Source organism: Bufo bufo, chromosome 5, assembly GCF_905171765.1.
Source record: "Bufo bufo chromosome 5, aBufBuf1.1, whole genome shotgun sequence".
NCBI lineage: Eukaryota > Metazoa > Chordata > Amphibia > Anura > Bufonidae > Bufo > Bufo bufo.
Genome location: NC_053393.1, coordinates 216,775,697 through 216,919,875, shown reverse-complemented (window position 1 = coordinate 216,919,875; position 144,179 = coordinate 216,775,697). Strand labels below are relative to the sequence as shown.

The window sequence follows — 144,179 nt, the reverse complement described above, 5'->3', positions numbered from 1 at the left end:
GTTTCCGCCAGCACCTACGTTAGTGGCCCTAAAACCCACTTCTCCTCCTCCGCCTCCTCCTCCACTTCCACTTCCGAATTATCCGTGTGCAGCACCAGTCAGTCATCAGTCGGTAGCTGGAAGCAGTGTAGCACTGCAGTGGGGTAGCGGCAACAGGCCGTGCTGAAGCTGATATGCTTAGGGGACAAACTGCACACCGCCACAGAGCTGTGGCAGGAGATAAGAGACTAGACTGAGCTGTGGTTCTCACCACTCAACCTACAACCAGGCATGGTTGTGTGTGATAATGGCTGTAACTTGGAGGCGGCTTTGGAGCTCGGCAAGCTCAGACACATCCCATGCCTAGCCCACGTGTTCAAACTTGTGGCTCAACGGTTTCTCAAAACCTACCCCAATTTGCCTGAGCTACTGGTGAAGGTGTGCTGCGTGTGTGCACATTTCCAGTCATCATCCTGTCAACGCTGCAGCAGCGCTTGAAATTACCAGCTCACTGGCTGTTGTGCGACGTGAGCACGCGCAGGAACTTCACGTTACACATGTTGCCCAAGCTTTGTGAGCAGCAGAGGGCAGTAGTGGACTAATTGCATGTGGAAGAGGGGGAAATGGGGGAAGACATTACACAGGGTGATAGCCAGACCACCCTCAGTTCGTCTTCTCAGCGCGAATTGAACGATGAAGAGGAGGAGGAGGAGCAGGAGACAGTTGCCTCCGATACAGAGGGTAGTACCCATGGAAGTTTAATTCCATCTGTTCTGCGTGGGTGGGCAGAAGAGGAGGAAGAGGATGAGGAGATTCAGAGTCATCCTCCTGATGACGACAGCAAAGTCTTGCCTTTTAGTGCTCTGGCACACATGGCTGAATTCATCATAGGTTGCCTTTCCCACGAACCGCGCGTTATACGCATTTTAGACAACATCAAATTACTGGTTGTTCACCCTTCTTGACCCCCGCTACAAAGGGAACTTTTCATCTCTCATTTCTCTGGTGGAGAGGACGAGCAAAACGGTGCAATACCAGAAAATCCTTGTTAAAAAATTGCTCCAAAAAATTTTCATCTGACAAAGCTGGCAGCAGAGTCTGTAGTTCCTTGGCCAACTGATGAAGGGATAAAAGGGGAACACAAAACAGTTCCAACAGAGGCAGGGCAACACTTTCCAAAGCCTGGGACAGTTTCATGACACCCCGCCAGCACCCTCACCCTGATGCGTGGCCTAGTGTCACAAGGAGGGAAACATTTTGGAAGATGGTGTCAGCACCCTCAATAATCCCTCAGTGCCTTTAAAAACACTGGGTGTCCAAGCTAGACACGTGGCACAACAAACTGGTGCTCTACGCCTTGGAGGTGTGGCCTGCCCTGCCGCCAGCGTTTTGTCTCAGCAGGTATTTAGTGCTGCTGGTGGCATTATAACAGATAAGCGTATCCACCTGTCAACTGAAAATGCTGACAGGTTGACTCTTATAAAAATGAACAAGGCCTGGATTGACCATGACTTCTCAACTCCACCAGAGGAAAGCTGATAAACATAAAGGCACTTTAAATGTGTTGTTCATAATGTACTGAGTACACTGTATTCCCATGCACCCCTTCCACCATAATGAAGGGTATATGGTTGAATCTTCCTTTTCTCATCCTCCTTCTCCTCTTCCATCATATCAACACATGCTTATTCGTCACATATAATGCCCTCGCATATATGCCCTTAGCATATAATGTTTTACAGGGTCATCTCAGCTGCAGGCCCTCGCATATCATTTTTTAAAGGGTGAGATCACCAGCAGGCCCTCGCATATCATTTTTTAGAGGGTCAGCTCACCAGCAAGCCCTCGCATATAATGTTTTACAGGGTCAGCTCACCAGCAGGCCTTCACCTACAATCTTTTACAGGGTCAGCTCACCTGCAGGCCCGCACCTAAAATCTTTTACAGGGTCAGCTCACCTGCAGGCCCTCACCTAATTATACCTAATAGGTAATTTGCGCGCATGCTGCCTTGCTTAGATCGCAGTAGCTGTTTTTCAGGCTCCCTCTCCGGAATCGAACCATGATTTCCCAGTTACCCATAGTCTACATGTTTGGGATTAAAATAACATCGAAACTTGATAGGGCAGACATCCGAATAGATCGTCGCCGTCACAGGGACGTGCGATCGGCCCCAGGTTATCTAGAGTCATCAAAGCGGCAGCAGGCTCTCGCCCATAATGCTTTAGATGGTCAGATTAGCAGTCTGTGGCAGGTGCAGCACTATGAAGTGACTTTTGTGCTGTGGCATTAGAAGAATTTTGATATCTCCTGACTTTTTAGTCTAAATAGACTGTCTATTACTCTGTAATTCCTCTAGCGCCGTTCTATTGAAGCAGTAGGTTTAAAGAGCACGCCAAATGTGTGAAATAACTTCTCTATTAACTTCAACTTTTCTTCATATATAACACTGCCGCCTCCGCAACAGATAGTCCATGTACAAAACACGTGTTGAATAAAGTATCATAAAATGGCGGTATGCATAAGATGGTGGTTCAACTGTTCAATCTTGTCATTCAACATAACATGGTGGATATATTTCTCTCTTGAGTATCTGTACTCTCATTTAAAGTTATTTAAGTGATGGGTCGGTTGAACCCTCCCCTAGATGATGCTATAAGTCAGCGCACACACGATTCTCAGCATGGATTAAACAGCCGGAAGAAGCGGTATATACCGCGAAACGGCCGTCGCTGTATATCGATTCTCCATGTGAGTCTGCCCCCTGTATGTACTCTGCAATAAAGATATGAAGACGGACGGTGAGTGCGGCTGATCTTTTTACCTTGCATCCTGTGACTGAACTGTTTAAGCCCTGCACCCCGCTGTCCTGGACAGTCGGAGGAGGCCAGGTTTTGGTTCTGTGTCAATACAGGTGGGAAGACGGTGCCCTCAGCATTTCTTGTTGTATTTAAATGGTAAGTGCTGGCAAAAAATAAATAAAACAGTTATGCAATATCATCTATCTTTTTACGCAGGCAGAGAACCCATGGCTTTCCCCGACCGGACGGCCCCAAGCGGTGTGCTGACCAGGTGAGCAGAGTGCACTGTGCACAGCATCGACATAACCAACTACCCTTTTTTTTTATCCTTAGCTGTCTTTGAATCTCTTGTTCCATCTCCCTTTCTCTTTGTTTGTGCCGTATTTTATAGGTGGAAGGCCTGTGTGGAGGAGTACTGCTCTGTAGCCGTGCCGTGTGAATACTTGAGGTCACTTATCGGTAGGTGCATGAGAGTTTAAAATGTTTAGGAGGGAAAGTGCTTCAATGTATCTTTCCACAGGCACTTTCTAGCTCTCTGTTTTGTTACTAACATCTACCTTTTTAAGCAGGCGGAGAACGTGGAAACCCTGTGGCTTGCCTCGACCGGACAGATCCCTGCAATGCGTAGACCAGGTGCGCACAGCACACCGCGCACAGCGCCAGCTTTAACAAATCCATTTTTATTATCCTTTGATGCCTTATCCCTTTGTAATTTTCTTTCTAATTCGACAGTTGGGATGCAACTGTGTTGGAGAAGTTTGTGTTTTAATAATTTTTTTCCCACAAGTGACTGGAGGAAACTGTCCATATGTTTAATAAAAATATTTTTATTCCAAGTAATGTATGATAGTATGATCTCTCTCTATCTCTATATATATATATATATATATATATATATATATATATAAAATCAATTTTTAGTTTTGGGCATCCATGAAATTTATTTTCGAAAAAAAAAAAAAATGGATTTGAAAACTGTCCGAGGAATTACAGCTAAAAGGAGACTTGGGAGGGTGGGGCAGAAACGAGCCGCTGGTAAGGAGGAGGCTGCGGCTTATAAGCAGTATAGCCCCGCCTCCCCTCACACAAATACGGCAAATAGCCATTTGCCTATAACTTGTATTCAGGTCGGCTCAAGATGAGTACGCCTACCTACCTACTATGCTAAGCAGTAGGGGTATGCCGAGACTGCTATATGGAGGGTAGGCTAAAGGGGCCAAAAATAACAAACATAGCTCAGGGCAATAGTGGTATTAACAAAATTACAATACCAGGTTCCTGAAAGCATTAAACATTTCACATTGCGGATAACTTCTTAATAACATGCACTAAGACGTTGTGCTTGGAGGCGGCGAAGCCGCACCAGTGCGAAAGGAATGCCCTGTGATGGAACTGGGACTGACCCCAACATACCTTAATAATATTCGGATGAATTTGAGAAAGTTCTGACAACTCAAAGGCGCAGAACCCAGCCTTAGCAGAAGAGCATCCCTGGGGTTGCTTCGGTAAAGTGTGTCCAATCCTGCACTGCCATAACTGGGCACCACTTATTACCAGCGGGGAAGTATCAAACCTCTGTGAGCTGACCCGCTCGGGCCGTTTTTGTGGACGTTAAAGTAAGAACTTAGCATGACCTATCCCATGACAGCTGATCCTTCCTCAGATAGCTCTTGCATGTTGTGGCGCAGGTGAACTCGGCTGGTCTGAGGAAGCCGTAGAAGGCTAGGTACATGGTTGTCTTGATCAATAAACTAGTGTGCTTACTGAAGGGGCTTTGCATAGTTTAGCTGAAAGCAATCTGAACATTGACCCTGTAAATGGCTGTCGTGTAGGGCGGGCCACAGCGGACCCCTTCTGGATACCCTTCAGTAGCATTCTAATTGGATGGGCTGAAAACAAGGGGGGTTGATTAGGATGCCGTAGATACAAATGATGTTGAATCCCAGCTGGGTATAACTTAATAGTGCTAAATAACAGCTTGTGGTGAGAGTGGCAAAAAATTTGGCAAAGGCCAGTAGGTAAGAGATGTTTTCCACTCCTGCTGAAGAATGGGTTCTCTTAAAATTACAGAACGAAGTCCATGCCTTCTTATATATCCTCAGGGTGTTACAGGACAGGGCTTTAGTCATAAGGGACCTGGCGGTGGCGAGATGAACCGTTAGTCCATCACTAGCTGGTCACTGGTGATGGTACGCGGTCTGCTCGTGGAGAGACCTGCAAAAAGAGAAGAGCCAATAGCCCTGTATGGAAACCTGCGGAAAGACCATTGATAACATACTGTACCCAGTCTGCATGTGGATGGGACCCTAACAGGATAAGACAACATCCCTGTACAGACTAAAGGCTAAGACAAACTCTGGTATGCTGAGTTTCTATTCAACCTCACGTCTTTAGATTTGAGGACCACCGAGACCTCCCCACAGACTATGGTCTTGTTGTCTGGCGCCTCATGAGCTGTTATGAGTAAGGACGCTAAGTTCACGTCCTTGCCATCAATTATTTCCTGTCGAATGTTGGCTGGAACGAGGTGGAACGGTGTGATAGGGGGTACAGAACCTGACCCACCAGCAACACTAGCCTGGAGACTAGAAGAACCTGCCGGACTTTGGCACACCAAACGGGCAGCTGTATCGCCTGCCTCGACCGACTCTGGCCTGGCCTGAAAGTTCAACATTGATGACGCTATGGAGTTGATGGCCGCATGCAGTTGCGTAAGCGAGGTCTGAATAGTGTCCATGAACACCACCTGCGGATTTTGGACCTCCGGAACTGAAGACAGAAGACGGATCAGTTCCGCCTTCCTTGCAGAAGCTGGAAATGGAATGCCTCTTTTGGATAACTCTGCCGTCAACTTGGGCACCGTCCATGATCTAATGGTGGTGTGGAGTCTCTTGCGGAATGTGACACCACGCTCCCACGGGATGATGATGTATCACCCATCAATGATTCTTGAGACATCCTACTAAAACACAACATGATTAATGCAGAAGATGAATACCCAACACCAGTTTGTGCCATTCACCAGTATCACGGACCACCGATGTGCCAAGAACCGCCGTACCAGCACACGAGATGCCGTCCAGCATGCGGAGCACCCTTTCACCGAAGTGACTGAATATGGGAAGATGTGTACATAGCAGAATGTGATCTAAGTAGCCTTGTAAGCCCCGAACGAGTGTAGACTGAGACATGGTGGTGACAGGACTTAACGTGACTGTAGACGTGACAGACGTATCAAATTGATGCCTGTAGTCATGACAGGACTTAAACATGTCTGTAGACGTGACAGACGTAACAAATTGATGCCTGTAGTCGTGACAGGACTTAAACGTAAACGTGTCTGTAGACGTGACAGACGTATCGAATTCATGCCTGTAAACGTGACAGGACTTAAGTTTTTTTGGACTTAAGTTTTTTTTTTTATTTAACTGCTACCTTGCTGATGAAATGACTGAACGTAGCTGAACATGTTAAAAACGGAGTATTAGCAACTGTACCAACCCCCTAGTCTTAAATCTACTCCCGTGATGCACAATAGCTTACTTTGACCCTGATGCTAAATGTGTCTACTAAGAATAGCTGCGTCTGCTGGTACGAAGCCGTGCATCGGGTGGATAGAAGGAGCCACGAACGTATGGATGCATATATGAAAGAAAAACCTGTAGACAATTGACCCAATAATTGATAAGTAACGCACTGCTTGAGATGACCCCACTAAAGAAGATGATGGGTAATCAACTTGCGACACACGCTGCAGAACCTTAACCCCTTAAGGACATAGGACGTACCGGTACGCCCTATTTCCCGAGTCCTTAAGGACCAAGGACGTACCGGTACGTCCTAACTTTAAATAGGCATTCCGGCGCCCCAGGGGTTAATCTGAACAGGATGCCGGCTGAAATCATTCAGCCGGCATCCTGTTACAACGCCAGGGGGGGTCCTGTGACCCCCCCGTGTCGGCGATCGCAGCAAACCGCAGGTCAATTCAGACCTGCGGTTTGCTGCGCTTTTTGCAGTTTCTGATCCCCGCGGTCCCTGACCGCGGGGATCAGAAACTTTACAGTGCCTAAAATCAATATTTTTCACCCCCCCCTGCACCCCTGCACGATTTGATGCCGGCGGGTGGTGCAGGGGGGGGGGGGTGTCGCATGCGGTGGGGGCGTTGCGGGAGGCGGGCGGTGCGGCAGGCGGGATCGCGATCCCCCGCCCGCATCCCCATGAACGATCGTTGGCTTCTAGTGGTTATACCAGGGTGCCAGCACATTGCTGGCACCCTGGTATAAACGGCTGACATCTGTGCAGATGTCAGCCGTTTAACCCTTTCCATACCGCGGTCCGTACGGACCGCTGTATGGAAAAAGTTAACTGTCATCGGTCAGGGAGCTCCCTCCCTCTCCATCGGAGGGCTGCTGTGCCTTTGAAGCCCCCCGATGGAGAGGGAGAGAGCCCCCCGACAGCCCCCCTCAGCCCTGTGCTTACCCTTCCCCGTCTGCGAAGTTGTGGCAGACGGGGAAGGTTCCCATGGCAACATGACACCTGCTCAGGCGTCCTGCTGTCCATGGTGCTGAACAGATCTGTGCTAAAAGCATAGATCTGTTCAGTGTAAGTAAAATACAGTACAGAACAATATATATTGTACTGTACTGTATTATACAGACATCAGACCCACTGGATCTTCAAGAACCAAGTGGGTCTGGGTCAAAAAAATGTAAAAAAAAGTGAAAAAAGTTAAGATAAAAAAAAAACATTTATCACTGAATAAAAATTAAAAAAATTAAATAAACTACACATATTAGGTATCGCCGCGTTCGTAACGACCTGATCTATAAAACGGTCATGTTACTTTCCCCGCACGGTGAACGCCATAAAAATAAAAAAATAAAAACTATAAGAAAATTGAAATTTTGCCCATCTTACTTCCCAAAAAAGGTAATAAAAGTGATCAAAAAAGTCGCATGTACGCCAAAATAGTACCAATCAAACCGTCATCTCATCCCGCAAAAAATGAGACCCTCCTCAAGATAATCGCCCAAAAACTGAAAAAACTATGGCTCTTAGACTATGGAAACACTAAAACATGATTTTTTTTTGTTTCAAAAATGAAATCATTGTGTAAAACTTACATAAATAAAAATAAAGTATACATATTAGGTATCGCCGGCTCTATAAAAATATCACATGACCTAACCCCTCAGGTGACCACCGTAAAAAAAAAAAAAATTTTTTTGCCATCTTACGTCACAAAAAGTGTAATAGCAAGCGATCAAAAAGTCATATGCACCCCAAAATAGTGCCAATCAAACCGTCATCTCATCCCGCAAAAAATGAGACCCTACTCAAGATAATCGCCCAAAAACTGAAAAAACTATGGCTCTTAGACTATGGAGACACTAAAACATTTTTTTGGTTTTAAAAATGAAGTTATTGTATAAAACTTACATAAATAAAAAAAATTGTATACATATTAGGTATCGCCGCGTCCGTGACAACCTGCTCTATAAAATTACCACATGATCTAACCTGTCAGATGAAAGTTGTAAATAACAAAAAAAAAAGTGCCAAAAAAGCTATTTCTTGTTACCTTGCCGCACAAAAAGTGTAATGAAGATCAACCAAAAATCATATGTACCCTAAACTAGTACCAACAAAACTGCCACCCTATCCTGCCGTTTCTAAAATGGGGTCACTTTTTGGGAGTTTATACTCTAGGGGTGCATCGGGGGGGCTTCAAATGGGACATGGTGTAAAAAAAAACAGTCCAGCAAAACCTGCCTTCCAAAAACCGTATGGCGTTCCTTTCCTTCTGCGCCCTGCCGTGTGCCCGTACAGCAGTTTACGACCACATATGGGGTGTTTCTGTAAACTACAGAATCAGGGCCATAAGTAATGAGTTTTGTTCGGCTGTTAACCCTTGCTTTGTAACTGGAAAAAAAATATTAAAATGGAAAATCTGCCAAAAATGTGAAATTTTGAAATTGTGTCTCTATTTTCCATTAAATCTTGTGCAACACCTAAAGGGTTAACAAAGTTTTTAAAATCAGTTTTGAAAACCTTGAGGGGTGTAGTTTCTTAGATGGGGTCACTTTTATGGAGTTTCTACTCCAGGGGTGCATCAGGGGGGCTTCAAATGGGACATGGTGTCAAAAAAACAGTCCAGCAAAATTAGCCCTCCAAAAACCAAACGGCGCACCTTTCACTCTACGCCCCGCTATGTGGCCATACAGTAGTTTACGGCCACATATGGGGTGTTTCTGTGAACAGCAGATCCAGGGCAATAAAAATACAGTTTTGTTTGGCTGTTAACCCTTGCTTTGTTAGTGGAAAAAATGGGTTAAAATTGAAAATTAGGCAAAAAAATTAAATTCTCAAATTTCATCTCCATTTGCCAATAACTCTTGTGCAACACCTAAAGGGTTAACGACGTATGTAAAATCAGTTTTGAATACATTGAGGGGTGTAGTTTCTTAGATGGGGTCACTTTTAGGGAGTTTCTCCTCTAGGGGTGCATCAGGGGGCTTCAAATGGGACATGGTGTAAATAAACCAGTCCATAAAAATCAGCCTTCCAAAAACCATACGGCGCACCTTTCACTCTACGCCCCCGTGTGTGGCCGTACAGTAGTTTACGGCCACATATTGGGTGTTTCTGTAAACGGCAGAGTCAGGGAAATAAAGATACAGTCTTGTTTGGCTGTTAACCCTTGCTTTGTTAGTGGAAAAAATTGGTTAAAATGAAAAAGTAGACAAAAAAATGAAATTCTCAAATTTCCTCCCCATTTGCCAATAACTCTTGTGCAACACCTAAAGGGTTAACAATGTATTCAAAATCAGTTTTGAATACCTTGAGGGGTGTAGTTTCTTAGATGGGGTAATTTTTGGGTGGTTTCTATTATGTAAGCCTCGCAAAGTGACTTCAAACCTGAACTGGTCCCTAAAAATCGAGTTTTTGTAAATTTCGGAAAAATTTCAAGATTTGCTTCTAAACTTCTAAGCCTTATAACATCCCCAAAAAATAAAATATCATTCCCAAACAATTCAAGCATAAAGTAGACATATGGGGAATGTAAAGTCATCACAATTTTTTTGGGTATTACTATGTATTACAGAAGTAGAGAAACTGAAACTTTGAAATTTGCAAATTTTTCCAAATTTTTGGTAAATTAGGTATTTTTTTGTGCAAAAAAAAAATTTTTTTTGACTTCATTTTACCAGTGTCATGAAGTACAATATGTGACGAAAAAAAAATCTCAGAACGGCCTGGATAAGTCAAAGCGTTTTAAAGTTATTAGCACTTAAAGTGACACTGGTCAGATTTCCAAAAAATGGCCTGGTCTTTAAGGGGTTAAAGAGTCCCCTTGTATTTTAATTTTTTTTTTCCCTCTTCAAACAGCCCCTTTTTTTCTTATTTATTTTTTTAACATTATTTTTTTTTTAAATTTTTTTTTTTTCAACCCAAACTCCCACTTTTTTTTTCAACCCAAACTGCCACTTTTTTTTTATTTTTTTTTAACCACTATCATCTGCTGCCTGGAGGCTGCAGCAGACCAGATGATTCAAGAGCCTACCAGAAGCAAAACAGCCTTGCATGCACCCCTGCCTCACTACGAGCACGGCAGCCCGTGCTATACATTACAATGTGTTGAGAGCGGAGTCGCGCTGACTCCTGCAACCTGAGAGACTGCCGCGTGGGGAACTGATGCTGCCAGGCAGAAACGTTCTGGTACGGTGGTGCTCCCTTACCTAAATGAGCCGACATACCACCGGCCAGACTGAGAGGACGAAAGACCGCAGTAAGTCACTTACATTCATGAATCAGGAAAAGCAATGCAACCAAGGTCCCTGTGCAGCCAGACATAAGCCTGATGGGACTGAATATAGCCTATGTACTGCCCCGTCCTATGATGTAACAATACCGGATATATACGTATAAAACACTCCTCATCATTTTTAACCCCTTTAATTTATTATTATTTTCTTTTTTCCTGTAACACACCTTTTTCCCCCTTTTTTTTTTATCACTGTAATACTACACAACCATAACCAGAATGTATCAAGACATGACGGGCAAATGTAAGCTGTAATAACACCGCCGACCAGCAGATGGCATGCTGGGACAACCTAAGGCAGAAGAGCGCGGCTCTGAACACATGGAAGCCGGCTCTGCCGCCCGCCGAGACGTGCAGGTAACAACGTGCGGCGTGTCGGTGCCGATTCCTCCCACCCTGCCCAGGAAAGAAGCCGCAAGGCCCCGATCTTACCGCTGGAAGACGTGAACGCTGGGATGTAGACGTCAATGCCGATGAGAGGCAGAGACCGTATACTCACGTGCGTACAGGCGCCCGGAAGTGATGCAGAAACGAGCCGCCGGTAAGGTGAGGAGGAGGCTGCGGCTTATAAGCAGTATAGCCCCACCTCCCCTCACACAAATGCGGCAAATAGCCATTTGCCTATAACATAATGTGGAGTTTTCTCTGAGAGTTTGTAAATCCATAATCTGACATTTTCTGAAATATATTAATGGATGTCCAAAATCATCATGTGAGGATTGGTTAAGGCTATGAGGGGATATGGAGGAGGCCTTTAAATAAATATATATATACACTGCTCAAAAAAATAAAGGGAACACTTAAACAACACAATGTAACTCCAAGTCAATCACACTTCTGTGAAATCAAACTGTCCACTTAGGAAGCAACACTGAGGGACAATCAATTTCACATGCTGTTGTGCAAATGGGATAGACAACAGGTGGAAATTATAGGCAATTAGCAAGACACCCCCAATAAAGGAGTGGTTCTGCAGGTGGTGACAACAGACCACTTCTCAGTTCCTATGCTTCCTGGCTGATGTTTTGGTCACTTTTGAATGCTGGCGGTGCTTTCACTCAAGTGGTAGCATGAGACAGAGTCTACAACCCACACAAGTGGCTCAGGTAGTGAAGCTTGTCCAGGATGGCACATCAATGCGAGCTGTGGCAAGAAGGTTTGCTGTGTCTGTCAGCGTAGTGTCCAGAGCATGGAGGCGCTACCAGGAGACAGGCCAGTACATCAGGAGACGTGGAGGAGGCCGTAGGAGGGCAACAACCCAGCAGCAGGACCGCTACCTCCGCCTTTGTGCAAGGAGGAACAGGAGGAGCACTGCCAGAGCCCTGCAAAATGACCTCCAGCAGGCCACAAATGTGCATGTGTCTGCTCAAATGGTCAGAAAAAGACTCCATGAGGGTGATATGAGGACCAGACGTCCACAGGTGGGGGTTGTGCTTACAGCCCAACACCGTGCCGGACGTTTGGCATTTGCCAGAGAACACCAAGATTGGCAAATTTGCCACTGGCGCCCTGTGCTCTTCACAGATGAAAGCAGGTTCACAGTGAGCACATGTGACAGACATGACAGAGTCTTAAGACGCCGTGGAGAATGTTCTGCTGCCTGCAACATCCTCCAGCATGACCGGTTTGGCATTGGGTCAGTAATGGTGTGGGGTGGCATTTCTTTGGAGGGCCGCACAGCCCTCCATGTGCTCGCCAGAGGTAGCCTGACTGCCATTAGATACCGAGATGATATCCTCAGACCCCTTGTGAGACCATATGCTGGTGCTGTTGGCCCTGGGTTCCTCCTAATGCAAGACAATGCTAGACCTCATGTGGCTGGAGTGTGTCAGCAGTTCCTGCAAGATGAAGGCATTGATGCTATGGACTGGCCCGCCCGTTCCCCAGACCTGAATCCAATTGAGCACATCTGGGATATCATGTCTCGCTCTATCCACCAACGTCACGTTGCACCACAGACTGTCCAGGAGTTGTCAGATGCTTTAGTCCAGGTCTGGGAGGAGATCCCTGCCTGGCTGGGGGGATGGGCAGGTGGAGAAAGGCCCACCGCGGACCTCACCGCCGGCAACTGGCTCCTTGGGGAGCTTTGGCTGTGCTCCCCCTCGCCTTGAAGAAAGTCGCCTTCCACCTCCTCTCGGCCCCCCATCTGGACTGCGTCCTCCCCGCCACCATTCATAGCATTGGCCATCTCCTTGGCTTTGCTCCTTGTGATACTGGCCGTCATTGCAATTGATGATCACTGACACAGACTGCAACCTGATGCACACACACACCTTATGTATTTGCACTCAGACTGTCTAGTGTTGAGCTGATCTTAAGACTCTAGCGGCAAAAGCTACTGCTGGTAGTCTTTAGTGTCTGGGAGTATGGGTCCCACACTCACACACACTAGTATCTTGATCCCACTTTGCTGCCACTATAATAACCCCCATCATGCTTGTTGTCTGAGGGGGTTGTGGTGCAAACTATAACCCCCATCATGCTCATTGTCTGAGGCGGTTGTGGTGCATGGTATAATCACCCCCATCATGCTCGTTGTCTGAGGGGGTTGTGGTCCAAACTATAATAACCCCCATCATGCTTGTTGTCTGAGCGGTTGTGGTGCATGTATAATCACCCCCATCACGCTCATTGTGGTGCAAACTACACTGCTCAAAAAAATAAAGAGAACACAAAAATAACACATCCTAGATCTGAGTTAATTAAATATTCTTCTGAAATACTTTGTTCTTTACATAGTTGAATGTGCTGACAACAAAATCACACAAAAATAAAAAAATGGAAATCAAATTTTTCAACCCATGGAGGTCTGGATTTGGAGTCACCCTCAAAATTAAAGTGGAAAAACACACTACAGGCTGATCCAACTTTGATGTAATGTCCTAAAAAAAAATAATGAAGCTCAGTAGTGTGTGTGGCCTCCACGTGCCTGTATGACCTCCCTACAACGCCTGTGCATGCTCCTGATGAGGTGGCGAACGGTCTCCTGAGGGATCTCTTCCCAGACCTGGACTATAGCATCTGCCAACTCCTGGACAGTCTGTGGTGCAACGTGACGTTGGTGGATAGAGCAAGACATGATGTCCCAGATGTGCTCAATTGGATTCCGGTCTGGGGAACGGGCGGGCCAGTCCATAGCATCAATGCCTTCGTCTTGCAGGAACTGCTGACACACTCCAGCCACATGAGGTCTAGCATTGTCTTGCATTAGGAGGAACCCAGGGCCAACCGCACCAGCATATGGTCTCACAAGGGGTCTGAAGATCTCATCTCGGTACCTAATGGCAGTCAGGCTACCTCTTGCGAGCACATGGAGGGCTGTGCGGCCCTCCAAAGAAATGCCACCCCACACCATTACTGACCCAATGCCAAACCGGTCATGCTGGAGGATGTTGCAGGCAGCAGAACGTTCTCCACGGCGTCTCAAGACTCTGTCACGTCTGTCACATGTGCTCAGTGTGAACCTGTTTTCATCTGTGAAGAGCACAGGGCGCCAGTGGCGAATTTGCCAATATTGGTGTTCTCTGGAAAATGCCAAACGTCCTGCACGCTGTTGGGCTGTAAGCACAACCCCCACCTGTGGACGTCGGGCCCTCATATCACCCTCATGGAGTCTTTTTCTGACCGTTTGAGCAGACACATGCACATTTGTGGCCTGCTGGAGGTCATTTTGCAGGGCTCTGACAGTGCTCCTCCTGTTCCTCCTTGCACAAAGGCGGAGGTAGCAGTCCTGCTGCTGGGTTGTTGCCCTCCTACGGCCTCCTCTACGTCTCCTGATGTACTGGCCTGTCTCCTGGTAGCGCCTCCATGCTCTGGACACTACGCTGACAGACACAGCAAACCTTCTTGCCACAGCTCGCATTGATGTGCCATCCTGTATAAGCTGCACTACCTGAGCCACTTGTGTGGGTTGTAGACTCCGTCTCATGCTACCACTAGAGTGAAAGCACCGCCAGCATTCAAAAGTGACCAAAACATCAGCCAGGAAGCATAGGAACTGAGAAGTGATCTGTGGTCACCACCTGCAGAACCACTCCTTTATTGGGGGTGTCTTGCTAATTGCCTATAATTTCCACCTGTTGTCTATCCCATTTGCACAACAGCATGTGAAATTGATTGTCACTCAGTGTTGCTTCCTAAGTGGACAGTTTGATTTCACAGAAGTGTGATTGACTTGGAGTTACATTGTGTTGTTTAAGTGTTCCCTTTATTTTTTTGAGCAGTGTATATATATATATATATATATATATATACAGTGGGGGAAATAATTATTTGACCCCTCACTGATTTTGTAAGTTTGTCCAATGACAAAGAAATGAAAAGTCTCAGAACAGTATCATTTCAATGGTAGGTTTATTGTAACAGTGGCAGATAGCACATCAAAAGGAAAATCGAAAAAATAACTTTAAATAAAAGATAGCAACTGATTTGCATTTCATTGAGTGAAATAAGTATTTGAACCCTCTAACAAAAAAAGACTTAATACTTGGTGGAAAAACCCTTGTTTGCAAGCACAGAGGTCAAACGTTTCTTGTAATTGATGACCAAGTTTGCGCACATTTTAGGAGGAATGTTGGTCCACTCCTCTTTGCAGATCATCTCTAAATCCCTAAGGTTTCGAGGCTGTCTCTGTGCAACTCTGAGCTTGAGCTCCCTCCATAGGTTTTCGATTGGATTAAGGTCCGGAGACTGACTAGGCCACTCCATGACCTTAATGTGCTTCTTCTTGAGCCACTCCTTTGTTGCCTTTGCTGTATGTTTTGGGTCATTGTCGTGCTGGAACACCCATCCACGACCCATTTTCAGTTTCCTGGCAGAGGGAAGGAGGTTGTCGCTCAGGATTTCACGATACATGGCTCCGTCCATTTTCCCGTTTATGCGAATAAGTTGTCCTGTGCCCTTAGCAGAAAAACACCCCCAAAGCAAAATGTTTCCACCCCCATGCTTGACGGTGGGGACGGTGTTTTGGGGGTCATAGGCAGCATTTTTCTTCCTCCAAACACAGCGAGTTGAGTTAATGCCAAAGAGCTCTATTTTGGTCTCATCAGACCACAGCACCTTCTCCCAGTCACTCTCTGAATCATTCAGGTGTTCATTGGCAAACTTCAGACGGGCCTGCACATGTGCCTTCCTGAGCAGGGGGACCTTGCGAGCCCTGCAGGATTTTAATCCATTGCGGTGTAATGTGTTTCCAATGGTTTTCTTGGTGACTGTGGTCCCTGCTAATTTGAGGTCATTAACTAACTCCTCCCGTGTAGTTCTAGGATGCTTTTTCACCTTTCTCAGAACCATTGACACCCCACGAGGTGAGATCTTGCGTGGAGCCCCAGAGCGAGGTCGATTGATGGTCATTTTGTGCTCCTTCCATTTTCGAACAATCGCACCAACAGTTGTCACCTTCTCTCCCAGCTTCTTGCTAATGGTTTTGTAGCCCATTCCAGCCTTGTGCAGGTCTACAATTTTGTCTCTGACATCCTTGGACAGCTCTTTGGTCTTTCCCATGTTGGAGAGTTTGGAGTCTGCTTGATTGATTGATTCTGTGGACAGGTGTCTTTTATACAGGTGACTAGTTAAGACAGGTGTCCTTAATGAGGGTGACTAATTGAGTAGAAGTGTCTAACCACTCTGTGGGAGCCAGAACTCTTAATGGTTGGTAGGGGTTCAAATACTTATTTCACTCAATGAAATGCAAATCAGTTGCTATCTTTTATTTAAAGTTATTTTTTCGATTTTCCTTTTGATGTGCTATCTGCCACTGTTACAATAAACCTACCATTGAAATGATACTGTTCTGAGACTTTTCATTTCTTTGTCATTGGACAAACTTACAAAATCAGTGAGGGGTCAAATAATTATTTCCCCCACTGTATATACACACACTTTTTTGTTTTTAATATCTGTGTATATTTTTGTGGTATTTATTATTGAATAAAAATATATTCAATTTATATTGTAATCTACGATTTTGTATTCCTTCATTGTGCACTATGGTTACATAAGTGGTTTGCAGTTACTACATTGTTAGTGACAAATCCTCTGCATGGGTCATCAGAATATGATTGTTGGTAGTCTGACCCAAGTCAATCTGCAGATTGAAAAGGCATCAACACTTCGTTGTAAGACCAGTGCCTTGTGAGTTTTTCAAAGGGCGGTGACCACAAGTTCATCTCACACATGGCCTAGATGTCGCTTGTACCACATTGAAGGAAATGAGGCCCAGTGAGAAACAAAGCGCAGCTGCCATACAACGTATGCTTGCTGAGCTGAGGGACGGATGCATCGCAACAGCTACAGAAGACCTGAACCGAGGATAGGTTATCTGTAGTGCAATATTGGCAAAGCCAATAAATAGTCCTTTCTCTAAAGCACACATGTTGTAGGTCTCAAGGAATGTAACCTCTAACTATAATTTTTTTTTTTCGGTCAGGAACAATTTACTATAATGGGTACTTGATCGCCAATAAATAGTACAAGATAGTCAAATTCCTATTTTAGAATTAGTGGACGTTCGATATGGGAGCACACATATCACTGTCGTAGGGCTTTCATCTCTATTACTCTGCAGTGCAAAAGATCAAATGTGTCTAATCTTTTGCCGTATCTTGACAACTAAGTACTTATTATTCAATCTTTACACAGAGCATTACATGTTTCACTTGACCGTTACACCTTGTTCTGCATAACACTATTTGCTTGCGCCAACATGGTTGTATTAGAAAGTGCCATTCTGAAATCTTATGTAAGAATAACAAATTTTGGTTGAATTGTTTAAAAAATGTTATACAATCATGGCTGAATCATTTAGCAGGTCAGTTCTACCTGTGCATACTAGTCCTATCTACTATGTGCCAATACCACAACTATGTGGACTTTGGTTGGATGCAATGCAACACAACACAACACAACAAAAGGGCTAATTTGATAAATAAATAAGCGTAAAAAATGTGATGTATCCCACACAAGTGACATTTTGTAGAACATTTTTCCTAGATTCTTTTTATAATAAAAATTTGAAAATATGTTTTTCAAATGTTTGAGATTTATTTGGCCAACAAGAACAACAAAAATGTATAATATAGAAATAAAAATTTTGCAACTGTACACTGCATATTAACAAGATTACCGTACTCCATGGCCAGATACTCTGCTGGCTCTTCTCTGTACATTAGAAAACCACAGTAATCTTGGTCCGGGTCAGGAAAAACTTTTCTTATTACGGAGACAGCACAAGAAGGAATTGGTCTTCTCTTTCCAACGCCAAGATAGCCGTGTATCCAGGCTGTGAATCCACGATATGCAGTTTTTCTAAGTAGCCTGTAACATATATTAAAAATATGAATATTTTCAGTTATGAACAATAAAATAATACATATTTTCATAAATTTGACAAGCATTACTGTATCAAAACCCAAACTGCCTGTACCATGGTTTTGCATCAATACGATAATATAGTGAACCGTACGTAACACAAATTTGCAAACCTGTTCAAGTCTTTATCCGGGGGAGGATGCATGACTTGACCAATTGCCCGCATTGAGACCTCCACCCTTCCTCGATCTTGACAAAATTTATGAAAGTAATCATGTTCAATTATACATCCTATGTCTTCTAAATATGGATCAATATTTGCCACTTCTTTGCAACAGATTGATTCCACTTCAGTCGGCATCGGTTCACAATTTGCACAATTACACCATACGTTATTGCCAATTCTGTTGCCTGACTCTTCGGTCCCAATGTTATCTTCATTGTTTGGTGATCGAGTGGGATTTTCTGGAAAACATGGTTCGGAATCAACAGGGCTTCCATATTTTCTTTGCAGTCGCATCTTCAGCCATTGCAACTATTTAGATAGTGAAGACAAATATGAATTGTTAATAATGGATTAACCTGAAAATGTATTAAATAAAAAAATTGTGAATGGATCAATCATTATATTCCATGTATGGCTAGCACTAGTGCCATAAAAGAAATATTATTTCTAAGGTGCAAGAAATTCTGTGCAAAGTAAATCAATAAATTAGTCAGTAAAAATATGAAACTTCCATAAAAAAAAAATACCAAAAAAAAATATCCGCAATGATATCTGCAGCATAAGTGTATACATATATGAAAAATTAAAACAGCTGGCTTTTGTTTTATCTTTTAATTTTTTTTTATTGGTTTTTAATAATTACTTTTTCTGATCGTGATCCGGTAGCACTAGGTGGTAGCTGTTCTGAGGCTCCATCCATCTTTAAACCTGAATTATTTTTTTTAAAATATTACAAACTATGCCACAGGGAGCTTGCGGGCATGGGTGTGGCAGGTGGTATGGCTAAAAGCAGTAGAATCCTAGGTGGATAGGAGAAATAGTATCAGCCCAGTCAGTTGTTTGCAAAGGGGTGTTAGGACAAGTATTATTAGAGACTAAACGAACAGGAAGGTTGAACCAATCCTCCCTAAAAAATGGACAACCTGTCTCGTGCAAGGGTTTTATTATTGTAATGTACATGTTGATATCTGTGTATTTTCCCACATAACTTGTAGTGTAGCACAACAAATTCTCAAAGAAATGAAAGAGTTGCGTGGGGTGGATTAAACACATTTGTAAGAAAGGGCTGTTGTAGTGGAGCGTTGATTTGAATAAAGTTTTTTTTTTCCCAAAATGGTTTTTGTGTTTGGTACAATTTCTTACAGTAGTAGTAATGGAGACATTTAGATCTAACAGACGCTACCATGACTAATACTTGGTATAATTGTCAGCCGGCGGTGTTGATCCACCCAAAAGCCAAAATAAACCCTACCTCCATTACCCCAGTGCCCAAACCATCCGGGTTTGCAGGGAAAAAGCTGGGTTTGCATCAGTTGGATAATCAATGGCTGGTTATGATAAAAAGTCCTTCATTTCCACCAAAATTTGAAAAACAAAATGACGTGGGGCCCTTTTTTCATAACTAGCCAAGGTTTAACCAACAGCTGTGGGCTGTCATTATCATGGTGAGAAGGTCCACGGTTTTTGGCCCCTTCTCAGCCTAGTAATAACAGCCTGCAGCCACCCGAAGAGCAGAACCATCATATAAAATAGTTTTACCCTTGACGGCAACCCAGATCTTCCAGGCACCCCTTGGGCTTTGGGTACCGGGGTAATTGAGGGGGGTTTACTGTCAGCACTGGAGTGCAAAAAAACGCTGGCTGACAATAAGACCCAGACATAGTTATTGGAGCGTCTGTAAAGATCCACCCATTACTACCACTGCAAGAAATGAAGCGCACAAAATAAATGCCATGTTAGAAATACCTTTATTGAAATAAATACTCCCCAACTACTGCCTTTGTTAACCATTTTAATCAATAAATTCCACGACTCTTTTATGCTCTTCAGCGATTCTGATGTAGTCCAAGATACGACCTAAGAAAATATAAACAGATAACAATGAAAATTCTATATATTCCATTACTATAAAAAGACAGTAAGACAGCTTCTTTGGCGGACATTGACCAAATTTTTTACCCCAGACTAATATGAAGTCCCCCATAGTGGCAATGGCAACAGTAATATTGCCCACAGTGGCCCATGATGTCTCCTATTGTGGACTGGGTTGGCGGGTGTAGTACTAACCTATAACCTATCATGCTCGTTGTCTGAGGGGGTTATTGTGCATGGTATACTAACCCCACCATGCTCATTGTGTGAGGGGGTTGTGGTGCATGGTATACTAACCCCCAGGGGCGTCGTTAGGTCAAAACACCTGTCTCCTGGCCTCCATCTGACTCGGCAGCCACTTGGTCGGAAGGGGGAAAGTCATCAGACCCCTAAAGGGCCCCAGAACTGCCACTGCGCGTGACAGCAGCTATGGCCACCGCTGGTAGTGCCTGCTTCCCCTCGGCTTCTGACCAAGTCGCCAGTCCAGACGGACTAACCTGGCCCTCGGATATCCCAGTTGTGGAGGAATCCTGCACTGAGGCTTTACCTGGGAGCCCTACTTCTCCTGGGACAGCCCTGACCTCATTTGCATCCTCCTCCGCAGCAGCTGTCTACCCCCTGCTTGTCCCCTCAGTAGCCACACCTGAGGACAACAGGTTCTAGCATGCTTGCTGGCCACACCCTGGGGCCTCAGCACAGATGGCGTGAATGACCCCCTCCCCCCTGAGGGGAAAGGCACACATTACATCCCCCACCCCCACCCCCACATCCCCTTCAACAGGCATTTTATGAACAATAACAGTACCAACAGGGGTGGACATGACATCACATTCTGGGGGATCGGACTTCAGGGTGTCGGCGGCCACGTACTTAGACACAAGCCGCCCCCGGTCCGTCCCAAGCAAAACACTGGCAGGGATATTTGAGAATACCCCCACCTCCTTTACTCCTCGACCGGCGCCCCAGTCCAAATAGACCTTAGCGACGGTCAGCGCCAGTTCTACTCCTCCACTCCCGGAAACAGTAAGGGATCTCCCGGGCAATAAATCATGGGGTGCCACCAGTTCAGGCCTACCAGAGTCATCTCAGCGCCGGTGTCTCTAAGTCCCATTGCCACGGCCTGGCCCACGGTGACTGGTTGAAAATTGTCAAGGGACCTCCCACCACCCCCACACAACACAGTGGATGTTTTCCAGGTTGATGACTGGGACGGGTCCCTCGGGCGCTGGGGACACATGGCTTTGAAGTGTCCTGGCTGCTTACACAGGTGGCAAAGTCGGGGTTCCCCCACAGATGGGCTGGTGCCCACTTGGGCCTAGGGGCAGGGGTAGCAGGTGCAGCGTGTGTCTTATCCCCTCTCCAGTCGACAGGTTTCCGGGCCTCGGAAATCCTGTTGTTGGTGTATTCATCGGCCAGGGCTGCTGTTGCGGAGGCCCCCTTTGGCTTCCGGTCGCGGAGGTATTGCTGTAGGTCCTCCGGGGAATTCCACAAGAACTGCTCTGTGGCGATGAGCTCCTTCAGCTGCTAGACGGTGGTGAGCTCCAATCCTGTGGTCCATTGATCAATCGCTCTCAACAAGGCCCGCATGTGATTGGCCCAGCTCTGGGTAGAACCCCGCTGCAAACTCCTCTCGGCCCCCCATCTGGACTGCGTCCTCCCCGCCACCATTCATAGCATTGGCCATCTCCTTGGCTTTGCTCCTTGTGATACTGGCCGTCATTGCAATTGATGATCACTGACACAGACTGCAACCTGATGCACACACACACCTTATGTATTTGCACTCAGACTGTCTAGTGTTGAGCTGATCTTAAGACTCTAGCGGCAAAAGCTACTGCTGGTAGTCTTTAGTGTCTGGGAGTATGGGTCCCACACTCACACACACTAGTATCTCGATCCCACTTTGCTGCCACTATAATAAGCCCCATCATGCTTGTTGTCTGAGGGGGTTGTGGTGCAAACTATAACCCCCATCATGCTCATTGTCTGAGGCGGTTGTGGTGCATGGTATAATCACCCCCATCATGCTCGTTGTCTGAGGGGGTTGTGGTCCAAACTATAATAACCCCCATCATGCTTGTTGTCTGAGCGGTTGTGGTGCATGTATAATCACCCCCATCACGCTCATTGTGGTGCAAACTACACTGCTCAAAAAAATAAAGGGAACACAAAAATAACACATCCTAGATCTGGGTTAATTAAATATTCTTCTGAAATACTTTGTTCTTACATAGTTGAATGTGCTGACAACAAAATCACACAAAAATAAAGAAATGGAAATCAAATTTTTCAACCCATGGAGGTCTGGATTTGGAGAAACACTCAAAATTAAAGTGGAAAAACACACTACAGGCTGATCCAACTTTGATGTAATGTCCTTAAAACAAGTCAAAATGAGGCTCAGTAGTGTGTGTGGCCTCCACGTGCCTGTATGACCTCCCTACAACGCCTGTGCATGCTCCTGATGAGGTGGCGGACGGTCTCCTGAGGGATCTCCTTCCAGACCTGGACTAAAGCATCTGCCAACTCCTGGACAGTCTGTGGTGCAACGTGACGTTGGTGGATAGAGTGAGACATGATGTCCCAGATGTGCTCAATTGGATTCAGGTCTGGGGAACGAGCGGGCCAGTCCATAGCATCAATGCCTTCGTCTTGCAGGAACTGCTGACACACTCCAGCCACATGAGGTCTAGCATTGTCTTGCATTAGGAGGAACCCAGGGCCAACCGTACCAGCATATGGTCTCACAAGGGGTCTGAGGATCTCATCTCGGTACCTAATGGCAGTCCGGCTACCTCTGGCGAGCACATGGAGGGCTGTGCGGCCCTCCAAAGAAATGCCACCCCACACCATTACTGACCCAATGCCAAACCGGTCATGCTGGAGGATGTTGCAGGCAGCAAAACGTTCTCCACGGCGTCTCCCGACTCTGTCACGTCTGTCACATGTGCTCAGTGTGAACCTGCTTTCATCTGTGAAGAGCACAGGGCGCCAGTGGCGAATTTGCCAATCTTGGTGTTCTCTGGCAAATGCCAAACGTCCTGCACGGTGTTGGGCTATAAGCACAACCCCCACCTGTGGACGTCGGGCCCTCATATCACCCTCATGGAGTCTGTTTCTGACCGTTTGAGCAGACACATGCACATTTGTGGCCTGCTGGAGGTCATTTTGCAGAGCTCTGGCAGTGCTCCTCTTGTTCCTCCTTGCACAAAGGCGGAGGTAGCGGTCCTGCTCCTGGGTTGTTGCCCTCCTACGGCCTCCTCCACGTCTCCTGATGTACTGGCCTGTCTCCTGGTAGCGCCTCCATGCTCTGGACACTACGCTGAAAGACACAGCAAAGCTTCTTGCCACAGCTCGCATTGATGTGCCATCCTGGATAAGCTGCACTATCTGAGCTACTTGTGTGGGTTGTAGACTCCGTCTCATGCTACCACTAGAGTGAAAGCACCGCCAGCATTCAAAAGTGACCAAAACATCAGCCAGGAAGCATAGGAACTGAGAAGTGATCTGTGGTCACCACCTGCAGAACCACTCCTTTATTGGGGGTGTCTTGCTAATTGCCTATAATTTCCACCTGTTGTCTATCCCATTTGCACAACAGCATGTGAAATTGATTGTCACTCAGTGTTGCTTCCTAAGTGAACAGTTTGATTTCACAGAAGTGTGATTGACTTGGAGTTACATTGTGTTGTTTAAGTGTTCCCTTTATTTTTTTGAGCAGTGTATAATAACCCCCATCATGCTCGTTGTCTGAGGGGGTTGTGGTACATGGTATTATAACCCCCATCATGCTCGTTGTCTGAGGGGGTTGTGGTACATGGTATTATAACCCCCATCATGCTCATTGTCTGAGGGGGTTGTGGTCCAAACTACACTGCTCAAAAAAATAAAGGGAACACAAAAATAACACATCCTAGATCTGAATTAATTATTCTTCTGAAATACTTTGTTCTTACATAGTTAAATGTGCTGACAACAAAATCACACACACAAAAAAATGGAAATCTAATTTTTTAACCCATGGAGGTCTGGATTTGGAGTCACACTCAAAAATAAAGTGGAAAAACACACTACAGGCTGATCCAACTTTGATGTAATGTCCTTAAAACAAGTCAAAATGAGGCTCAGTAGTGTGTGTGGCCTCCACGTGCCTGTATGACCTCCCTACAATGCCTGTGCATGCTCCTGATGATGTGGCGGACGGTCTCCTGAGGGATCTCCTCCCAGACCTGGACTAAAGCATCTGCCAACTCCTGGACAGTCTGTGGTGCAACGTGACGTTGGTGGATAGAGCGAGACATGATGTTCCAGATGTGCTCAATTGGATTCATGTCTGGGGAATGGGCGGGCCAGTCCATAGCATCAATGCCTTCGTCTTGCAGGAACTGCTGACACACTCCAGCCACATGAGGTCTAGCATTGTCTTGCATTAGGAGGAACCCAGGGCCAACCACACCAGCATATGGTCTCACAAGGGGTCTGAGGATCTCATCTCGGTACCTAATGGCAGTCCGGCTACCTCTGGCGAGCACATGGAGGGCTGTGCGGCCCTCCAAAGAAATGCCACCCCACACCATTACTGACCCAATGCCAAACCGGTCATGCTGGAGGATGTTGCAGGCAGCAGAACGTTCTCCACGGCGTCTCCAGACTCTGTCACATGTGCTCAGTGTGAACCTGCTTTCATCTGTGAAGAGCACAGGGCGCCAGTGGCGAATTTGCCAATCTTGGTGTTCTCTGGCAAATGCCAAACGTCCTGCACGGTGTTGGGCTGTAAGCACAACCCCCACCTGTGGACGTCGGGCCCTCATATCACCCTCATGGAGTCTGTTTCTGACCGTTTGAGCAGACACGTGAACATTTGTGGCCTGCTGGAGGTCATTTTGCAGGGCTCTGGCAGTGCTCCTCCTGTTCCTCCTTGCACAAAGGCGGAGGTAGCGGTCCTGCTGCTGGGTTGTTGCCCTCCTACGGCTTCCTCCACGTCTCCTGATGTACTGGCCTGTCTCCTGGTAGCGCCTCCATGCTCTGGACACTACGCTGACAGACACAGCAAACCTTCTTGCCACAGCTCGCATTGATGTGCCATCCTGGATAAGCTGCACTACCTGAGCCACTTGTGTGGGTTGTAGACTCCGTCTCATGCTACCACTAGAGTGAAAGCACCGCCAGCATTCAAAAGTGACCAAAACATCAGCCAGGAAGCATAGGAACTGAGAAGTGGTCTGTGGTTACCACCTGCAGAACCACTCCTTTATTGGGGGTGTCTTGCTAATTGCCTATAATTTCCACCTGTTGTCTATTCCATTTGCACAACAGCATGTGAAATTGATTGTCACTCAGTGTTGCTTCCTAAGTGGACAGTTTGATTTCACAGAAGTGTGATTGACTTGGAGTTACATTGTGTTGTTTAAGTGTTCCCTTTATTTTTTTGAGCAGTGTATAATAACCCCCATCATGCTCATTGTCTGAGGGGTTGTGGTGCATGTATAATCACCTCCATCATGCTCGTTGTGGTGTAAACTATAATAACCCCCAGTATGCTCGTTGTGTGAGGGGGTTGTGGTGCAAACTATCATAACCCCCAGCATGCTCGTTATCTAGGGGGAGTATTCCTGCAGATTGCCCAACTTGCTAGTTTTCTAGGGATGATATTATATTTGTAGAACAAAGGGTTAAGGACGGCTCACCTCCGATTTAAGATGGCCAGGTGCACCAAACAGGTGTTGTACCCAATCACCAAAGAACAATAGTAATAAAAATAGAATGGGCACTCATATATCCAGTTCACAAGATAGGCAAAGCGACTCAAACAATATATTAATAATATGTCAATTTATTAGTTTATTTAGGACAGTATAAAAGCGGATGGGTAGCGATAATATTATAACCATACGCAATGGGTAGTGAAACCTAAACCAAAGCTGTGTCCCCAATACAGAATATTTAAAACTCACATAAAATATATATTAAAAAGGCAATTTATCCACTGTTATAGCTAATAGAAACTGGAAAACCGGTCCGGCATATATGAAAGAACTAATATAATTCTGTTATCTAGAACAGTGGTGCAGCAGATATATCTCCAGAATATATAATTGAATAAATAAATGAACAATAAAAAGTGTGAATATCAAAATTAGTAGTGATAGTGCATGGTATAAAACATTAACATATAGTGCATATAGTAAAATACCTGTAGGATAAATATATTAAATAAATATATAAGTGTACAATTAATTAGTGAATATATATAATAAATCTCTGGAGAATAAACATTAATAGATAACTTGTTGCATCCCACTGATGGTTTTATTCCTAGAAAACAGTCTTTTACTGTTGGAGCATATAGCCTGGAAATCGGCTTGGTCCGCGCAATTTCCCAGGAGTATAATAGATTTCAACAAAGTCAGCCACAACAAATGTGGCAAGATAATTTGAGCAGTAATATAAATGTATCCACAGTAATGTGCCGATGATTGTGCAACAGCACCAGATTACTCACGTACAGTCCTGCTCTCACCGTGGCGTCCCACGTGGTAGAGATCCGGGGTGAACTTGTCTTTCAGTAGTGCAATCAAAATCTGCTAGATTTGTCTACTAGCAGTGGTATGTCCACCCGACTGTGGACGGAGGTGCTTCGTTGTAACACACTGCAGAGCTGCGTCAGGTTTCTCTGATTAGAATGGGTGTTCCACCTGTCTGGGTCAGTACTGGTGGTGAGGATCTCACCCGTCAATCACTATAGTGTGTCCAGAAAAACCCGCAGTTCAGTTGCTCCTGGAAACCGCAATAGAGTTGTCCTTTAGAAAGCGCTTTCTCAGTCCAATATATAATAGGAATTAAAGCTGGTATTTCATCAGGTCCAATTGCTCCTCACCAGACGCGTTTCAAAGCCTAGCTGCCTTCTTCCTCAGTGGCTAAAGTTCCACCAGTACTGACCCAGACAGGTGGAACACCCATTCTAATCAGAGAAACCTGACGCAGCTCTGCAGTGTGTTACAACGAAGCACCTCCGTCCACAGTCGGGTGGACATACCACTGCTAGTAGACAAATCTAGCAGATTTTGATTGCGCTACTGAAAGACAAGTTCACCCCGGATCTCTACCACGTGGGACGCCACGGTGAGAGCAGGACTGTACGTGAGTAATCTGGTGCTGTTGCACAATCATCGGCACATTACTGTGGATACATTTATATTACTGCTCAAATTATCTTGCCACATTTGTTGCGGCTGACTTTGTTGAAATCTACTATACTCCTGGGAAATTGCGCGGACCAAGCCGATTTCCAGGCTATATGCTCCAACAGTAAAAGACTGTTTTCTAGGAATAAAACCATCAGTGGGATGCAACAAGTTATCTATTAATGTTGATTCTCCAGAGATTTATTATATATATATTCACTAATTAATTGTACACTTATATATTTATTTAATATATTTATCCTACAGGTATTTCACTATATGCACTATATGTTAATGTTTTATACCATGCACTATCACTACTAATTTTGATATTCACACTTTTTATTGTTCATTTATTTATTCAATTATATATTCTGGAGATATATCTGCTGCACCACTGTTCTAGATAACAGAATTATATTAGTTCTTTCATATATGCCGGACCGGTTTTCCAGTTTCTATTAGCTATAACAGTGGATAAATTGCCTTTTTAATATATATTTTATGTGAGTTTTAAATATTCTGTATTGGGGACACAGCTTTGGTTTAGGTTTCACTACCCATTGCGTATGGTTATAATATTATCGCTACCCATCCGCTTTTATACTGTCCTAAATAAACTAATAAATTGACATATTATTAATATATTGTTTGAGTCGCTTTGCCTATCTTGTGAACTGGATATATGAGTGCCCATTCTATTTTTATGATATTATATTTACCTACACGCTGACGCTGATCCTGCCTCTTCCGACATACCTGCAGCTCTGGCTGGGCTTCCAAGATGGCGCCCGCTCCCGAAGTACTAGATCAGGCATGGCCTGCGGCTCTCCAGCTGTTGTAAAACTACAACTCCCAACTTTGCAACAGCTGGAGAGCCTCAGGTTGGCCATGCCTGTACTAGATGCTCAAGTTCTCGCGAATCTCCCTTATACCTTATATCCGTGGAGGCTCCAATCCTTGTTTTGGATTGAAAAAAATAAAAAGCGATTGCATCAGTGGGGACCGCCCTATCAGGTAAAAACCTAATTTGACATTTACAAAAGTGATGAAAGGTCCTCTTTAACAAAAAAACTAACTTCCATTACTACAGATTGTCATGACCGGTTCTTGGAGATTTGGACTCCTTGGTCAGACTATTCTCTCATGGATCGTTCTCACAGACCCCTTCTTTCTATTTAAGATCCTGTCCCTTGGGGTTCATGTAACTTCCAGTCTGGGCTTTTCTGCTCGCTTTTCTCTGCATTAACCCCTTAAGGACCGGGCTCATTTTCACCTTAAGGACCAGGCCATTTTTTGGAAATCTGACCAGTGTCACTTTAAGTGCTAATAACTTTAAAACGCTTTGACTTATCCAGGCCATTCTGAGATTGTTTTTTCGTCACATATTGTACTTCATGACACTGGTAAAATGAAGTAAAAAAAAAATTTTTTTTTGCACAAAAAAATACCTAATTTACCAAAAATTTGGAAAAATTTGCAAATTTCAAAGTTTCAGTTTCTCTACTTCTGTAATACATAGTAATACCCCAAAAAATTGTGATGACTTTACATTCCCCATATGTCTACTTCATGTTTGAATTGTTTTGGGAATGATATTTTATTTTTTGGGGAAGTTATAAGGCTTAGAAGTTTAGAAGCAAATCTTGAAATTTTTCAGAAATTTACAAAAACTCAATTTTTAGGGACCAGTTCAGGTCTGAAGTCACTTTGCGAGGCTTACATAATAGAAACCACCCAAAAATGACCCCATCTAAGAAACTACACCCCTCAAGGTATTCAAAACTGATTTTGCATACATTGTTAACCCTTTAGGTGTTGCACAAGAGTTATTGGCAAATGGGGCGGAAATTTGAGAATTTCATTTTTTTGTCTAATTTTTCATTTTAACCCATTTTTTCCACTAACAAAGCAAGGGTTAACAGCCAAACAAGACTGTATCTTTATTGCCCTGACTCTGCCGTTTACAGAAACACCCAATATGTGGCCGTAAACTACTGTACGGCCACACAGCGGGGCGTAGAGTGAAAGGTGCGCCGTTTGGTTTTTGGAAGGCAGGTTTTGCTGGACTGTTTTTTTGACACCATGTCCCATTTGAAGCCCCCCTGATGCACCCCTAGAGTAGAAACTCCATAAAAGTGACCCCATCTAAGAAACTACACCCCTCAAGGTATTCAAAACTGATTTTACAAACTTTGTTAACCCTTTAGGTGTTGCACAAGATTTAATGGAAAATAGAGACACAATTTCAAAATTTCACATTTTTGGCAGATTTTCCATTTTAATATTTTTTTTCCAGTTACAAAGCAAGGGTTAACAGCCAAACAAACCTCAATATTTATGGCCCTGATTCTGTAGTTCACAGAAACACCCCATATGTGGTCGTAAACAGCTGTACGGGCACACGGCAGGGCGCAGAAGGAAAGGAATGCCATACGGTTTTTGGAAGGCAGGTTTTGCTGGACTGTTTTTTTTTACACCATGTCCCATTTGAAGCCCCCCTGATGCTCCCCCAGAGTAGAAACTCCTAAACAGTGACCCCATTTTAGAAACTAAGGGATAGGGTGGCAGTTTTGTTGGTACTAGTTTAGGGTACATATGATTTTTGGTTGCTCTATATTACACTTTTTGTGCGGCAAGGTAACAAGAAATAGCTTTTTTGGCACTTTTTTTGTTTGTTATTTACAACATTCATCTGACAGGTTAAATCATGTGGTAATTTTATAGAGCAGGTTGTCACGGACGCGGCGATACCTAATATGTATACAATTTTTTTTATTTATGTAAGTTTTATACAATAACTTCATTTTTAAAACCAAAAAAATGTTTTAGTGTCTCCATAGTCTAAGAGCCATAGTTTTTTCAGTTTTTGGGCGATTATCTTGAGTAGGGTCTCATTTTTTGCGGGATGAGATGACGGTTTGATTGGCACTATTTTGGGGTGCATATGACTTTTTTATCGCTTGCTATTACACTTTTTGTGACGTAAGATGGCAAAAAATAGCTTTTTTTTTTTACACCTTTTTTTACGGTGGTCATCTGAGGGGTTAGGTCATGTGATATTTTTATAGAGCCGGTCGATACGGACGCGGCGATACCTAATATGTATTACTTTATTTTTATTTATGTAAGTTTTACACAATGATTTCATTTTTGAAACAAAAAAAATCATGTTTTAGTGTTTCCATAGTCTAAGAGCCATAGTTTTTTCAGTTTTTGGGCGATTATCTTGAGTAGGGTCTCATTTTTTGCGGGATGAGATGACGGTTTGATTAGTACTATTTTGGCGTACATGCGACTTTTTTGATCACTTTTATTACCTTTTTTGGGAAGTAAGGTGGGCAAAATTTCAATTTTCTCATAGTTTTTATTTTTTATTTTTATGGCGTTCACCATGCGGGGAAAGTAACATGACCGTTTTATAGATCAGGTCGTTACGGACGCGACGATACCTAATATGTGTACTTTATTTTTTTTAATTTTTTTTATTCAGTGATTTTTTTTTTTTTAATACAGTACAGAACCATATATAGGGCTCTGCACTGTATTTTACTTACACTTTGTCTGAACAGATCTCTGCTTTTAGCACAGATCTGTTCAGCACCATGGACAGCAGGACGCCTGAGCAGGCGTCCTGTTGCCATGGGAACCTTCCCCGTCTGCCACAACTTCGCAGATGGGGAAGGGTAAGCACAGGGCTGAGGGGGGCTGTCGGGGGGCTCTCTCCCTCTCCATCGGGGGGCTGCAAAGGCACAGCAGCCCCCGAGAGGGAGGGAGCTCCCTGACCGATGACAGTTAACTTTTTCCATACAGCGGTCCGTACAGACCGCGGTATGGAAAGGGTTAAACGGCTGACATCTGCACAGATGTCAGCTGTTTATACCCGGGTGCCAGCAATGTGCTGGCACCCTGGTATAACCACTAGAAGCCAACGATCGTTCATGGGGAGGCGGGCGGGGGTTCGCGATCCCGCCTGCCACACCATCCGCCTGCCGCAACGCCCCCACCGCCTGCGACACCCCCCCCCGCACCACCCGCCGGCATCAAATCGTGCAGGGGTGCAGGGGGGGGGGTGAAAAATATTGATTTTATGCACTCTCAAGTTTCTGATCCCCGCGGCCAGGGCCGCAGGTCTGAATTGACCTGCGGTTTGCTGCGATCGCCGATACGGGGGGGTCAAATGACCCCCCCCTGCATTGTTACGGGATGCCGGCTGAATGATTTCAGCCGGCATCCCGTTCCGATTAACCCCCGCGGCGCCGGAATTCCGATTTTAAGTCAGGACGTACCGGTACGTCCTGTGTCCTTAAGGACTCGGGAAATAGGGCGTACCGGTACGTCCTATGTCCTTAAGGGGTTAAGCCTCATTTACATGTCAGTGTTTTCCATCAGTGATTGTGAGCCAAAACCAGGATTGAAGCCTCCACAGACATGAGGTATAAAGGAAAGATCTGCACCTGTTCTGTGTTTAGAGCCTCATCTGGTTTTGGCTCGCAATCACTGATTGAAATCACTGACCGAACACTGTGTGAATAACCAAATAAGAGTGTGGTTTTATTAAAGGGATTAAAATATGCGCCCACTAAACAGATTAATAAGTTTGAAACATTTTTAGGCATCCATAATTTTATTTAAAAATTGAATATCGCCAAGTATAGGATTTCGAACCCAAAACCAAATCGCAACAGAAGGTGAAAAATGTGACATTATTCATACCAGTTTACAAGAAAAAAGGAGATTTTTGTGAAACTCACCTGTAAAATCTTTTTCTCGTAATTTCCATTGGGGGACACAGACCATGGGTATAGCTTAGAGATATTACTAGGAGGGACACTATGCAAAAAAAGAAGCTCCTCCTCCTCGGGCTATACCCCCAGGCACCTCCAGGAGAACTTCAGTCGTTGCAAAAGCAGTAGGAGAAGGAGAACGGAAACAAAACACTATGGAAACCATCACACAGCACACCATAAGGCGTAAACCAAAAAAGGGGCGGGAGCTGTGTCCCCCAATGGAAATTACGAGAAAAAGATTTTACAGGCGAGTTTCACAAAAATCTCCTTTTCTCGTTCATTCCATTGGGGGACACAGACCATGGGACGTCCCAAAGCAGTCCATGGGGTGGGAAAAAAGAACAAATCCAACACCGCCAGGAATAAACGTCCAGTAGTCAAACCGGAACCACAGCCTGCAATACCCTGCGCCCAAGAGCAGCATCAGCCGAGGCCAGAGAGTGTAACTGATAAAACTTTGTGAAAGTATGTAAGGACGACCAAGTGGCCGCCTTACACAACTGGGAAACGGATGCGCGATTGCGTCTAGCCCAGGAAGCTCCCACTGCCCTTGTGGAGTGAGCGGTAATCCGCAACGGCGGAACATGGCCACGAGCGCGATATGCCGCAGCAATAGCGGAACGGATCCACCGCGCCACGTTGACCTTGGAAGCCGCCAGGCCCTTACGGGACCCTTCAGGAATCACAAAGAGAGGGTCTGAACGCCGGAAGGAAGCGGTAGCCCCCAGGTACACCTTCAGGGCCCTGACGACGTCCAGGGAGTGGAGAGCGCATTCCTTGGGGTTCGCCGGAGAAGGACAAAAAGAGGGCAGGACAACATCCTCGTTAAGGTGGAAGGGAGAAACCACCTTGGGCAAAAAAGAAGGCACCGGTCTGAGCACCACCTTATCCTGGTGAAAGACCAGAAAAGGTTCCCGGCAGGAAAGTGCGGCCAGCTCCGAAACTCGCCTGATGGAGGTAATGGCCACCAGAAAAACTACCTTCCAGGTGAGTAAAACCAGAGAGACCTCCCTCAGAGGTTCAAAAGGCGCCGCCTGAAGGGCGCGCAGAACCAAGTTGAGATCCCAGGGGGGCAAGGGAGGCACATACGGGGGAACAGAATGCGCCACCCCCTACAGTAAGGTTTTCACAGGTCCCATAAAGGCGATGGACCTCTGAAAGATAGCCAAAAGCAGAAACCTGACCCTTCAAAGAACTGAGCGACAGACCCATGTCGAGGCCGGACTGGAGAAAAGACAGCACCACTGGAACAGAGAAACGTAGGGGCGGGTAGCCCGATTTCTCACAAAAAACCAGGAAGGTGCGATAATAGATCCGTGAAGAAGCCGGCTTCCGAGCCCTGATCATGGTTCTTACCACCGCATCAGAGAAGCCTCTCTTCCTCAGGATGGCGGTCTCAACAGCCACGCCGTTAAACGCAGCTGCCGTGAATTCTGGTGGAAGAGCGGCCCCTGAGACAAGAGATCCTCTCTGTCGGGCAGAGGCCACGGAACGTCCGCCAACATACGAGCGACGCTGGAGAACCAGGCGCGGCGAGGCCAATCCGGAGCGACGAGAATGGTTGGTATCCCCTCCGCCTCGATCTTGCGCAGCACCTTCGGCAACAGAGGAATCGGAGGGAAGACGTAAAGGAGGCTGAACCGCTGCCATGGAAATACCAGCGCGTCCACCCCGCCAGCGGGTCTCGAGCGCAGGCTAGATATACCAGCACCTTGTGGTTGAGCCGGGAAGCCATCAAATCTACGTCCGGACGGCCCCATCGGTGGCAGATGTCCTCGAACACCTCCGGATGGAGAGACCACTCTCCCGGATCCACCTTGGTGCGACTCAGAAAATCCGCCGTCCAATTGTCGACTCCCGGGATGTACACTGCCGACAATACTGGAACATGAGACTCCGCCCATAAGAGGATCCTCGCTACTTCCCGCATTACTGCCCGACTACGAGTCCCGCCCTGATGGTTGACATAAGCCACAGCCGTGGCATTGTCCGACTGAACCCGCACCGGGCGAGTCGCAAGGAGAGGAGTCCAATGGGAGAGGGAGTGGAAAATCGCCCTTAATTCCAAAGCGTTTAATCGGGAGACGGGATTCCTCCGTCGACCAGAGACCTTGAACTGTGAAGTTCCGGAGAACACCTCCCCAACCGATGAGGCTGGCATCGGTGGTGACTATCGTCCAGGAGAACGGAAGGAAGGACTTTCCGGACGATAGGTTCAGGGAAGACTGCCACCAAGGGAGAGACGCTCGAACTTGCCGGGACAGACGAACAGGAGTGTCTAGACCCCGAGGGTTCTTGTTCCAGAGGGCAAGGATCATCTGTTGTAGCGGACGAGTGTGAAATTGGGGGTACGGAATCGCCTCGAAAGAGGAGACCATAAGGCCCAGCACCCGCATGCACTCCCGAATGGTGGGACGTGGAGAGCGTAGAAGGAGCACCACTGCCAGACGAATCTGGGAAGCCTTGGAATCTGGAAGAAACACCCGAGAAATCGAGGTGTCCAAGATCATCCCCAGGAACGAGAGTCTCTGGGAGGGGTGCAGAGAGGACTTGGGGAGATTGATCAGCCATCCGAACCGTTCCAGGGATTGAACCGTGATTCGGACGCTGTCCTCGGCCTGTGGAAGAGACTGAGTTTTTATCAAGATGTCGTCTAGGTATGGTAACAAAGAGATGCCCCTGGTGCGAAGAAGCGCCATGAGAGGCGCCATAATCTTCGTAAAAACTCGAGGGGCGGTCGCCAACCCAAAAGGTAGGGCGACGAACTGGTAATGACGCCCCCCTATGGCAAAGCGCAGAAAGCGATGGTGGGACTCTGCAATAGGGACGTGCAAGTAGGCGTCTTGAATGTCCACAGACGCAAGAAATTCTCCTGGAAGCAGAGAAGCAATAACGGAGCGAAGGGACTCCATGCGAAACTTTCGCACCCGTAGAAACTTGTTGAGAAGTTTTAGATCCAAGATTGGACGCACTGACCCCTCTTTCTTTGGAACAACGAACAGGTTTGAGTAAAAACCTGTCCCTTGCTATTCTGGGGGAAATGACACCACGGTCCAGAAGAGAGACGACCGCAAAAAAGAGGTCCGAGGCCCTGGCTGGATCCCCCGGAACGAGAGAAGGGAAAAAACGTTCCGGCGGGCTGGACGCGAACTCCAACTTGTAGCCGGACGTCACCACTTCCAGAGCCCAGGCGTCCTGAACGTGAGCCCTCCAGACCTGTTGAAAGGAGAGCAGACGGCCCCCCACCACGAGGGATGGGGGCACCCCTTCATGCGGAGGGTTGCTTGGGAGCAGGAGGACGGACTGACTGCGCCCGAGGCCGCCAAGAGGGCTGGGGCTTGAAGAAAGGCTTCTTGCGGGAGTCCTGGGATCCCCCTGCTGATGAGGACGACGGCGTCCTGGTAGTGGAGAAGCGACGAAAGGACTGGCCCCGGAAACCTGAAGGCCGAGACCGAAAGGGACGCTTGGTCCTGGGCTGGGGTAGATGAGTGCTCTTGCCCCCCGTTGCGGCAGAAATGAATTCATCTAGTTGCGCCCCAAAGAGCCTGGACCCTTCAAAGGGAAGGTTAGCGAGGGAACGCTTGGATGAGGCATCAGCATCCCACACCGTCAGCCAGACCTCCCTGCGCTGAATGACAGAGAGGGCCGAAATACGGGCAAAGAGGGAGCCGATGTCCATTGAAGCCTCACAGAGATATTTAGAAGCTTGAGACATCTGGATGATAAAATCCAGAGTATCTGCAGAGGCGTCCTGCTCTGACAGATCCTGGTGGTGGCACTGCAACCACGTTGTAAGGGCTCTGGCGACCCAAGCCGACGCAAAGGCCGGTCGCAGGGAAGCGCCCGCCAGTGAGAAGATGGACTTGGAAAGTGAATCCAAACGTCTGTCCACCGCATCCTGCAGAGAGGAACCGTCTAGGACGGGAAGGGCCGTGTTCTTGGCTAACCTGGCCACCGGAGGATCTACCTTAGGGGAAGAAGTCCACTTTTCCACTGTGTCAGCTGGAAAAGGATAAAGTGTATCCATACGCTTGGTGGCCGAAAATTTTTGATTAGGTCGATCCCAAGCTTTTGATAGGACCGCAGTGAATTCCTCATGAATAGGGAACACGGCGGACTCCTGTTTCTTGGGTGGAAAAAGGGAGAACTCCCGACTAGTGGAGGGAGGAGAATCCCCTTGTATATTAAAAGTGTCACGGACAGCTGCCACCAACTCGGTTACCATGGTGGAAAGCTTAGGCAGGGGTTCCCGCTCCGTGACTTCGTCCGATCCGGACAATTCCCCATCGGATTTGCGCTCCCTGCGAGGGGGAGAGTCAACCGGGCATGCCTCAAGGCGAGGGGGAGAAGCGGAGTCATCCGAGGAGGAATGCTGCCGCTCACGCTGCCTTTTAGAAGTCAGAAGCAGGCAATACTTATCTGCACAGCATGCTCCCTCGATGTCCGGACCAGCAGGGATTCACCTCTTCAGACGTCTGACTCCAATCAAGGAGAGCAGTGCTCTGGTGGAGTGTAGGCAGCAGGTGTCCCAGCAGCTGGTGGGATGCCAGAGCTAACATGTCGAGCCTGGATCCACTTTTCTTCTGTGGGGGAATGGGAGGTAGCCAGGAACCTTCAGAAGACCGTGGCAGACCCTCCACAGGGGCCAGGAAAGCGCAATGCTGACTTGCGTCCCCATCTGAAACCAGAAAAAAATAACAAACAGGAGAAGAATAAATGTCAACCTCCTTGAACGGACACTAAGCAAAGACTGAAGTTTTCCTGGAGGTGCCTGGGGGTATAGCCCGAGGAGGAGGAGCTTTTTTTTTTGCATAGTGTCCCTCCTAGTAATATCTCTAAGCTATACCCATGGTCTGTGTCCCCCAATGGAATGAACGAGAAATAAGGTTGTGGACTCCTTGCCAAAGCATCTTCACTTTGGGACAATCCCACCAGATGTGTAATAGATGACCTATGGTGACCCGTCTTCTAGTCACACAGATAAACCTGTGCAAACAAGTCATCTGTGTTATTCATATTATCATAGCTCCACCTTTGTGAACCAGAAAGCCTATTTGGAGAGAGTAAACCATACATCTTAGAAGGCATCTGCCATTCCTCCCAAAGGCAGAATGTTCATGTTTTCTCACTGGGGGACATAGTCGCTGACACTAGGCTTTTTTTCAGAGGGAACGAAAGATTGGGCATATTAAAAAACAATGTCTGATCCTTCCTTCCGTCTGACATTTCCTGTAGTGGAATAGAAAGGATATCTCCCACACATCAACTGGCTGACTTTTATCTAGGGCACTTTTAGAAATAACACTAAAATGCAGCATTCCAAAAAATGTTTGGTCAGGGTCACATTTTTTATCCTGGATGTCAAAGTCATGAAGTGGTTGTCAATACATTTATTGATGGGGTTATCCCAAGAATAATGTAAAAATTAAAATCCTATATAATCTAGTACATGATAACCTTGCTTTACCACAGCTACAACCAGTCCTGTACCTCACAGGGATCTGGAGATCTCCCCATTCATTGCTCCAATTGTTCTGGTAGATTGATTTCAAACGGTCAGCTCAGGGGTGTGTCCTTTCAGCTGCAGGCAGTGGCAGTTGAAGGATGGAACAGAGCATGTGCTTCCATCTCAGTGAGCAGGACAGAGAAATTAGAAAATAAAGTAAACAGCAGGCGGCGCTATACAGAAATTTTTCATTGAATAACTTACGGTAAATTTTTTATTACAGGCAATTACAAAAGTTTTCAGATCCAAATGCTGGTGGTTTGAAAACTGTCGAATATTTTTCGTAGGACAACCCCCTTTAATTTTTTATTTAAAAAAAGGAAAGAACACTCACAGGTTTTGTGTATTTTATCTGTTTTATTCATACACACATAAAAAAAATTAAACACACTATACAAATGGTATTTCATAGCAGATTACATTAGGTCCATTCATACTCATTGTGCTGCCAATATAACTAGGGACTAGCTCCATTGACACCTGTTGCCCGTACAGCCAAAATGTACTGATTTAAAAGGAAAGAGGTGGTAGCATGCAAACATCTGTTCTGTTTGGGTACAGGCTACCCTCAGTTCTTAAATTAAAGCGCACTGGTGTCCATATATTCATATTTACATGCTTGAAACTGTGGCAGTCCCGAAGCTGGCATTTGGGCATCCATTTTCTTTTCCTGTGTGATTAAAAAGTGTTGGACCAGGTGGCAGCATAGCAGCTCCTCTGAAGTTCCTGTGTCGCCATTCTTTCCATCACACAACTATCTGCAGTGTCACACAATGACATTTAACCAATCAGGCAATTTCTAAATATACGTATAAAATTTTCTTTTCATTCAAGCCAGATAACTGTATGTGTCCTTTTCGCCATCCACGCGCTCTAGATACTCTTTTTCTATTAGGATATCAATACATTTCTAGAGAGAATATAAAGAAAAAAAAATGTAAGAAGCTAAAAATAACTGATGAAAAATACATTGTCCTGTAGATTCCTCTGAACATTTAACTCCTTCAGGACCCTGCTATTTTTCACCTTAAGGACCAGGCAATTTTTTGCAAATCTGACGTGTCACTTTATGTGGTGATAACTTTAAAATGCTTGGACTTATCCAAGCCATTCTGAGATTGTTTTCTTGTCACATATTGTATTTCATGACACTGGTAAAATGGAGTCAAAATATTTCATTTTTATTTATAAAAAAATACATTTGGAAAAATTCTCAAAATTTCAATTTCTCTGCTTTTAAAACAGATACTGATTCCTCCTAAAATAATTACTTTACAGTTCCCATATGTCTACTTCATGTTTGGATCATTTTGTAAATTACATTTTTTTGGGGAGGGGGACGGGGACGGACGCTAGAAGGCTTATAATTTTAAAAGCAAATCTTTAAATTTTTCAGAAAGTTTTTAAGTCACTTTGTGAGGCTTACATAATAGAAACTACACCCCTCAAGGTATTCAAAACCGATTTTACAAACTTTGTTAACCCTTTAGGTGTTCCACAAGAATTAAAAGAAAATGTAGATGAAATTTCACTTTTTTGGCAGATTTTCCATTTTAATCCATTTTTTCCAGTAACAAAGCAAGGGTTAACAGCCAAACAAAACTCAATATTTATTACCCTGATTCTGTAGTTTACAGAAACACCCCATATGTGGTCATAAACTGCTGTATGAGTACATGGCAGGGCGCAGAAGGAAAGAAACGCCATATAGTTTTTGGAAGGCAGATTTCACTGGGATAATTTTAAGTTGCCATGTCACATTTGAAGACTCCCTGATGAACGCCTAGAGTAGAAACTCCAAAAAAATTACCCCATTTTGGAAACTACGGGATAAGGTGGCAGTTTTGTTGGTACTATTTTAGGGTAGATATGATTTTTGGTTGCTCTATATTACACTTTTTGTGAGGCAAGGTAACAAAAAATAGCTGTTTTGGCACAGTTTTTGTTATTTACAATGTTCAACTGACAGGTTAGATCATGTGGTATATTTATAGAGCAGGTTGTTACGGACGCGTCAATACCAAATATGACCAAATTGTTGTTTCAGTTTTGCATAATAAAGCATTTTTGAAACAAATGATTTTTTAGTGTCTCCATATTTTGAAAGCCATATTTTTTTTTATTTTTTGGGACGACTGTTATGTAGGGGCTAATTTTTTCAGTAGGAGATGACGGTTTGATTGGTACTATTTTAGGGTGCATATGACTGATCGCTTGGCATCGCACTTTTTGTGATGTAAGGTGCCCAAAAAAATGGCTTGACAGTTTTTAGGTCATGTGATATTTTTATACAGCAGGTTCTTACGAACACGGTGATACCTAATATGTCTATTTTATTTTTTTACAATGAACACAATAAAAGCATTTTTGAAACAAAAAAAAGAAATGTTTTATAGTGTCTCCATAGTCTGAGAGACAGTTTATTTTTATTTTTTGGGAGATTGTCTTAGGTAGGTGCTCATTTTTTGCGGGATGAGGTGACAGTTAGATTGGTACTAATTTGGGGGGCCTACGCCTTGTTGATCGCTTGGTGTATTTTTTTGGGCGGTGTGCACCTAAGGGGTTAGGTCTTGTGATATTTTTATAGAGCCGATCTATACAGACGCGGCAATACCCAATGTGTCTACTTTTCTTCCCCCATTTTTAATTATTTTTTTTACTTTATTTTGGGGAAAGGACCATTTTTCTTTACTTGAAACTTTTTTTTTTTTTTGTAAAACTATTTTTTTTACTTCTTTTTTCACTTTATTTTGTGTCCTACTCTGGGACTTTAACTTTTGGGGTTCTGATCCCCTTTACAATGCATTACAATACTTCTGAATTGCGATGCATTGTCTAAGTGTATTAGGCTGCGTCAGGCTGCCTTCCCTGTCACAGCAGCACGGGGACCAGATGGCCACCCCACACCAGTCAGGATCCCGCACGTGCCGCGGTCAGCGCTGACCGCGGCAGTGCAAGGGTTAATGCACCGGCATCAGTGAAAGCACTGATGCCGGCGCATACAGTAGGGCTCCGGCTATCAGTGACTGCTGGACCCCTGCAGCTGATCGGGCAGGCATAGCTCCTGCACCAACCTGATCAGCATGACCTACCTGTATGTCACTGGTCCTTAAGTCACGGCCAGATATGACGTACATGTACGTCATAGGTCCTTATGGGGTTAAACAGGTGACAAGTACTAGATAATAAATGGGAACATGGAGATAATAAACGGGGAACTTCCAAGAACCACAGGTTGGTATTAACCACAGAACTGTCACAGGTCAAATTTTACTATTAATCAGCCTGAAATTACTTTCATTTCCCCTAAACTAGAATTCTAGATCATCTCTTCTGAGAATCCTGCAGCCTGCCGTTTGACTCGTAGACATTTAATAATAAATTCACAACTGGGTGTTACCATTCTTCCTTATCAAAGGGGTAGGTCCCTACACACTGACACTATAAGCACTGTCTGGACAGTGTCGGAGTGTGCAGGGACAGACGCCCAACCGGTAACACCCAACTAGAGGAATAACAGAGGAACAACTATATTATAAGTATAGATGCTTCAGAATTCTTATTTCATGGAGAATATTGACTAAAACAAGCATGCCAGAAGGTAACCGGTCCTCTTTAACAACCACGGATCTGGGCTATAAATACACTGCTCAAAAAAAATAAAGGGAACACAAAAATAACACATCCTAGATCTGAGTTAATTAAATATTCTTCTGAAATTCTTCTTTGTTCTTTACATAGTTGAATGTGCTGACAACAAAATCACAAAAAATAAAATAAAAATGGAAATAAAATTTTTCAACCCATGGAGGTCTGGATTTGGAGTCACACTCAAAATTAAAGTGGAAAAGCACACTACAGGCTGATCCAACTTTGATGTAATGTCCTTAAAACAAGTCAAAATGAGGCTCAGTAGTGTGTGTGGCCTCCACGTGCCTGTATGACCTCCCTACAACGCCTGTGCATGCTCCAGATGAGGTGGCGGACGGTCTCCTGAGGGATCTCCCCCCCAGACCTGGACTAAAGCATCTGCCAACTCCTGGAAAGTCTGTGGTGCAACGTGACGTTGGTGGATAGAGCGAGACATGATGTCCCAGATGTGCTCAATTGGATTCAGGTCTGGGGAACGGGCGGGCCAGTCCATAGCATCAATGCCTTCGTCTTGCAGGAACTGCTGACACACTCCAGCCACATGAGGTCTAGCATTGTCTTGCATTAGGAGGAACCTAGGGCCAACCGCACCAGCATATGGTCTCACAAGACGTCTGAGGATCTCATCTCGGTACCTAATGGCAGTCAGGCTACCTCTGGCGAGCACATGGAGGGCTGTGCGGCCCTCCAAAGAAATGCCACCCCACACCATTACTGACCCAATGCCAAACCGGTCATGCTGGAGGATGTTGCAGGCAGCAAAACGTTCTCCACGGGGGTCTCCAGACTCTGTCACGTCTGTCACATGTGCTCAGTGTGAACCTGCTTTCATCTGTGAAGAGCACAGGGCGCCAGTGGCGAATTTGCCAATCTTGGTGTTCTCTGGCAAATGCCAAACATCTTGCACAGTGTTGGGCTGTAAGCACAACCCCCACCTGTGGACATCGGGCCCTCATATCACCCTCATGGAGTCTGTTTCTGACCGTTTGAGCAGACACATGCAGATTTGTAGCCTGCTGGAGGTCATTTTGCAGGGCTCTGGCAGTGCTCCTCTTGTTCCTCCTCGCACAAAGGCGGAGGTAGCGGTCCTGCTGCTGGGTTGTTGCCCTCCTACGGCCTCCTCCACGTCTCCTGATGTACTGGCCTGTGTCCTGGTAGCGCCTCCATGCTCTGGACACTACGCTGACAGACACAGCAAACCTTCTTGCCACAGCTCGCATTGATGTGCCATCCTGGATAAGCTGCACTATCTGAGCCACTTGTGTGGGTTGCAGACTCCGTCTCATGCTACCACTAGAGTGAAAGCACCGCCAGCATTCAAAAGTGACCAAAACATCAGCCAGGAAGCATAGGAACTGAGAAGTGGTCTGTGGTGACCACCTGCAGAACCACTCCTTTATTGGGGGTGTCTTGCTAATTGCCTATAATTTCCACCTGTTGTCTATCCCATTTGCACAACAGCATTTGAAATTGATTGTCACTCAGTGTTGCTTCCTAAGTGGACAGTTTGATTTCACAGAAGTGTGATTGACTTGGAGTTACATTGTGTTGTTTAAGTGTTCCCTTTATTTTTTTGAGCAGTGTACTTTTGAACTAAGCAAGTAGGAATTGCTATGTCATGAACCCCCACCAATTCAATGTATACACTCAGTGTGACTGGCTGAGCAGTCATTTCCTGTGTGTTGAGAGGTGAACTGAAAGCAGAGACCGCCAGGGAACCGCAAAACTGGAGCGGTGAGGTATGTATAACATGAATAATAATTTTCTTTAAAAAAAAACGCACACAAAACAAAAACGGCCAGAGAATCCCTTTTTACCACACATTTTGACTATAGCTATTTGTTATATGCCACTTAAACGGCTATATTTTTAAAATCGGGAAGATTTTTAGCTTTTTCTTTTTTAAATAAAAGGTATTTTTAGCCACAAAGGGATATTCCAGTTATGGGACTAGGATAGGGGATTACTATTTGATCAGTGTGGGCATTTTTTTTCTTTTTTGGGGAGGGGTACCATCATTTGCATTCCTTTCTTAACAGGGACCACATACACTGTAGAGCCCTTGAAATGATCGCAGTGGCCGGTCAGGGATGTGTGCAGCAGCTCCATTCTTTTCTAGAGGACTTCTGGAGATAACCAAGCGCTGCACTTTGCTACCTCTGGAACTTCCTCAGAAATGGATCAGCTACGCCTATGCCGGACAGACCGCTCCATTCGTTTTGGGGGTGCTCCCCGTTCTCATAATTGGTGGGAGCCCCAGTGGTAGGACCCCCACTAATTTAAGTTATTCCCTATCCTGTAGATATGGGATAACTTCACAACCATAAGTGGGCTTACGATGTGTTATTCTAGAGCATTTTAACAGTTATAAAAATAAAAGCAGAGTGGCTGGTTGTTTAGGAGTTACCCGGCACACGGATCTATATAATGGAGGCTTCTTCACACATGCACAGACTGCAATAATAATACAGCACCAGGAACTTCTGAAACCTGTTCTGCCAGATGCCTGAAGAATGCTGACTGTGACTTGGACAGGGTGACAGATCACATAATTATGATTTTTGCTTCCTCAAAATCATACCCACAGTCCCCTGGTACGTCATCAAACCTTTTCCTAGCTGAATAAGATGTTCATTGAACCATACTCACTTTGATAACTGGAACACGTGGTTTGAATCTTGAAGACAGCTGGGTCAAAACTTCTCCAAGAAGCTGCTGGTGTTTTAGGACCTTCCTCATCTTCATGATTCTTACAATGGCAGCCTATAGACAGGGCAGATTGAAAATTGTGTAACTTTCTAAATAAATATAGGCTTTACTACTATTTATGGTTGCTGTCATAGGCTGAGTCTCTGTCACAACCCATATGTTGATGGCACGTTACAGTGTATTCAGCTGGATACTCTGCATCATACAATACCTAACACTGGACAACCTCTGCAAAGTACATCTCTGGCTTTTTGTCAATTAGCAGACCTCCCTTCACTCAGATTTACCACTTTACATTTCTATTTTATTTTAGTCGCACTTGCACTCATTGCCGATAGTGAAGGGGTTTAAGAGTATCTTCCTCTTACAGCAAATAAGACATACAGAACAATGTTGGACTAGATGTACAGGCACGTAATAAAATCCTGAAAGACACCCACCCCTAAGACATGGAACTTTATGTAGTTGGTTGATAAATATATATCTATCTTTACAAAGACCAATACAAATTGAATGTAGATGTTAAATGCAATAAAATAAAAAATCTTCCCTGCCCTGTTTGTCTGTTCTAGATCTCCTATAGAGAAACCAGATAAATACCCAGGCTGGACTTTACCAGACTCTGGAGAGAAAAGGACATGTACCTGAATAAGAAGTTTGCGATCTTCCTCAATGTTTTTGTGCGTTGTTTCCTGCTCCTGCTTCTGCTCAGTCTTCATGGGGACATTAATGTTCACTCTAAGCTTTTTACTGCAGAAACACAGAAAAGAAACAAATCATTAACTCTAAAAAGAAATGCAAATTCCAGAATCGTGATGGTAGTAGTACGGCAGCAATATTCTACTCTACAGAGGAAATGCAGAAGAGACCTAGACAACATGATCCCGATTTTCTAAAAAGTGTGATAATAATGCAGCAGAACAGCAATACGTGACCTCATCTTTAAAGGGCTTGTTCATCCCTGGGGGGCCTCTCAGAAGACGATTTCTCTTACTCACCTGATCCCTGATGCTGCAGTCCAGCTCCTTTGCTCCCCCTCGGTTGCCGCAGCTCTCTAATCCGGTTAGCCTCAACCTGGATGTTGACATTGGGAAGACCCGCGAGTTGCAGCAGTCAGGGAGGAGTGAAGGAGCCGGACTCCAGCAGCGGGGATCAAGTAAGTGTGATTGTCTCCACAGGTCTGACCACGATGGAGGGGGAAGGGCCAGAGGGTTAACAACCCATTTAACTAAAACAATACGGTAAATACAAAGTGATACATCATCTACACCTATTAAAAATTCAGGAACCTGCCAAAATGTGTAATAGTTGTAAGTTATATGAACATACTTCTTATAGCCCAGGTACAGCTTTATTAATATGTCTGGCCTCAGTTCCATTTCGTCTACATTTGCGTTCTCGTCTTCTAACACCTGCAGTTTAATAGAAAAAAAACAACACATCTTCAAAGTACAAATGTACCCTGCATATACTGAGCTGTATGCACAATACACATGCTGTCACTATATAAAGTACACGCAAGCCTGAAAGGGGGCAGATTCAAACATGGCACAAAGACGGAAACACTGCCGATATAGGTGGAAATGTAAAGTCTAGTCTTCATTAACCTGTTCCCTATTTTCCCATGTATTTTATTTTTTTAAATCAATAGTTTTTATTGTTTTTTTATTTGATATATTCTAAGGTTATATTCCATATGTTTGTATAACATTTGATAATAAACCATGTATTCCCATGTTTTTTAATCTGTGTAGTGCAGAAAATGTCTACCCCTTCTTATGCTACATGGAAACTATTCTAAATGTCCTTGACTGGGCAGAGAGGACCATCTGGTTTTGGCTTATATCCCAAGTGATGTTCCAAGGCCGGATATTGATGTAAGTGGTAGCCATTTAATAGATGGCACTAAGAGAGCTTGTTTGCCGCCCTCGAGATTTATACGCCTTTTACAGGGAGAATTGGCTGGCCTATAAGACTCCATACGCCAACCTGGTCGTCTCCATAAGGACTACTATCTTCAGTAAGTGAAAAGCAGGATTAATCATCTTGAGGTCAGATGACAGTCAGCCATTTAATACTCCAGTTGAGTGCTGTTGGTGTAGATTTTGGTCATTCTCCATTTGTAGTAGAGAGCTTTGCAGCATCTGAGTGAATCGGAGCAGCATGTATAGCTCTATGATCTTCAGGATTTATCCTGCTACTTCTATCTGGAGTCACATCATCGATAAACACCAATGGCCCAGGTCCATTGGCAGCCATGTATGTATTTCTTAACTCTACAATACCGTGATTTTTCTCCACTGACATTTTCACAGAACCCTGTTAAAACAATATTTCATACTATATAATGTGAACACAAACTCAATGACTCACCAGTAACTTGGATTTTAATAATATCTGCAGAACCTGCACCAAGATGTCCTGAAAAAGTGATATTCATTAAGTGCTTTATATACATGAAATCATTAATCAATGTGTCAATCAAACTGAACAAACAGAAAACTGTCACTGGTATTACTCTGGGTGTCAAAGAGCCGTTTTATGGTCTTCAGATAGGCTGTCTACCAACAGCTTAAAGGGGTTGTCCAGGAAAGAGAATATTCTTTTATTTCTTAAGATAGGAAATAGTTAAAAATAAATACATGCTTTCATCGTCACTTGCCTGTTTAATCCTTCGCTACTTCAGCGGTTCCTGCCAGTCTGGGTATACTTCCTAGATTACCATGCAGTCTATGCACATGACGGCTGCAGCCAATCATTGGCCTAAGTGGACTTGCCTGCATTTAGGGTGCAAGGTCGCTGAAGCTTGGGATCTGCTGCAGCTGTCAAGTAGGTAGACGGCACATGACCAGCTACACAGGAGTATGCAGAGACTCATGGGGACTATTGAGTTGCGGGACGATTTTTTTTATATTTTAAAGCACTTCCTATCTTGGGAGGGGACGGGGGAACGACACATTCTGGACAAGCCTGGGAAATGTTCTGATTAAGCTAACCGAAGTGACACTGTACCACATAAAAGGTTAGTATATAAAATGAGAATGCTCGGACTAGGAGAAAACGTCTGTAAGTGGGTAAGTAACTGGCTCAATGATAGAAAACAGAGGGTGGTTATTAACGGTACACACTCAGATTGAGTCACTGTCACTAGTGGGGTACCTCAGGGGTCAGTATTGGGCCCTATTCTCTTCAATATATTTATTAATGATCTTGTAGAAGGCTTGCACAGTAAAATATCAATTTTCGCAGATGACACTAAACTGTGTAAAGTAATTAACACTGAAGAGGACAGTATACGACTACAGAGCGATCTGGATAGATTGGAGGCTTGGGCAGATAAGTGGCAGATGAGGTTTAACACTGACAAATGTAAAGTTATGCACATGGGAAGGAATAATGCAAGTCACCCGTACATACTAAATGGTAAAACACTCGGTAACACTGACATGGAAAAGGATCTAGGAATTTTAATAAACAGCTAACTAAGCTGCAAAAAACAGTGTCAGGCAGCTGCTGCCAAGGACAATAAGATAATGGGTTGCATCAGAAGGGGCATAGATGCCCGTGATAAGAACATAGTCCTACCACTTTACAAATCGCTAGTCAGACCACACATGGAGTACTGTGTACAGTTCTGGTCTCCTGTGAACAAGGCAGACATAGCAGAGCTGGAGAGGGTCCAGAGGAGGGCAACTAAAGTAATAACTGGAATGGGGCAACTACAGTACCCTGAAAGATTATCAAAATTAGGGTTATTCACGTTAGAAAAAAAGACGACTGAGGGGAGATCTAATTACTATGTATAAATATATCAGGGGTCAGTACAGAGATCTATCCCATCATCTATTTATCCCCAGGACTGTGACGAGGGGACATCCTCTGCGTCTGGAGGAAAGAAGGTTTGTACACAAACATAGAAAAGGATTCTTTACGGTAAGAGCAGTGAGACTATGGAACTCTCTGCCTGAGGAGGTGGTGATGGTGAGTACAATAAAGGAATTCAAGAGGGGCCTGGATGTATTTCTGGAGGGTAATAATATTACAGGCTATAGCTACTAGAGAGGGGTCGTTGATCCAGGGAGTTATTCTGATTGGAGTCGGGAAGGAATTTTTTATTCCCCTAAAGTGAGGAAAATTGGCTTCTACCTCACAGGTTTTTTTTTGCCTTCCTCTGGATCAACTTGCAGGATAACAGGCCGAACTGGATGGACAAATGTCTTTTTTTCAGCCTTATAAACTATGTTACTATGAGAGAAGCCCCCAAATATTCCATAAGACACGCAGGTTACAGTGACAGTTATCTTTGTGGTTTACTTGTTCAGCAGATTGTCTAATATGACATGTAAGTACAGCAGAACTTCTGACGGTAGGATAGGGAGTGATCTGATATATTCTGTACGAAGCACCACATATCTATATAAATGGTAGCAAATAAACGTGCATTCCCATTTAAGGAAGGCTGCACACACCCTGGGGCTGTACTATACGGGTTCGCCATAGAACAGAGGAGTTTACATGGACCTTCTAACAAATATAAAGGGAATAAAAGTCAATTCTACCATTTTTATCTGCGTGCTGTCTGTCAGCTGCTGTACTGTGTAGGCATCTTCTGTATTATACTGAAGGAGGATCGCCATCTGGAACGTGGAGGCCTAAAATCCAAATAGAGGCAATGTCAAAGTGCCACAACATGAGCAGACGTGGTCATGATGTGTATACCCACCTGTAAGGTATATCTATTCTTAAAACAGTTGGTAACCAACTCTCCTTTAGACAACTGATATAACCAAGTCAGTTTTCTCCCACTATGCCGACTGGCATAAAAAGCTGTAAACCGCTGATAACTTCTTTCCAACTGTAAGGGGGGAAAAAAAGCATTACTTAAGTAAAATAAAAAAAACACATATGCAACATAGAAATCTGGCAGCTGAACACAACAGCTTATGTCCGGCTGAATCCGAGGACTGGCCAGTTCCCATTATAGTCCTGAGGACCCTGGCACGCTGTTCCGGGAAAGGATAACTCTGCCGCATGTATGAAACTTAGCCTTACACTTCAGATGGAACAGTTTAGACTACATAGGCCAGTATGGACAACCACCACAAGGAGGGAGCCCATGCATTACCATGGATAGCGTGAAAACCTTCATTCCCAAAACTACAGATATTAAAGGTAAGGGAAATCTTCCCATTGAATGTAGATTCAAAATGGGAATAGAGGTTAAACAGTTTTACAGGGCTGACAAAATGTCATAAAATATTCAGTGCGGCTTTTAGCTTACACTGAGGCACAGCACCTTGTAAATTATGCAGCGTTATGGATATTTTGTGCCACATTTTGTCCTGAAATGACTGCATATTACTACAACCACATGTTCATAGATTCCTTCCTGTTAAAATAATGATCATAACCTGAACAACCCAGGTAGAAATCATAATACCAGTCACGTCACACCGTAACCTACCTCAGAAGGTAAAGCAAATGTGCAGAATTGCTGAAAAGGCCACGATCCAGAGCTGAGAACCTGTATGCTGAAATCCACTGTGAAGGAAGAGAAATCAACACGTCTTACAATATGCTTACAAGTCATATGCTGGATGGCAAATTATACAGGAGTACACGGGCATAGGCAGATTACTAAATGAGCGAAACATCTAGTTCTCAAAAGCCCCTTCTACTATAAAGGCATGTATGTCGGAAAGTGCACAGTGGTGGTGGGCTCAGCCGCATCTCACAGAACTTCCAGGAGCCTGGGAAAGCTAAACGGAATAGGCACTTCAGCCAACTGGATGGAGGTGCTTGTCCTAACCTGCAATGGCAGCCCTACATGGTAAAGTCCCACTGGAGTCTGAGAAAAAGCAGAGTCCAAAGACATGCATGGAGATCCATGTACCCCTTAGTTAATGGGCACTTTCCAGACAGTTCTGTACGATGCTTTGTGGCAGTTTCTTCCCCCAATACTTAGACATAAAAAGGGAGATCAATTAAGCCGCCATACATATAAGATAAAGGATTGCAGAATTCACAAAGGTTGGTGGAACCAGCTGACCATCTAATGTGTGTGGGAGCAGGTGTCGAGGGACATAAGGATCAGGCAACTGGATTTTTAACATGCCTGAACCTTGTTTTCTCAGGGACATAAACCACTGTTTGACAGCAGCCTTCTCCCCATGCTGGACACAAGAGAATAAAAGGTTTATGATTGAATGCCCCCAATCCTTCTTTCTCCTGACATCTGTTGAGGGACAGTCTGGAGCTCCTCATACTCCTTAAGATTCTCAGCTGACACAGCCCAACCACAACAGTGGTTTTGGCAGACATGTGTAGTGTGATGTATGTGAGGTGTCTTACAAGCAGCAGTGGGGCAAGTTTCTAGTGATCGCATTTGCCAAAAGCTGGTAAATTAAAGAGGACCTTTCACAAGTCCGGACATTATCAAATAACTAGCGGGTTGTGTAGGTTAGGCTTTTTTCTTCTCCCTGGCTGTGATTGGATCGTTAACAGCCAGGCAGAAGGAGACGCCCATTGAGAAACAGGGCCGTCTCCTCCTCTCTGTACCGATGGTATGAATTTATATACCAGGTGGGAAACCAGTACAGGGGGCACAGCGGGCAAACAGAACATAGAGAAACTAGTAAGCGCTGTAACATCACTTCACGATGCCCTACACAACCCGCTAGTTATTTGACAATGTTCGGACCCGTGAAAGGTCCTCTTTAAAGAGCTGCTAGAAACAATTATATACAATGAGGTTATAAGTCAGACACAGCCGGCATGTAACTGGGGTGGGGGGGGGGGGGGGAATAGCGACCTCCAGTACTTGTAACTGAATACATGGTGGGTGCACTTACAGTCGAGCGGCTCTGAATTCGTCAGGTGCTTTTTAAACTGCTCATTTAGGTCTTTGCTGACGCCGATGTCTTGAAACATTCTCTGCAGCTTCGAGGTATATTCAAAACCACACGCTTGCTGTAGAAAAAGAACATAAAGGGACGTGAACACAAAGCTACAAGATCGATAGTGAAACTGAATAGAAACCATAAAAGATTCATTTGGCAAGTCAGCTCCTACAGGCAAATGAGAGAAAGGTCTAAGTGGTATCTCTCAGAAATACAAACATTGGAGAGCTTTACTAAGCAAACTGCACCAGAATTAGTTTAGAAATTGTCCCCCCAAAAAATCCAATGTGTCTGACTGCGACATGCACGTTTTTGCAGCTACCTCGACAGTTTTGAAAAAGGCGCAACTTGGGGTAGTTGAGAGATGCACCAGGTGCCACCTTTTGGCATGAATGTACTGCCATACTTAAGGCAGCCATGAGCTGCTAATATGTCCAACTCCTAGCTTTGGCCAAAAAAGCATCAAAAACTGTACCTTACGATGATGCTCAGTTTCCATGAGATCTAATGTATGCCATTGAAAACTCTGTCTATGCTCTTCACTATATCCTGGCATCAGGCTGAAGTCACTGCGTCAGCATGCAGTGTAATGTACCCATGTTACCGAAGGGTAAATAGCAATATGGAATTCATTACTATGGGTCTACTAAGTAGACACCAAGTGGTGGCTTGTGATCATGTGACTGCTATAGTAAGCCTATTAGATACTATGTCAGGGGTCAGCAACCGTCAACACTCCCGCTGTTCTCAAACTACAAACCCCGGAATCTTCCATTCATTTTTATGGCAGTTCTGAGAACAGTCCAAGTTTGCATGCTGGGAAATGTAGTTTCAGAAGAGATGGGGCGCCAGAGGTAGTTCATCCCATAAAGGGAGAAAAGCATGGGGCTGTATTAAAAAAACAAAAAACAAAACAAAACTGATGTGTGCCAAAACTTTAGGTCCACTATGACAAGTACCATGAATAATGTACCCCTGGATGTTACGCTTTCCATTTCAGCGTAATGATTTACAGGTCAACGCAATTTCTTCCACAACCTCACCATGAAGCCACCACTCAGCCTTCAGCTCAACTTCTCTGCTTACCTTAAGTTTGGATATCATGCTCGCTTCTGCATCGTCGCTCGCACTGTTCTGATGGACAAGTCGTTTTGCAAGCATCTTTGCATAGAATTTCTGGAACACGTCTTTATCTTCAATGTATTTAAAGACGACCATCTGTAAAAATGAAGAGCTTTCTGTTTACATGCAACTCCAAAAAAAATTACATAGTTCTGAAGAAAGAAGACAAGAGTCTGCCGGGCCAAAGAACACTGCATTCTCCAAAGAGGACCAGTTCATGTGCGTCCTCACATCTCCCACTACTCAGACCTTTATCGAGTTGAAATGCAACAGACTTAGGGCTCTTTCACACTTGCGTTCTTTTCTTCCGGCATAGAGTTCCGTCGACGGGGCTCTATGCCGGAAGAATCCTGATCAGTTTTATCCTAATGCATTCTGAATGGAGAGAAATCCGTTCAGGATGCATCAGGATGTCTTCAGTTCCGGACCGGAATGTTTTTTGGCCGGAGAAAATACCGCAGCATGCTGCGCTTTTTGCTCCGGCCAAAAATCCTGAACACTTGCCGCAAGGCCGGATCCGGAATTAATGCCCATTGAAAGGCATTGATCCGGATCCGGCCTTAAGCTAAACGTCGTTTCGGCGCATTGCCGGATCCGACGTTTAGCTTTTTCTGAATGGTTACCATGGCTGCCGGGACGCTAAAGTCCTGGCAGCCATGGTAAGTGTAGTGGGGAGCGGGGGAGCGGTATACTTACCGTCCGTGCGGCTCCCCGGGCGCTCCAGAGTGACGTCAGGGCGCCCCACGCTCATGGATGACGTGATCGCATGGACACGTCATCCATGCGCATGGGGCGCTCAGACGTCATTCTGGAGCCGCACAGACTGTAAGTATACTGCTCCCCCACTCCCCACTACTACTATGGCAACCAGGACTTTAATAGCGTCCTGGGTGCCATAGTAACACTGAACGCATTTTGAAGACGTATCCGTCTTCAAATGCTTTCAGTTCACTTGCGTTTTTCCGGATCCGGCGTGTAATTCCGGCAAATGGAGTACACGCCGGATTCGGACAACGCAAGTGTGAAAGAGCCCTAAGGGCCCTTTTACATGGGTCAATGACCAGGAAATGAAAAGGGGAGGAGCGACCACTAACGCCACTGCTCGCCCTCACACAGAATCATTATTTGCCAGCAGCACAGTGCCGTTTAGATGGCACAATCTGCTGCTGGCAATCAATGTTTTAGGCGACTGCATGAACGATACCATTACCAGATGAGAGAGCGCTTCGCTCAACGGCTAATTGGCGGCAGATCACTAATGAGCGTTCTTACGATGATCTGCCCGATGTTTGGGCAGTGTAAAGGGGCCTTAACATATATATCTAAGATATGTAACTGCAGTGTAGAGATGAATTAGAGACACTTACAACTTGATTGAGTGTGTCTTCCAATTCTGCCTCTTCTGGGTTCTTAGAACTAGGGTAGATGGAAGGAATATTGTATGAATACACCGGGAAGAGAACACGGATATCAGCACATGACATTACAGCATATACACTCACCTCTTCTTCAGTAGTGAATCACAATAACGGGCGAGCAGCTCTGGAGATTTGCTGGAAGATTGGGCCATTTTTGTCACTGCATTGTTATTTATAAATCGGCCACAAGCCTGCCATGAAATATTAAGAAAACGGACATGAGAAGAAATCCAAACGCCATGCCACCATATCTGTCCAGATTTATCTGGTGCAGTTACACTCACCTTATCTAGTGCCGCCACAAATCCAGCATCATTGTTAAAAGCAGACATAACTAGTGCATTATATTTCTTATGGACATCCAAAACAGTCTGTACATACATTTTGGGATCCTGAATAAAAAGGAAAAAATAAAACCCATGTAACACAAATAGTATAAACCAGTGGTACACACGTGATGCTGCCGTGTGCGTCCCCCAATCACCAGTTCTATGTTAAGCAACTTAATGGGGTTATGCCATAATTGATGTAAAATGAAAATCAGACATAATATAGTACATAACAATCTCTAACAAATAACCAGCCCTGTACCTCACATGGAACCAGAGATCATTGCTCTAATTGTTCTGCTACATTTATTTTAGGCTGGCAGCTCAGAGGGCGTGTCCTTTCTGCTGTAGCTCTCTCCCTGTAACTAGAGATAGAAGAGAAGACCAGGACTGTACGTGGCGCTGCAGAGAAGGCGAGACTCTGGGAGAGTTAAGTTTGAAAACTTTATTGGCACTAGAAGACAACACGTTTTGGGATTGAACGGATCCCTTCATCAGGCAATTGTGGTGTAGTCTGCTGGATGAAGGGATCTGTTCGATGCCAAAATGCGCTGCCTTCTAGCACCAATAAAGTTTTCCCAGAGTCGTGCCTGCTCTGCAGCGCCGCATACTGTCCCAGCCTTCTTCTCTTTCACTTACAGTTCAGCTTCCGGATTGGACACCGGAAGGACCGCGTACAAGCGCGAAAGGCTGTTGTGCTCTCTACACAAATGAGTGGTTCTGAACCTGCGGACGTTCTGCACTTTCGCCCATTTTGTTTATAGATGCCACTTCTCTTTCCCTGTAACTGCCACAACTTCTAACAGAAGATACCACTGGTGGCAGTTGAAGATTTAAACTGAGCGCGTGCAACCAACCGTACTCTGGACAGGAGAATAAGGAGACAAAGAAACAGCAGGTGGCGCTATACAGGTACATTTTATTGAATAGTTCAGTGACTACACTAAATTTTTAATTACACGCAATTACAAAAGTATTCAGATCCAGGTGTTGGGTTGAAAAATAAAGAATATTTTTCGTGGCACAACCCCTTTAAAAGGAGCAATACAGGAAAAACTGATACCGTGTTATGCATAGTGAAGGCCTTATGGGGCAGCACTGTATACTCTCTTTGGAGTCCTTTGAATCTCTGGGTTGTATACAACCCCTTTAAGTCCTGCACTAGGCTTAACACAGCGTATTAGTGTTACCCAAAGAGATATTTTCAAGAGGTGTCCGTATCTAAAACATTTATGGTACTCCAAGAAGGAAGATACGAGACGGCCATGCATGCCTGCTGCTCTCCATTGTAGTTTATCCGTGACCTTGTTCTCCTGCTAGTAGGGAATCTCAAAAGTGGAACTACAACCTGTTACACATTTATGTGGGAGATACCGCTACATTTTATTACGGTGTAGCTAAATGTTGTGCACCTCTGGCATAAATGACAGGAATAATGATAGTGACATTATTGTAATGGACTACTAGTACAGTAAACCTGCAGAACCATGTGTTGCTCGGGTAGTAAGAATAAACGCGGGCTCTTCTTTAGAGTATTGTCAATGTACTATATATACACATTAAACGCAATAAAGGTGATCAACTCTGCTTCATCCTATTTCCTGTGGAAACTTGACCCCCACTGGGAGTAGATGTCTATACAGTCATCCCTCAGGATACAATATTTTCAACAGTTAGGTCCGTATATATTTGGACTGACAACATTTTTCTAAAGTTCGTTCTGTACATTACCACAATGGATTTTGAACAAAACAATTCAGATGCAGTTGAAGTTCAGACTTTTAGCTTTAATTCAGTGGGTTAAACAAAATGATTGCATAAAAATGTGAGGAACTAAAGCATTTTTTTAAACTCAATCCCTTCATTTCAGGGGCTCAAAAGTAATTGGACAAATTTAATAATTGTAAATAAAATGTAATTTCTAATACTTGGTGGAAAACCCTTTGTTGGCAATGACCGCCTGAAGTCCTGAACTCATGGACATCACCAGACGCTGTGTTTCCTCCTTTTTAATGCTCTGCCAGGCCTTTACTGCAGCGGTTTTCAGTTGCTGTTTGTTTGTGGGCCTTTCTGTCTGAAGTTTAGTCTTTAACAAGTGAAATGCTCTATTGGGTTCAGATCCGGTGACTGACTTGGCCATTCAAGAACATTCCACTTCTTTAATAAACTCCTGGGTTGCTTTGACTTTATGTTTTGGGCCATTTTCCATCTGTATTATGAAACCCCGACCAATCAGTTTGGCTGGATTTGAGCACACAGTATGTCTCCGAAAACCCCAGAATTCATCCGGCTGCTTCTGACCTGTGTCACATCATCAATAATCACTAGGGACCCAGTGCCACTGGCAGCCATGTATGCCCAAGCCATCACACTGCCTCCGCCGTCTTTTACAGATGATTTGGTATGCTTTGGATCATGAGCTGTACCATGCAGTCATCATACTTTTTTCTATCCATCATTCTGGTGGAGGTTGATCTTGGTTTCATTTGTCCAAAGAATGTTCTTCCAGAAGTGTGCTGGTTTTTTTAAGATTTTTTTGTTCTTGTTTTGTTTTTTAGCAAAGTCCAATCTAGCCTTCTTATTCTTGAGGCTTATGAGTGGCTTGCACCGTGCAGTGAACTCTCTGTATTTACTTTCATGAAGTCTTCTCTTTATGGTAGATTTGGTTATTGATACGCCTAGATCCTGGACAGTGTTGTTCACTTGGTTGGCTGTTGTGTAGAGATTTCTCTTCACCATGGTAATTATTCTGCGATCATCCACCACTGTTGCGGTCACCAGTGCTTGCTTTCTTTCTCAAAATATATCAAACTGTAGATTTTGCCACTCCTAATAGTGTAGCAATTTCTCGGATGGGTTTTTTCTGTTTTCGCAGATGGATGGCTTGTTTCACCTGCATGGAGAGCTACTTTGACCGCATGTTTACTTCTCAGCAAAATCTTCAAAATGCAAGCACCACACCTTGAATCAACTTCAGGCCTTTTATATGCTTAATTTTAAATAAAATAATGAAGGAATTGCCCACACCTGCCCATGAAACAGCCTTTGAGTCAATTGTCCAATTACTTTTGGTCCCTTTAACCACTTCAGCTCCCCTAGCTTAAACCCCCTTAATGACCAGACCACTTTTTACAATTCTGCACTACACTACTTTCACGGTTTATTGCTTGGTCATACAACTTACCACCCAAATGAATTTTACCTCCTTTTCTTCTCACTAATAGAGCTTTCATTTGGTGGTATTTCATTGCTGCTGACATTTTTACTTTTTTTTGTTATTAATCAAAATTTAACGAAATTTTTGCAAAAAAATGACATTTTTCACTTTCAGTTGTAAATAAAAAAAAAATACATTTCTATATAAATTTTTCTCTAAATTTATTGTGCTACATGTCTTTGATAAAAAAAAAAATGTTTGGGTAAAAAAAATAAAAAATGGTTTGGGTAAAAGTTATAGCGTTTACAAACTATGGTACAAAAATGTGAATTTCCGCATTTTGAAGCAGCTCTGACTTTCTGAGCACCTGTCATGTTTCCTGAGGTTCTACAATGCCCAGATAGTAGAAAAACCCCACAAATGACCCCATTTCGGAAAGTAGACACCCTAAGGTATTCAATGATGGGCATAGTTCGTTCATAGAACTTTTTTTTTTTTGGCACAAGTTAGCGGAAATAGATTTTTATTTTTCTCACAAAGTCTCCCTTTCCGCTAACTTGTGACAAAAAAAACGAGATTTTTGTATAACTTACCAGTAAAATCTCTTTCTCGCTCTTTCCTTGGGGGACACAGAAGACCTTGGGTATAGCTCATCTCCCTAGGAGGCGTGACACTAAGTGAAAACTGTTAAGCCCCTCCTCCACAGCTATACCCTCAGCCTGGAGAGAGAGACTGCCAGTTGCGTGTCCAAGTAGTGAGAAAAGGCAAAGTCCAACAAGGAACCAACAAGCCAACTACCCAACGGGTAACACAAACTCTGAAACCGTGTAGAGAAAAACAATGAATGGGTGGGTGCTGTGTCCCCCAAGGAAAGAGCGAGAAAGAGATTTTACTGGCAAGTTATACAAAAATCTTGTTGTTTTCTCGCCCATTTTCCTTAGGGGACACAGAAGACCTTGGGACGTTCAAAAGCAGTCCAAAAGGGGAGGGACCACAGCACCAAGGCGAAGCACCCGAAGGCATCAAGGAACCGCCGCCTGCAGACCCAGGCGGGCCAAGGCAGCATCCGCCGAAGCCAGAGTATGCACCCTGTAGAACTCGGTAAGGCGTGCAAGGAAGACCAGTGGCCGCCTTGCCCAAATGCATGGCCGAAGCCCAATGCCTCCTGCCCAGGAGGCACCGACCGCTCTGGTGAAATGAACGGTGACACCAAAGGCAGAATCCTGCCCTTGGTGCGGTAACCTCAGCAATAGCCAATCTGATAAAGCAGAGGAAAACCACCCTGGAGTCCGTCAACCCTATGCGCGGACCTCCTGGAAACCCAAGAGACCGAACGTCGACAAGAGTCGGAGATCTCCAAGTAAAAACGGCAAGGCCCAAACAACGTCCAAATCGGTGAAGTGTTGAAGCGAAAGGCAAACACCACCTTCAGAAGGAAGGAAGAGACGGGATGTAGACCAGCCCTGTCCTGGGGAAAGACAGAAGGCTCGGAACAAGAAGGGCCACCATTCAGGCACGACTGCCACGGAAACACAACCATACAGGACAGAAGGGGTAGAGAGAACTTCTGTAATGGCTCCAAGGAAAAGATTGGAGCGCCGAGAGCTCAGCATGTAGTTCCCAGGGCGGTACCGGAGGACAGTACAGAGGAACCAAAGAGCCACTCCGAGGAAGAAGGTCTTGACAGGCCCAGAGGGCCGGGGAACGCTGGAAGAGGAAGGACAGAGCCGACACTTGACACTTCAAGTAAAAGAGTCCCAGTCCCAGGTCCAGGCTGGACTGGAGAAAGACAGAACCATGGGGAGAGAAAGGCAGAGTGGGGAATGCCCAGCTTCCCACAGAACCCCAGACAAAAAAACCTTAAGTCCTACGACAGATCCTGGACGAAACACAGCCAGGAGCGAACATTCGCGAGCCCGCTGGAGTCGCCTGGCAAGCAGGCGAAAACCCAATGTGATCAGGCGCAGACCAGTAACACGGGCAGAAGGGTCGGCAAAACTGGTCCCGTTGGCCCCCGAGCAACGTTGTCCCGTATCCACCCGGAGTGGGGGAGCAGAAGGACAGACGGAAAGGAACCAAAGGGTCCGCCCAGCATCCGCCAGATGCCAGGACAAGACAGGCTAAAGTCCATGCTGATGTAGCCACGTTCTACAGTCCCGGTGTGGGAGATCAAAGGACAATCTGGACCGAAAGGTAGTCCCCCCAAGTTACCGATAAAGGTAAGTCTACAGCAGGACCATTGTCTAGAATGGAAAACGCAATCTGCACCCAGCGGGAGGACAGAACGCGGTAGACTCGGTAAATAGGCACACAGCTAATACAGCCAGTGTGAACAAGGGAGACCGTACGAGGCCAAAAGGAACACCGGAACCATCCACATGAACAACCATGCTCTCCCCAGAGGGGAGGACAGTGAAGGAACAGCCTCTGAAGCCTGGCGGGGCAGAAGCCACATCGGAGTGATCTGTACTGAGCGGGAGCCAAACAGAGCCGGCGAGATAAGGTAGTCGAGACAGAGGCCGGCATAACACCCTCCAACCGAAAGGAGGAGTAACAGGGAAGCCATAGGACAGCCCAAAAGCAGAACCCCACTACACTGTGAGACGCCTGGTTCACCGCCTCGCAGAAGGCGAATACCCTGAAGAACCCAAGGTGGAGGTCCTCCAGACCTGGGTAATCGAGCACCCAAGAGAAGTTGGGTGACCTTCCCGAGAAGAGCGGCCCGAACCTGGTAGCAGATCAGACTGAAGCGTAGAGGCGCCAAGAGGAAGGACTCATACCACACTGCATCCGAAGAGGAGGAAATTGCAGTAGGCAAGGGAACCGCAGTCCCGCCAGAGACAAAAAAGAATTCGAGGGGCGCTGCAGACAACAGCACTCTCGACCATGTGACCACTAGCGCAGGGAAGCAATGCCACGGAAGGACGAATGGGCACGCATCTAGGAACCACGAACACTCCCCGGGATGAAGGGCCAATGAAATGAATGAGTACCACCCAGCTCGGTGCAGTAGAGAGCAAGTAGAGCCCGTCCGGGTCAGGTGGACAGAATGAACTCCCTAGAGACGAGTGCAAGGCTTGCGGCAAGCATCGTATCCCAAGAAAACAAAAGTATGTCGCAGGAAGGAGGGGAGGCATACGTACGAGCAGCCCCGTAAGCAGTGAGAAGGCCAACCCACCTACAGGAGGAGAAGGCCCAAACAACGCACAAGAACGTCCGCTCACTGCAAAAAAGTCACTCAGCGAAAAGGGTCAGCCACAGAGTGCCACAGCATCTACGGAATTGCAAAGTGCAACCTGAAAGGGAGTTATGCACAAGCCTAGTATGGCATGCGATGGAACGCAAGCAGTCTGCCCCAAAAAGGGGGGAAATGTACCTGGCAAACTGCAGTCGGCAAGAGTGCAAAGGCCCGCCCCAAAAGGGGGTGATGCCTAAGGCCGTACCTACTTCAGAGAAGCAGGACATACCATATAATCCAGCAGGAACGCAGGAGGTCCACCTAGTGAAAGGGGGGCATGCACAGGGTTATCCTAGCATTGAGTGTGCAATAATACACCCAACACCGAACTTTGCGAGAGTGCAACTACTCCGCCAATGAAGGGGGACATGTACAAGTCCAGCACCGCACATACAAGGACAGCCGTGAATCTCATGAGCGTATCCAATGGGAGTGCAAGCGTTCCACCCATGTTAGAGGGCCATGCTCATGGCCAGCAACGTACCTGCGAGAGAACAACCACAGACAGAGGGAATGTATGTATGCCGCCTGAGGGAAGGAGGCATACCCAAGGCCGGCAGCGAATCCAATGAGAGTGCAGCATACCGCCTATGGAAGGGGGTCATGCCTATGGCCGGCAGCGAAACCAGTGAGAGTGCAGCGTTCCGCCTATGGAAGGGGGTCGTGCACATGGCCAGCACCGTATCCGGTGAGAGTGCAGTATTCCGCCTAAGAAAGGGGGTCATGCACATGATCGGCAACAAATCCAGTGAGAGTGTAGCGTTCCGCCTAGAGAAGGGGGTCACGCACATGGCCGACAGCGAATCCAGTGAGAGTGCTGCGTTCCGCCCATGGAAGGGGGTCACGCACATGGCCGGCAGCGAATCCAGTGAGAGTGCAGCGTTCCGCCTATGGAAGGCGGTTGTGCACATGGCCAGCACCGTAACCGGTGAAGGTGCAGTATTCCGCCTAAGAAGGGGGTCATGCACAAGGCCAGCCGGCAGCCAGGGAGAGTGCAGTATCCCGCCTAGGAGGGGGGGTCATGCACATGGCAGGCACTATAACTGGAGAGGGTGATGAATGCTGCCTACGGAAGGGCCGCATGCACTTGGCCAGCGCCGTATCCTGGAAGAGGGCAAGAAACCGCCTAAAATGGGAAATGCATCTAGCAGCGACGCAGGTTGGGAGCGCAACACCATGCCGCCTATGGAAGGAGGGCATGCAGACAGGCAGCACTACTGAGATGAGGCTGCAGTGTCCTGCGCAGCCCACAAGAAATCGGTTATCTATTTATTCATTTATTTATTATTATTATTTTTTTTTTAACACGGCCTCTCTGAGGCTAAAGGGGAGCCACCATATAGGGGCACAGATTCTCTGAGGGGCAGGAAAAAAAAGGGGGGCTAACCATACAGGCCCATTGGGAGCCGGCCTGTACCCAAAGGGTTAACAGGGATCCGGCCTGGGGGGCGGAGGAACCCCCAGGCGGGAAGAATTCGCGCCTGGAGAAGTTCCCGCCACCTCCAACAGAGGCCAGAATTTTGCGGCCTAGTAGGCCGTGAAGCCGGGGTCTAAATTTTTGCGGCGCCCGGCCCGCACAGTATTATGTACCGCCAGGACCTGAGGCGGAGTGGCGCATCAAACCGGCCGCGGGTGCCCACCCTGCAGGCCGGTCAGAATTGCGGCCCAGCAGGCCGCGAAGCCTGGGCTGGGGCCTGTTGGAGCATAGTGGTCAAGCCCAATGCCGGCCGCTGGAGCCCACCCCGCCTGCCAGAAGAGTCAGGGGCCCGGAATGGCGGCATAGCAGGCCGCAAAGCCTGGGCCAAAATTTTTGCGCGCCCGGCCGCACCGGAATGTCAATGCCGGCCAGAGGCGAGGCCTTACGCCACTGCCGTCAGGAGCGGGCCCCAGGCCCTGAGCAACACTCCGATAAGGAGATGAGGGGACCCTGAGATCGGGTGCCCGTGCGGATAGAGGAGGAACCGGCAGGAGAAGGCAGGCAACGCGGCAGAAACTATGTCGCAGCATTCTGCAGCTAGCGGTGGGGAGACAGCCACTAGCTGCATGTCCTATGGGGGCCAGGAAGGGGGGGGGGGGGGGGAGCAGGGAGCAGATTGCCTCTCTGCGGCACCCCAGGGGCCAGCCTAGATCCAGCAGGGGAAGGGTCCAGAGGCACAGTATGGGGGTCAGGCACGCAGGAGACAGGGGGATGGGGGGGGACGGACATAGGTCTGGAGAAGCCACTCTCTCACCATAGCCGTCTTCATCCTCGGTCCGTTCCAGCAGGGTCGCCCCTTCAGCTACTGGCACCGTAGTGGCAGGACGCTGGAAGAGGGACTTGGCGTGCGGGCGACCCTTGCGCTGGCGGGATGCAGGGGAGCTGGGCTGCCCTGGTCCACCTTGCCTTCTGTGGGGGAGGCAGCAGTGCGGGTGACCGGCACTGGCGCAGCTCAACCCCGGGAGAAGCAGAGAGGTCTAGTGCGTCTCTGTTGTCCCTGATGGTCTGGAACAAAAAGAAAAGAAAAAAGTAAAAATCTAAATTTAAACAAGGAGAAAACAGCCCTGCAGAGCAGGGAGTGTCTTGCCTCCTTGGACACTAAGCAAAAAACTGGCAGTCTCTCTCTCCAGGCTGAGGGTATAGCTGTGGAGGAGGGGCTTAACAGTTTTCACTTAGTGTCACGCCTCCTAGGGAGATGAGCTATACCCAAGGTCTTCTGTGTCCCCCAAGGAAAATGGGCGAGAAATAAAATTTTACATGAACTCGCCATGCCCCTCACAAAATACCTTGCGGTGTCTTCTTTCCAAAATGGGGTCACATGTAGGGTATTTATACTGCCCTGGCATTTTAGGGGCCCTAAAGCGTGAGAAGAAGTCTGGAATATAAATATCTAAAAAAATTTAAGCATTTGGATTCCGTGAAGGGTATGGTGAGTTCATGTGAGATTTTATTTTTTGTCACAAGTTAGTGAAATAGGAGACTTTGTAAGAAAAAACAAAAAAATAAATAAAAAAATAAAAAACTATTTCCGCTAGCTTGTGCCCAAAAAAATGTCTGAATGGAGCCTTACAGGGGGGTGATCAATGACAGGGTGGTGATCAGGGAGTCTATATGGGGTGATCACCACCCTGTCATTGATCACCCCCCTGTAAGGCTCCATTCAGAGGTCCGTACGTGTTTTGCGGATCCACGGATCGGATCCGCTAAACACATACGAACGTCTGAATGGAGCCTTACAGGGGGGGGGGTGATCAATGACAGGGGGGTGATCATGGAGTCTATATGGGGTGATCACCCCCCTGTAAGGCTCCATTCAGACGTCCGTATGTGTTTTGAGGATCCGATCCATGGATCCGCAAAACACATATGGACCTCTGAATGGAGCCAGCCTTACAAGGGGGTGATCAATGACAGGGGGTGATCAGGGAGTCTATATGGGGTGATCACCCCCCTGTAAGGCTCCATTCAGACGTCCGTATGTGTTTTGCGGATCCAATCCACGGATCGGATCCGCAAAACACATACGGACGTCTGAATGGAGCCTTACAGGGGGGTGATCAATGACAGGGGGGTGATCAGGGAGTCTATATGGGCTATATGTCATTGATCACCCCCCCTGTAAGGCTCCATTCAGATGTCCGTATGTGTTTTGCGGATCTGCAGATCCATGGATCGGATCCGCAAAACACATACGGACGTCTGAATGGAGCCTTACAGGGGGGTGATCAATGACAGGGGGGTGATCAGGAAGTCTAATATGGGGTGATTAGGGGTTAATAAGTGATGGGGGGACGGGGGACGGTGTAGTGTAGTGGTGTTTGGTGCTACTTACAGAGCTGCCTGTGTCCTCTGGTGGTAGATCCAAGCAAAAGAGACCACCAAAGGACCAGGTAGCAGGTATATTAGATGCTGTTATCAAAACAGCGTCTAATATACCTTTTAGGGGTTAAAAAAAAAAGAAATCGCATCTACAGCCTGCCAGCGAAGGATCGCCGCTGGCAGGCTGTAGATCAGATAGTTTACCTCCGGTTCCTGTGAACGCGCGCGCCTGTGTGTGCGCGTTCACAGGAAATCTTGCGTCTCGTGAGAGGATGCGCCGGCGTGTCCACCCAGAATAACAGGGCCGCCGCAAAGACGCAATCCTGCGTACGGCGGTCCTGTAGTGGTTAAAAACAGGGTGCCACATGCAAAGGAGCTGAAACTCCTAAACCCTTCATCCAATTTTAATGTGGATACCCTCAAATGAAAGCTAAAAGTCTGGACTTTGTCCTTGTCCGATATATAACTATAACTTAAATGTTTTAGCAAACAAGCAAAAAAACTAAAATAAATAAATAAATTTGTCAGTGTCTGAATATATATGGACCTAACTGTACAATGCCCTTTTCTGACCCATCGTTACTTGAAACTCAGACTCAGATCCAACCAATCAAGGCCACGTCTCTGGTAAAATAGATGTATTAGTTGCTAGAAATTAGCTATTCCTGTTTTATCTGTCTTATTTATCTGCATATTTTTTCTTAAATCTTCATTTTCTCTTATCTTGGATGACATTTTGGGGCTTTGGAACAGATTACTCAAGTTACAATGGTTTCAACATACAATGGTCGACCTGGAACCAATTAATACTGAGGGACCACTGTACACACAAGACGCCCATCTTGCACTGTGGATATCCAGACTTGTATTCAGTTGCCCCATACATCAGGCCCTAATATGGGTCACCGGCCTCCCCAGGCATTTCAATTTGCCCCCCACTGCAAACATGGGCAACGAGACCCATTTGACTAGAAGGCACTTTAAATACAATAGGAGTAACTGTTGGCCCCATAGCACGATTTTATTGACAGAAGAATACTTGCATTTTGTGCTGCTTCACCACATTTCTCTATGGCAGCAAGTCCCTGATTGTGGATATGCGTTTCTAAAAGCTTTTTCAGTTCTCCCAGGCCGTCCTGAATTCTTGATACAAGATTGTACATTCTCCCCAAATCTGAAATAGAAAGGCGTCATAAGCAATACTTCCCAGAAACAGAACAGGGTGTAAGTCTGTATTAGGGGAGGGGATTTAGATGTGACAAATGAGGACATATTGGGAATCCAGTAAAAAGGTGGCTAAAGGTAGTCTGTCACCTAATCTGAGCCTTTTAGACCGCTCAGATCAGGTTATAGACTCCTTATGCTAATGAGGTTTGGCAAGTGCCCAGGGGCGGCGTTAGTGCAGCAAGTGCCCAGGCCCCTCAGCGATGTGGCCAGAAAACCACACCTTTCACCCCTCTGGCCCGCCCTTCTTTCCTATTATAGGGGCCTGGGCACATTGCAGAGGGGCCTGGGCACATCGCAGAGGGGCCTGGGCACATCGCTGCACCAACGCCGCCTCTGGGCACTTGCTCATTAGCATAAGTTTAAAAAGTCTTTTTTTGAAGATCTCGGCGAGGGACAGAATAAATGAAGGTACCATTGTAATGAGCGCACAGGAGACTATAACCTGATCCGAGCGGTCTAAAAGGCTCAGATTAGGTGACAGACTACCTTTAACAGTGAGCTGTGAATGAAAATCTACATGTGAAATCAGTCATTACCCGTCTGTTCTGTAGAACATTTACAGTAAGAAGATTTCAATGCTGAGTCCAGCAATGTTTCAGCGTTTCCTGATATAAATTATTCAGAAAAGATTACTCTTCAGAAGTTAATAGTCTACAATCCAGGTTCTCAATTTGTGGTAAGTGTACCTGAAGGGGGGGGTCAATGGCATGTTTTAGTGGGCTACTTGCTACGTGCTCATTAACAGGCAGCACATTCCATGCCCATAGCCTCAGGCTAAATGCACACGATCAGGATTGAGCGCGGAAAATCCGCACTGTAGGTCATGTACATTGTAGTCTATGAGAATTTGAAATTCTCAGTGCACACTATGCAGATTTTTTTCCGCGCGGATTTTGACCTGCGGTGCGGATTTTAAAATCTGCAGCATGTCAATTTATTTTATTTTTCCTGATCGGATTTTCTTCATTCACTTAGTAAAATCCGCACTGAAACCGCACGCAAATCTGCACCAATTGATGCGGATTGACCGCACAGATTTGCCTGCGAACACCTGCGGATTTCAGTGCAGGGTTCTATTACACCGGCAGATAATATTCATACAGACTATGGAGTTGATTGGCACTCGTTAAGCTTTTGCACTGGGCAGCTGTTGGGAGTGAATAGTCACATCAACGACTGTTCCTAAAGTACAACTGTTCGGTTCCATTGTTGGCGGCAGCGACCCCTTCGTTAACCAGGGAAAATGCTGTGAAAATTTTTTTTTTTTTACTGGCGCATAAATGATGTGATCAGCGGATCCCAAGATCTTTTACACAAGGCAATGATAGAGAAACTTTCCTACGAACGTTTGCTCAGTTAATAATCGGCTGATGTCAAAGGCTATTAAAAGGGTTTCCTGATAGGTCATCAATATCTGATCATGGGAGGTCCAACTTCTGACACCCCCGCTGATCAGCTGTTTGACGAGGCCACGGCACTGCGGCGAGCACTTAACCTCTTCCTAGTTCAATGATGTCACGTTTATTGGTCACATGGCCAAGTGCAGCACAGTCTAATTCATGTGAATGGGTGTGGGCAGAAGTACCAAGCATAGCAGCTGTAAAATGTACAGTGCTGTGCCTGGTATGCTATGGGGACACAGCGCCGCAGTCTTTTCAATCAGCTGATCGGTGCTGGGTGTTGTTCCCCCACCGATCAGATACTGAGGAGAAGCCATAACTATTCCACTCCTGGAAAACCGACTTATTGGGTGGCTTACTTTGTGACAACAATTTAAGTACATGCTTGACAAACCTTAAATTGTGGCTGTCGTTTCGGTTTATTTTTTTTTTAAATCAGATATTTCTTTATTAACATTTTCCAGTCTTATTTTATCACATTAACATGATATTTTGTAGACCACAGATGTATACATTATCTGTCATATATAGTATATAATATATACATTCTATTACACATATCTACATAGGACATGGCATAAATCCACATATAGCCTCTGGTATCAAAAGTATCTTCAATGTGAGTACAATTATCCATCCTAAACAAATAAACCCATACCTCCCCCCCCCCCCCCTCCCTAATCCCTTTAAGGCAGGACACACTCCTAAAACATCTTCCTTAGTCATCACTCTCGGGGTGTCGGCACCACATTACTCTTAATTAAGCCATCTACCATCATCTAATTCCAATCAGCGATGTTCCATATAACATCCTAGTCCATCGTTTCGGTTTATTTTTAATATAATATAGTGCACGGCTCAGCAAAAAAATTAAACGTCCTATACTGGTCAGTGAAAATCAGGACATGGCCCTATTGAAGTCTATGGATCAGCAAAAAAACAGAATGCAATCTTTTTTTGCGGACATGCTGAACTGTTTGCAAAAAAACTGATCCGCATTTTTGCGGACAGCATACAGACGTCTGAATGAGCCCTAAAGGTAATTGTTTCAGGCTGCACATGCAAAGAATAACCTCATTATCCATTAAGAAGCAAAATTACCTTCATTTTTATCTGCATCTAGCAAATTCTGGAACTCCGTGTGAAAGATCTCCAGGTGTTTTTCAATCAGAACCTGTTCACATTTCCGTGCTAGCTCATCCTGTGTGCTCTCGTGTAGGTAAACCTGTACACGTCGCTGCTCCTCTAGAAGCCGGGCTTCTGCCTAGGGGTCAGTGAAAAAGTAGAGATTTAGGCTACATATGCACATTAACGTTGTTTGTTTCAGTGTCCATTCAGTTTTCTTTTGCGGATGGGATGCGGACCAATTCATTTCAATGGGGAACCTGCACTTTCTGAATTACATGATAGCCGTCATGGCACATAACAGGAAAAATTTAGTGTTAGGAACCCGTCTAACTAGAGATCGCCTTGACGTGCGGCAGATGGGCTCAAATAATTTGGTACAAAACGATTTGCCAAGTATCTCTAACTTATTAGTTCAGCATTTGCAATTATGATGCAATTTTGTACTTTATTTGGTTTGCAGTGGGCTGTTGCATTGCATGTTCTGTTTAACAGTCTTGTTCTCAGCCATAGCAACGTGCCCCTGCGCTTTGGGATGTGCTGACTGACTCCCTTTTTCTTTGCAGCTTGTGCTGGAGGTGTGGCTGCCTCCTTAGTCGTGCACTCCTGACCAGCTCGTCTGCCCCATTGGCTGATTTTAATTAGTGTTAGTATATAGCTTGGCCTGCTCCCCCTCACTCACTGAAGCCATCTGGCACCAGGAGAGAGATAGTGTGTGGACTCTCATTGCAGTCTTTGGTGACCTTTTGGCGCCAGGGGTGGTGTGGAGTGGGCCCGGCATGCATGCTGGTAACTGCTTTCCGTGGATATAATGGAGGCCATTTTGGCACCAAAAATGACAGAAATTCAGGCGGATCCAGCATATAAGTGGAACCTGCACTTTCTGAATTACATGATAGCCGTCAAGGCACATAACGGGTAAAATTTAGTGTTAGGAACCAGTCTAACTAGAGATTGCCTTGACGTGCGGCAGACGGGCTCAAATAATTTTGTACAAAACGATTTGCCAAGCATCTCTAACTCATTAGTATAGCATTTGCAATGATGATGCAATTTTGTACTTTATTTGGTTTGCAGTGAGCTGTTGCATTGCATGTTTAGGCTTGAACACCACTGAAAGTCAATGGAGGACAAAATCAGTTTTCTATTGTCCCAGATTGTGTCCGTGAAAACTGATCCGTCCCCATTGACTTGCATTGTGTGCCAGGACGGATCCGTTTGACTCAGTTTCATCAGACGGACACCAAAACGCACAGCGGCGCCCAGGAATAATAGTAAGTGCAGCGAGATCCCTGGGCGCCGCGCTACATATCCTGATAGTTTACAATGTTTGGACCCAGGAAAGGTCCTCTACTATGTTTGGTGGCGTAGTGCGCCCGCAAGTCCTCCTTCAGTCTCTCCTCATTGGCAGCACAGGTGGAGGGAGAAAGTGACTCCTTCTCCCCTGTGCTGTTGAGGGAACATGAGCGCGCTGACAGCAGCGCGCTCATGTTCCGTGATGCTAGGCTGCGCAGTAGGGCAGCCTAGTATCGATAAATGTCAAATCCCGGGACAAAAAGTATCGATTGGGTATCGACATTCGCAACAACCCTAATTTTGAGCGGATCCTTTACCATTCAGAATGCATTAGGGCAAAACTGATCCGTTTTGGACCGCTTGTGAGAGCCCTGAATGGATCTCACAAATGGAAAGCCAAAACGCGAGTGTGAAAGTAGCCTAACCCATCTGCCTGACATATTCAGCTTATTTAATTTTGTTGACAGGTTGATAAGAAGCCAAAATGACACCAATAAGTACAGGTAAATCCTTGAGTACTTGACAAGACAAGTCAAATCCAATCAATTTTACATTTAGATGCAAATGAGATGTTACGTGAAAGGCGTTCTCCGGGCTACAGATATTGATGACCTATTCTTTAGGACGGGTTATCAATATCAGATCAGTTGGGGGTCCAACATCTAGCACCCCATCCAATCAGTTGTTTTGGGCTGCCGTAGCATTGGAGTCTAACAGCAGACAAAGGGGAAGCAGAAGACTCCATACACTGTGTTTCTGGCACTGAAAGGGGTTTTCCAGGATATTTTAACTGATGACCTATCCTGGATAGGTCATCAGTATATGATCTGGGGGTCTGTCATCCACGAGCCCCGCCGATCAGCTGTTCGCTAAGGCACCGGCGCTCGCAGTAGTACCACGGCCTTCTCTCAGTTCAACAAGCACAGTGCCATCCATTGTATAGTGGCTGTGTTTGGTATTGCAGCTCAGCCCCAATCATGCGACCGATGAACGTGACGTCACATGGCCTAGGCAAAACTGTGAGAAGGAGAGTGCCGATGCCTTCTCAAACAGCTGATCGGTGGGGGTCCCAGGTGTCAGACCCCCACTGATGAGATACTAATCACCTATCCAGAGGCTAGATCATCAATAAAAAAATAAAAAAAAACTCTTGGAAAACCGATTTAAACTCAGATCCTATTCAATTGAATGGAAGCTGGGCTGTAGTACCACTACACAGTGACTAGAGCCGTCTGTATAGTTTCCAGCTATGCAGCAGTCCGAAACAGCTGATTAGTGTCAGAACTATTCAGAGGATGTCACCAATATATGTAAGCTGTTAAAGAGGACCTGTCACATCTCCTGACAAGACCATTTCAGTAAATACCTGCATTCACCATGATATAACAATCCTGAAGAATCTTTTCTTAGACCTCTGCATTGTGAAGCCCCTCAGTTATTCCTCCGATGTAAAGTGTCCCTACGCACTGATACTGTCAGCTCTGACTGGTCAGTGACAGACACCACAGGGACACCCACCCAACTGGAAACACCAAATTGTCAATGTAGTCAATACATTTCTAGTAGAAACAGAGGGACAGCACAATACAGAGTAATAAAAAAGGTATTCCAGAGTTATTTGAAAATCAGGAGAGTCAACATATCCTCGTTAAAGCATTTTTTGGGAGCTTAGCCATACTTAAATGGGGTTGTCTCATTATAGACAATGGGGGCATATCGCTAGTATATGCCCCCATTGTCTTATAGGTGGGGGTCCCACCGCTGGAACACACACCTATATAGAGAACGGAGCCCCGCAAGGTGGTGGCTGGAGGACTCCGGTCCGGACACCACCAAGCCGGCTGCCCATAGAAGTGAATGGGAGCGTACTGCGCATGTCCGGCCCCCGCTCCCAATTATTTCTATGGGGCCGACGGAAATAGCCGAGTGCTCGGCTATTTTCGCCGGCCTCATAGAAAGTGAATGGAGGGCGGCTGCGCATGCACCCTCCTTCACTTGCGGGGATCCGTTCTCGATATAGGTGGGGGTCCCTATAAGGCAATGGGGGCATATCCTAGCGATATGCCCCCATTGTCCATGAAGAGACAACCCCTTTAACCCCTTAAGGACTTGGCCATTTTTTGCAAATCTGACCAGTGTCACTTTAAGTGTTGATAACTTTAAAACGCTTTGACTTATCCAGGCCATTCTAAAATTGTTTTATCGTCACATATTGTACTTCATGACAATACCAAATTTACCAAATACCAAATTTACCAAAAATTTGTAAAAAAATTGCAAATCTCCAAGTTTCAATTTCTCTACTTCTATAATACATAGTAATACCTCCAAAAATAGTTATTACTTTACATTCCCCATATGTCTACTTCATGTTTGGATCATTTTGGGAATGCTATTTCATTTTTTGGGTATGTTACAAGGCTTAGAAGTTTAGAAGCAAATCTTGAAATTTTTCAGAAACCCAATTTTTAGGGACCAGTTCAGCTCTGAAGTCACTTTGCAAGGCTTACATAATATAAACCACCCAAAAACTACCCCATTCTAGAAACTTCACCCTTCAAGGTATTCAAAACTGATTTTACAAAACGTCGTTAACCCTTTAGGTGTTCCACAAGAATTAATGGAAAATAGATGCAATTTCAAAATTTCACTTTTTTGGCAGATTTTCCATTTTAACCATTTTTTTTCCAGTTACAAAGCAAGGGTTAACAGCCAAACCAAACAATATCTTTGGCCCTGATTCTGTAGTTTACAGAAACACCCCATATGTGGTCGTAAACCGCTGTACGGGCACACGGCAGGGAGCAGAAGGAAAGGAATGCCATACGGTTTTTAGAAGGCAGGTTTTGCTGGACAGTTTTTTTTTTTACACAATGTCCCATTTGAAGCCCCCCTGATGCACCCCTAGAGTAGAAACTCCATAAAAGTGACCCCATTTTAGAACTACGGGATAGGGTGGCAGTTTTGTTGGTACTAGTTTAGGGTACATATGATTTTTATTTGCTCTATATAACACTTTTTGTGAGGCAAGGTAACAAGAAATAGCTGTTTTGGCACCGTTTTTATTTTTTGTTATTTACAACATTCATCTGACAGGTTAGATAATGTGGTATTTTTATAGACCAGGTTGTCACAGATGCAGCGATACCTAATATGTATACTTTTTTATTTATGTAAGTTTTAGGCCTCATGCACACGACCTTTTTTTTTTAAGGTCCGCCAAAACGGGGTCTGTAGGTCCGTGACCGTTTTTTCGTCCGTGGGTATTCCTTGATTTTTGGAGGATCCACGGACATCAAAAAAAAGTCGTTTTGGTGTCCGCCTGGCTGTGCGGAGCCAAACGGATCCGTCCTGAATTACAATGCAAGTCAATGGGGACGGATCCGTTTGACGTTGACACAATATGGTGCAATTGCAAACGGATCCGTCCGCCATTGACTTTCAATGTAAAGTCAGGAGTCCCTTTTATACCATCGGATCGGAGTTTTCTCCAATCCGATGGTATGTTTTAACTTGAAGCGTCCCCATCACCATGGGAACGCCTCTATGTTAGAATATACCATCGGATTTGAGTTAGATCGTGAAACTCAGATCCGACAGTATATTCTAACACAGAGGTGTTCCCATAGTGATGGGGACGCTTCAAGTTAGAATATCCTTCGAACTGTGTACATGACTGCCCCCGCACAATTAACCCCTCAGGTGCCGCACCTGAGGGGTTAATTGTGTGTATCATAGCCCCCTGTAAGAGATCAGGTGCTGCCAGGGAGGAGGGGGCAGACCCCCCTCCCTCCCCTGTATTACATTCATTGGTGGCCAGTGCAGCCTCCCCTCTCCCCCCCCCCCCTAATTAAAATCACGTTCCGAATCCCCCATCATTGGTGGCCAGTGCGGCCTCACCTCTCCCCCCCAGTTAAAATCACGTTCCCAATCCCCCATCATTGGTGGCCAGTGCGGCCTCACCTCTCCCTACCCCCCCCCCCCCCCCCCCCAAGTTAAAATCACAATCCGAATCCCCCATCATTGGTGGCCAGTGCGGCCTCACATCTCCCCTCCCCCCCCCCCACCCTAGTTAAAATCACGTTCCCCCCATCATTGGTGGCAGTGGAGAGTTCCGATCGGAGTCCCAGTTTAATCGCTGGGGCTCCGATCGGTAACCATGGCAACCAGGACGCTACTGCAGTCCTGGTTGCCATGGTTACTTAGCAATTTTTAGAAGCATTATACTTACCTGCGATGTCTGTGACCGGCCGGGCGCTCCTCCTACTGGTAAGTGAAAGGTCTGTGCGGCGCATTGCTTATAGCACAGACCTATGGTCTTACAGGGGGCTATGATATGCACAATTAACCCTTTAGGTGCGGCACCTGAGGGGCTAATTGTGCGGATCACAGCCCCCTGTAAGAGATCGGGTGCTGCCAGGCAGCAGGGGGCAGTCATGTACACAGTTCTCAGTATATTCTAACTTGAAGCGTCCCCATCACTATGGGAACGCCTCTGTGTTAGAATATACTGTCGGATATGAGTTTTCACGAAGTGAAAACTCATATCTGAAAAAGCTTTTATGCAGATGGATCTGCGATCCGTCTGTGTGAAAGTTACCAACGGCCACAGACGCGGATGCCAATCTTGTGTGCATCCGTGTTTTTTCACGGACACATTTACTTGAATGGGTCCGTGAACCGTTGTCCGTCAAAAAAATAGGACAGGTCTTATTTTTTTTGACGGACAGGAAACACGGATCACGGCCGCGGATGAACAACGGTGCATTTTCAGAGTTTTCAACGGACCCATTGAAAGTCAACGGGTCCGCAGAAAATCACGGAAAACGGAACAACGGCCACGGATGCAGACGACGGTCGTGTGCATGAGGCCTTACACAATGATTTCTTTTTTTAAACAAAAAAATCATGTTTGTGTTTCCATAGTCTGAGAGCCATAATTTTTTCAGTTTTTGGGCGATTACCTTGGGTGGGGTATGATTTTTGCGGGATGAGAAGACGGTTTTATAGGCACTATTTTGGCGGTGCGTGTGACTTTTTGATCGCTTGCTATTACACTTTTTGTGATGTAAGGTGACAAAAAATGGCTTTTTTTACACAGTTTTTTTTTTGTTTTTTTTACGGTATTCACCTGAAGGGTTAGGTCATGTGATATTTTTATAGAGCAAGTTATTACGGACGCTGCGATACCTAATATGTATACTTTTTTTTAATTATTTATGTAAGTTTTACACAATGATTTCTTTTTTTGAAACAAAAAAAAAAATTATGTTTTAGTGTCTCCATATTCTGAGCCATAGTTTTTTTTGGGCGATTGTCTCAGGTAGGGGCTCATTTTTTGCGGGATGAGGTGACGGTTAGATTGGTACTATTTTGGTGGGCAAACGCCTTTTTGATTGCTTGCTGTTGTACTTTTTGTGATGTAAGGTGACAAAAAAATGGTTTATTTAGCACAGTTTTTATTTTTTACGGTGTTCATCTGAGGGGTTAGGTCATGTGATATGTTTATAGAGCCGGTCGATACGGACGCGGCGATACCTAATATGTATACTTCCCCCCCCCTATTTTTTTTTTTACTTTATTTGGGGAAAATTACGTTTGTTTATTTTCACTTGAAACTTAATTTTTGAAGGGGAAAACTTTATTTTTTCTACTTTTTTTTACTTTATCTTTTGTCCCACTTTGGGACTTCAACTTTTGGGGGTCTAATCCCTTTTACAATGCATTCCAATACTTCTGTATTGGAATGCATTGGCTGTATGAGTAATACTGTGTGTATTACTCATACAGCTTCCGGCCATTGAGATCCAGGGGGCTGGATCTCACAGGCTCGTCACCGGAAGGCAGCGCGATGCCTTCCTTAGACATTGCGCTGCCTTCCATGCCATCGGGTCCCCCCTCCAGCCGCATGGGGACCCGATGGCACCGCCGCCCGCCGGATAAGGTAAAAGCCGCAAACCGCAGGTCTGAATTGACTTGCGGTTTGCGGCGATCGCCAACACGGGGGGCGTTGTAACAGGATGCCTGCTGAATGATTTCAGCAGACATCCTGTTGCGATTAACCCCCGCCGCAATCGCGATTTAAAGTTAGTTAGGACGTACCGGTATGCTCTGAGTCCTTAAGGACTCGGGAAACAGGGCGTACCGGTACGCCCTAAGTCCTTAAGGGGTTGTCCGGTTTTTACTATTGATGAACTATCGTCAGGATAAGTCATCAATATCAGAACGGCGTGGGGTCAGACTCCTGCCGATCAGCTGTTTGAAGAGAACACAGTGCTCATATAAGCACTGCATTCTCTGCTCTGTTTACTTGCTGGCCGCAACAATTGCAGTGGTGAGCAGGTGTAATTACAAGTATGCACTTGAACATACAGAGCCGTCCCATAGAAGTGAATGGGGACGCCATACTTGTAATAACACCTGCACCTGAGGATAGGTCATCAATACTAAAAAGAGGACAACTTTAATTAGGGCCAGTAATTACAATAGGTTACAATTTCTGAGGAGGGATGTGGATATCTACATACATTAATGAGGGTTCATTTTCAGGAGCACTTCTATCAAAAAAGAAGAAAGGGTAAAGTGGGCAATATCACTGACAAATTCTGAGGTCTTCAAAGGATGCAAAACGCAAGTGGTCTACTTGAGTGCTCTACACTGAACAGATGAGCAAGGCAGCCATCCAAACCCTGCCAGCCCTGAACTTACCTTCTTCATGTATTCTGTCACTGGGTTCTGCTGTAAAAATTCTGTGCTCTCTCTTGTGTAGAACCTCTCTGTGTCGGCCAAAAACTGAGACTCAAAAGACTCTTTGTACACAGTCAACGTTGGGCCTTTGGCAAAAGCATCATCTTCATTCAAGCCCAGCTCAACTGCAGATACAAAAGGACAGTGTCAGTCCATGGTTCTGAGGGAGCATCCGCCACAATGTCCGCATTCAGCCAGCACTTCTAAGCTGGGATAAGCTTTCTACCTACAGAAATCAACCTGTTATGTGCACATATCACTTTCAGATTTGGAAGTCCAACGAGCACCAGTGTTCATTACGACTAAATTTTAATGGTTTTCAACCAAAATATTTCTTCATGACTATTAAAAAAAAATGGATATTTCTAGACTATTACTTAAAGAAATATTTCCACCAGAAAGTTATCTTTTAAACTTAATATTTAAAGGGCTTCTGTCACTCCACAAAACTCATTATTTGTTTTAAATCTTGTGATGGTCTTCAGTTGGCGCAGGCGCACTGAGTGTCGGCCGCTCCATCCTCAGTGCGCCTGCGCCGGGTGTACATGTGACATCATCGGCGCAGGCGCACTGAAGATGGAGCGGCTGAGCGAGCGTCCTCCCCTCAGCGCGCCTGCGCCAACTCAAGACAGGTACGGCGCCGGCGCCAGATTTTGAATGCAGACAGGGCCAGTCAGAGAACGAGCGCGTCCGCTGGCCCTGTCAATCAACATGTGGAGGGGGAGTCATTATGAATGGAGGATGCGGCTGCTAGCAGCAAGTAGCCGCCCTACCTGCTGCTAGAGAGGTAATTTGCATATTATAAAAGTCAGTTTTTTTATATAACTACTGAACCAAACAGAGTAATAGCCCTATATATTGAGAAATCGCAGCATAAGGATTTTGAGACAAAAAAAAAATAATGAGTTTAGTGGAGTGACAGAAGCCCTTTAAAGAGAACACTTTTTCTAGAAATTTGGCCGTTTCATTTCAGCAGTACTATACCACTGAAACTTACTAAATGTTGCCCTTTGCTAGCAGTCAACATATATAATAAAACCTCCTATATTGATAAGTGATCCAATGTCCGTTTACTGCTGCTGTGAGGGGAAGGTGCTATCTGCAAAGTAATCCTCATTGTAATGGTAGGTGTAGAATTGGGATGACAGATCTCTTAAAAAGGTCTAGATAAAGATGCTGAGAAAAAAAAGCATTACATTGATAAGTGTAATGTGTGTTGCTCTAATTCTGTCACTACAGGGGGGCTCTGGTCGCACCCATGGTCCGACAAACTTGAGACAGATTGATTGAGCACTTAGTACAGCAAAGAAAAATTTTACAAACAGGACAGGAAATCGAATACATTGAGTTTCTTAAAAAAAAAAAAAAAATGTTATCCAGAAAATCATTTTTATAAGAAATATTTACATAAAATATATACACATATAGGTTGGTAATTAGAGATAATACATTTTTGATGCAAGTGACCCTTTAAAAAAGTATTGACAGGATTGGTGACCAATGTGTTGGAGCCCTCATGAACACAAGTGGGATCCAGAAGTATGACTGGGGCGGTGGTCCAGCGTGTGCCCTACTGCTCCAATCACCGTCTATAGAGAGACAGCCAACTAGTGTTTGGCTCACGCTGATTAGTTAATATGGTTTTGATAAGGAAAATCCAAGCATTTCACAAACTAGTGCTATTAAAAACTGTCACGTATTGTCCCCAATCAGACACATCTATCCTTCAGGAGGCTAAAACGTCCCTAGTAGTCTTGGAGTGGGAGAGTTAAAAGGTCATGGGGGCATTAAAGGGATTGTGTCACAAAACATTCTCCATTTATCAAACCAGCACCTGGATCTGACTACTTTTGTAATTGCATGTAATTATAAATTTAAAGGGGTTCTGCACTTTGTTTTAACTGATGATCTATCCTCTGGATAGATAATCAGCAACTGATCGTCGGGGATCAGACACTCGGGACCCCCGCTGGAACAGCTGTTTGAGAAGGCAGCGGTGCTATAGCCTTATCAAACAGCTGATCGGCAGGGGTCCCAGGTGTCAGACCCCTGCAGATCATCAGTTTAAACAAAGTGCAGAACCCCTTTAATATAACCAGTGAGTTAATTGTATAGCGGCAAGTGTGGTTTGCTCTTCTAATTTTTTGTCCGTCTGTGCTGGTTGCACATGCTCAGGTTTAAATCTTTAAATGCCACCAGTCATATTTTGTGTTAGAAGCTATGGCAGTTAGGCTGAGTCCACATCACCGCTTATGTTCTTCTCATGGTCCATTCATACGTCCGCAAAATGGGTGCGCATCCGTTCCGCAATTTTGCGGAACAGGTGTGGACCCATTCATTTTCAATTGGGCCGAAATGTGCTGTCGGCATTCGCGGATACGCACTTCCGTTCCGCAAAAAAAATAGAACATGTCCTATTCTTGTCCGCAAAATGGGGAACGCACATTGCTGGTCTCCGTGTTTTGGGGATCCGCAAAACACATACAGATGTGTGAATGGACCCTTATCCATCAGAAGAAAAGGAAAATACACAGAAAAAGCATCAGTCATGTTCAGTTAGCATCAGTTTGCACTTAGAGGGGTTGTCCTCAGGATAGGTCATCAATATCAGATCAGTGGAGGCCGACACCCAGCCGATCAACTGTTTGAAGAGAAAGCAGTAGTCGAACAAGCTCTACATTCTTTTCACCCTTTACCTGCTCGCCGTCACAACCGCAGCAGTGAGCAGGTGTAATTACAACTAAGCCATCCCATTCACTTGAATGGGACTTCTCCCTCCTGTTCAAGTAAATACTAGAGTCGTCCCATAGAATTGAATGGGTCAGCTTAGTTGTATATAAGGCTACTTTCACACTCGCGTTTTGGCTTTCCGTTTGTGAGATCAGTCATGGGCTCTCACAAGTGGTCTAAAACGGATCAGTTTTGCACTAATGCATTCTGAACGGAAAAGGATCCGCTCAGAATGCATCAGTTTGCTTCCGATCAGTCTCCATTCCGCTCTGGAGGCGGACACCAAAACAAAACTGAGCCAAACGGATCCGTCCTGACACACAATGTAAGTCAATGGGGAAGGATCAGTTTTCTCTGACACAATAGAAAACGAATCCGTCTCCCATTGACTTTCAATGGAGTTCATGACAGATCCATCTTGGCTATGTTACAGATAATACAAACGGATCCGTTCATGACGGATGCATGCGGTTCTATTATTGTAACGGATCGGTTTTTGCAGATCCATGACGGATCCGCCCAAAACTCGAGTGTAAAACTAGCTTTACACTGCTCGCCGCTACGGTTGTGATGAGGATAGGTCATCAATACAAACAAAACAATCTGCACAATCTCTAACTTTATGATTCAAATTTCTCTTTTTCCCCCATCCGTTCCGGTTTTTCAAGATGCAGTGGAACTGCAATGTACAGAAGAACATGTGAAATAAGGCTGGATTCATACGGCGCAGATTTGCCCCAGTAGACTGAATAGGGCTTGCAGAAATCCAGGTGTGCCGCCAAAGCAGAACGGAGTTTCTGCGACAAATCTGCTGCAAGTGAATGTCCTCCAACAGCGCAGACGTGCTTACCGTAAGATTGTACAACTCCGCTGATGAGCCTGGTGTTGATCGTTTCTCCATTCCGCTCCTTTTCAATTAGTTTCAGCACTGCGTTTGTCACCTAAGTAGTCAGACAACATAATTTCATCATCAAGATACCGATCCGACCGTTCATTAGAATAAGAAGGCAAAAAAAATTAAATAAAGCAGATCTGTCTATTGACTAGACACTGAAATGAAGACTCTTCACTTACAGTGAGGACCAGAAGTATTTGAACACCCTGCGATTTTGCAAGTTCTCCCACTTAGAAATCATGGAGGGGTCTGAAATTCCCATTGTAGGTGCATTCCCACTCAGACAGAATAAAAAAAAAATTCAAAAGAATTCAGGAAATCATAATGTATGATTTTTAAAGAATGTATTTGTCTTGCACTGCAGAACATAAGTATTTGAACACCTGAGAAAATCAGTGTTAATATTTGGCACAGAAGCCTTTGTTGGCAATTACAGAGGTCAAACGTTTCCTGTAGTTCTTGACCAGGTTTGCACACACTGCGACAGGGATTTTGGCCCACTGCTCCACACAGATCTCCTCTAGATCTGTCAGGTTTCAGGGCTGTCGCTGAGCAACACTGAGTTTCAGCTCCTCCAAAGATGTTTCTATTGGATTTAGGTCTGGAGACTGGCTAGGCCACTCCAGAACCTTGATATGCTTCTTACGGAGCCACTCCTTGGTTATCCTGGCTGTGTGCTTCGGGTCGTTGTCATGTTGGAAAACCCAGCCATAACCCATCTTCAATGCTCTGACTGAGGGAAGGAGGTTGTTGCTCAAAATCTCACAATAAATGGCCCCATACATCCTCTCCTTAATACAGTGCAGTCGTCCTGTCCCCTTCGCAGAAAAGCACCCCCAAAGCATGATGTTACCACCACCATGCTTCACAGTAGGGATGGTGTTTTGGGATGCAACTCATCCTTCCTTTTCCTCCAAACACAACGAGAGACGTTTAGACCAAAAAGTTATACTTTGGTCTCATCTGACCACATGACTTTCTCCAATGCCTCCTCTGGATCATCCAGATGGTCATTGGCAAACTTCAGATGGGCCTGGACATGTGATGACTTGAGCAGGGGAACCTTCCGTGCAATGCATAATTTGAAACCATGATGGCGTAGTGTTCTACCGACAGTGACCTTTGAAACTGTGGTCCCAGGACTTCATGTCATTGACCAGTTTCTCCCTTGTAGTTCTGGTCTGATTCCTCACCTTTCTTCTCATCAGTGATACCCCACGAGGCGACATCTTGCATGGAGCCCCAGTCTGAGGGAGACTGACAGTAGTCTTTAGCCTCTTCCATTTTCTAACAATTACACGCACTTCATACGTTTCAAAGGCTTTTATCGACAATTACATGACATTTATGCAAAGAGTCAGTATTTGCAGTGTTGACCCTTCTTTTTCAGGACCTCTGCAATTCGACTGGGCATGCTCTCAATCAACTTCCGGGCCAATTCCTGACTGATAGCAACCCATTCTTTCATAATCACTTCTTGGAGTTTGTCAGAATTAGTGGGTTTTTGTTTGTCCACCCGCCTCTTGAGGATTGACCACAAGTTCTCAATGGGATTAAGATCTGGGGAGTTTCCAGCAGGCCATGGACCCAAAATGTCAAAGTTTTGGTCCCGGAGCCACTTAGTTATGACTTTTGCCTTATGGCACGGTGCTCCATCGTGCTGGAAAATGCATTGTTCTTCACCAAACTGTTGTTGGATTGTTGGAAGAAGTTGCTGTTGGAGGGTGTTTTGGTACCACTCTTTATTCATGGCTGTGTTTTTGGGCAAAATTGTGAGTGAGCCCACTCCCTTGGATGAGAAGCAACCCCACACATGAATGGTCTCAGGATGCTTTACTGTTGGCATGACATAGGACTGTTGGTAGCGCTCACCTTTTCTTCTCCGGACAAGCCTTTTTCCAGATGCCCCAAACAATCGGAAAGAGGCTTCATCGGAGAATATGACTTTGCCCTAGTCCTCAGCAGTCCATTCACCATACTTTCTGCAGAAGATCAATCTGTCCCTGATGGTTTTTTTTTGGAGAGAAGTGGCTTCTTTGCTGCCCTTCTTGACACCAGGCCATCTTCCAAAAGTCTTCGCCTCACTGTGCGTGCAGATGCGCTCACACCTGCCTGTTGCCATTCCTGAGCAAGCTCTGCACTGGTGGCACTCCGATCCCGCAGCTGAATCCTCTTTAGGAGACAATCCTGGCGCTTGCTGGACTTTCTTGGACGCCCTGAAGCCTTCTTAACAAGAATTGAACCTCTTTCCTTGAAGTTCTTGATGATCCTATAAATTGTTGATTGAGGTGCAATCTTAGTAGCCACAATATCCTTGCCTGTGAAGCCATTTTTATGCAACGCAATGATGGCTGCACACGTTTCTTTGCAGGCCACTATGGTTAACAATGGAAGAACAATGATTTCAAGCATCACCCTCCTTTTAACATGTCGAGTCTGCCATTTTAACCCAATCAGCCTGACATAATGATCTCCAGCCTTGTGCTCGTCAACATTCTCACCTGAGTTAACAAGACGATTACTGAAATGATCTCAGCAGGTCCTTTAATGACAGCAATGAAATGCAGTGGAAAGGTTTTTTTGGGATTAAGTTAATTTTCATGGCAAAGAAGGACTATGCAATTCATCTGATCACTCTTCATAACATTCTGGAGTATATGCAAATTGCCATTATAAAAACTTAAGCAGCAACTTTTCCAATTTCCAATATTTATCTAATTCTCAAAACTTTTGGCCACGACTGTACAATGTGAATTTCAGACCCCTCAATGATTTCTAATTTGGGGGAACTTGCAAAATCGCAGGGTGTTCAAATACTTCTGTTCCTCACTGTATGAGCAGATTCCCCACCGTGATTCATGTATTGGTATCCTGGTTACACACTAAAGGGAACGGACCAATGTGATTACCTAATTGGTAAGTAGTTGAATCACGCAAGACAGCAATACATAATTACCATGTCCATGTTTCACTCCCCCCCCCCCACCAATTATTGCGGGCACAGAGGAAACTCAAGATTTGAAAATAGCCCTGATAAATTTCATCAAATCTACTAAATTTCATCAGTGCACATACCATGCCCTATGTGTCTAACCCTTGAAACTAGCCCTCAAAATCAACTTCCTAAACAACTAATAGAAAAAAAAAAAGAAATTGTAAAAAAGGAGACTTTTGTATTACTTACCAGTAAAGTCTCTTTCTCGCTCTTCCTTGGGGGACACAGGAAACCATGGGTATAGCTCTGCTCCCTAGGAGGCGTGACACTAAGTGAAAGCTGTAAGCCCCTCCTCCATCAGCTATACCCTTCAGCCTGGAGAAGAGACTGCCAGTTGCGTGTCCAAGTAGTGAAAGATAACCACCAACCGGAAAAAAGAACCGTCAAGCCCCAACGGGGGCAACCAAGCCGGAACCACAACTGTAAACCCAAATGAAGGGCGGGTGCTGTGTCCCCCAAGGAAGAGCGAGAAAGAGACTTTACTGGTAAGTAATACAAAAGTCTCCTTTTCTCGCCCATATTCCTTGGGGGACACAGGAAACCATGGGACGTTCCAGAGCAGTCCCAGAAGGGAGGGACCAGAACAAACTAGACCAACACCGGAGGCATCAATCAACTGCCGCCTGCAACACCAGACGGCCTAAAGCAGCGTCAGCCGACGCATGAGTATGCACCCTGTAGAACTTGGTGAAGGTGTGCAAGGAGGACCAAGTGGCCGCCTTGCAAATCTGCTCCGTAGAAGCCCGATTTCTCTGAGCCCAGGAAGCCCCGACCGCTCTAGTGGAATGAGCGGTAACACCGAGGGGCGGAACCTTGCCCTTGGCGAGAAAAACCTCAGTAACAGCCATCTTGACAAAACGGGCGATAGCAACTTTGGATGCCGCCAACCCTCTGCGCGACCCCTCCGGAACCACAAAGAGCGAGTCAGTACGCCTGAAAGAGCTGGTTACCTCCAGGTAAACCTTGAGCGCCCTGACAATGTCCAGGCGATGAAGCTCCCTCTCCCTAGGGTGGGAAGGGGAAGGACACAAAGAGGGGAGAACGATGTCCTCGTTCAGATGAAAGGCGGAGACCACCTTAGGAAGGAAGGAAGGGACCGGACGAAGAACTACCTTGTCCTGGTGGAACACTAGGAAAGGTTCCAGACAGGAGAGTGCAGCCAATTCGGACACCCTCCGAAGAGAGGTGACGGCTACAAGGAAAATAACCTTGCAGGACAGAAGTCGCAAGGAAACCGTCCGCAGAGGCTCGAAAGGAGAAGCCTGGAGCGCTGAGAGAACCAGGTTCAGGTCCCAGGGCGGTACCGGAGGCCGGTACGGGGGAACCGCGTGAGCCACGCCCTGAAGGAAGGTCTTGACAGGACCAAGGGGGGCCAGTGGGCGCTGAAACAAAATGGACAGCGCAGACACCTGACCCTTCAAAGAACTAAGACCCAGACCTTGGGCAAGTCCGCTCTGCAGGAAGGACAAAACGGTGGGGAGAGAAAAGCGGAGCGGAGGAATCCCCAGATCGGCACAGAACCCCAAATAGGTCCTCCAGGTCCTATAATAGATCCTAGAAGAGGACGGCTTACGGGCGCGGATCATGGTGCGGACGACGTCCGCAGAAAAACCCCTACGTGTCAGGACGGTGGTCTCAACAACCACGCCGTCAAACGTAGGGACCTTAAACGCGGGTGGAAGATCGGTCCCTGAGAGAGAAGATCTTCCCTGGCGGGCAGCGGCCAGGGCGCGTCTGCCAGGAGCAGCATGAGGTCGGCATACCAAGACCGGCGGGGCCAGTCCGGAGCGACCAGAATCACCGAGACGCCTTCCGCCGCGATCTTCCGAAGGACCTTGGGCAGGAGTGGGATGGGAGGGAATATGTATGGACACGCGAAGCCTCGCTAAGGAAGAACGAGGGCGTCGGCTCCGCAAGCTCCCGGATCCCTGGCCCTGGACAGATAGGCGGGGACCTTGTGATTGAACTTGGAGGCCATGAGGTCCACGTCCGGCATGCCCCAACGAAGGCAAATGGCCTCGAATACCTCCGGGTGAAGAGACCACTCGCCGGGGTCGACAGTGGTGCGACTGAGGAAGTCCGCCGCCCAATTGTCCACCCCTGGAATAAAAATTGCCGATAGGGCCGGGACGTGGGCTTCCGCCCAACGAAGAATGCTGGAGACCTCCCTCATTGCAGCAGCGCTGCGAGTGCCCCCCTGGTGGTTTATGTACGCCACAGCCGTGGCGTTGTCCGATTGTACACGAACTGGATGACCCTTCAACAGATGAGTCCAGTGTCGTAGAGACAAAAGGGCCGCTCTCAGCTCCAGGACATTGATCGAGAGTTTGGACTCCAATGGAGACCAAATGCCCTGGACGGATCGGGGAGGAAACACGCCTCCCCAGCCCAAGAGACTGGCATCGGTTGTAACCACCAACCAGTTGAGTGGCAGAAAAGACCTGCCCAGAAGAGGGGACTGTAACCACCAGCGGAGAGATGACCTCACCGGAGGCGATAGATGGAAGGGATGATCCAGAGACTGCGGCGATTTGTCCCAGGAGGAGAGGATCGCCCGTTGGAGAGGGCGGGAGTGAAACTGCGCAAACGGGATCGCCTCGAAGCAGGCAACCATCTGCCCCAAGACCCGCATGCAGAAGCGGAAGGACGGTCGACGGTGGAGAAGGAGACCCCGAACCGCCCCACGGAGGATCAGACGTTTTTCCGAGGGAAGACGTACTTCCGCCGCTCCCGTGTCTAAAAGCATTCCCAGGAAGACCAGTTGTCTGGAGGGGGGAAGGGAGGACTTGGGGAAGTTGATGACCCAACCGAACCTCGTCAGAGTCTCTAGAGTGAGATCCACGCTGGCAACCGCTTGAGAAAGGGACGGAGCCTTGATGAGGATATCGTCCAAGTACGGTAGCAGAAAAAACACCCCTGGAACGGAGTAAGGCCAAAACCGGGGCCAGGACCTTGGTGAACACCCGGGGGGCTGTTGCCAGCCCAAAGGGAAGGGCGACAAACTGGAAGTGGAGGTCCCCCACGGCGAATCGGAGGAAGCGATGGTGACACCGGGCTACCGGAACATGGAGGTAGGCATCCTGTATATCGATGGAAGACATGAAATCTCCCTGCTCCAGGGAAGCCACCGCGGAACCGAGGGACTCCATCCGAAACCGTCGAAGGAGGAGAAAACGGTTGAGCTTTTTGAGGTCCAAAATGGGCCGCACGGAACCTCCCTTCTTGGGAACTACAAAGAGGTTCGAGTAGAACCCTTGGAACCTTTCCTCTAGAGGAACGGGGGTAATCACCCCCCTGTCCAGTAAGGCTTGAACGGCCGCGGAGAACGCAACCGCGCGTTTCGGGTCCCGTGGCGGGCGGGAGCGAAAGAACCGATCTGGAGGGAAGGATGCAAATTCGATTTTGTATCCGGAGCACACAATTTCGAGGGCCCAGGCGTCGGAGACGTGAGCCAACCAGACGTCCCTGAAAAGGAGGAGCCGGCCCCCCACCCGGGTGGGTGGGGGCGCGCCTTCAGGCAGAGGATTGCTTTGCTGCGGGTGTGCGGGCAGCCTGCGGCTTGCGCCAGGAGGGCTGCGCCCGAAAAAAACGGCTTCCTATGCTTGTCCTGGGGAGGAGCCGAAGCGGCAGCTGTGGTGGGAGCCCCAGAGGCCCTGCGGGAGGACCGAAAACGAGACGCACCAGGGCGTCCGCGGGGGGCGCCCCTGGCTTGGGGTTGAGGAAGATGGGTGCTTTTACCACCCGTGGCCTCCGAAATAAGTTCGTCTAGGCGGACCCCGAAAAGGCGGGAACCCGCAAACGGTAGCCCCGCCAAGGAACGTTTGGAGGCAGCGTCCGCTTTCCAAACCTTCAGCCAGAGCTCCCTCCTGACGGAAACTGCCAGGGCGGAGGAGCGTGCAATAAGGGCTCCCGCATCAAGGGAGGCCTCACAAACAAAATTCCCGGCCCGAACAATAAGCTGGGCCAAGGAACGCAGGTCCTGGATGGGGACGTCCGAGTCCAACTCCTGTTCCAGCTGCGCACCCCAAGCAGAGATTGCTTTCCCTGCCCAAGCAGAGGCAAAAAACCGGTCTGAGAGCAGAACCGGAGGCAGCAAAAATGCCCTTAGAAAGGGTCTCCATGCGACGGTCCTCCGCTGACTGAAGAGAGGACCCGTCGGGAACAGGGATGGCCGTGTTCTTTGACAGCCGGGCCACAGGGGGGTCCACCTTGGGTGGGGAAGACCATGTGGCCACGACATCGGCTGGAAAAGGATAGCAAATGTCCAGCTTCTTGGGGTTGACAAAACGGGCGTCCGGGCGAGCCCAAGCCTTAGACACCACAGAGGAGAAATCAGAGTGGATTGGAAAGACTTTTGAGACCTGCCTGGGTCTGATAAATGAGACGCTAGCTGCGTCCGAGCTAGGGGGATCATCCTGCACCTTAAAGGTGTCACGAATATCAGAGATGAGTTGACCCATCGCTGAGGCTAGCTTGGACGGCAGGGCCGAGTCCATTTCCAAATCTGAAACCGCCAATTCACCTTCAGAGAGCGAATCCTTTGGAGAGGAGAGGCTCGTCTGGGTGCGCACGCGTGGCGGGGAGAGGGAGGCATCCGAGGAGGAGGCTCGCTCTACTCTAATACGCTTCTGAGAGTGCCTAGCTCGGGAGGGGTCACTAAAAGAGAGTGAACCCGCTGCAGCGGCAGAAGCAGTGGACCCGGAGGGCGCGACAATCAGAGAGGCGTCCTGCGGGGTAGGTGGCCTGTCTATTAGGCGGCCCACGACATGAGTGAGGCTTTCCATGGCCTGGGACAGGGATCTAGCCCAGTCAGGCGGGTCAGAGGCAGCAGGGAGCGACACAGCGGGCGACTGAGGCTGCGGTGGAGCTCGGCATGCAGGACAGTGCGGATCAGACTGCCCCCGGGGAAAAGGTTCCCTACAAGCAGTACAGGCATGGTACCAAGGCTTGGCGGCTGCAGAAGGGTCTGACATGGTGGAACAAAGATGTTGCACTTAAAGTGGGAGACCCCAAGGAAAGGAATGGGGATAACACCCAAGCGACAGTACTGTGGCACGGAGGGGGTTAAAAGTCCTACCAGACCCGGATGATGCAAGCGGCAGCGGTAGGGGGAACAGACTGAGGAGGCTGTGGAGGAGAGGCAGCAGCACCGGCTTCGGATCGCACTGCAGAGAGGATTCCACGCAGCACTGTGCGATGAACCCGGAAGTAGCGGAGCGCATGTAGGAAGCTCCGCCCCCTCTCTGCCGCTCTGAAGCAGAGCCGCGCGCGCGGCAAAATGATTTTAACCCCCAAGGATGATGAAGTGCCGGCCTGAAATGGCGCCGTTCACGCCAAGAAAGCGGCCCCCTCCGCGCCTGGATGTGGCAGACGGCTTGCTTTTTTCCTGCAGCCGTCCCCTGAAGGCAGCGTCCCTGCCAAGGACTTGCCCAGATAAACTCCCCTGCCCGGTAACGGTCCCGATATATGCCCGGGGGGGGGGGGGGGGGGGGGGGGGGGGTGGGCGCACGATGTAGCAGTGGCCATGTAGTAACAGTGGCCATGGGAGCCCAGGAGGCCTGTAGCAGCGGTGGGAGGGAGGAAGGGGAGGCTGGAGCAGCCTGTCTCACCATACGCTGTCTTCGCCCTCAATCCATCCAGCGGGGTCGCCCCTTCAGCTCCTGGCACCGCAGTGGCAGGAAGCCGGGGGAGGGACTTGGCGTGCGGGCGACCCTGAGCTGGCGGGACGCAGGGGAGCGAGGCTGCCCTGGTCCACCTTGTCTTCTGTGGGGGAGGCGGCAGTGCGGAATTACCGTCACTGGCGCAACTCAACCCCGGGAGAAACAGAGGGGTCTAATGCGCCTCTGTTGTCCCTGTAGGTAGAAAAAAAACGAATTAAAAACAACAAATAACGCAAAAATAAAAAATCATAGGAAAACAACCCTGCATAAGCAGGGGGTGTCTTGCCTCCTTGGACACTAAGCAAAAACTGGCAGTCTCTTCTCCAGGCTGAAGGGTATAGCTGATGGAGGAGGGGCTTACAGCTTTCACTTAGTGTCACGCCTCCTAGGGAGCAGAGCTATACCCATGGTTTCCTGTGTCCCCCAAGGAATATGGGCGAGAAATATTTTTTTTAAAGTCTATGAAGATGTGCGAGGGCTCATTTTTATTGATTCTATTCTGCAGTGTGTATGACTTTTTGATCACTTTTTATTCATTTTTTGGGGAAGTGTAATTAGAAATATATATAAAAATACATTTTTTATGAAGGGATTCATTATATTGTGAATAAAAAAAAAAAATTATGCCCTGTGATAAGACACCATGTCCATCGTCGTCAATGGTTACCTTGAGTTAAAAAAATTGTGCAATCTTCATTCCCGTATTTAAATTTACAGACGTCGTGATATCCAGTTTAAAACCTGGTCCTACTTGCGTCGATGTGTCCATCCTAACAACACATGCCGGATCTATCCAGGATGCTACTGCCTGCAAACTGCATGTGTGTGAGTTCCACTATCTATAGCCCATGTGAGATGCCCCCTTTATTCCTTCCATCCTCTCCACTCACATCTACAGCGTACAACCTCCTGCTGAAGTGAATGTGAACAAGTCTTCTGTAACCAGCCACTCCCCAGTGTACAGAGCTGGGTAGTTTCAGTTCCGCAGTTAGTGAAAAGAGCAGGTTGTCGGTGGTTCCGTGAATCAGACCCTCATCAATCTAATAGGAATGACCTATCAGAGAAGGAAGAGGGGGCGCACAAAGAGCAGACAGAAACAGGAGCAGTGCTCTGACAGATTTAGGTCAAATCCTGAAACACCAGCAGCTAGGTGAAGGACTTACACAATCTGCAGAAGCAAACTTTAAAAAAAAAATTTTTTTATGAATACGATTTTGAATGTTGATTAATTTTGTATTTATGAGTCAAATACTTTACTTGGTGCAAAAGGCGTCTATAGCCTTTTGGTAAAAAAAAAAACACAACAATAATAATGTTTCTTAATGGTGCATTAGGCTAGGGCTGCACGGTGACGTGTTGTGTGACTTTTTGTCTCTGAATAGTCACATCTTTTCTGTAATGATAGTCAATGGTGTTGCAATCCGACATGCTGTGACGTGACAGTCGCAAAAATCCATCCAAGTTGGACTTTTGAGCAACTGTCGCAGTTGCAGCACGTCACACTGCAACACCATTGCCCATCATGACAAAGACATTATGCGACTTTTCAGCGATATGCCGTTGTGTAGCCGTACTATTTTTGTTGCACAACTCATGTCGCCATGTAGCCTTAGCCTAAATTAGCCAAACGTAAACCTGGATGATACAAAATCACCCGGGCTGCGGTTATTACCTGTTTGTTCAAAGGACGGAAGAGGCAATCCCTCCAGGTGACCAAGGCAAGCTGGAAATAAAAGAGCAATTCAGAACAAAAGCAGCAATGATTTCAGGACAACTTACTAACAAGTAGTAACTTTTCTCTAAGTATTGTTAAAAAAAAAAAAACTGAGACCCTTACTGAGTAAATTTCATATATTCCTTTACGTCCTTCATCACATTCACGTCGAACCCAATGTCGGTTGAGATATGCACAGATCCCATTCAAAACTTTGCTAGAAAACCGATAATCTTCCCACTGCTGTGTGTAAAACTTAAGAACACTCTCATCCATTAAATCTTCGCCATCCTAAAAAAAAAAATTACAGGTATGTACCGGTAAACACACATCCAACATGATTTTTAACTATTACTTTTTTAAGAGGTTGTCCAGCTTTTGGGACTTTTTACATTTTTTCCAGCAGCGTTTTCAACCTACTGAAAAAAATAAAATAAAAAATATCAATCATTCACCTTCTCCCCGCCACTTTTTTCCAGCTCCTAGATTCCATTCACTGAAGTTCCTGTCCCAGCCTATAATCCTCCAGATGGAAGGGGTCACATACGCCCCTGTAGCCAATAACCGGCCTCAGAGGTAACATGTCCCAAAGATCGCTGAACGGAGCGGGGAGGGAGGGAGCAGGAGAGTGCGATTTTTCAATAGGTACAACACACTACTGGGGACAGCTAAAGTCTCGAAAGCTGGACAAGCCCTTCAAGCACGAGAATATTTCGGCATTGACATGACCGTATCTGTTTTGCGGTCCACAAATTGCGGATCTACAAAACAGATTGCGACAGCCTGTGTTAATGCGAAAGCCTGTGCGTTTCACATTTTGTCCGCAAAATGGACAAGAACAGAACATTTAGTATTTTTTGGTGGGGCCGCACAATAGATATCTTTTGCGGCCTCATTGAAATAAATGGATCTGCGTCCGATCCGCAAAAAAAAGCAGATTGGATGCAGAGAGAAAATATGGCCATGGGAACGCTCACTTACTTGACTGTTAGATGAAGAATTTACCTTCAGAAGGTTTGTCAAATAACTTTTCAAAAACTCTTTTAGCCTTTTGTACAGTTCAAGTCCCACAAACTGGGCCCCTCCAGGGGTCTGGCCTTTTTTGGATTTTGATGGTGGTACTCCAGCACCTCGTGCCTGGTTGGACTGGTGTACACTAGTACAGTAGTTATAAACATGACTGACAGCAAGGGTTAAGGAACAGATCATGTAAAATAAGATAAAGACCACAGCTCTAGACAATCTGCCATTTTCAGATTGATTTCCTTCTCCCATCATCACAAACAAAATATCCAATTGTCTGGCTGATGAACTGTATGATTATGTTAGAACTAATCTAAGTGTGTCAAAGGGTTAAAAGATCTTGCATAGTCATCTTACATGGCCCCGTCAATCAAGGAGAGGAAGGAACTAGCAGAGGAAGACTGAGCAAGGGTGCACAGAGTGGCTAGGGCCCGCCTTCGGTGCACGTAACTGCTCATTTGCATATGGATTTAAAGTCACGAGGCCTTAAACAACTTACGAATACATTTTTTTATGACATTCTGCACTCTTTTCTTTATAACTAAAGCCACGCCCCCTGGTCCCACCCACCTTCTGTCCCATCCAGAAAGCTGCTGATGGAGGGGCATATGACCAAACAGGTCTATAGAGATCCTATATTGAAACACCCTGCACCTGCCATCTGCGCATGCACAGGTCTGAAATGTCAGGAATCTAGGGCACTGTGTGGGGGGAGGCTGTCATGTCTGGTCACATGCCCCTCCATCTGCCGCCACCTAGTGGATGGGATGCCTGTCTGGAAGGGACTAAAGGCTGAAGCCATGGGTTCAGTAATAAATAAAATGGGGGAGAACTTCAATAAAAGGATGTATAAGTAGCAGCATAAATGCATCTTTAACTTCTTTAGGATTAAGTGGCCAACTCCTATAAGGGGTTTAGGAGAAAAAAAAACAATAGACATTGTCGGGTGATATACAGCATGACAAATACCGCCACTGCCGCTATGCTGTGGGCCAAATATCCCTGTAGGTCACAAGACTGAGGTTGTTGCACCTAAAAAGGTGGGACAACTACAGTCGTGGCCAAAAGTTTTGAGAATGACACAAATATTAGTTTTCACAAAGTTTGCTGCTAAACTGCTTTTAGATCTTTGTTTCAGTTGTTTCTGTGATGTAGTGAAATATAATTACACGCACTTCATACGTTTCAAAGGCTTTTTATCGACAATTACATGACATTTATGCAAAGAGTCAGTATTTGCAGTGTTGGCCCTTCTTTTTCAGGACCTCTGCAATTCGACTGGGCATGCTCTCAATCAACTTCTGGGCCAATTCCTGACTGATAGCAACCCATTCTTTCATAATCACTTCTTGGAGTTTGTCAGAATTAGTGGGTTTTTGTTTGTCCACCCGCCTCTTGAGGATTGACCACAAGTTCTCAATGGGATTAAGATCTGGGGAGTTTCCAGGCCATGGACTAAAAAAGTCAATGTTTTGGTCCCCGAGTCACTTAGTTATCACTTTTGCCTTATGGCACGGTGCTCCATCGTGCTGGAAAATGCATTGTTCTTCACCAAACTGTTGTTGGATTGTTGGAAGAAGTTGCTGTTGGAGGGTGTTTTGGTACCATTCTTTATTCATGGCTGTGTTTTTGGGCAAAATTGTGAGTGAGCCCACTCCCTTGGATGAGAAGCAACCCCACACATGAATGGTCTCAGGATGCTTTACTGTTGGCATGACACAGGACTGATGGTAGCGCTCACCTTTTCTTCTCCGGACAAGCCTTTTTCCAGATGCCCCAAACAATCGGAAAGAGGCTTCATCAGAGAATATGACTTTGCCCCAGTCCTCAGCAGTCCATTCACCATACTTTCTGCAGAAGATCAATCTGTCCCTGATGTTTTTTTTGGAGAGAAGTGGCTTCTTTGCTGGCCATCTTCCAAAAGTCTTCGCCTCACTGTGCGTGCAGATGCGCTCACACCTGCCTGCTGCCATTCCTGAGCAAGCTCTGCACTGGTGGCACTCCAATCCCGCAGCTGAATCCTCTTTAGGAGACGATCCTGGCGCTTGCTGGACTTTCTTGGACACCCTGAAGCCTTCTTAACAAGAATTGAACCTCTTTCCTTGAAGTTCTTGATGTTCCTATAAATTGTTGATTGAGGTGCAATCTTAGTAGCCACAATATCATTGCCTGTGAAGCCATTTTTATGCAACGCAATGATGGCTGCACTCGTTTTATTGCAAGTCACCATGGTTAACAATGGAAGAACAATGATTTCAAGCATCACCCTCCTTTTAACATGTCAAGTCTGCCATTTTAACCCAATCAGCCTGACATAATGATCTCCAGCCTTGTGCCCATCAACATTCTCACCTGAGTTCACAAGACGATTACTGAAATGATCTCAGCAGGTCCTTTAATGACAGCAATGAAATGCAGTGGAAAGTTTTTTTTGGGATTAAGTTAATTTTCATGCCAAAGAAGGACTATGCAATTCATCTGATCACTCTTCACAACATTCTGAAGTATATGCAAATTGCTATTATAAAAACTTAAGCAGCAACTTTTCCAATTTCCAATATTTATGTAATTCTCAAAACTTTTGGCCACGACTGTAGGTTGTAGCAATATCCGCCTTTATAAGTGAGGCCACATGCACACGACTGTTTTTAGCTGGTGCCCATATTGCAGCCCACAATACACAGGCACCGGCAGTTTGTGCACCGCATCACGGACGTGGACCCATTCACTTAAATGAGTCCGCAATCCTGAAGGTGTGGTGCAGAACGGAGGCACAGAAACAATACGGAGTGCTTCCGTGGGTTTTCGGTCCGTACCTCCACAACACAAAAAAGTAGTGCATGCACTACTTTTTTCGCAGACCCCATTCAAGTGAATAGGCCCGCAGACGGCGGGCACTGTCAGTGTCTGTAGTATGGGCCCGGCTGGCATGAGCTCTACTATAGGTGTCATGGGCAAAGAGTTCCCTGCTCGGGATCCCCCTCTGAGAAAAAAAAAAATGAAGAGCCACTCTTATTGATTTGCACAGTGGCCATGTAATGCTACCGCCGCAGGGGAAACATTTGGCATGGGGCAGCTACCCATGTAGAACTGAAAACGATCTCCATTGAATCGAGTAATTCGACAAATTTTTTGCATCGAGGATTCGTTTGTGTCATGTGACCACGGAGCAGGAGTCAAGTGCTTGCTATTACTTACCGCTCCGTGGTCACCCACCGGCCCGCACAGCGCGGCACTTGGGATAGTGGAGCCGATGGCACTGGGGGAACAGAGCTGATGCACTTGGGCTGATTGCACAGGGGGGAACGAAGGGTGTTGGGGACTGATGGCAGGGGGTCTGATGAGTTTCTATAAAGTAAAACGGTCTATTAATTCATTTTTTCTTATTAGAATATTCGATTAATCGTAAAAAAAATAATCGGTAGAATACTCGTGTACTAAAATAATCATTTACTGCAGCCCTATTCCCATGCCAATTACAGATCACTAGGGATTAGAGAAGCCAGACCTGCAGCAAAAGGTGGGAGGAGGACTTTTAAAAGACTCACCCTCATATAAAAAAAAAGGGTGACATATGGCAGTCTGTAGCGATTTATCACAATTGTATATTTCTGGTCAGGACACCAGGAAAGGTCTTCCTATGTACCCCTAATTGAATATCCAAAAATACAACTGCAAATGATTGTTATAAGACAGAGGTAAGTGTCTCCGTCTAGGACACGTGAAGAAACGTGCTCAAGCATGTAAACATTTTAACAACCGTATGACGTGGAAGTCTATGTCAAGTCAAGCAACTGTAGAAGCCTTCACACCCATCTGCGCCCAGTCCTCGGGAAGCCACGGCTAAACCTGAAGTGACGTGTCCGCACTGAAACACTATTAAAGGGCACAGCGTAACGTAAACAGTGCCCTCATTCACTGCCAGCAAACCACTGAAACACAGAGGAAGATTTATGAAAAGGTCTGTCACAGCAACAAACCACAGGGCAGCTTTCATTTTTCAAGAGCAGAATACAGAATGAAAGTTAAGCTATGACTGGCCACTACTGGTAAATCTCCCCAATATTAGGAAGTCGCAGAACTTCTCATTTCCTTCTGGACATAGGTAAAAATGCTGCAGCACATGTAGCGCCATTGACCAAGCCTCAATCAGAATCCAATTTATCATGAGCGAGTTTAACCCCTTTTTTCAGTTTTTGCCTCCATGTTTAAGCATCTATAACTTTTTTATTTTTTCATCCACATGGCTATATAAGGCCTACTTTTATTCAGTAGAAATTGCTTTTTTGGTGCTGTTACAAAGTAATTTAATATGTACTTTGAAATTTATATCCATTTTTTTTGTGTCACAGACATAGAAAGTGATGGACATTGACATTAGTGTTTTTTTTACACTGTACATAGGTCACACCGAATAACCTGTTAGATGAGTTGATGTGGATACCTAACAAGTGTAGTTTTTTGCTTTTACATAATGTATGCACAATAAAATGTATTCTATGCAAAATAATTGCTTATTTATTATTTTTGCTGGCCTTTATTACATAAAAATTTTATTAAATAAAAAAAATAAAAATCCCATTAAGGAATAATTGTCTTACATGATTTTGTACTCCTGTATGCTAATACATTATGCTCCGAGAACATTAGTGTGCCCTGACTGCAGGATTACTGAACTGACAGTCCTGGTGTCCTTTCTAGGTCTCCAGGGCTGACCGAAGAGGGCTTCCCAAGCCTTCGATCACAGGGACCAAATCAGATGGGGAAATACCCTTTGATCATGCTGCGGTCACAGACTGCGGCAATCAAATGGTCAATGGCTGGAACTGGAGCTACCTCCAATCCTAGATATAGAGAAAATGGCTGCTCTAAGAGCCAGAGCTGTTAGTTACAGCTCGGTTGTAGAGCAGGAGTGCTCATAAAACAGCGATGACAAAAGTCAGTGGGTGGTCCTTAAAGGGGTTGGTCCATCTCACACATTGGTGGCATATGGCTAGGATATGCCTTTAATGTCAGATAGGTGTGGGTCCCCCCTCTAGGACCATCACTTCTCTGTAGAACAGGGCCCCCAAACTCCAGGAGAGTGCACCATACATGCCTGTTCGGCATGTTTCCGGAACTCCCATAGAGGTGAATGGCGGGTTGACACACTTGGGCGGTGAACCCTCCTTTACTTTGGAGGCCCCATTCTAAAAGGTAGGTGCAGGTACCAGAGGCGGGACCCACATCAGACACTGGTGGCATATCCTAGCGATATGCCACCGATGTGCAAGATGGGCCACCCCCTTTAAAGTCTGCTTAGCATGTAATCTGCCCCAGATTTATCAAATGTCACACAACGGTTTATACATTTCGTTCATCTACATGTGTAAAATAGAAAATGGTCCAGTATCTCAGGATCCATAAATTGGGGCTGCTTTCAAGAACTTCTATACATTACAAGTAGTTAAGTAGTTGCAAAAAGAACCAAACAACGTGTGCATGTTTCGGACAACTTCCGTGTCCTTACTGAAGGCAGTACAGCAATTTGTATTGTGCACGTCCACCTACTGAGGTGGTCACATGCGCTGTTTTATCCTTCAACAGCCACCAGCTACATCTTCTGTAAGAAGAAGTTGTAACAGTTACAGGGAGAGAGCTACAGCTAAAAGGACACGCCTCCTAAGCTGTGATAGGGAGAGAGCTACAGCTAAAAGGACACGCCTCCTAAGCTGTGATAGGGAGAGAGCTACAGCAAAAAGGACACGCCTCCTAAGCTGTGATAGGGAGAGAGCTACAGCAAAAAGGACACACCTCCTAAGCTGTGATAGGGAGAGAGCTACAGCAAAAAGGACACGCCTCCTAAGCTGTGATAGGGAGAGAGCTACAGCAAAAAGGACACACCTCCTAAGCTGTGATAGGGAGAGAGCTACAGCAAAAAGGACACACCTCCTAAGCTGTGATAGGGAGAGAACTACAGCAAGAAGGACACGCCTCCTAAGCTGTGTTAGGGAGAGAGCTACAGCAAAAAGGACACACCTCCTAAGCTGTGATAGGGAGAGAGCTACAGCAAAAAGGACACACCTCCTAAGCTGTGATAGGGCACGCCTCCTAAGTTGTGATAGGGAGAGAGTTGCAGCACACACAAAAAAATAAAATAAAAGGACACATCCCCTGAGCTGCCAGACTGAAGAGAATCCAGCAGAACAATTCAAGCATTGAATGGGGGGGGTCTCTAGATTCATGTGAGGTACAGGGCTGCGTCTAGCTGTATTTGTATTATGTGTCTGAATTCTTTTTTTTTTTTTCTTTACAGTAAACATGGCATAACTGATTTAAATCAGCTCAACGAGCTAACCATGCCCACTTCCCCACCCAACTTTCAAAACTAGAATGCCCAAAAAAGGCCCAACCCCTCCCCCCCAAAAAAAGTGTTTTTTGCCCCTTTGGGCATACACACGTTTAATGCTTAGAACTTCTTAACGTCTCTGTTTAATAGCACCAGGAGATCCAATAACTAAACCTGTACCACAAATGGTTAACAGAAACCACTTAGACGCACACAGGCAGCGTTCAGATGGCCGCATCCAATTATTCATTCTTTTCTAACAGAATCTTTTATCAAAATCTAAATATTACGTAGGCCACCAGTTACAGCAGTCAGAGCATTTCATCAGATGCCACACACCTCACATTGGGGTGCATTACCTCTACCTGGGCCCGAGATCCATTCCAACCTAATAGGATGCAGTAAAGCCATGATGTCTACAGCCAATACTGTTCTGCTGTATTTCTATGTGATATACCCACCAAAACTGGCCACCATGTATGGCCATCCCTCTTCCAGAATGAATGGGGACCACAAAGACCAATGGCCAAGTTCACATGTTGTGGATAGATCTGTAGATCTGGTGAGGATGGGTTTAGGATTTCACCCACCATAAATCTGCAACGTGTGATCTCACCGTGCCATCATATTTACTGGACGCTGCCCATTTTCCCCATCTATCAGTGTTCTGTTATTTGCATTCTGAGACACACATATGGATTATGAACTTAAAGTGATATTCCCATCTGGGACATTTATGGGATATCAACAAAATATGTTAAATATCAGATAGATGCAGGATCCACCATTGGGACTTCTCCTAACCTTCAAAACAGGGCCCCCTGAAGGGACCGGCAAGGACACTGCACATGAGGGTATGCTGTCCCTTCACTGACAGCCTTGCGAGGACCTTTGACTAGTTTTGGAAGTTCCATCGTGTTGAATGGAGTGGCCGTGCATCCACTGCTTGCTCTACGTTCACTTCCAGGCCCCATTTTGGAGGTAGGAGAGGTCCCAGAGGTAGGACCTGCATCTATCTGATATTTATGGCACATCCTATCGATATGCCAAAAATTTCCCAGATGGGAATAACCCTTAAAGGGTTTCTCTGGGGCATTTATAAAATCTATCCTGTAGGAGAAAGATCCTTTAGTTAGTACTTAGGTCTAATTCAAGTCTCCTTTAAAGAGAACCTGTCACCAGGATTTTGTGCATAGAGCTGAGGACATGGGCTGCTAGATGGCCACTAGCTCATCTGCAGTACCCAGGTCCCACAGCTCTCTGCGCTTTTATTGTGTTAAAAAAACGTTTTGAGTGATATGCAAATTACGTGATATGAGTCCTGTATCCGGAGATGAGTCAAGCGGAAAGGAGCCCAGCACCGACCCGCGTCCTCCGAATCTCCTCCTTGCCGGCTGACGTCACAAAGCTGGAGCGCCGAAATCTCGCGATGCGCGAGCTAGCGCATGCGTAGTTCGTTCCCTGTGCCGATGCCAGCACAGGGAATGAACATGATGCCGACACTGCGCATGCGCTAGCTTGCGCATCGCGAGATTTCGGCGCTCCAGCTTTGTGACGTCAGCCGGCAAGGAGGAGATTCGGAGGACGCGGGGCGGTGCTGGGCTCCTTTCCGCTTGACTCCTCTCCGGCTACAGGACTCATATCACGTAATTTGCATATCACTCAAAACGTTTTTTTAACACAATAAAAGCGCAGAGAGCTGTGGGACCTGGGTACTGCAGATGAGCTAGTGGCCATCTAGCAGCCCATGTCCCCAGCTCTATGGGCAAAATGATGGTGACAGGTTCGCTTTAAGGAGATCAGGCACAAATGGCAGCTGTTGGCCAGCCAAAAAAACGTTGCATGCAACAGCTTTTATCCGGCCAAAACCCAGCATTTATGCCTGAAAGAGGCCGGATCACTGCTGGACCTCATTATGGCCAATGGGGATCTGGCGGTGAAGTAGAGGATCCGGTAGACTGCTCTGTCTCGGATATCCTTGATGGGGATGTGAACAGTCCCTTGTACCACTGATGCTGTGGTCTCCCCTGCATTCACATAGGCTGCAGGCTTTTCTACCCAGGTCCCGATCCCTTCTCTTCCTATTCACCTGCATTTACCATTATGCAGCTGAAGACGAAAATAAGTGAACACATCCGGTTGGAGGGGACTCGGAGCCTGTATGAGTGTAGCAGACACGGCTGGATCGGCAGAACGAGAGCCGGATGAGTACTAACTAAACAATCTGTCTTCCACGGGTTACAAGAAAGCTTGGATTTTTTTTGATTTTTTTTTACAGTAGCCCGGAGAACCCCTTTAAAAGAGTTTTATTGGAGGTCAAGGTTCAAATGCAACGAGACAAATGTGCCACATAGGAGGAAGTGACAGCCATTTTTTTAACTTTCAAGCTGGAAAAGGTGCTTTGAATGGCGACATTGCTGGAAGGAACCATCTAGTCCGTAAGTGATTAAAGCTGCACATAGGTCACCATGGCACACCTTTTCCAATCTTTTAGCTCACACAATCTCATCTGGAAACAATATGAATACCACATCCTGCTCCAGCTGTACCGCGGACAACACAACGGTCGGACCGGTTCTGTTCACCCACACTGGAATCCTGTAAGATGCACTGCAGAGACTTGAGAACGCCCCCGCTGAGAGGGGAACGGCTCCTGCTCAGTCCCCCTGTGAACGGGCAGATCATTCACGTGTACTGCTGTAAAGTTACAGCGGCAAAGTCCTCTTTTACCCCTCCCTGTATTCAGGGAAGGGAGCTAAACCAACACTGGAGCTTGGAGAGGCGAGTATCAACCCCTACACTGACCTAGACCACCAGGAACGTGGATACTACCCCCTATTAACCTTACCGTATGTTTTAACCGTTCATATCCTCTTTGAAAATGCATTTACCCAGCCTGTAGACCGCATAAATCACGAGCCTCCACAAAGCTGGAAAATTTGGCAGTCGATGACTTCAAATACAGAGAAATAAATTCAGGTTAAATATTAAGATCAGGGTTAAGGATACGTGTAGAGTTCCATGTATCTAGATTTTGCCATGCTCTGTCGAGTGTAAACTTGTTGGATGCCGGCCCGCAGGTCATCCCAGATCTGGTCCAAGCCAATCTGTTTAAGTCCATGAGGGTTTTGACTTCTGTTGGACGACATTTTCTCCTTTTTTTATTTTTTGCGTGTTGTGTCTCCGCTTAAAGTCCTTTAGTGCAAAAACTTCTTAAAGTGAACTAATTAATCCTCCATAAGACGTCAAGATGGCACATTCCAAACTATTAGAAGATCCCTTGGAGTAATAAATGTTCTCTGTCAGAAAACCTGAAAAAAACGACACAATAAGGAAAGATTAGACATCTGGGGTTGCAGTCATATTAGCCAAAAACTACGGTATACTATCATTCGTATGTTCGGACATCCTGATTTAAGCATTTTCAGGGACTTAAACACTGATGACCTATCCTCTGGACCGGTCATTGGTGGCGGTCGGACTCCAAGCATGCAATGAGGTCTTTTCTCCACCTGTGACATCACTTCTTTCGTTCCACCGCCCCCACCGATCTTATATTGATGAGCTACCCTGAAAAGAGGTACATTCTTAAAGGGGTTTTCCCATGGTAGACAATGGGGGAATATTGCATTTTTTTTTTTAGATTGCAGCATGTTATGACTACAGCATTTTTTTTTTTAGTTTATTTTATTATGATTTTATGCCAAAGAAATCCATTGTTTGTTCTTTTTTGCCCATATGAAAAAACAGGCATTTTATTTAGTTTGTAAGCGACATCAGAGGTTGGTACATACTTTCCCGCATATATCACACATCCACATGCCGTTTAATCCCGTCTTGAGTGGGTCCTTACTCTAATTTGGCAAAGCGCCACATAACTGCAGCCCACGTGCAGGCGGCGAGACCCAGCAGCCCAACACCTATACTTTCCAGTTTAAAAACTCATGACGCATTCACTTAAAAACCCACCATAAATCTCAAAAAACACCATTAAAAAAGTATGCTGTGTTAAAAAAAAAAAAAGAGCAAAATTTAGCAACTTTTTTGCACTCACTTCTGCATAATTTTGCAACGATTTGTATTTTTACAACTCTCCACAGTTTTATAATGTGGGTGGAAAAGTAGGTGTGGTTAGCTATGTTAATGAGTTTAATTCCAGATTTGCAATCTCACTCCATCAGAAGGGTGGAGTAGGAAAACTGAAGGAGCTTCTCTAGACCAAAGTGTTAGGTCTAAAGAGAAGACAAATTTATCAAGTAACATGAGACATTGGATGAAGGTGGCATAAAGTACTCCAACGCAGACTCAAGCAAAACAGACTTCAAATATCCCCCTCATGATAAATTTTCCCCAATTTGTGTAGAACACACCCCACTGCTAAGGGGAATGGAAACACCCAGTACTTTTCCAGGAAGAATAAAAAAGAGGAATGGCACCACACAGAGCCCTAAGAAACGGTTTGCCAGCGTTGCAATTGGACGAGCGCTCACACTGCAGACCAGGATGCAGAAACCGGCAGGGGACCCGGGAGGCATCAGAATGGGAGCAGCAGGAGACTGATGAGGTGAGATTTACTTCTTTTAAGCTATTCCGTGTTTAAAAAAAACAAAAAAAAAACAAAAACACATAACCAGCAGGACAACAGCTTAAGGCTACTTTCACACTAGCGTTGTTTTAATCCGGCGTTCAATTCCGACAGCGGAACTGCCCGCCGGATCCGGAAAAACGTGTGAAAACGGATTACATTTGAATCCGGATCACAATGAAAAAATGCATTGGAAAAAACGGATCCGCCATTTCTAGACTAACTTTTTTTTTTACATTTTTCGGGTTTAACATGCAAAAGCCGGATCCGGTTTGACTGAACCCACGGCGCCGGATCCGGCGTTAATGCAAGTCAATGGGAAAAAGACCGCATCCGGCGTTCAGTCAAAGTGTTCAGGATTTTTGGTCGGAGCTAAAAATACAGCATGCTACGGTTTTCTGAAAAGCCTGATCAGTCAAAAAGACTGAAGTGAAGACATCCTGATGCATCCTGAACGGATTAGGGCTCTTTCACACTTGCGTTGTCCGGATCCGTCGTGTACTCCATTTGCCGGAGGTGCCCGCCGGATCCGTAACACCGCAAGTGAACTGAAAGTATTTAAAGACGGATCCGTCTTCAAAATGCGTTCAGTGTTACTATGGCAGCCAGGACGCTATTAAAGTCCTGGTTGCCGTAGTAGTAGTGGGGAGCAGTATACTTACCGTCCGTGCATCTCCTGGGGCGCTCCAGAATGACGTCAGAGCGCCCCATGCGCATGGATGACGTGTCCATGCGATCACGTCATCCATGCGCGTGGGGCGCCCTGACGTCACTCTGAAGCGTCCCGGGAGCCGCACGGACGGTAAGTATACTTCTCCCCCGCTCCCCACTACACTTTACCATGGCAAACAGGACTTTAGCGTCCTGGAAGCCATGGTAACCATTCAGAAAAAGCTAAACGTCGGATCCGGTAATGCGCCGAAACGACGTTTAGCTTAAGGCCGGATCCGGATTAATGCCTTTCAATGGGTATTAATTCCGGATCCGGCCTTGCGGCAAGTGTTCAGGATTTTTGGCCGGAGCAAAAATACCGCATGCTGCGGTATTTTCTCCGGCCAAAAAACGTTCCGTTCCGGAACTGAAGACATCCTGATGCATCCTGAACGGATTTCTCCCCATTCAGAATGCATGGGGATAATCCTGATCAGGATTCTTCCGGCATAGAGCCCCGACGACGGAACTCTATGCCGGAACACAACAACGCAAGTGTGAAAGAGCCCTTACTCTCCATTCAGAATGCATTAGGATAAAACTGATCAGTTCTTTTCTGGATTTGAGCCCCTAGGACGGAACTCAGCGCCGGAAAAGAAAAACGCTAGTGTAAAGGTACCCTTAGACGTTCATAAAAGCAGGGCAGTAGTCACGAAAATAGTGATCGGCTTCACAATAAAATGCTAAACATCAAAGGCGCATCAAGCTTAGCCCAAGACCTTTCATGATCATAGACATCATAGAGCTAGATACCAATCCATTACTCAGTCTAATGGGCATTCAGACAACAGGTTCTCACTGATATTTTATACACAAGGTCAATTTTATCTCATTTATGGCAACTCTATTCACACCAGAAAAACAAAAGGAGCTTTAGAATATAAAACACTGGACTCAATAGAGAGCTAACAGAATACACATCCCAGGACTACCAACGGTGATGCTGTAATGGACTAGAAAACCCTTCTACATCACAGTGGAAAAACAGATCAGGTGCAACTAATGTGAGGACCAGGAAACGTCCAGAAATAGTTCATACAATGTGAAAGGCATAAAAAAAAAAAAAAGCAATACCCAGCTGATGGCCTAATAAACCTCTAAACCTGTTCTGACCCTCTACTTCCTGGTCCCTCTCGACACACAGGAGATGACCACTCCAGCCAATCCCAGTATCAAGAGGCACCATGATGTAGAGACCAGCAGGAACCCAGGAAGCATCCCAAAATGTGTGTGTGTGTGTGGGGGGGTGGGGGGGAATCTATATATTTTTTTTAATGCCATTCTAAAAAATTACCAACCGGACACCACTTTTAAAATGTCATTACATCCCGGTTCCTTTTCACGGTGGTTATGTGTGTCTCTCAAGTCATTAGACCTTTGATTTGACCCCAGCTAGAATCACGTGACCACCCGACTGGCTGCGGGCTCTTCCTCTGAGGACACAACTGGATGTTCTCCTCTTCCTTGCTGTTCAGCTGCATAATGCACAAGAGATGTGGCTGAACAGGAAGAAAGAGGAGCGTATCCGATCACGACGCCTTAGGGCCTGTAGCCAGTTGGGGGGTTATAATCACAGAGGGGGAGATTTATTAAAACAGGCGCTTTCTGCGCTGGTCCTGATATCAGAGGATGAACCACAATTATGACCAGCATCCCGCGTAAGGTAGATGATAAATCTCCCCCAAAGTGTCTTCCCTCCACAGATTAGCTGAAATAGGGCTTTTTTTTTCTTGTACAGGAACCTTTATTACAAGCATACAAATTTGTCTGTATTAGGATTGTGTCAAAGTTTTAGAAAATTATCAACACAAATCTAATTTCCCCATCTCAGGTATGTCAGTATGCTTTCAGAGTGTAGAAGGAAATCAGAGGACCAGGAGGTAACCCAAGCAATCATGATGAAAACAGAATCTCCATAAGGCCTCCTGCACACGAACGTGTGCGCCCCGTGGCGAACACCGACCGTGGGGCAGCCGCAGCAGATCGCGGACCCATTAACTTTAATGGGTCCGCGACCCAGCCGTTCCGCAAAAAGATAAGACATGTTCTATCATTTTGCATAACGGAAGTACGGGACGAAACCCCACGGAAGCACTCTGTAGGGTTCCGTTCCGCATCTCCAGATTTGTTGACCCATTGAAGTGATGCGGAATGCACAAGGAACGGTGCCAGTGTATAGCGGATCCGCAAATGCAGTCCACAATACGGCAACAGGACACCTACGGTCGTGTGCAGGAGGCCCAAAGATGGTATTCCTGGTCGGATATGAATCCAAGACCCGAGAGTTGTAAGTAAACAGCACTAACCACTGAGCCACCATGATGCCCAGCTTATGCCCTGAAAAACATAAAACACAACAACAACAATCACTGGGGTTTGGGAAGTGGAGATATATGTCGCAGTGTGGGAAGGTCAGGAAAGTGGACCCAGGGAAGTAGCATTTCCTTGCAAAGGCCTTGCCAAACAGCAGTTTAGATCTCCACTTACACTTGCTATACGATGATATCAAAACCCACAACGTAATAACTAAAAATGAGACAAAATAAAGTAAAAGTCTCCCATAAAAACCTGGCTTGAAATAAGGAAGTACAACCTCTGCCTTGAAAGACGTGTTCCCTCCACACACCTACAAAGAGGAATTCAATGTATGAAAACAGGAATGAGCAGCGTCATGAAGCTCGTCACAACTGTCAGAGTTCACACGTGGCCGATTTGTCTCATGTCTCCGAATAAAGCTGTTTCTGCAACATGTGCATGGATTTCTACAAATGTTTGCAATATATACCCTAAAGGCAACACATCCACCAAAGCACAAAGAATCTGAGAAACAACCCGCTCCAATTATTTCTACACATCCCCAAACTCATCATTAGAAAATGACAACCACCCAGAGAGCAGTAAAAGCTGCCACCGATACAAATCAAGTACAATCACCGGGATTTTCCAGTTTCTAGATATTGACCACTTATCCTCAAAAAAGGTCATCCATATCAGATAGGTGGGGGTCACTTGAGTAGAGGCTTTCCGCTTCCAGCTCTGTCCCCTGTGTTGTTTCCAGTGCCTACCTACAACAGTTTGTGGCTGGGGACAGGTCAATATCTAGAAAACAGAAATCCCTTTAACTTAGGTCATCAAATGTCAGTAGTCATTAAAGGGGTTTTCAGGGAGTAGAATATTGATGACCTATCAAGGGGTTGCACACCTCTTATTAAAGGAGTTGTCTCATCATGGACAATGGGGGCATATCAGTAGGATATGCCCCCATTGTCTTATAGGTGCGGGTCCCAGCAATACAGAGAACGGAGCCCCGCAAGGTGGTGGCTGGAGGACTCCAGTTCGGCCACCAAAAAGCCGGCTCCCCATAGAAGTGAACGGGAGCATACCGCGCATGCGCGGCCCTTGCTCCCATTCATTTCTATGGGGCCGACGGAAATAGCCGAGCCAGTGCTCGGCTATTTTCGTCGGCCTCAATAGGAAATAAATGGAGGTCGGCTGCGCATGCGCAGTGCGCCCTCCTTCACTTGCGGGGTCCCGTTCTTGATATAGGTGCGGGTCCCAGCGGTGGGACTCATACCTATAAGACAATGGGGGCATATCCTAACGATATGCCCTCATTGACCATGATGAGACAACCCCTTTAAGTGATGGCCTATCCTGAGGATAGCCCATCACTAGCTGGCGGTCAGGAGGTCCAACTCTCCACACACCTGCCGATTAGCTGTCTCTTTGTATTGGACTGGGCTGGTCACTGCAGTGCTGCTCCAAATCTTTACTGATATAAACTGTGTAATTCATTCAGAACAAAATGGTGTCAGTGGAAACCAAAGTCATCAACCAACTAAGGGCTGGATTACAAATAACTCCAAAAAGAAAAATACAAGATTCAAATCAGTCGGATCCAATTTGCATCAATTTCATATCGGGAACTCAATATCAATCAGTAGTGTCTATGGTCCACACATGCCTGTAGGTACTCCCGTCGAGAAGGCAGATCGTGTCCTGGGTGATCTCCTCCCAGAGCTGGATCAGGGGATCAGTTAGTTCCTGGACAGTGCACTGACACAGAATGTACAAGAGGTTCTTAATTGGATTCAGGTCTGGAGAATGTAGGGGCCTGTCAATAGGATCGTCAAGGAACTGCCTAGACCAGTGTTCCTCAATTCCAGTCCTCAGGGCCCATCTACTGGTCATGATTTGAGAATATCCCATATAATGGATGCACTGACACTAATTAGGTCACCACCTTAATACTAAGGAAACCCCGAAAAAATGATAGTTAGGTGGGCCTTGAGGACTGTAGTTGAGGAACACTTGAATAGGCACTTTGGCCAAATGTGGCCAGGCATTGTCCTCCATCAGGAAGAACCCCGGGACCACTGCAGCGTAAGGTCTACCAATGGCTCTGAGGATTTTATCGCAGTACATATAAGAAGTGTACCAATAGTTATCATGTAAATGTTTGTGCAACCGTGCAATAATGCACCTCCCCAGACCATCACAGACTCGCCCAAAAAAACTGTCATGCTGGATGATGTTGCAGGCAGAATAATGTTCATCACGGTGTCTCCTGACTATTGTACAGGTGCCAATGGGGAACGTGCCAGTTCTGGTGTTCTTTGGCAAATGCCAATCAAGCTGCATGGTGCTGGGCTGTGTGATCACAGGTCCCATTATACGTTTCCTCATTATGCAAAGGAGCAGGAACTGTGTCCATGTCCTTCTATGGCCCTGTCCAGCTCTGTATCGCCTCCATACCCATGAAACTATGCAAACAGCAAACCTTGTGACAGCACGTATGGATGTGCCACCCTGGAGACATAGGATTGACTGTGCAACCTGATTGGGGTGCTGGTACTGCCTTCTACCAAAAGTGAAACTACAGAAGAATCAGTTAGGAAGGATATGGAGAAAGTAACTCTCTGTGGTCACCACCTGCAAAAACCAGTCCCTTTTTGGAGGCTGTCTAGTTTTCGCCCCGAGTACCCCTTTATGGGTTCCCTTAATTCTTTTGGGCAGTGTATGTTGTGGGAGATAGATCAATAAAATTACACTCAGACTTTTCATCTGCACCTGAAAAAGGGAAGTCCCTGATTTACTACAGCTTGATCTTCACCAGTAGACCCAGCTACCGTCCGGTCACCATGCTGCTTAATGTTAGTCCAAGTTTTCTGGGTGTAAATGAAACTAGATTGTGAGCTCCAGTGGGACAAGGACCAATGTGAAAGATATAGTAAACCTCTCCGTACAGTGTAATAAATCAGCTATATTACTTCGCAGTTTTTGATATTAAAATAGAAGGAAATCCCCACCACAAAACCTAAAATGAACAGTTGTAGATGTTCCATGAGAAGTGAGATGAGGAGAACAATGTAGACGTCTCAGTACCGTTGAGTGCCCACAAGTGTCAGTCGCCAGTCAGATGATAGATGTCGCAACAGATGCTCATCTCTCATGCATCATGGCTTATCGCCCCCTCTGGAAATTATTTTTGCTTCAGTTTCTTTTACAAGTTTGCCTATTACTCTTGAAAACAGTGGATTACGTCGTCTCTGCTGTCCGAAATCCGGTCAGAAAATCCAATACATGATGGAGCAGGCGACTGTCGGGAAGGAAGCGTGCCCTCCTGGTGATGGTCTGCTCATCTGTGGAGAAAAGCAATCACCTCCACTGTATGGGGACGAGTGCTACTGCTCTTCCTCATACAGATTCATCGTACAGTAGGATCTGCTGCCAGACACGATGACTGAGCTGTCCGCATGAAAGACTGGTTCACCCAATGAACAAGTGTTTTGTTTGTTCATGGGGTGATCTGTGCCACCTTCACACGCCCAGATTATGGGGAACAAGACTTCATACGAACATTCATCCCCGATAATCTGCCCGACAATTAGGCTTCTTTGACATGATCTTTTTTTTTTTTTTTTTTTTTTTTTTTTGCGGGCCATTTTTTGTGTTCCATATACGGAACCATTCATTTCAATGGTTCTGGAAAAAAAATAATGGAATGTACTCCTTATGCATTCCGTTTCTGTATTTCCATTGAAAGATAGACCATGTCCTATTATTGCCCGCAAATCACGTTCCATGGCTCCATTCAAGTCAATGGGTCCGCCAAAAAAAAAAAAAAAGGAACACAAACTGAATGTACTCCGTATGTCTTCCGTATCCGTTCTGTTTTTGCAGGACCATCCATTGAAAAGGTTATGCCCAGCCCAATTTTTTTTCTATAAAATTAGTGTATATTGTATATGCCATACAAAAAAACGGAACGGAAAAACAGGAACACAGCGGAAACAAAAACAGGACAACGGATCCGTGAAAAAGCCATACGGTCATGTGAAAGAGGCCTTAGGCAGTGTAGATCCAACTTAAAGGGGTTGTCCACTTTTTTATATTCATCACCTATCCTGAGGACAGGTTATGAATATCAGATCTGCGGGGGGCTGACTGCTACTGGGTCTGAGAACGCAGGTGCACGCTACCTTGGCTAAAACACACTTGGATACGTAGAACTACAGGTAACAGCACTCTGCTAGTCAATTGCGCAAAGATATAAGCAAACACTAAAAGAATAAATGCTTGGGGGTCATACTTACTGCAAATGCAGCTAGAAGCTTTTTGCGAATATAATTGATCAAAAATATTTCGGGCCCATCTACCGGTCGTCAAGGTCGCTTCTAATCAGATGGGTCCTACTCTGACATGCCTCTCCTGGGCTTACAGCCTACAATCTGGGCAAAGTAGTACCAAGCTGCATCCTACACATGCCTCTCCCAGAAATATTTTTGATCAATTATATTCGCAAAAAGCTTCAAGCTGCATTTGCAGTAAGTATGACCCCCAAGCATTTATTCTTTTAGTGTTTGCTTATATCTTTGCGCAATTGACTAGCAGAGTGCTGTTACCTGTAGTTCTACGTATCCAAGTGTGTTTTAGCCAAGGTAGCGTGCACCTGCGTTCTCATATTCACTTATTGTGGAGGTGCTGGTTCGTTTATTTTTTCCCCATTGTCACTGCCACTAGGGGAGTGGCTCCCCCTGGTGGTGAGATTGAACCGTGCACCACCAGCCCATTTACCATGTGCTTTTAATTAGATAGCTTGTACAGCTGTATTCTACCCAGCCCATACTGCAGGCTCACAACCTGGGAGAGGCATGTGTAGGATGCAGCTTGGTACTACTTTGCCCAGATTGTAGGCTGTAAGCCCAGGAGAGGCATGTCAGAGTAGGACCCATCTGATTAGAAGCGACCTTGACGACCGGTAGATGGGCCCGAAATATTTTTGATCAATTATATTCGCAAAAAGCTTCTAGCTGCATTTGCAGTAAGTATGACCCCCAAGCATTTATTCTTTTAGTGTTTGCTTATATCTTTGCGCAATTGACTAGCAGAGTGCTGTTACCTGTAGTTCTACGTATCCAAGTGTGCTACTGGGTCTTAGACCCAAATCAGCTCTGCCAGTGACTAATGCCACGACACAGGGCTGAAAGGCTACACCATTTTATTTTAGCTTTATTAAATATAAATTATTTATGACATTTTACATGTGTTAGATATTTTTTATATAATATGGTTTTATTCATGCTGTGTTCTGTCGTGATGATGTCACAACAGAATATATATTCCTCAGCGGTATAAGGCTGTGGTTCTGGTATGATGATGTCACTGAAGTGTCTTTGTACTACTCTATATTGTGGGGCTTTACTGTGATGACAACATGTCTATGCTGATGTCACAATATTCTGCTTTTACATACAAGGTGAGCACAAAAGCACTCCTTGATTTCAAGAAGTTATAAAGTCAAAAATAATAATAATAAAAAAATTATATATATATCCAGCAGAGACCACATAAAATGTTAGGAGCTGATGCAACTGTAGCCACCAATGTGTATATTCCAGGAAAGTTACATTCTATATTCGCTGGAAACCAAGGCCTGTTTTTGTGCTCACCCTGTATATTGTATGTTCTGATGATGTCACCGTCTCATCATCACACAACCAGGCCAGAATCTCATCCTCCATACACAGTAGCATTCAATGATTTCAAGATCTTGTCTACTGTGAGAAAGTGACAAACAAATCACGTTTGGAAATTACATGACACTTTCTTAAACTATTAATAAGCTGTGTCTGTAGAAACCAGAACAACCCCAGGTCATTCTGCCACCTATCAGACCAAAGATCCAATAAACAGGCCCACAACTAGCGTTCTAGTACAGCCGCTTACTGTCTGGTATCAACTAGTGTTCTAGTACAGCCGCTTACTGTCTGGTATCAACTAGTGTTCTAGTAGAGCCGCTTACTGTCTGGTATCAACTAGTGTTCTAGTAGAGCCGCTTACTGTCTGGTATCAACTAGTGTTCTAGTACAGCCGCTTACTGTCTGGTATCAACTAGTGTTCTAGTACAGCCGCTTACTGTCTGGTATCAACTAGTGTTCTAGTACAGCCGCTTACTGTCTGGTATCAACTAGTGTTCTAGTACAGCCGCTTACTGTCTGGTATCAACTAGTGTTCTAGTACAGCCGCTTACTGTCTGGTATCAACTAGTGTTCTAGTACAGCCGCTTACTGTCTGGTATCAACTAGTGTTCTAGTACAGCCGCTTACTGTCTGGTATCAACTAGTGTTCTAGTACAGCCGCTTACTGTCTGGTATCAACTAGTGTTCTAGTACAGCCGCTTACTGTCTGGTATCAACTAGTGTTCTAGTACAGCCGCTTACTGTCTGGTATCAACTAGTGTTCTAGTACAGCCGCTTACTGTCTGGTATCAACTAGTGTTCTAGTACAGCCGCTTACTGTCTGGTATCAACTAGTGTTCTAGTACAGCCGCTTACTGTCTGGTGTCGGATTCAATAAATGGGCATACAATTAGTGTTCTGGTACAGCCGCTTACTGTCTGGTGTCATATCCGATAAATGGGCATACAACTAGCGTTCTAGTACAGCCGCTTACTGTCTGGTGTCGGATTCAATAAATGGGCATACAATTAGTGTTCTAGTACAGCCGCTTAATGTCTGGTGTCAGATCCGATAAATGGGCATACAACTAGTGTTCTAGTACAGCCGCTTACTGTCTGGTGTCGGATTCAATAAAGCGGTTGTGCCATATACTACTTCTCTCTCAAAAGTGTATTTTGTTCAATTACTCTAGCTCCTATTGCTGTTTGATTCCTGCCCCCCTCCCAAATTTACCCAATTTGCAGTTTTCCTTTATCCCCCATATTTGAATCATACTTCCTGGCTTGTCATGTGACCGTTGTCCCATCGTGCCTTAGGGCAGGCATCCTCAAACTGCAGCCCTCCAGCTGTTGCAAAACTTCAACTCCCAGCATGCCCGAACAGCCTTTAGGTATCAGCCTACAGCAGGGCATTGTGGGAGTTGTAGTTTTACAACAGCTGGAGGGCCGCAGTTTGAGGATGCCTGCCTTAGGGCATAGAGATGTGCCCTAACATCAGATCATGTAGGCGTCCTACATAATATGGCTCCAATGCAGGACGTAACCGACAGCAATTTAAAATCTAAACAAATTTGCCACATGACGCAATGGCAGGCTAACACTTTAGGATACGGCAGTTTTGATGGTGGTATTTGGGGAAACTCCTATAACAGAGATATCTCTTGGGTGGGATACATGTTCCCATGTACATTACAGTTACACTTTTTGTCAAGGGGTTGCCCAACAGATTGTAAAATTCTCAGGGGAGTAGACAGAAATGTTAGATATGTCATAGGGACATATCAAAAGTGTTGATCGGAGGGAATCCCAGCGCTAGAACGAGGACCCAGAAGCACTCAGCCCAGCGGGAGCCTATAGACTATCTATTGAAACAGTCTACAGGCTTGCAATCAGCAGCAAGGAGAAGCAGCGCTGGGTCCCCCATCGATCAACACTTTTGCTATGTCCCCATGACATATCTAAAATAAAAAAAAGTTTAGATACTCTTTAAAAGGGTTTTCCAAGATTTTTAACCGATGGCCTATCCTCTGGATAAGTGATCAGTATCTGATCGGTGGGGGTCAGACATCTAGGACCCCCATCGATCAGCAGCGGTGCTCCTGTGACTGCTCACCCAGCACAGCGTTGTACATTGCTTGGTATTGCGCTCAGACCCCTTTACTTCAGTGGGGCTGAGCTGCTCCTAGGCCACAAGACCGATGAAAGCGTCATCACTGACCTAGGGAAAAGCTGCCTTCCCACAGCTGACCAGGCGGGGGTCCCGGGAGTTGGACCCCCACCAGATACTGATGCTCTATCCTGAGGACAGGTCATCAGTATTGAAGTCTCGGTAAACTCCTTTTAACAACTTCTAAAGGTCCCTCCATCCCAGTGCTGACGGTCCGATACCTGCCGGACCAGAAGTGACATCAGGTCCATAGTTCCCATGACCGCTCAGCACTCACGTGAAGGATGGACCTGAGGTCTTCACTTCTGGTCTGATGTGGATCGGACCCACGGCGCCAAAGCATTAGAAGACGAGCCAAGGGTTGTTTCTACCTTTTACAAGACTGTCTCCTCTCATGAGAATTTTAAAAACAGTCGAACCAAGAAAATCAAATAGATGCCCTAAAGACAATATTAGATGGGTGCTGCTGGACCCGCTGAATAACCGCCTGGCTATCTATGAGCCTGCTGAGATTAAACAAGGGACCTAAGAGAGGCACGACCATCAAAGGCTGGTTCAGGGGATAAGTGGCCGGTGACTATGAGGTCAGCACATGCCCTGTGTTAAGACCACACAAGTGCTGATGGGCACAGCAGGCACACAGTGACAGTCATCAGGATGTACGTACATATACGTAATGCTGGCAGGCATCAGGAGAACGGTACGAGCAGCCTGTATAATGAATGGTCCGGTGACATCACCGTCCTACCAATACAACGACACACCGGTCAGACCACGCAGCAGGGCCAGTAACCGGAATCCGGCACCCGCCACCTCCCCACACATCCGTCACAAAGACACCAAATCCCGCCCCCGACCCTTCACCGCCGGACGTCGCCATGTTCCCACATCCCTCACCTGTCTCTAGGCGGCAGGCGCAGAAAACCCCGGGGAGAGCCCGGACTGTCAGCCGGAAGTCCCTCCCTATTCTACAAGCAGCCAATCGCGAACCACAAGACAGAATCCTACACTTCCGCTCTAACCGCCCGCCTTTCCTCTGCTGCAAACCAATGAGAACAGAGACGAGCGTCACGTAAACGACCCGGAATACAGGGGGTGGGGCTATGTAAAGCAGGTGCCTGCGTTCGCTCATGGGCGTGGCTGAACAGTCACGCGAAAGCCAATCAGACGTGCCAGACAACTAGACACCATGGAAACAGCACGCAGTTGTTCTGTACGGAGCATGCGCGACCAGCTGCCGCCCAGAACAATGCATGAGGCAATTCCGGTGTGCCCAACGTGCCGTGCTTCTGCGACAACTCCCAGCCTGTCACCCACTCCGGACCAACCACTGCTGGGGCATGCCACTCTGTAAAAACAGGGAGGGCTAGAATGAGGCTGTACATTCAGAAACCTGCGCCACACAGTGCAGGGCTGAAGATGAAACCTGGGTGTCTGCGCAGACGAGCACCACATTGGTGCAGAATCCCAGTCCTATAGCCTACTGGACAGACTTCCCATTGATTATATGGGACGTGAGCCGTTCTAAACTATTTACAAGAACGGACCCAAATAGAGAGAACCGACACAATGATTGCCACGTACTTTCTATTACGTTGTGGCGCAGTCTTCCTCTAGGCTCTCTGCATTCAGAACTTGGACCCGTCAGGTCCATTGAAAGGGAACCCAGCAATCTGCATAAATATAGAGCAGGAGGAGCGGAGCAAACTGATCTTTCGTTTTATGGGAACATACACATTTAAATCTCTGCTCACTCTGGGTTTAGGAGTCATGTGGGCGGTCCTATCAGTGACAGCCTTCCCTGTAGCTATCAATCATTGATACCACCACCCACATGACCAGCAGAGATTACATTAGAAGTAAAGCTATGTAATCTGCTCAGCTCCCTCTGCCCTATACCAGGCACTACATTTTCATGGTGACAGGTTCCCTTTAAAGGGAACTATCATTTAAAATAACAACTAAGGGTTTGTTCACACGAACATGTGCTGCCCGTTGCCGTATTGCGGACCGCATTTGTGGATCCGCAATACACGGGCACAGATGCGGACCCATTCACTTCAATGGGTCTGCAAATCCGGACATACGGAACACTACGGAGTGCTACTTGGGGTTCCGTTCCTCCGGAACGGAGAGATCGCGGACCCATTCAAGTAAATGGGTCCACGATCCCCATGCGGCTGCCCCATGGACGGTGCCTGTGCATTGCGGACCGCAATTTTGCAGTCCACAGCACGGGCATTACATGTTCGTGTGAACGAGCCCTAAGCTTTACCCACCTGATCACCCCTCTAGTGGTCCCAGCAATATTTGTTTTCTACGCTACAGCGATGATGTCACCACGCATCGGCTTCAGTGGTCAGGTATGGCATCCCTATCAGTATGTCTTTGGAGGAAACCCACACAAACAAGGGGGAACATACAAACGCCATGCAAATGTTGCTCTTGGTCGGATTCGAACCTAGGACCACAGCGCTGCCGTGCTGCCCAACATCCCCACTATCATCATGGGTGACTTCAACATCCCTATTGACATTTCCACAATACTGAACCGTATTTTTCTTCTTTTTTTTTTTCGATGTGATGCGTGTAGAGAACACCTAGCATCTGGACTGAATCCTGATCCATTCATTTCAATAGGTCTGTGTACATGAGCGTCGTTTTTCACGCATAATGTTTGCATTCAGGAAAAATCGCAGCATCTTCTGTACTGAGTGTTTTTCATGCAGCTCTGACTCTATAGAAGTGAATGGGGCTTGCGTGAAAAATGGAAGGCATCCAAATGCAATGTGTTTTTCGCCGATGGTTGCCAAGAGATGTAGCTTGTTGTTATTCAGTTTTTCTTAAAGGGAACCTGTCACCTCCAACAAACAACCCAAGCCGGCAGCAGTACCTTAGTGTAGCCAGCAGCATGTTTGTAACGATCATTTTCTTCCTGCAGACAGATGAAGCAAAAGCTGTAAAAACGATCTTTAATCCCCTGCCGGCGCACTTCTCTAGTCCGGCTTGAAGTCACGTAGGCAGCGGCCTCCTTGCTTCAAGTCACGGTAACCACGCCCCCTTCCCTGTGACTGACAGCGCTTATGCACGACAGTTCAGCTGCCTGGACAGGGAAGGGGGCGTGGTTACCGTGACTTGAAGCAAGGAGGCCGCTGCCCCTGTGACTTCAAGCCGGACTAGAGAAGTGCGCCGGCAGGGGATTAAAGATCGTTTTTACAGCTTTTGCTTCATCTGCCTGCAGGAAGAAAATGATTGTTACAAACATGCTGCTGGCTACTCTCAGGTACTGCTGCCGGCTTGGGATGTTTGTTGGAGGTGACAGGTTCCCTTTAAAGGGTTTCTATCACTTGGTATGACATAATTAGCTCTCAGACTCTAGCGATCTGCTAGTGTCTGCTCTGGCCAACCATCCTACTATAATCACTTGTGGGGCAGCGGTTTTGCTAAAAAACTAACTTTTATAAATATGCTAATGAGCCTCTAGGTGCTATGTGGGCGTCATTAGCACCTAGAGGCTCCGTCTACCTTCATACACAGCCACCGCCCAACGCGTCCCTCCAGCCCGCCCATGTCCTCCTCCGTGTGACGCAGCGGACGAGTTCTCGTGCATGCGCCGTGCGCGGCTGTATTCGGCGCATGCGCATTGAATGTCTGACCGCTCCGAGCTGAGATCTCAAATGCGCCGAATACAGCCGCGCACGGCGCATGCGCGAGAACTCGTCCGCTGCGTCACACGGAGGAGGACATGGGCGGGCTGGAGGGACGCGCTGGGCGGCGGCTGTGTATGAAGGTAGACGGAGCCTCTAGGTGCTAATGACACCCACATAGCACCTAGAGGCTCATTAGCATATTTATAAAAGTTAGTTTTTTAGCAAAACCGCTGCCCCACAAGTGATTATAGTAGGATGGTTGGCCAGAGCAGACACTAGCAGATCGCTAGAGTCTGAGAGCTAATTATGTCATACCAAGTGATAGAAACCCTTTAACGAGTGTGAAAAAAAGCAGACGATTTGTGTGGGGGTGGGGGTGGTGGGGTGCCGCACACACTAAATGGAAACGCAGAAAAGATTATTGAACTTGCAAAACCATCAGTTTTTCCCTGAGCAAATCCTGACACAATCCGTATCACTCGTGTGAAAGAGGCCTTAAAGGGCTTGTCCACTTTGTGGTACTATTGACCAGTGTGTACATAGGATGACTATATGACATTTAATAATATAGCCTTTGTTGATATTCTGCACCATTTTCTATATTCAATAAGGTATCCCCCCCCCCCCCCATGTTTGCTAAGTCTTTTGTGCTGTCCACACAGAGGTTCTGTCCATAAAATGGCTGCTGAAGGAGGGTCATGTGACCAAGCAAATAACTCCTCGATTCAGATTCACTGCACCTGCTACCTGGAGTTTAGTGTAGGTGCAGTGTGAATGGAGGAGACTGATGTGCCTGGTCACATGACCCTCCATCAGCAGCCATCTTATGGACAGGACCTCTGTGTGGACAACACAGAAGATTGGCCCAACAAGGGGACAAATATAGCAAATGGCCCAGATTATGAACAAAAGGCTACATTAGTAAGTACCATAAAGTAACCTTACTTACATGCACACACTGGTCCACAGTAATCAGAATAAATGCCTAATGGACAACATGTGAAATACATGTCAGATTAGGTTACCTTCACAATAGAATGAACCTTGTTAAAGGGAGTCTGTCAGCAGTTTTGACATGCTAAACTGCTGACAGCACTAGGTAAGGGACTGGGGAAAGCATTATAAACATACTTTTTGTGAAGCTTTCCCATTCAGGAGTAGTGTGAATATGAAGGTTTATTCTGCTCTCTCATGTGCCCGGGGGAGGAGGTTTCACTGGTAAGTGCTCTATTCATTGAGCTGCTTCACAGCCCTCCCCTCTGCTTTGAGTGACAGTTGTATAGCAGCTACCACTGTCGGGGGGGGGGGCACATGCTGCAGATTTTGCACGTTTTTTCTGTGCAGAAGAAAAAGTGTATGACATTTCACAAATCTTAAGTACACTTTGCTTTTCCATTCCTTGCGGAAACTGACCTGCCGTGCGGATTTTGGAATTCACAACATGTCAATTCTTTGTGCGGATGTCACCTGTTTTTAGTGCAAGGGTGAGATCTGCGGCAAACTGTATCAAATCTGCACCATCCGCACTCATGTGGTTTTTGGTACAGAAACACATGGAAATTCGTGGTAGTATTTCTGCAAGACAGCCCACACCCATGTGCAGGTAGCCTAATGCAGATCAGGGCAGAGAGCACTTCACAGGCATTTGCAGGAGCAAAATAAAACTTCATATTCTCACTACTCCTGATGAGAAAAGCTTCACAAAAAGTATGCTTGCCTACTGATGTCAACAGTAGCATGGTCAGAACTGCTGATAAACTCTGAGAGGTGACAAATGACTTGGGCATTTAAAGGGACTAGATTTCTACTGTTGCTTTTATATTGTCACATGACATAATGTATGTCTAATATTCAATGGACAGGATCCACTTTGTATAAGGGAAACAAGGTGCCCTCATAAAAGCCAAATATAGTGCCCATCAGAACTGGGTGACGTATGTAACAGATGCACAGGCTTGTGTAAACCACTGTGATTGCCTGAATTAATCAGCCGCAAAGTGGCACGGTGTCTGCAGAATATCAATATACCAGTCACTTACAAATGATAAGGTACTGCTGCCTTAGGTAGTACTAAATATATGTTTTTTGGCCGGGTGCAGTTTTTGATGGGATAACAGTGCAGTTTTTGATGGGATAACAGTTCCAGAATGCAGCTGACCTTGGAAACGTTTTCTTTAACCCCTTCGCGACTGCCCACTGGATATATACGTCCTATCTGCACATACCCCGTGCAGATAGCACATATATAAACAGTCAGGGAGCGGTTTAATCCCAGCGCAATCTAGCAGGAGCAGGTCGCTCTACACAGCCTGATAATTATCTTACAATGTTTGGACCGATGAAAGGTCCTCTTTAAGAATTATGGAGGCCACTGTGCTCTTGAGAACTTTCAGTGCAGCAGAATTTTTTTTTTTTGTACCTTTCTCCAGATCTGTGTCTCCACACAATCCTGTCTCTGATCTCTACAGGCAGTTATTTTCTCATTATGGCTTGGGTTTTCCTCTGATATGCATTGTCAGCTCTGAGACCTACTATAGACAGGGTTATGTCTTTCCAAATCACGTCCAATCAACTGAATTTACCATAGGTGGACTTAGGGGTGGGCGATATAGGCGATATAAATTTCTGCCACGATATGGATTTTGTGCATATCGCCGGACCGCGATATGACCACGGAGCGGTAGTGAATGATCGCGTTCTCTGCGCGCACCATGTTCTCCTGAGCCGGCACAGTGGAGAAGGAGGGAGTCCCTCCCTCCCCACTGTGCGCGGCTGCCGCTGGCCACCAATAAGAACAGAGGAGGAGGGGAGGGACTGTTACCACTGCGCCACCAATGAATGCCTGAATACCAATGTAGCGTTCATGTGCCGGCCATATCCCGGCCCCTATGACTGCACGCTGCGATCCGCCGCAATTAACCACGAGGGGTTAATCGCGCGGATCACAGCGTCCTGTCAGAGGTCGGGTGTCGGGAATGTTCTTCAGTCTCTGCATTGGTGGCAGTGGGCAGTTCCGATCGGAGTCCCAGCAGTGTAATGCTGGGGCTCTGATCGGTTACCATGGCAGCCAGGACGCTACTGAAGTACTGGCTGCCATGGTATGTTAGTGAGCAGCATTATACTCACGTGCGCCGTGGCCGGCAGTCGCTCCTTCTTCTGTCTGTGCGGCGCATTGCTAATGCTTATAGCATTAGCAATGCGCCGCACAAACCTATGAGAAGAAGGAGCGCCCGGCTGCCACGGCGCACGTGAGTATAATGCTGCTCACTAACATACCATGGCAGCCAGTACTTCAGTAGCGTCCTGGCTGCCATGGTAACAGATCGGAGCCCCAGCATTACACTGCTGGGACTCCGATCGGAACTGCCCACTGCCACCAATGATGAGGGGGACCCTGTGGCCACTGCCACCAATGATTAATACTGGGGAGGGAGGGGGGGGGGGGGGGAGTTACCAGAGGGGGCTGATAAGAGGGAGAGGCTGGGGGGCACATGAGAGGCTGGGGGGCGGATCAGGGGCTGGGGGGCTGATCAGAGGCTGGGGGGATCAGAGGCTGGGGGGCACATGAGAGGCTGGCTGCCATGGTCAGCTCCCTGCTGTTGTGTGCACAGGGCAGCAGGGAGAGTGTAAAGTCCTATTCACCCTAATAGAGCTCTATTATGGTGAATATGACAAGGGTTCTAGCCCTTAAGGAGGCTAATAGTTATTAAATAAAAAGTAAAAAAAAAAAAAAGTTTAAACACCCCCCCCCCCCAATATAGAAAACAATATATCGCGATATATATCGCACATGCTTAAAATTATATCGCAATATAGATTTTAGGCCATATGGCCCACCCCTAGGTGGACTCTAATCAAGGTGTAGAAACATCTCAAAGATGATCCAGAGAAATGAGAGGCCTCAAGAGCTAAATTTGAAGTGTCATAGCAAAGGTTCTGAATACCTTTGCTAAGAGGTCTGAAGACTATGATCACGCAGTGCCCCCAAGTTTACATTACCCTATCTGAAATCCTGATTACAGCACTGGGGGAATACTTTTATTTTTGTTCAGCAGTTTTTATCAAGTCACACTCTATCAGTGGCAGCACATATTCATAGCTGAGACCAGATCTTCATGGTCGGCAGCCTCCCCTGTAGAGCACGGACAGCTTTCCTCCTATACTTTGCATAGGCAGAGAGTTGCCAATCAGCAGAGATAAGGTGGGGGAAGTCCACTGGTCAAGACTCGCAGCTGAAATTGCATTACGTTCTTAACATTATTATAATTATGTCAAGCACATTTCCCATTACACAGTGATCCTTTCATGTTTTACAGTATAATATAGTGGGACAAGCCGGCACTATAATACCGCCATTTCATTATCACACTTAGGCCTCTTGCAGACAAACGGTTTTTTTTTTCGTTTCCGTTCCATTTTTTGCGTTCCGTATACAGACTGTATATGGAACCATTCATTTCAATGGATCCACAAAAAAAAAAAAACGGAAGGTACTCCGTATGCCTTCCGTTTCCGTATTTCCATTCAAAGATAGAACATGTCCTATTATTGTCCGCATAACGGACAAAGATAGTACTCTTCTATCAGGGGCCAGCTATTTTTTGCGGATCCGTTTTTTGTGGACCGCAAAATACTGAAAAAGCCATACGGTCGTGTGCAAGAGGCCTTAGGGTTGTCACGATACCAAAATTTTGATTCGATTTTAATATTATAAAAATGTATTGCGATATTCGATACCACAGGAAAAAAAAAAAAAAGCCGTGTGCATTCCGCATTTTATGGAACGTCCGGCCGATAATCGAACAGTCCTATCCTATTTTTTGGGGGGACAAGATGACCAAAAAAAATGGCGAATCGCACAGTTTTTTTTTTTTCCTGTTACGGCATTCACCGCATAGGAGATATTATTTGGACAAGTAAAGAGGGGTTGTCCAGCCTTTTCTTGTGAAGCTCCAAAAACACTTTATTTGATATCCAATGATAAAAACATCCAGGTACAGGTTACATCAGTCTACGCATTTTAGGCTGAGAACAATTTTAGCCCTTACTCATGACCCAGGGTCATGAGGCTACTTTCACACTAGCGTTGTTTAAATCCGGCGTTCAATTCCGACACCGGAACTGCCCGCCAGATCCAGAAAAACGTGTGAAAACGGATTACATTTGAATCCTGATCAGGATTTTGATCACAATGAAAAAATGCATTGGAAAAAACGGATCCGCCATTTATGGACTTTAACTTTTTTTTCCACATTTTTCGGGTTTAACATGCAAAAGCCGGATCCGGTTTGACTGAACACACGGCGCCGGATCCGGCATTAATGTAAGTCAATGGGAAAAAGACCGGATCCGGCGTTCAGTCAGAGTGTTTAGGATTTTTGGCCGGAGGTAAAAATACAACATGCTACGGTTTTCTAAAAAGACTGAACTGAAGACATCCTGATGCATCCTGAACGGATTACTCTCCATTCAGAATGCATTAGGATAAAACTGATCAGTTCTTTTCCGGATTTGAGCCCCTAGGACGGAACTCAGCGCCGGAAAAGAAAAACGCTAGTGTGAAAGTACCCTAAGGGCTAAAATTGTTCTCAGCCCGAAACGCGTAGACTGATGTAACCTGTACCTGGATGTTTTTATCATTGGATATCAAATAAAGTGTTTTTGGAGCTTCACAAGAAAAGGCTGGACAACCCCTCTTTACTTGTCTACATATTGCTCCCAGTCCGGGTGAGAGAGCGGTCCGTGTCCTTATGGTTGGAGTCTCCAGGCAGGTGAGAGCTGCTCTAATTTTGTTTTACCTTTGAATGAGATATTATTTTATATTTTAATAGTTTGGACGTGGTGATATGTAAGGCTACTTTCACACTAGCGTTCGGAGCGGGTCCGTCTGATGTTTCATCAGACGGATCCGCTCCTATAATGCAGACGTTTGCATCCGTTCAGAACGGATCCGTCTGCATTATAACTTAGAAAAATTTCTAAGTGTGAAAGTAGCCTGAGCGGATCCGTCCAGACTTTACATTGAAAGTCAATGGGGGACGTAGAGCTCTATTAGGGTGAATAGGACCTCACACTCTCCCTGCTGCCCTGGACTTTGTGTACACAGCAGCAGGGAGCTTACCATGGCAGCCAGGGTTTCAGTAGCGTCCTGGCTGCCATCGTAACCGATCGGAGCCCCAGGATTACACTGCTGGGGCTCCGATCGGAACTGCCACTGCCACCAATGATTTAATACTGGGGGGGTGCAGTGCGCCTCCAATGTTTTTAATACTGGGGGGGGGGGGGGGGCACCAATGAAGATAAATAATGTTTAATACAAATACAGGAGGCGGGTTCCAGCTATGTGATTCTGCTGCCGCCACCCGCCTCCTGTATTTGTATTAATGGTTTAGTTATGTTCATTGGTGGCGCAGTTGCCACATCCCCTCTCCTCCTCTTCCCCTCTCAATTGTCATTGGTGGCAGCAGCGGCACAGTGGGGAGGGAGAGACTCCCTCCTTCTCCACTGTGCTGCTGAGGAGAACATGACACGCGCAGAGAGCAGCGTGCTCCATGTTCTCTGATACTAGGCTATGCAGTAGCGCAGCCTAGTATTGGTAAAAGGCAAATCCCGGTATCAAATCGATACCGGTACAAAAGTATCGATTGGGCAATGATAATTCGATACTAGGTGCAACCCTAATCACACTAGATGAGTTTTGCTTTTACTTGTGCAATGAGTGGGTTTCCTCTTGCCTTAGTTTTTGAGCAAGAAAGTTTTTCACCCCGATGAAGATTTCTGCACATTCATGTCATAGAGAATCATTTTCAGCAACCTTATGTATTGTCATTTTTAAATCTCATAAATTCATAAATATGTCTAAAATTAGAGGTGCCAAATTTTGGCACAAACTACACCAGAATTCAGAGGCAGTGACTTGCCTATATAGCTTGTAGTGCTCCTTTGGCCCCTTTCAGACGAGCGAGTTCCACGCATCAGACTCGCAGCAGCTTCCGTCCTGACCTCCCAGCACTGATGGGGGTTGCACTGCATTATATTAATTTAAGATGCTAAGTAACCCTTACAGTTCTGGAATGTATTGGATAACACTGACAGCATTATGTCAGTTTATCCAATACATTCCAGACCTTCAAGGGTTACATAGCATCATAAATCGATATAATGCTATGCAACCCCTGTCAGTGTCAGTGCTGGGAGGTCAGGACGGGAGCCGTCTCATGCTCACGCTTTGAGTCCGATGTGTGGAACTCGCTTTCTCTGCCTTTCTCCCACAGACCTGATCGCTCAGGTAGCACACCCCCGCCCCTTGCAGTCATAGCAGTAAACTTCTTTTACCCCAGTAGTCTTTCTTCCAGCACTCTTCTTACACCATCGGTTAAAGCTGTGTCCCTATCTTCCTTCAGCATCCACAGAAGTGACCCACCTTCCCTCCCTGCATAGTAAGAACAGTGCCTTCACCTCCCCCATTCCCTCCACCATCACCTTTCTTCCAGCAGTCATAGTGGTGCCTTCCATGTCTCACAAGTGAAGACAGCATTGCCTTTTCTTCCCCAGCAGTGCTTGCAGGTAGAGTTGAGCGAACCCGAACTGAAAAGTTCGGGTTTGTACCGAACTTTGTGAGTTCAGGTACCCAGACCCGAACTTTTTCACTGAAGTTCGGGTTCGGTGTTCGGATGATTTTATTATTTTCCGTTATAACAGAACGCTAAATAAAATGTCTATTGAGGGGTGAAAAAGAAAAAAGAAAGAAAAACTCACCCCATCCACTTGATCGAGCAGCCAGTATCATCTTTTCTTCAGGACCTGCAAAAGGACCTGCGGCGACGTCACCGCATTCACCACGTGGTGAGCACGATGATGTCACTGCAGGTCCTGCTGAATGAATATAGAAGGACCTTCTGTCTTCATTCAGCAGGACCTGGGGTGACGTCACCGCAGGTCCTTTTGCAGGTCCTGAAGAAAAGAAGATACCGGCTGTGCGATCAAGTGGATGAGGTGATTTTATTTTTTTTAACCTCTTAATAGACATTTTATTTAGCATTCTGTTTTAAGAATGCTATTATTTTCAGTTATAAGGGAAAATAATAAAGTGGGGTCCGGGTCCCGAACCCAAACTTTGACCTGAAGTTCGGCCGAACCCGAACTTCCACCGGTTCGCTCAACCCTACTTGCAGGACCTCTCCTGCCCCCTTTCAGTCACAATAATACCTCCTCTATTTCCCATCAGTAGTCACAACAGGGTCCACGTTTCTTCTAGTAGTCTCATTTTCCTCAACAGTCAATGCATGTCCTCCTTTTCCCCAAACAGTCACAACAAGACCCCCATCCCCTCTTGTTGAAACCTACTGTACCGTTCACCCCGATAGTCGTAGATGGAGATGCTGGAGGAATGAGTTATGGGCACCACAAGGCCTACCACTCATAGCTGTCTCCAGTCGTTTCATACCAAGATAACTATAAAGAATATTACAATGCTTTACTCACTAGGAAATCTATGGCACATTACAGGTATTATTTTTTTTTTACTTTAGAAAGAAATTTTACTTTAGTCTTTTCTCATTATTGTACAAGTAAATAAACAGCTTATGCTTTCCAATAAAAGAGCATTTCACACTATTCTTTAGAGCTTTTTGGTGTCACTCCTAATTATCACAGCATATGAAATACTGAACGTTACACTTCCAGGATTGGTGAATGTGCGTAGTATAAAAGAGAGCAATTACAACCTAGTATAACAAGATGAAACAGGATAGCAAGCTGGGAGATGAAAGCATACAGCAACTGAGCCGTAGCAGCTTCCATGTGGCATAAAAACATGGACGCTCTATCAATCAGTCCATCTAATCTCATGTTCCGGCGGCCACAGGTTACTATACTTTTAACTTACAGGGGCCTTGTGGTGATCTTCTAGCGCCTCCTACCTTTGGAGAGCAGTACAGGATACATTAAAAGCTCTCGGCCTCTCCATAGAAAGTGATTCACCTGCTGACTAACAGGGTCCTATAAGTCAAAGTTTAAATAGGCCTTCAGACATGACTCGGATATTAAATAAGCCAGCACCTCATCTGCAGACAGCTGTTTCAGGGTGATTGCCCCTCATCAGTGCAGAACAGAGAGTACTGGCTTAACTGGGTGAGAGGCCTAAGTCGGCATTTGGGGGGTAGTATCTCTCCTTGGGGACAGTGCCTTAATTGGCATGAGGAGACTTATAGGCCGCCCTCTCAGTGTATCTTCTTTATCCGTTTTGCAGTGAATCCGTCAGCTTGCTGCTCTGACAGCTCGATGTGTAGCCCTTACCTCTGCACTTCTGACAGCTCATAAACACTCACTTAGGGTCCATTCACACGTCCGCAATTTCGTTCCGCAAAATTGCGGACCCATTCATTTCTATGGGGCAGCACGATGTGCTGCCCGGATCCGGATTTGTGGATCCGCACTTCCGGGTCCGCAATTCCGATCCCGATAAATATAGAACATGTCCTATTCTTGTCCGCAATTGCGGACAAGATTAGGCATTTTCTATTAAGTGCCGGCGATGTGCGGTCCGCAAAATGTGGAACGTACATCGCCGATGTCCGTGTTTTGCGGATCCGCAAAACACACACGGACGTGTGAATGGACCCTTAAAGGGAACGTGTCATCAACTTTATGCTGACCTCACTGATGGCAGCATAAATTAGTGAGAGAAATGCTGATGTCAGCGGTGTGTCACTCATCAGCTAAAAGTAAGTGGTTGCCGAGAACCAGCATCATAATCATTGCAGCACAGGCCTTGAAAAGAGTCAAATCTACCTGAGAAGAGTCCTGGTTATTCCTAATCTCCTGCTCTCTCACCCATCTGCTGATGACTGGCAGTTCTCTCCTAGATAGAAAGGGAGAAAACTAGTAGAAGCCGGTCAGTCATCAGCAGGTGGGCAGGACTTCATGAGTAACCAGGACTCTTCTCAGGTGGCCGGGACTCTTTTCCAGGCCCAGTCTGCAATGATTGTGATGTTGGTTCACGGCAACTACTTACTTTTTACTTATAAATGACAAACCGCTAAAATCAACTCGCCTGTCTCTACTTTATTCTGCCATTAGTATGGGCTGTATAAAGCTGATGACAGGTTCCCTTTAAGACATACTCTTAGCATTTTGATGAGAATGTCACTATTTATAAGTGTTTATGACCTGTCAGGAGTTCAGAGGTAAGGGCTACACATTGCGCTGTCAGAGCAGCAAGCTGATGGATTCACTGCAAAGCAGAAAGTAAGAAGAAGTTATTTTTAGCTCAAAATGAGTAGAAAGCCATGGAAAACAAATGCCCCGAAGGTGTCCATAGCCTTTAAGGCCCCTTTCACACGGGCGAGATTTCCGCGATGGTGCAATGCGTGAGGTGAACCTGCACTGAATCCGGACCCATTCATTTCTATGGGGCTGTGCACATGAGCGGTGATTTTCACGCATCACTTGTCCGTTGCGTGAAAATCGCAGCATGCTCCTCTTTGTGCGTTTTTCACGTAACGCAGGCCCCAAAGAAATGAATGGAGTTGCGTGAAAATCGCAAGCATCCACAAGCAAGTGCAGATGCGGTGCGATTTTCACGCACGGTTGCTAGGTGAGGATCGGGATCCTTATTATTTTCCCTTATAACATGGTTATAAGGGAAAATAATAGCATTCTGAATACAGAATGCAAAGTACAATAGGGCTGGAGGGGTTAAAAAAATAATAATAATTTAACTCACCTTAATCCACTTGTTAGCGCAGCCGGCATCTCTTCTGTCTTGTTGTGTGAGGAATAGGACCTTTGATGACGTCACTACGTTCATCACATGGTCCGTCACATGATCCATCACCATGGTAAAAGATCATTTGATGGACCATGTGATGAGCGCAGTGACGTCATCAAAGGTCCTATTCCTCACACAACAAGACAGAAGAAATGCCGGCTGCGCGAACAAGTGGATTAAGGTGAGTTAAATTATTTATTTATTTTTTTAACCCCTCCAGCCCTATTGTACTATGCATTCTGTATTCAGAATGCTATTATTTTCCCTTATAACCATGTTATAAGGGGAAATAATACAATCTACACTACAACTAACCCAAACCTGAACTTCTGTGAAGAAGTTCGGGTCTGGTTACCACATTCAGTTTTTTATCACGCGCGTGCAAAACGCACCCGCGCGATAAAAACTGAACAACGGAACGCAATCGCAGTCAAAACTGACTGCAATTGCCGCAATGCACCGGGACGCATCCGGACACACTCGTCTGCAAGGGGCCTAACTCTCACAGAGATTATCTACTTGCCATTTGGAATTCTTTCCATGGGTTCCTTAGAAAAGAGGTAGATAAAATCCTGTAATGTTCAGAAGTCAGATGGACCATTCCAGGCGGTAATCTGTGGTCCGACAGGTCACGTTCACTTGGCAGAAGTGCTCATCATTTTCAGTATGCGTGAGCTAAAACCAGGAGTGGATCCAAAGCATGGTGCAAATCTTTCCATTAGGCCTCATGAACATGACCGTATTTTGGGTCTGTGTCCGATCCGAAAAAAAAAAAAAAGTGGATCGTATGCGAACCCATTCATCTGAATGGGGCCACAAAAGATGCGGACAGCACACCCCTGAGCATGCGCACATCTTTGAGCAGACTACTAGTGCTCACCTTGCGCTGCAGCCACTCATCTGTGATTTTATAATGTTTTTATAGTTTTATGAGGTTGTGCCAAGTTTTCAGGACTACACAAGAACGGGGGTCCCATTTCCTGGTCCTGATGGAGCGGCAGGACCAGCATGAGCTCTGCAGCTCCAATCCCTCTCTATGGGACAGCCAGAAATAGTCAAGCACTGTACGTGGCTATTTCCATCAGTCCCATAGTGAACAAATGGAGAGGCAGAGCGCAGGCTAGGCCTGCCGCTCCATCAGGATCAGAGGGGGTCGCAGCAGTCCGACTCCCACCTAAAATCCGCGGACCACAAATACGGGCACGGCCGGGTGTGAAAGTACAGCGCTAATGACCATTTGCTCTCATCCAGTCACAACGACTGCTCCATGTGACGATAGGCTTTCTATATCCTACATATCCGCAGCTGTTACAAGTGGGGCATTCACACGACCGTGTCCGCAGTCTGCAAATTACAGATGTGGTCAGTGTGCCCCATAAAACGGACAAGAATAGGACATGTTCTATCACCTCTGGCTTGGCTGCACATACGCGGACAGCACATGATGACATCCGTTTTCTGTCTACACTTTTTTGTGTGGCCCAATAAAAATGAAAGATTCCACGAGCGATTCACAAAAAAAACCACTGATCAGACGTGGACTGAACATACAGTCATGTGAAGGCACCAAGTCAGTCAATAGACCCTTACATCGGGCAGCAGACAGTTCCGTATAACCGGTGGCTCTCCAGCTATTGCGAAACTACAAGTGCCAGTTGGGAGTTGTAGTTTTGCTTAGCTGAACAGTGACGGGTTAGGGATCGCAATATGGCGGCAGTATATATTACACTGTAACGCTTCCCATCATGTGCTGTACAGCAGATGATATTTCTCTATGAATCCACTTTCATGACTTCTCAACTAGAGATTAGTGGGGGGCCAGCTGGTCAGACTGCTGGGACCCCCGCCAATAATGAGAGCAGAGGTGTCTGCTTCCTATCTCTCCACATTTACCCTAGGAATGAGGACAACCATCCCCATCCTCCTGATAAATAGGAGTCCTAGCTGTCAGAACCCCATCAGCCTGTGTATTGTGACAGATACATGACTGGATGTTTACACTGATACTACTATAGAGTATTCTACATAATAATGAAGTCCTATAAAAAACCGCGCCGTCATGTATCACAGTACAGAGGGTTAGACCTGTGACAACCGCAGCCTGCCCCGCGTACATACAGACACATACGTCACCCGCTTCTTACCAGCATTCTGCCTCCGCTCTGTTCGCCTTTATGACGCTGCTAAGATTGAGTTGTTACGCGGTGTGTGACGTCACGGTCATGTGACAGGCCTGTGTGAGACGGGAGGGGACTAGGCGGGATTTTCCCAGCACATGGCTAGGTTCAGGAAGTGAGGTCGGGTGTACAGTGTGGGTGTAGCAAGATGGCTGAGAAGTAAAGGGGCATGTGGGTGGCGCAGTGACTCCTGCTGACTAGTTCTAAGGTTACAGAGTAAGCCACAGAGATGCTCTCTTAAAGGGGTTGTCTCATCATGGACAATGGGGGAATATCACTAGGATATGCCCCCATTGTCTTACAGGTGGGGACCCGCACCTATATCGAGGACGGAGCCCCGCAAGGTGGTGACTGGAGGACTCCGTTCCGGCCACCACCAATCCGGCTCCCCATAGAAGTGAATGGGAGCGTATCGCGTAGGCGCGGCCCCCGCTTCCATTCATTTCTATGGGGCCGATTTTCGCCGGCCCCATAGAAAATGAATGGAGGGCGGCTGCGCATGCGCAGTGAGCCCTCCTTCACTTGCGGGGCTCCATTCTCGATATAGGTGCGGGTCCCACAATGGGGGCATATCCCGCTCCCCGGCACCCACGTCGCTCCTGATGGCCACCGCTGCATTTCCCCGGCGATAGGGCGGGGGGTGTCAGCCAATAGCAGGCCGCGATGGGAACGAGCCTCTCTAGCATCACCCACAAGATGCAGTGGCGGCCGTGCAGGCATTAGGAGTTACGTGGGTGCCGGAGAGCAGGAGAAGTACAACCTGTATGAGGTGCCTGGGCATTTTGGGGGGCATTATAGGGATTGGCTAACCCCTTTAATACATATAAAAAAAGGGCAATAAAACAATCTCTTAAATAGCACCTCGGAAAGGGAAGTATCCCTGAAAGCAACACACGTATTTTAAATGATGACAAGTGATCCACATCAGGGGCGGGCTGGGACGGAGGGCAGGGAGGTAATTGCCTCCCAGGCCGCCCTAAAGCATGTTAAAAACGGCCACTGGCCCCGCCGTCTTTAAAGGGAATCTGTCACCTGCTTTGACCATATTAAGCTCTCACCATTGCCATGTGTAATAAAATACCTTCTCTCCTGCAGTGGTTTTCTTTCTTATTTTCATGCTTTCATTTCGCTAAAAAAAAAGCGATCTTTGTATTATGCAAATGAACCCTGAAGGTGCCCAGAGGGGCGATATTATTCACCCTCTGAGCCCAGTAACGCCCCCTGTAGTGCCTAGCCCGCCTTAGTTTATAGCCCAAGCACGCCTCCTCGCTATGTAGTAACGTCCCACAGTCTACTACATAGAGGCGTGCTTGGGCTATAGGCTTGGGCTGGGAGGGAGAGGCGTTTTCTTTCCCTGTTCTTCTCATAGGCTGCAGGCGGCACAATTACGTCATTATCAAGGCGCCACCTGAGCCGGGCAGCACACAGCAGGGACACAGGCCGGAAGAGGCCTGCATCGCATCACTGCTGATGGAGGTAAGTACAGTCCTGATCAAAAGTTTAAGACCACTTGAAAAATGGCAATAAATCCTATTTATCATGGCTGGATCTTAACAAGGTTCCAAGTAGAGCTTCAACATGCAACAAGAAGAAATGAGAGTGAGACAAAACATTTTTTGAGCATTCAATTTAATGAAAACAACGAATAAACTGAAACAGGCTGTTTTTCAGCTGATCAAAAGTTTAGGACCACACCTCCAAAAAAAACTAAACTCCCCCAAAACAGAAATCCAACTTCCAAACATGAACTCAGTAATGAGTAGCTCCGCCGTTATTGTTTCGGCATGCTTGATGCAAGCGTTTCCATGAGGTGAGTGGGAACATTTCTCCAAGTGGTGAAGACGGCCGCACGAAGGCCATCTACTGTCTGGAACTGTTGTCCATTTTTGTAAACTTCCCTTGCCATCCATCCCCAAAGGTTCTCTATTGGATTTAGATCAGGGGAACACGCAGAATGGGCCAAAAGAGTGATGTTATTCTCCTGGAAGAAGTCCCATGTCCTGCAGGCATTGTGTACTGTAGCGTTGTCCTGTTGAAAAACCCAGTCGTTACCACACAGACGAGAGCCCTCAGTCATGAGGAATGCTCTCTGCAACATCTGGACATAGCCAGCGGCCATTTGACGCCCCTGCACTTCCTGAAGCTCCATTGTTCCACTGAAGGAAATAGCACCCCAGACCATTATGGCGCCCCCTCCACTGTGGCGCGTAGAAAACATCTCAGGTGGGATCTGCTTGTCATGCCAGTAATGTTGGAAACCATCAGGACCATCAAGGATACATTTTTTCTCATCAGAGAATAAAACTTTCTTTCACCTTTGAATGTCCCATGTTTGGTGCTCTCTTGCAAAGTCCAAACGAGCAGTTCTGTGGCGTTCAAGGAGACGAGGTCTTTGAAGACGTTTTTTGTTTTTGAAGCCCTTCAGTCTCAGATGTCTCAGATGCCGTCTGATGGTTATGGGGCTGCAGTCAGCACCAGTAAGGCCCTTTTCACACGGGCAAGTATTCCGCAGGCATGCGATGCGTGAGTTGAACGCATTGCACCCGCACTGAATCCGGACCCATTCATTTCTATGGGGCTGTGCACACGAGCGGTGATTTTCACGCATCACTTGTGCGTTGCGTGAAAATCGCAGCATGCTCCTCTTTGTGCGTTTTTCACGTAACGCAGGCCCCATAGAAATGAATGGGGTTGCGTGAAAATGGCAAGCATCCGCAAGCAAGTGCGGATGCGGTGCGATTTTCACGCACGGTTGCTAGGTGACGATCGGGATGGGGACCCGATCATTATTATTTCCCCTTATAACATGATTATAAGGGAAAATAATAGCATTCTGAATACAGAATGCATAGTAAAATAGGGCTGGAGGGGTTAAAAAAAAATTAAATAAATTTAACTCACCTTAATCCACTTGTTCGCGCAGCCCGGCTTCTCTTCTGTCTTTATGTGTGAGCAATAGGACCTTTGATGACGTCACTACGCTCATCACATGGTCCATCACCATGGTGATGGATCATGTGATGGACCATGTGATGAACGCAGTGACATCATCAAAGGTCCTATTGCTCACAGATGAAGACAGAAGAGATGCGGGCTGCGCAAACAAGTGGATTAAGGTGAGTTCAAAAAAAAATTTTTAACCCCTCCAGCCCTATAGTACTATGCATTCAGAATGCTAGTATTTTCCCTTATAACCATGTTATAAGGGGAAATAATACAAACTACACTACAACTAAACCAAACCTGAACTTCTGTAAAGAAGTTTGGGTCTGGGTACCACAGTCGGTTTTTTATCACGCGCTTGCAAAACACATTGCACCCGCGCGATAAAAACTGAACATCGGAACGCAATCGCAGTCAGAACTAACTGCAATTGCATTTCTACTCGTGCACCGGGACGCATCCGGACCTAATCCGGACACGCCCGTGTGAAAGAGGCCTAAGGGCCTTAATTTGGGTCGAGGATCGTCCAGTGTCTTGACGGACAGTCAATTGGATCCTCCGGCTCAGTGCCGATGGCGCGCTGTGAGAGACCCTGCTTATGCAGTTCAACAACCTGACCACGTTCAAAAAGGGAGAGTTTTTGTTGCCTTTGCCATCACAACGTGTGACTACCTGACAGAAAATGACAATGAATCCACATCTTTGCAAAGATTTAGCCTTTTAAAGGCATGTGGTCCTAAAATTTGGATCAGCTGTAAAACAGCCTGTTTCAGTTTAACCGTTATTTTCAATTAATTGAATGCTCAAAAAAATGTTTTGTCTCACTCCCATTTCTTCTTGTTGCATGTTGAAGCTCTACTTGGAACCTTGTTAAGATCCAACAATGTAAAATATGATTTTTTGCCATTTTTCAAGTGGTCTTAAACTTTTGATCAGGACTGTATTAGTGTTTTTTTTTTTCTTTGAGGGGGGAGCTGGCATTTCTTACAGCCCCATTTTTTGGGGGGTGGCACTCATGGGGCATTTATTTATTGCCCATTTTGGGGGGCACTATGGGGTCATTTCTTACTGGCACATTATGGGGGGGCACCATGGGGGAGAGGAGCACTATGGGGGCATCTGGGGGCTCTAAAGGGGCTTTTTTATTATTGGCACACTATGGGGGGGCACTATAGGGGAGAGCGGCACTATGGGGAATCTGTTGGCACTATAGGGGCATTATTTGGGGGCACTATGGGGAAGTGGGGGCTCTAAAGGGGCCTTTTTTATTGGCACATTATGAGGGCACTATGGCATCTGGTGGCACTAAGGGGGCATTTTTTACTGGCACATTATGGGAGGCACTATAGGGGAGAGCGGCATTATGGGGCATTATTTGGGGCACTATGGGGGAGTGGAGCACTATTGGGGCATCTGGTGGCACTAAGAAGGGACATTTTTTACTGCCACATTATGGGGGAGAGGAGCACCATAGGAGCATTTGCTGGGGGCACTAAGAAGGGGCATTTTTTTACTGGCATATTATGGGGGACACTATGGGGAAGGGGGAGAGGAGCACTGTGAGGGCATTTACTGGGGCACTTTATAGGGGTATTTCATACTGGCATACATTATGCGGATATTAGTTCAACTGAGGGCACTAAGCGGGGGTATTTAATGTACTGTCATATTATAAGGAGAATTTTTACTACTAGGGGGTATTATGCGGAGCTTTACTACTACTGGGGGGCTATGAGGAACATGATTACTAGTATGGGCACTATAGGGGCATCATTACTACTAAGTGTGCTCTAGCAGAGAATTATTTCTATTGGTGTGATTTTGGGGAGCACTGTTACTTTGGGGGCACCCTGGCATAGTATCAGCTTAGCACAATAATTTTTAGGTGACATTATCTTTATACTATTAGTGTCTGGGCTCAGTTATTTTTTAGAGCACTGTGTGCCAATAGTTGTTGAAGGGGGCACTATCTGTGTGGCAGAAAAGGGTGTTCAGAAGATGTGAAGATCATGGAAATGTGGAAAACTAATGTCTGTTTGTCAATCTCTGCAGAGACGGGAGATGGCTGAAAAATCATCATGGCGGTCTGGTCTGAATGTAGAAGATGAGGAAAGAGAACGTCTACAACAAAGGTGACATCACTGGATGTAAGAGGTATGTGGTGCTATGTAGGAGAGGAGATGCTCCGGGTCCTCCCCCTGCAATTTGCAGAAGGAGGATTCAGAGCTGGGTGAGGACGGCCAAAGGGGGCAGCAGGCCACGGGCGTGTGGCAGATAGTTGGGGGAACAACAGGCCTTGAGCAGGATCTGGGGAGGGAGGAGAGCGGAGGAGCTTCCTGGCTGTAGCCTGCTGTTTATTGTATAATGTGAAGCAGGCAGTGCAGCCAGGACAGGCCCTCCCCTCTCCGTATGATGTGTAGAGACAGGCCTCAACAATAGAATTTCAGCTGTACAGTGTTTGTTGGGAGGGGCCTATTATATGTAGGAGGGGCTTTTAATAATGGGGGGGGACAAAAAAAATTGTGCTGCGCACTATGTGCGCTGCGTTTTTCCACTCCTACAGGGTTTTTAGAAATGGTCCGGCAAAAGAATTGGCGCAGCGTGCTGCATTTTTAAATATGAAGGGGGCTTTGAAAAATGGGCGGGCAAAAGAATTGGCGCAGCGAGCTACACGTGCCACATTGGTATAAAATAAAATAAAAGTCTGCAAAATAAAAATGGCCCACTTGACTGGATTTGCCCCCCATGACTAAGGCTGCCAGCCCTCCCCTGATCCCCATATCTGTTCTGAATCTGCCTGACAGGGGTGAATTATAAGGGGTCACATTTAAGGAGTTGTCCAGGATTATTTTATTAATTCCCTCTTCCTCCCCCATCAGATTCTGTGAAGAGAGCTACATACCTGCTCCCCACCACTCCATATGGGCTCTATGGCTGCCAGACTGTCTTCACCGGACTTCTGGTCCCTCCATGTAAACTTTCTGCACGGGCAGGGTCACGTGCACCTCTGCAGCCAGTTGCTGGCATCAGTAGTGACGCGTCTTCATGTGGGCCTAGTTCAACCCTGCAATGCAGGGATCAGCAGCCTTCGGCACTCCAGTTGCTGTGAAAAACTTACTCCCAGCATGCACACTTGCTTGTCTGTTCTTGTAACTCTCATAGAAGTGAAAAGAGAATTCTGGGAGTTGTAGTTTCAGAACAACTGGATTGTCGGTGGTTTATGTCACCTGCTGTAATGTGTAGCATGTTCAATAGAGGAGGATCGTTACTCAAGTACTTTGGGGATTGATGACTGGCAGTGCCTGTTTTCAGTTTCTTTGCCTTTGTGAATTGTCTCAGATGTGGGGAACGACTTTAGATATATGGCACAGCAGTCAGTAAACTCTGTGTCCTAAGCAGAGGTGATCAAGATGCTCAACCTATGTTGAAGGGGTTCACAGGAATTATTTAAAATGGCCGCCAGCAACCTGTCTTGGAATATGAGAAGGACTGGTTACAGCTACTTGCAGAGTTTCCTAGCATAATAAGGGGGCGTGCTCTCTCTACACAGCTCTACAATAGATGGTAATGATGTGATCCTGCCTATGATATGCCATCATGGCTGAGCAGCCTGACAGGAAATTTATCAATATGGTTCCTGGAAGCCATTTAAAATAATTCCCGAACTCAACTATGCTCATTAGATACGTGTCATCTGAATTTGCCGATTTTGGCAGGCTCCAAGCAATTGTTCACCATCTGGAAGTAACATCCAACATGTCCAACGGTAGAGTCGCACATAGCTTTTTAGTGACATTTTTTAACTCTTGTATTTTTGGATTTTTTTTGTCCATGCTTTTTTTTTGTTTATGAAGGAAACCTTAGGGCCACTCTCTCAAATACAGTTATATAGATCATTCCACACCCTGCCCGTCTTATCACCCACAATCCCCTGTTGCAAAGCAAAATGTTGAAAATCTACAGTTCTATATGTAGTCACAGATTCCACCCTTTGTAAGGCAAATATCTCTATGTAGCACATGTAAATTAGGCCACTGATTTTCTGCGTATTACGAAAAAAGGGGGTAAAAAATAGCACAGCTCACCCAGAGACTGACGGTTGTGGAAAATTCCCTGGCTGGTTGTAGGCAATGGGGATCTGTCCCTGGACCTTGGGTTAGGAATAACTTCAGAAAAAGATTTGCGTGATCCAGCGCCTTGACATTAAAACATAACTTTCAGTTTAGCATATTAAAATATCCATGGTGTCCTTTGGCAGCAGGGCTGGTGCAAGGATTTTTGCCAACACAAGCGAAGCTACATTTTGGCGCCCCCCCCCCCCCCCCCTGCAGCTCACCTGGCCCTGGTCCCGTCTGCAGCAGCTGGCTTCTCCTTTGTGTGGTCCTGGTATCTTCTCTCTGCTTCAGACAATCGCTGGTTTGGGGACCGTATTTTTCGCCCTTTAAGACGCACCTAGGTTTTAGAGGAGGATAATAAGAAAAAAATATTTTCCATTGCACCTCAGGTCAGACCAGCAATCAGACCCCCAATGTTAATCAGACCTCAAATCAGACCCCCAAGGCCTCAGATCAGCCCCCCATGTCAGCTATCAGCGCAAGTAAAATTAAAATAAATAACTTACCTCTCCTGCTCCTGGACGCCGCCGCTCCTCACCACCAGCTCTCTCTCTCTTCTTCCTGGTTCTCGGCTGTCAGCTGTCACATGGTGCGCAGCCCTTTACAGAAGACAGCCGAGCGGAGGACCAGGAAGTGGTGAGTACAGATCCTTCACCGCTTCCCGATCCTCCAGTACTAATGAAGCGCTTCCAAAAATGGAAGCGCTTCATTAGTATTCGCCCCATAAGACCCAGGGGCGAAAAATACAGGGTATTTAAATTTAAAAAAAAGTTTCATTTTTAAAATGGGAGGCGAGAGAGAGAGGTGTTAAAGTTCTCATGATCAATGATCTATAAAAACAAGATCAGGAAATGACATGAGTGCTATTTTATTGTTATACGCACCCATATTTTGTCGTGGCTAGCTACTGTACTGCCATGCCCTGCTCACCACCCTGCTTTTGTTCTACTGCTTCTGAGTTCAGCTCTAGTTGGGGCCACCATTCTACTCTACCCTCTACTTGGGTCTTGCATTCCCGGTGCCTCCACCCCCTTTCTGCCATGTCTCTCATGCTTGGTCCCTTACTGCTCCCTTGCACATGCACGCTCACTCCTGGCTCTTAAGGACCATGGTCCAGTTAGTCTGCCAACATCCAGCTAATCCAGGATTTTTAAAGCGGTTGGCTGTAAGTGGTGCTTACTTAACTGGCAGATCCCGCATCGCCACTCTGGTTCTCCTGGCTGAGATCCGTTTACCTGGCACATTGAAAACACCTGACTGCTGCAGCCAGTGACTGGCCGCTTCGGTGCATTGGTGAGGTAGCGTTTGGCTGCAGCAGTCACGTGTTGTTGATATAACATTGCCCCAGTTGTCAAGTAAACAGATCCCACCCAGAAGAACCAGATTGGTGATGCAGGATCTGCCAGGTAAGTAATGATCACTTTTTTATGGAAGGCAGATCCCCTTTGTTGTCTGGGAAACTGGTCAACCCCTTTAATGTTCTTTCTGCAGTGTCCTGTGCCTGAGCAGTAGGTCCATTTTGATGCCTGTATTTTGCTAAATTGTAATCCTGGCTTTTGACCTGGACCGCCCATTGACTTTGTTACTTGTCTCCTGCCTTTTCTCTTGACTTTCTGTCTGGCTATCATGCTGCCCAAATGCCACCTGCCCTGACCTCTGCCCAGCTAACTACGACTTCTGCCTCCCGATTATGTTCCGGTGTCTCTTGCTAGTGTTAATTCTACTGTTGATAATAGAGACTATGTAAGGTATGTCACAACCAGGTACCCCATAAAAATAAACTAATACATATTACATTTGAGAAAAGCTAAAAGTAATCAAAATGACACATAGATAAATACAAAAATAACATCTTTATTAGTCAATACAACGAGCAAAAAATGCAGGGAATGTTAAAAAGTAGAGAAAACAGGCGAACCCCAAAGCAGAGGTAAAATGTGGTAATAAATATTTCATAGGTATATAACCATAACTTGAGACATATTGTATCACCAGTTAATCCAACACAGAAAGTACTGATCAATGAAATAAAATACAGAAACAGTAGTGTGGGGATACCAGGTATTGATAGTGGGGTGAGAATAAACATAAATCATCTACCACATAAATAGATCATCCCTTATCCCAGGAAAAATTTCCCTTTGCAACTCAATGTGAAGAGCAAAATTCACTGTGTGAAAAATTGGGTATAGCAGGGTATATGGGGTGGCATGGCCGACACCCAACACAGCCGAAAACCAACCACACCCTGAGCATAAATACAAGAGGCAAAATACCTGTAATAATAAATACCAACCAGTTTGGGGAGAGCCGAAAGTCCGACGTACGTTTCGCAAGCTGCGCTTCTTCCGGGGGAATTATTGACCTTACTTTTAGCATTTGTGCAACAACTACTCCACTCCTGTGGTTGTGATATGGGGATCCCTGTTAAACGGGTTAAAAAGTGACTCCGCTTAGCGTAGACTCCATTCTCAGGTTTAGCTCCAAGTCAAATCCGTTGCAAATAGTGGATCCACCCCCACTTTATAAAACGGGGACACAGACGTTCATTGACAGTGGACCTTTACTAGTTGTGTCAGAAATGTTATTTGGGATATGGCACAGGGAAATACACATGAGAACATTGGCCCTGGCAGTCTGCTGGCACTAGATTTACAGAAAGCCTCACCCTGTATTTTATGATCTAGTTTTATCAAAGGTCTAACCCACTGGTTGATTTGTAGACAAACTACCAGATAGTAATATCCTATGCATGCAACTTCGCCAATATTATTGTCACGCTTCGGTGTGGGAGGGAAACACCACACCGAGCATAACTGGGTTCACACCTGAGCGTATTCGATAAGCGCTTTTTACAGGCGTTTTTATCGGGCGTTTTTGAGGCGTATTTTGGGGCGTTTTTGTATTTTGGAAATACAATGTGTGATTGACCACAGAGGCATCCAATGAAAAACTGCCATATCTACACTTGAGGTGTCCAATGAAAGAGAGTTCCTGCGGAGCTATTTCCTGTGTGTTTTTGTATAGAGTAGAGTGTGTTGGTAACAGTCTGTAATAACCATGGATCTCCGCAAACGACGGCGAACAGCAGCAATAGTTGCAGCAGTGCATATAATGCGTTTGAGGAGAAGGAGACTGAACAGGTGACGGTTCTGGGTCCATCCAGTAGAGGACAGTTCTGGGCGATGTACGATAACCTTCGTGCACACGAGGAGAATTTTTTTTCGTACACACGGATGTCCATAAACAGGTTAGTACATATACAAAGCTTATTGTAGTGGTGTCCATAATGGTAGCATGCTACATTAGTTTTTTTTGTCAGTATAGTTAACCCTCACAATTTTTTTTTCAACAGCTTTGATGAGCTCCTGGGATTGATGTCCAACCATTTGCAACGGCAGGAGACATTCATGAGGGACAGCATAGCACCAGTGGAAAGACTGCTCATAACGTTGCGGCAAGTAGACAAATCACTGCACAAATAATCCTGTGCTGCTGCAGGTTGTGACCTATGTGTGTTTGTGCAGGGGGTATGGCATGTGTGACTGTCCGAAATATGTGTAGCACAACCATACCTAGTTTAACCACATTCAAATAAACTACCAACCCCCCAAAATATTACCAAAAAGACACCAACGCTTGAGAGTTAAATATTAATAACATTATAATTATAAATAAAAGTGCAAACGTTGCAAAGAAACAAGTGCAATATTTTCTACGAAACAAAGACCAGGTGCACAGCATTTTGCCTCTTCAACGTGGTTAAACAACCTGGAGGCCAAAATGAAAAAGGTGCCTAGAGTGACAGATCTAACTCACAAGTTTTGGTATTGTGAGAACGCAAAGTCCGGCGCGTCCTCTTGCATCTCCTCCCTCATTCCACGTGAGCGGGCACCAATCTGCGTTTGTGTGGTGGTGGTGGTGGTGCTGTGCCCCAGGTTGGTGGAGGGATAACCATAGGACGAATGTGTGCGTGGCTGCCATGTGTCGTGATGGTGTTGCATGGGTGTTTGTGGGTATGTTTGGGGCGTGTGTGTGTGCATGGGTGTTGCATGTAGAGGCGCAATAGTCTGATGTGTGGTACCATCAGGTGGAATGAAGGAGTCAATACAGCGTGTGATTGCGTCCCGTACTTCAGTCTGTCGACTACTGGGCATCTTTTTCATTTTGTCCTCCAAGCTGAGGAGGAAAAGGGCCTCGCACGAGAGCCTGGGGGCTGGATGGGCCATGGCATCCAGGCAATCAATCAGCCGGTCCTCTTCTCCTTCCGGCCTCTTTCTCCGTGATCTGGTAATTGCCCTACCACGGGTCGGTTCCTGGGCAGGTGGGGCAGTAGGTGTGGGGGTTGATGATGGTGTGGTGGGATTTGGTGGCGGTGTACTTGCGGGCCCAATAGAGACGCAGGCGTCACTTTCCCTGGTGGCCTCCTCATCTTCCTCGTCCTGCCTCTCTGTAGCCTTCCAGCTACTGTCAGTGCTGTAAAAAGTAAAGTATATATAAGTACGTGCAATATATGATTATGAATGAATGTACTGTCACACATAACCCTCACAAACATTGGTATTGAATTGACCTACCTACGCATTTCTGTGCAGGGCACTAGAAAAGCCAATTGTTCAGAATGAACGTAGCAGGATGGAGCCATTGCAGCAGCTCCGCATCTGTACTCCCGCTCCTTGCGTCTGTGCCGCATGAAGGCATCCTTGAGGCTCTTCCATTTTGATTTCAGGATATTGACTGTTGAAAAAAGATATAAACATCAACTAATGTAATTTATCTTTCCTTTTCCATATCTTAGGTATTTAGTCATTGGTCAGTCTGCACTATGCCTTAATGATTGGTAAATCGACAGCAAGCGACATCATCCGGGAAGCATGCAGTGCCATATGGGATGTCCTTCATGCTGTTGTGATGTCCAAACCGAACAAGGATGAGTGGCAGAAAATTGCCCACACATTTTACCAAACATACAATTTTCCTAACTGTGTGGGAGCACTAGACGGAAAGCATATCCGCGTGATAAAACCCAAGAGGAGTAGCAGTAGATTTTTTAATTATAAGAAATACTTTTCCGTTGTCCTTTTTGCCGTATCTGATGCCAACTACTGCTTCAGATACATAGATGTTGGATCGTATGGAAGCAGCTCAGACTCTGCAGTATTCGCTCATTCAGATTTTGGACAAATGTTGAATACCAATGCTCTGGACCTTCCGGGGAACACCAAGCTGCCTGGCACCGCTGATCCGGCTATGCCTTTAGTATTTGTAGGAGACGAGGCATTTGCTCTAGGTGAGCATCTTATGAGGCCCTACTCAAGCCGAGGACTGTGCCTTGAGAGAAGGGTCTTTAATTATAGACTAACCAGAGCTCGCAGGGTGGTGGAGTGTGCATTTGGCATACTGTCAAACAAATGGCGCTTTCTGCACTCTCCAATCAACCTGAATTTGGAGAACGCCATTTCTGCGGTTAAGGCAGTTTGTTTCCTTCACAATTTTGTACGCCAAAGGGATGGATTCAATTTTGAGGATTCATTGGTGCATTCCATAGAGAGTACAAATTGCATCGGCGTCCGTGGTACCACACATGGAGCCACCATTAGGGACAAGTTTGCGGCCTATTTCATATCACCGGAGGGGGAGGTGCCATGGCAATTGCAAGCTATACAAGCTTAATTATTATAATAAAGACTTTGCCTTCTCTTTGTTCTGTGGTGCATTGTGTAGTTGTAGTTTGTATTAATAAAGTTGATTTGGATTAGACTATGTTGTGAACACCTTTTTTTTTTAAATTGACAATTTGCATGTTGCAATTATGGGCACACCCACTCTCACTCTCAACATGCGTTGTTTCTGAGGGTATTATGTGATTTCTGAGTAGAACTAAGACTGCTGATGTCACCACCAGCCACCAAACACAATGGAGGCTGGTGGTGACATCAGCAGTCTGAATTCTACTCAGAAATCACATAATACCCTCAGAAACAACGCATGCAATAACTGTGCATATATATATATATATATATATATATATATATAAAACATACAGTTGGAACACCTGTGCACACGTGGAGGTACCGTATTTTTTGCCCCATAAGACGCACTCCCCCCCGCGTCTTATGGGGCGAATGCTGGCAGTTTTACATCGCAGGCTGCGATGTACGAGCGAGCGGGGAGGGACTGGGAGGAGGAACTGGGGGCCGGCAATAGCGGCGGTGCGGTGCAGTCAGTGTACTATAGACCCGCCGCTCCGGTATACTAATATAAAATGTCTTATTCAATTAAAAGTTATTAAACATGCCCCCTCACTACTAATAGTACCGTACATTCTAACCGCTTCAGTAGAATGCAGGCACGCAGGCCGGGCAGGCGGCAGCGTAACTCCCTGATGTCACGTGCCTGCGCCGCCTACTTTATGAATGAAGCAGGCGGCGCAGGCAAGTGACGTCAGTGAGTGACGCGCCGGCCGCCCGGCCTGCCTGCCTGCATTCTACTGAAGTTGTTAGGATGTACGGTAATATTAGGAGTGAGGGGGAATGTTTAATAACTTTTAATTGAATAAGACATTTTATATTAGTATACTGGAGGGGGGGGGGATCTGTGGATGACAGTTTTATGGGGAACATCCGTGGATGGCACAGTTAAGGGGTGGGGGGTCTGTGGATGGCACTGTTATGGGCTGGGGGGGGTCTGTGGATGGCACTGTTATGGGGTGGGGGGTCTGTGGATGGCACATATATAACAGTGCCACCCACAGATCCCCCATAACAGTGCCACCCACCCACAGATCCCCCCTCTAACAGTGCCATTGACAGATCCCCCTGTAACAGTGCCATCCACAGATTCCCCTGTAACAGTGCCAGCCACAGATCCCCCCTGTAACAGTGCCAGCCACAGATCCCCCTGTAACAGTGCCAGCCACAGATCCCCCTGTAACAGTGCAAGCCACAGATCCCCCCATAACAGTGTCCGTTATCCACAGATCCCCCCCATAACAGTGTCCGTCATCCACAGATCCCCCCATAACAGTGTCCGTCATCCACAGATCCCCCATAACAGTGTACGTCATCCACAGATCCCCCATAACAGTGCGTCATCCACAGATCCCCCCATAACAGTGCGTCATCCACAGATCCCCCATAACAGTGTCCTTCACAGATCCCCCCATAACAGTGCCATCCACAGATCCCCCCATAACAGTGCCATCCACAGATCCCCAGTAATAGTGCCATCCACAGACCACCATTAGTTCCAAACCCACCAAAAACACACCTTTTGGTTACAAATATTTTTTTTCTTATTTTCCTCCCCAAAAACCTAGGTGCGTCTTATGGGCCGGTGCGTCTTATAGGGGTATATAATGATCCATTTACAATACACATGCCAATGCACACATGTCTGTACCTTTTTGCCTCTTTCTCTTGCTTTGACATACTATTCCATTCTGGCCATATAATTTTTCCAATGTCTTCCCAGGCCTGCTGCCTGATTCGCCTGTTCTTGTACTGCGGATCCTGCATGTCGTACAGGAATCGCTTCTCCTGTACCAGCTGAATCAGGGTCTCGCTGTCTATGGCACAATCCTCCATGATGTCGGCCGAGAAATGTGGCTGGTCACCTGGGAGTGGTCTGTTGGCATGTGAGAAACGCGCGTACGTACGCGCGTTTTTAAAGGAGAAAACAAGCAAACAAGCGTTCCCGCTGAAGTCTATGGGCGGGAACACGCGACAATACGCCCCAAAGAAGCTCCTGTACTTCTTGGGGCGTAAGGCGTTTTACAGCGCGTTCGTACACGCTGTAAAACACTCAGGTGAGAACCATGCCCATAGGGAAACATTGGTTTTTGCCTATTGAGCGTTTTACAGCGCGTAGGAGCGCGCTGTAAAACGCTCAGTTATGAACTCAGCCTTAAAAGAGGGAAGGAGGGGGGGACAGGGAATCAGGCTGAGAACTAGGGAAGAAAGATGGATACCTCCTAGTAAAACCCTAACCAAAATCTTGACTTACTACCAGTATAAATAGACCCCAGAGGTAGGTGTGTTCATACGCAGTGTGGGGATTCGCTCTGGTAGTTAGGATAAGCGGGTGCAGCACAGAGGCAAAGTACAAGTTCTTGATTCAAAACGTCAGTGTTTATTCACACTTGAAAGCTAA

General features: G+C 46.1%; 1 protein-coding gene across 5 annotated transcripts; it reads right to left on the bottom strand.

The window, feature by feature from the left end:
* Positions 1–37,805: 37,805 nt before the first annotated feature.
* Positions 37,806–129,011, bottom strand: CUL1 (cullin 1). 5 transcript variants are annotated; one of them, XM_040434369.1, is made up of 23 exons: positions 128,938–128,976; positions 124,374–124,476; positions 99,959–100,260; positions 90,580–90,778; positions 89,722–89,889; positions 89,557–89,607; positions 79,185–79,275; positions 75,566–75,729; positions 67,538–67,700; positions 64,853–64,983; positions 53,574–53,681; positions 53,374–53,480; positions 53,239–53,287; positions 51,836–51,967; positions 50,702–50,819; positions 49,315–49,391; positions 48,574–48,705; positions 48,410–48,502; positions 46,224–46,271; positions 45,180–45,262; positions 44,495–44,600; positions 43,791–43,904; positions 37,806–38,400 (listed from the first exon to the last, which is right to left on the bottom strand). In XM_040434369.1, the coding sequence occupies exons 3-23, from the start codon at positions 100,096–100,098 to the stop codon at positions 38,320–38,322; spliced, it is 2,355 nt and encodes a 784-aa protein (XP_040290303.1). In that variant the 5' UTR covers positions 100,099–100,260; positions 124,374–124,476; positions 128,938–128,976; the 3' UTR covers positions 37,806–38,319. The 5 variants fall into 5 exon arrangements, with proteins under 5 accessions (XP_040290303.1, XP_040290300.1, XP_040290304.1 ...); XM_040434366.1 differs by lacking the exon at positions 124,374–124,476 and having other exon boundaries at positions 128,938–129,011; XM_040434370.1 differs by lacking the exon at positions 124,374–124,476 and having other exon boundaries at positions 90,604–90,778; positions 128,938–129,011.
* Between the last annotated feature and the right edge of the window lie 15,168 nt (positions 129,012–144,179).

Bases quoted from the DNA above. Each gene is read 5' to 3' on its own strand.
- CUL1 (XM_040434366.1), bottom strand. From the start codon at position 100,098: ATGTCGTCCAACAGAAGTCAAAACCCTCATGGACTTAAACAGATTGGC. The intron at 75,730-79,184 runs GTAAGCACGTCT...TTGTATCTGCAG, and splicing joins CGGAGTTGTACAATCTTACG to TTGAGCTGGGCTTGAATGAA. The intron at 67,701-75,565 runs GTAAGTTCAGGG...ACTGACCCCTAG, and splicing joins TGACAGAATACATGAAGAAG to GCAGAAGCCCGGCTTCTAGA.